Source organism: Cricetulus griseus, chromosome 5 (assembly GCF_003668045.3).
Source record: "Cricetulus griseus strain 17A/GY chromosome 5, alternate assembly CriGri-PICRH-1.0, whole genome shotgun sequence".
Lineage (NCBI taxonomy): Eukaryota > Metazoa > Chordata > Mammalia > Rodentia > Cricetidae > Cricetulus > Cricetulus griseus.
Window position 1 is genome coordinate 25,164,100 of NC_048598.1, and position 144,179 is coordinate 25,308,278.

Consider the following 144,179-nt stretch of genomic DNA (forward strand, 5'->3'; position numbering starts at 1 on the left):
TTACTGAGGCTGGCCACCTCAGGGACAAGAGACATGTTAGTAGTCGTGGTTGATGGCTACAGGTTGAAAATGCCTTTTTTATACATATGCTTTACTTATTCTTAGCAGTTAACACTGGTTTGAGTTTGTCCCTTTGTCAACTCTTCTCTTATTCATTGATATTGTTTTTCTTACACTAGAAAAGAAAGGAGGGCTGAGGGTAGCAAAGTGCTTGCTCCACAACTATGAAGATCTGAGCTTCATCCCCACTGCCCATGTAAAAGCTGGGCAGAAGCATGTGTCTGTAATCCCTTCACTGGGGAGGCAGAGAGAGGAGTATCCCTGGGGCTTGGTGGCCAGTCTGTCTACTTAATTGGTGAGCTCCAGGTTCAATGAGAAACCCTTTCTTGAAGACAAAAATAATGTAGAAAGTAATCCAGGAGACACCTATTATCAACTTCTGGTGTACACACACACACACACACACACACACACACACACACACACACACAGAAAGTTGAATATTGAAGTGAATCTATAATTTAAGCTTTCAAGAGATGGAAAAGATCAGGAGTTTAACTTCAACCTGAGCTGCACAGGATGAGTTTGAAGCCAGCCCGAGCTACATGAGACCTGGATTAAAAATAAAAAAGAGACATAGGAACAGCCTGTGGCATGGGATGTGCACATGATCTGAGGATCACCCATAAGAGTGTGGTGTGACATAGGGAAATATTTGGAAACCTCTGCTCAAGACAAGCGAACTAAGTAACCTTATGGGAATGACATGAGAGACAACATTCTGTGATTGTGGAAGGCCCGTGAAAGATGCCAGAGCATCTTGGGAAGATACCAAGGCCCTGAGATTTTCTGCTTATTGTGGCAAAGCAAAGAATCATTGAAGGTTCTTCATGGCTATTGGTTCATTGCATCAAAGTGCTACTCCTAAATCTCCCTAGAGAGCTCCAATAGTGGTCTAACTTGACTTCACTCTGGAACTTTTTGCTGACAGCAGGAATCAACTGTGGCTTCTCAGAACAAAGGTATTTAAGCCAACTCTCTTTCTGAATGACTCACTGAAATTTTTACAATAGTAACTTTTATCAGCCAGCTTTGAAGATAGCCCCCTAGAAATCCTGCCTCTGGGTGTTCATGGCTATGTCCCCCTTGCCTACATTGTACTGGGCTTGGTCTGAGGGACAAATAAAATGTGGCCTAAATGAAGATGCCTGGTTCTCTGAAACAGGTCATTAAAGGCATTGCTTTTTCTGCTTGTCCCCAGGATCAGCTGCTCTGGCAGAGGCCAGGTGCAATGTAGCTTTCCAATAAGTTCCACTGAAACAAGAATTGAAGAATTTTTCTGGATATGCAAATGAGCTACTTGGGAAGCAGATCTTCCAGCCTCAACCAAGTCTTCAAATGACTGTAGCTCCAGTTAGCATCCTGACCCCATCTCAAAAGCCCCTGAGTCAGAATCACTTGGCCAGTCTTCCTTCAAAAGCCATATAAGAATAAAGGGAAGAGAGCTCAGTCTCTAAAGTCGTTGGCCTTGTAAGCTTGAGAACTTGGGTTCCATCCCCAGAAACTATGTGAACAAAGCCAGGTGTGACGGCACATATCTGCATACTCTGTGCCAGGAGACACAGACAAGCAGTTAGTTGAGGCACAGTGTCCAACCAGGCGAGCTTGTATGGCAAGTTCTAGGTCAATAAAAGACCCTACCTCAGAAAACAAGGAAGGCAATGCTCCTAAAACCTGATACTCAAGACTGACCTCCAGCCTCTGCACGCATTTGTGCTTATAACCACACATACATATGTACCTGCACAACATGTTTACACACCCAAGAAAGAATGAATCTTGCTGCTGTTTTAAACCTTTAATTTGGGGTAATTTGTTGGGAAGTGATGGAAAACACACATAGCACATGCTAATTATCAACTGTCTTTATCTTTCATTCAAATAACCAAGGATGCGTATTTTCCAAAACTTTTAATAATAATAACTTAAATAAGAAAAACTTGCTAATTCCTTGTCAAAAAATTTCAGGCTTTATTGTATGAATCTGTTTCTCACTTAAACCAAGTGGTACATTATTTACTCTGGATGTGGGTCTGTTCTCCATCAGTGACCAACCTAGAGATAAGACATCTAGAAGCTGGCCTACTGTGTGTTTGTGTACATTTTATAATGATTCCTAAGCTTGGGTTGTTTGAGTTATGAATAAGTTACTTAAGACACTTTTAAAAGCTACCTGGTCTTATCAAAAGAATTTATCTCATCTTCCCATGAATTTAGTTAAAAGTGTTTAAGGGACCAGAGGAGAATAGACAGTCTAAGTAATCTGGTCTCCTCTCCTCTCCTCCTCTCCTCTCCTCTCCTCTCCTCTCCTCTCCTCTCCTCTCCTCTCCTCTCCTCTCCTCTCCTCTCCTCTCCTCTTCTCTCCTCTCCTCTCCTTTCTTTTTTTTTCTTTCTTACCACCTATAAAATATATCAAAAGGTTTCAGAATTACTCTTCCAGTATAAGAGAAGTTAGAAAACTGAAACCCAAGTCATTATCTCTCACCCCAGGAAAGGTGTGAACAAGAGATATTGTCAGGGGAAAATCGTTCTCCAGGAGACTTTGTTCCTAGTGCCTGGTGGATCTGTGAGTTCTGGGAGGCTGACCCGGCAACATCTGAGCAGCGACAGGAAAACGTATTCTCCAAATGTGATTGTTTACATTGTGGCCATCCTAACTAGGCATCCCTCTTTAATTAGCCCACATGAATAAAAGGTAGCAATAGCTACAAAAGTCTTACCTGTGATTTAGGTTTCTAAAGAAAGAAAAAGCTTCATCAGTCACCGATTAGAAAATGAAAGAAATAATAATATTCTAATCAAAATTATTACCTAAAGGCCAAAGAAAAGTAGGCCACCCAGAGGACACTTCCCAAACACTGCAGCACATTTCCCCATATAGCTCTTGAGTTCCCTGTTCCTAGATGAGTATTTTCCTTTCCATGTTCCAGTTCAGGGGAGCCTTCTGGCAGACACATAGATTCCCTTCTGTTCCCGGTCAATGTCATAAGCTCAATCCCTGAATATATAGCTTTAAGACCTCGGTGCCTGTCATAGAGCCTGGCACACAACAGGGAACAAAATGTATGCTGCCCTGAAGTATAAACCAGATTCATGATTTTTTATCCCAACACTTGCCCTTTTGCATACTGTGTTCTTTGGCTATTCCTTGTGGCTTATTTTCTCTGCCCACCCCACTTCACAGACCTCATTCTCAGGACCTGCATTTTCCTTAGTTTGGATCAGCAGCAAAAACTAGGACAAAATGTACATTGTTGCCTAGACTGTGGGAAATTAAGACAGCCACCCACACCCCCACACACACAATGGCCATGAACTTTACATCTACTGGCCTGGCAACAGAGCATTGCAAGCGTGGGTGAAGGTGTGGAGAGCCAGAGAAGGGAACACATGACACAGCCTCCTTGCTGGAGTACTCTGCAGATTCCTCACAAGTGAAACAGGGACATAACGTACGAACAAGTAATCCCACTCCAAGATCCACACCTGGGAGAACTGGAAACAGGTGTACAAGCCAAGGTTCCCACACACGTGGTCAGAGTCAAAAGGTAGAATCTGTCCAAACATGCATTACCCAATGATCACAAGTATATGATCTCTATGGAAGGGGAAGTTGTTTTGTTATAAAATGGCATATAATCTTGATATGTACTATAGCATGAACCAGCCTTGCAAACAATAGTTTGCTGACAGAACCAATTATAGAAGACTGCATACTACATGATTTCAGTTACAGGAAGCATCCAGCTCAGGCAAATCCATACAATGAGTAGATGGTTTAAGCCTGGGGAAGGATGGAAGAATGAGCAGAGGATATTTAGAGAATAAGGAGTGACCCTTTGTGGTAATGAAAATGGACTGTGTTGGTCTCCAACAACATGGATGGTAGTTGAATTGCACGGTATGGGAATTACATCATAATGAAGTGTGGCCATTTGCAGTCCACACTCCTATCGCCCATAGAATTGGATTTGCCAGGGAGAACATGTGGACTCTGAGAAAGAGTACTAATGGGTTTTCCTCTGCCTCTATGGGTAAGGGAGAGTCACTGGCATGCAGAGAAACCACTGTGGAAGTCTTTGAGTCAGGCTCTTCAAAAGTTCCTTAAGGCATTGAGAGTTGGAGATAACACTGCAATCCCAGTGCTGGGTAAACTCAGGAGAACAGAGTGGATTTTTGTTATTCACAAATATGTATTCTTAACACTCATAGTGTTATATGTATAGCAGCCAAAAGTAGAGATCAAATGCCCATTAGCTAATGAATGCATAAAGAAAATATTTTTATAATGGAATACTATTCACCCACACAGAGGGGTGGTAGGGCTTGGGGTATATTTCAGTGACAGAGCATATGTTTAGTATGCACAAGGTCCTGAGTTCAATCCCCAACACTGCTTACCCCCCCCACCCCCAGAAAGAACAAAATGATGGATTGGCATGTGCTGTGGTAAAGATGAACTCTGAAAACAATTATGCTACATAGAAGAAGCTATTTGCAAATGATGGCATGCTGCAAGAGTCCATGAGAGGTGGCTCAATGGGTAAAAGTGCTTGTCATGCAAGCATGAGGCCCTGAGTTCAGATCCTAGCACCCACACAGAAAGCTGGGTGTGGCTGAACTTGCCTATAATATGTGTAGTGGGAGGAAGAGAAGAGCAGCCGTCATTGTCCTCTAACCTCTGTGTGCATGCATAGAGGTAAATGTGCGTACATACACAGGAGGGGGGAGGGAGGGAAGGAGGGAGGGAGGGAGAGAGATTCTATGCATACAAAATATCTAAAATAGGCAAAAATCATAAAATACATTAATCGGTGTGGGGCAATGGGGGGTAGGAATGATCCTATATGCTAGCAAGTAGAGGGCTTCACTGGGATGATGGAGACGTTCTAGAATGAGGCACTTGTCACTCTTGTATAATGTTATGAATATACTGAAAACCACTGAACTGTACACTTTAAAACTGCAACTTTCTATATGTGAATTACAGTTCCCCAAATGGACAAATAAAACAATAGCAAACATCAGAAAAAGAAAACTGTCTTTAAAAAACAATAACATATCATGAAATAATCCACTGAGGTGTTGAAATTACCCTATAGGCTGTGTATGGTGGTGAAGTAACACTCTGTGCATGTGTTCAAGTCATATAACTATATAACTGTATGCTTAACATATATTTAAAAGCTTCCATGTGAAGTCTTAGCTGGAACTACAAGCTGACATACATGATCAGCTTCAAGTGAGCTGGATTAGCTAATTATAAATCCCTCTACAGCATCTGCTTGCAGTAGATGGGAATTAACAGAGACCCACAATTGAACAATGTGCCACGAGTGAGAGACTTTTGAGCACTCGGCCCCAAACGGAAACACCTCCCCTCAAGCATCAGGGGCCCTTGCAGAAGAGAAAAATGAAAAAATTGCAAGAGTCAGAGGTGATGGATGACTCCTAGGAAACAGTGTCTTCCAGATACAACAGGACTGATGTAGATACGAACTCACAGAGACTATGGCAGCAAATCCAAGACCTGCACAGATTCGAGCTAGACATGGTACCAGCACTGAGAGAAGGAAGTAGACCCAGGGTCCCACCCCTAACCGAGAAGTTATTTGTAACTGAAAAGGAGTTTTCTTCAACAGTGTCATTGGTTGTGTCAAGCACTCTGGGGCAAACCCCATGCCTAAGAAGAGTAGATGGCCAACTCAAATGAACTCAATGGTGTGTGTGTGTGTGTGTGTGTGTGTGTGTGTGTGTGTGTGTATGTGTGTTTTGTGGACTTTTTGCTTCGTTTTGACCTTTTCTTTGTCTTATTAGTCTTTTGTTTCTTTATTTTGATTTTGATTTTGGGGTTTATTTACTTTGATTTTCTTTTTTGTTGTTGTTTTGAAAGAGAGAGAGAGAAATAACATAAATAAATTGGGGACTAGGGAGGGTGGGGGGAATCTGGGAGGAGTTGGGAAGACAAAGGAAGATGAACAAAATATATTTCATGGAAAGTGCCTTAAGCTGGTGTGGTGGCACACACCTTTACTCCCAGCAAACTTCATGTGTGTAAGACTCAGGGAAGGCTTAGCTCTGGGTGGTTGCACAAAGACTTTTTCAGCTTTTCTGATTTTTCTTGAAAAGGCAGGCTTCTGTCAGTCACCACTCAGGAGGGAGAGGCAGACAGGTCTCTGTAAATTTGGGGCCAGCCTGATCTACAGAGTAAGTTCTAGGAGAGCCAGGACTGTTACACAGAGAAACTCTGTCAGGAAGGAAGGGAGGGAGGGAGGAGGGAGGGGAGTTGAGGGGAAGGAAGGGGAAGGGAAAGGAAGGGGAAGGGAAGGGAAGGGAAGGGGAAGGGGAAGGGAAGGGAAGGGAAGGGAAAGAAGGAAGGAAGGGAAGGAAGGGAAGGAAGGGAAGGAAGGGAAGGGAAGGGAAGGGAAGGAAGGGAAGGGAAGGCAGGCAGGCAGGCAGGCAGGCAGGCAGGCAGGCAGGCAGGAAGGAAGGAAGGAAGGAAGGAAGGAAGGAAGGCAGGCTGATTTAAAAGTAAACCACTCTATATTTGCAGCAAGACCACTTATGCTCCAAGAGCCAAACTGAGAAGGCAAGTGACTTAGCTGCCTACTGTGGCTGAAATGTGAGCAAATGGCTGAGCACCCATGTATTTGTCTCTTTGTCAGGCTTGAAGCTGAGTTACTGAGTGGTCAGACATTAATTCCAAGTCCTACCTACCCTTTCAAGACTGCCCTGAAACCCATGCCATGTGTGGCTGATAACTAACAGAAATCTACATTTTCAAGAAAACTCAGAAAAGCTGAAAAAGTCTCTCTGTGACCACGCAGTGCTAGGCCATCGAGATTCCCTAAGACTTGCCAACAGGAAGTACTATGGAGAGCTGCATATTTATAGACAAGAGGTCTGCATGGCAGGGCAGCTTTTGGTGAGAGGAGAGAAGGGTGTCAATAGACACAGTACAGAAATAGTAGCCAAGAAAATGTGGAGATGGTCCTCCAGTGTCCTGAGGCCCAAGAAGGCAGCAGAAGACTCCAGCTACTAGGGTCCAGCTACACCTGCTATCCAAAGACTGAGAGCTTCCAAAACTAGAGAAGAGCCTGGAGCAGAGAAGTAGGAACAAGAAATCTCAGCTTCAACAGATCTGGGTGGGCAGTGAGTTATCTGGGAGATATTCAAGAGCCCTAGAATTCCAAGGTTGTCGCTAACCACAAGTAAGCAAAATAATTCTTGTAAAAACTTGCTGTAATGGCAGGAATGGCAGGGAGAAGTAGGGGTTTCAGTGGGCAGTGTGAAGAGGTTACTTAGCAGGTGGTATGATGCCAGCAACTGAATGGGACTTAATGCTGGGTCAAGACCAGTGAAATAGCCCAGAGGGTACAAGCACTTACTTGTTGCAAAAGCCTGATGACCTGAGTTCAACTACCAGAACCCAAATAAAAAAGCTAGATATGGTGGCACACATCTATCACCCCAGCACTCCTACAAAGAAAGGAGAGAAGGGACAGTAAAATCCAGATTCTCACCAGTCAACAAGCCTGGTGGAAGGAGAGAGCTTACTCTCGAAAGTCGTCCTCTGACCTCTGCACACAAGTTGTGCCATATACACAAATAATAATATAAATTAAAATTGCTTACAAAAGAAAAAGAGATGCCACAAAGACAGTAAAACTTAGACTCCTATGCTAATATCAACAATAACTACGAAACTACAGCAGCCACACCTGCCCACGTGTCTTCTCTTCACTTGACTCCACCCACCTTGGGACTGTCTTTAATCTGCCACCACCATAGCCCTCAAGCCACTGGTGCTCCTCGGTCTGTCCTCTGAGAATGGCTCATCGTGGTATTTTCTGTCAAAGAGCCCTGTTTTGAAGCCATCCTTTCTCCATGACTAATGTGCAAACACAGTTGAATCTGTCTCCAAAAACTCATTCACTTTAGAGTCTAATTTCAAAGATCTGATTCCCAGAAGTCTGTTTTAATAAGAATCTCATGAAGTTTTCATGTGACTCTGCATGTCAATCAAAAATCTTCATATGTCTCTTTGCAATATCTTCTCCACAATGGGGACAAAAATGAAGATGAAAGAGGCAGGACCAGCTACTGCTAAAATGTTCTGAGATCTCTCATCTGAATTGATGTTGAATTAGCTTAATACCACATCAGCAAACAGGGTGTGTTGCATGGTCTATTTATACTACAAAAGTCCTAGTGTTAGGATTTGGCCCTTATTGGACGATGGCATCCTATTCCACTGACTTCTTTACTTGTGGCATGTATAATACCTTCCCATTGTGCCTAGATGGTAATTCTCCTATAGTTTATTGGTTCATTGTAGGCACTTCACTTAGCATCTCTGGGCTTCTGTTTTCTCAGCTCTACAAAGAGATGGTGAGAGTGGGAGAAGGTACACATGTTCATTAGCATTCCTTTCAGTTCTGGTAGCCTGTAATCCTAACAGTTGCTGAGGAAGCCTCCAGACTTAATCGTAAAATCACCTATGTCTTTCCTATACCCAGTTTTACCTTCATCTTCTGTTGTTCTATTGAAGAATACTATGATCTGCCTTGTTGTTTGCTTGCTGTGGTGTTGGAAAACAAACCCAGAGCTTTGTGAGGCAAGCGTCCTACCACTTTGCTTTGTCAACTCCATAGTAAGGATCACTTGTGTGCCACATACCACTAGGAGACACAAAGGCCCTTTAAGAACAGGGACATATGGCATCACCTACAGCGTATAATGCAAAGTTCAAAACAACCAAGACTTAAACACAAAAATTTATTCTCCCCCAGGGAGTTTTCTGAAGGGAGGAAGTCCCTGATTGACATGAAAGCAGCAAGATCAAAAGTCCCTCTAAGTTCAGGCTGACCTTCTGTAGTGCATGGCTTCCCTACTTAGAGTGCAGGGTGACTAAGGAAGCTACAGGTGATGTGTTCAAGTTCCAGGCATAAGGGAAAGGAAAGAAAAGAGGCTTTAAAATAAGCATGCTATTTAGTTAGAGAGGGAGGAATGAAGAGCGAAGGGGTCTGTACCAGGTTGGAGAAACCCACAGGAACAGTTGGCCTCAACAAGGGAGAGCACATGGACCCCAGATGCTGTCGGGGAGGCCAGTACAAGACTGATCCAGACCCCTGAACATGGATGTCAATAAGGAGGCCTCTGCACTCCAGGGAGCCTCTGGAAGTGGATTAGCATTTTTCCCTGATATAAGAAGGGACTTTGAGAGCCCATCCCACGTGAAGGGTTACACTCTGGCCCTGGACACATGGGGAAGGGCCAGGACCAGCACAGGAAGATTTGGTGGACTTTGCAGAGCCCCCGTTGAGGGCCCTACCCTGCCTGGGGAGTGGTGGGTGGATGGGGTGGGGGAGGGGTGGGGAGGAGGATGGGGTGAGGGGAGGGAGAGGGAGGAGGGACTTACATGTGAAACAAGCTTGTTCCCTAACTAGAAATAATAAAAAAAAATAAAAAATAAAATAAAATAAAATAAGCATGCTTCCTCAGTGTATCAACCCCCACTAACAAGCCTTCCTAGAGACCCACACAGATGTCATATTTGGTTTTTAATTATTAGAATATGCAAGACTACACATGGGTGCCAGACACTTAGGAAATGTGGCTTTTAAATGAGTGCATTTCTGCCTTCATTGACACCAGGGTGCACTTCTGCCTTCAATAATGTCTGGGTTCTACAGCTTGGGATTAACACAGAACAAATGCCAGGTAGACAATTGACAGTGCCAGCCATGCCACTCTTGTGTTTCCTGGGGAACCTTAAACTCCATGTGGAAGAGCTTGTTAAATACTGTTGGTTTGGTATGCCTGCCAGCAGGCAGGTGATCTGACCCGGGAACCTGTTTGTTTTCAGCTTGCATAAGCAAGCATCCAGTAGGCTGGTCCTTGGTACAGGAGATAGGTAAATAAAAATGTTCTCTCCAGTCTTTGTGAATTTCAAGTCAGTCAGAAGCATTGATATCTTCTCTTGGAAATTTAGAGAGTTATATGTGAAAATGGAAAAAAGTTATTTCAATTTTCAAAACCAACATGACTTCGCCATGTTGATTAGAGGTGACAATGCACCATGCCATAGTCTGTGCCCTGACTCTCCTGTTCACGGAGTCACACAGGCTGACAGGAAGGAGTCATGGTAGGTCATGGTGGCTACCTGGTGTGCTCTGAGTATGCCCCCAACCCATTGTCTCCCAAGGGGAGACACTACATCTACACTGGATCAGGAGAAGAGAGCCCAATGGACTGGGTCCAGTTCAGGAATTTATAAACATTCTTTATTTATAGGAAAAGAAATGAGTTGCAAACTAAGCTAGATGATTTGCCTGATTCTGGACAGAAGCCAAGCTAAAAGTTGGGTCTTAGCTGGAGGTCATATTCCCTCCAGTCAACAAGTGCAAATTCTCAATCTACCACTGTAAACCAAATGTTTGAAATACTGAAACCACTCAAGTCATTGTCTCCACTCAGCTATCCAGATAAGAATCAAATTTGTTTCATTTTCCCAACCAATGCTTTCCCTAGGCCTCTATGAAGCATGCATTTAATCCGAGCATTATCTTTTAGAGCTTTTGCAAGCCTGATAAGCTGTACAGTGGCAGAGTGCTTGCCTAGTATTCAGGAAGCCCTGGGGTTCAATCCTCAGCATTGCCATTAAAAGCTTATTCAATGGCCAATAGTGTTCTGTGAGAGGCGCAAGGACCAGCAGACATCCCCTTATAATGCTGCTGTATTGTTAATTTACAGAACCATGAATTCACAGGGCTAATCCCTAAGCAAACACAACAATGGCTTTATGTCCATTTGAGTGTCATGTCACCTTATGAAGTGCTTACAATTATGGCATATTTATTAGGCACAATTATTAGGGTTCATATTTGAGGATTACTTTTTTTGAGACAGGGTTTCTCTGTGTAACTGCCCTGTCCTGGAACTTGCTCTGTAGACCAGGCTGGCCTCGAACTCACAGAGAGGCATGTACCACCACTACCCACTTGGGGATTAATTTTAACAGGTAAAAACAAAAATAAAACCATACTGAATGTCCTTGATGGCTAGACAGTCTTTTTGCTTTAATAGTAGCATCAGAGAAGCTAAGCATGGTGACAAGTGCCTTTAGTCCACAATGTGGGAGGCAGAGAAGGGTGGATCTCTATGAGTTTGAGGCTAGTCTGATCTACATAGCTAGTTCCAGGCCAGCCAGGGCTGCATAGAGAAAAAGACCCTGTTTCAAAAAAATTAACAAACAAACCAAAACTAGTAGTAGCAGTGGGATGTGGCTCATGTCTTAACCCTAACACTTGAGAGAGGGTGGCAGGAGGATAAGGAGTTTAAAGTCATCCTTTGATACATAGTCTGAGGAAAGCCTGAGTTACATATATCATGTAGCTTTCAAAAACAGCATTGGCATTTGAGGGAGAAGTCAATCGTATGGAACCAAATTTCCTGCAAAGCAGATGTGGGCAGTCAGGTGGGTTTCTGACTATCAGCCGAACACTGCCCTCTTCCAGACATCTTTTTCCACAACAGAACAGTCTTTGCTTTTAGACCAGTGGTTTTTTATTTGAGCACTCACCAGAATCACTTATAGGACTTCCTAAAACTCACATTGCTGGCCTCTTATTTCCATCTCATTAGGTGTTCGGGGCTGGAGAGTCTTTATCTCCAACAGGCTCCCAAGCGAGGCGCTGGTGAGGAAGGCACACCGAGAGAGGCTGTCTAAGACAGTTATTCTGCCTTCTATCCCCATATACTTCTCTGCTACAGACCGTCTTTGCGCAGGGAAAGCTTTCTGCCTCTTGAGCTGCATGCACAGGACAGTGCAGTTTTAGATGCTTCAGCAGGGTGCTGCAAGTGGGGGTTAAAGTACCCTGAAGACAGCCTTACAATGTTGCGGTCTTGTTAATATGCAAGACCAGACTCATGCTTCCACTGCAGAATGTACTGATTTCTACCCAGAGTTACAAAGGATGGGTGGAGCTAAAAAATGTGACTGAAAGGGCTCATGGGAATCCAGGACTTAACTTGAGTTTTGCCTAGCACTTAGGAGAGTTACAGGAGGTTGAAGCTGGAAGGCTGTTAATTACCATCAAATCTACTTCCCTCCCACTCTCTCAGCAGTTAAGTGCACTGACTGCTCTTACGAAGGACCTGGATCTGGTTCCCAGCACCACAAGGTAACTCACAAACATCTGTAATGCCAGTCCAAGGGGATTCGATACAGTCTTCTGGCCCCAAGGGACTACATGTATGGAACACTTTCACATACATGCAGGCAAAGAAAACAGACACATAAAATATAGAATAAATCTTTCTTTTTAATTGAGGAAATCAGGGCCCACACATGTTCCAAGAAGAATCCAAAACTATACAATAAATTGTAAGAGTGTACAGGGTCATGATCTGATCTAATCAAGACCATAGCAACATGAGTTAGGTCTAATTTGATACACTTGTTCTTCAGAGACCACATGGTAAAACCACACTGCATGTTTCTTCTCCTTCCATGTCATCATTAGCAGGGGTGGATAATTCTTAAAAAGTCAGTTTGATGTCCATGAGAAATTCAACCCATAGTGATTCACCAATGTGACTTTTATTCCCACCAGACACTATGCTTCCAAAATGAAAGAGACTAAAATATTCATTCATGCATTTAGCGGAATGTGTGAGGGTCTGAGTTCTACACCAGTTCACTATCATTATTCTAGTGGTCATCCATTAAAAAAAAAAAAAAAAAAAAAAAAAAAACAGCTCTACTTGTAACTGACTGAGCAAGGATGAAGATATTTTGAAGAAACAGATATTTGTCCCCCTCTTTTGGCTACCAGACTATAGACACAATGGACTTCAGAAAACTGAAATTCCCCAAGAATCTCTTGCTGAGGAAAGAGAAGGTCTAAATCCCGACATTAGGTAGAGAAGAAATACCTCCCAGGAAGGTATTTTGCACAGTGCTGAGAGCTTGTTATGTCACCTTGCTGGAGAGACTGGAGCCCAAACAAGGCTTGATGTGGAATCACAAGTTGACTAGAGACTGCTTAATATATATATCATGGGCCACTCCTTAAACCTCAACCACACTTCAGCACCCAGGAGACGGACTTAGGGAGGATCACTATCTCTTTGTCCCTCCTCCCAATGTGAAAACACATTGAATCGATCTCCCTTTTCTGACTTTCAGTATTAACTTAGCTTTTTAAACTGGCTTAAGATAGAGCTGGTGAAAAACCTGGCTTCTTTGAGAACAAGCTGTGATCCAAGTCCTGTTTCACAGTGATTCTGCAGAGCAATTAGGGGGAAAGTACATGAGCAGCCCAGAAAAATATGGTTTTGCCACTAAAATGATCAATGCAACTAGTCAATAACTCTATCTCAAAGATTTGGTTAACCCCATGCGAATTGTCCTCAAGAGAAAATAGCTTTGAATGAAAGAATTGGATAATAGCAACTGGTAGTGTTGCCACCTTTCAAATCAGCACACTGGATGAAATAATCAATTATTTAAAATATAACTCCAAACCAATCTAAGTAGGCACCATTGCTTTATTTTTTGTTCATCTCAAAAATGTTTATGCTGGAACTTAAATCCCAACGTGATAGACAGACAGACAGACAGACAGACAGACAGACAGACAGACAAAGAGCTGGGGCCTGTAGGAAGTTATTCGATCTTGAATAACATTGTCAACCTTAGGAAAAGGGCAGAGTGATATAACTCAGCCTTTCTTTCTTTCTTTAGTCCACACACCACGTGAAGATACAGCCATTCACCTCCTCTCCGGAGGACACAGCTATAAGATGCCATCCTGGAAGCACCACACACCCCTCAGCAGACACCAACCTTGTCTTCATCTTGACCTTGAATTTCCCCAGAAATCAATATATGCTCTTTATGAACTACCTGTCTCTGGTGTTTTTTTTAATAATAGCACTAATAAACAAAGATAATATGTAATATGCTTTTTAAAATAATAGAAAATAAATTGAAAAGAAAAACTAGCTAATTTTAAAATACTGAAGAGTATTATTTCTCGACCATTTTAGACATCATAGAACATCTACTTGTCAACCTAGACCCAGTCACAACGAGTGTTAAGACAGAGCAATGAATCATGTCTGAGAGTGTTCAAGGAAATATTCTTAATTTTAAACACACTTGGGGGGGCATAGCAGGAGAAACACACTATTCATGCCCTTTTGATAACATAATTCTTTTTTTTTTCTTGGTTTTTCGAGACAGAGTTTCTCTGTGTAGCTTTGGAGCCTGTCCTGGAGCCAGATCTTGTAGACCTGGTTGGTCTTAAGCTCACAGAGATCTGCCTGTTTCTGCCTCCCAAGTGCTGGCATTAAAGGCGTGTGCCACCACTGCCTGGCAACAAAATTCTTACACATAACAAATTAAATATCTGAGTCTCAGCCCCATCTCCACTGTGTCTGTAGGTGATGGGGGGACATGTAAAATTCAGGTCAACTAGAAGGCTCTCTCTCTCCATTCTGGGTGTATGCATTTACTATGTTTACATATTGCCAGAGGAGAAATGGTCAAGAAATAACAAAGTAATTGATTTGATTGACTCCCAATAGTATCTTTAACAATGAACAAATTGAGTCTCAACCCCTTTCTAACATACATCCAATTGATGGGAACTATTTTATTTTAGAAATTATGTGCAAGAAGAGTCTGCTTGGGAGTGGAGAGTAAAAACAAAAAGGTTGATCAAAGGCTGGATTTCATGGTGGACAGCACTGCAGGAAGTAGATGTCTGCACACCCTAGAACAGCTGAGCTGATGGTGGATTCTGCTGCCAGCCTCAGCATGATGCTCCCACTACCCTGCCTCACAGTACTCTCTCCTTGTATCCATATTCCTAAAGCAACTCTTCACCCTGGGAGAACACTATGAACACCTTTACAATCCCCAGAATTCAGCCAGAAGCTCTCCTTCTCTAAACACCTCTTCAGACAACCAGGTCCATCCTGGCACCCCATGTAGTTGTGACTCTTTACAGTGGGTTCTGTGCATTCATGTGAGCACTGTACTGTCTCCTGTTTGAACTGTCACACGATGATCTTTTTTTTCCCTTGGTGGGCTTTGTCATCATCACTCCAGTCTTCCTGCTCTTCCCCTTAGCCCAAGCAGGAAAAGCCCACGGGCCATACTCAACTACCTGTGTGTGTGAGGGCTGAGCTGGTCTTGGATGCTGCTTTTTTTTTTTTTTTTTTTTTGTAGGCTGGAGGAGCTTAAAATAATTGGTCTGGGAAGGGTCTGGAGAGAAACCTTGAAGAAGGCACAAGGGTAATTAGGCGGCAGAGTTGCTATGGTTACTAGGCAGCCTGATGCTCTAGCCACCTCCTACCCACAAGGCAACCCTTCTCTATGAAGCAAAAGAAGATACACACAGGTATTCACACCCAATCCACCACATGAGCTGATAGAGCAAGGACTTAGTCACATCAACTGTTTGTCACAGAAACAGCAAACACAGGGGCCACCAGGGCAGTAAAGGGAACACAGATGAAGGGAAAGCTGCTTGGTAGATATTTAAGATTAGAAAATGGTAAGAGACTAATGTTGGAGCTGGTGTTCGCCGAGCTCTCCAAGTGTGGTTATGATGTTCTTTGTTTCTGTCTTCTCTTGACACAGGGACATCTGTCCCTGAGGCTCTCAGTGCCTTGCTTCCTGGGTGAAGACAGGCTTGGGCAGTGGGGAAAACAGGGACGGTGGGACCCCAGCAGGAGGGTCTCCTCTTTCCACCTGAGCCACAGACTATGGTTTCCTGGGCTCCAGATGGTGATCATGATTGTTAAAAAGCAACCATTATCCCTGTTAATGAGGATAATAAAACAGAACGATTCACGAGCATCCACAGCATATGGAACCCCTACAAAACACAGATTCACCCAGCATCGCCGGGAAATGAAGTTTTCCACACCAGTGAGTTTTCTGGAAAATTAGAGCTTACCTCTTTAGCTTCGATATTTTTTTTTCTGAACATATTAACCATTTGGGGTGGAAAGACATGTCAAATATGTAATACATCTTCCTATGTTGCTGGATAGTGTAACAAACACTATGCAAATCTCTTTTTCTTCTGGATGTCTTATTATAAGCATGCACTCAAGCATTGGGAGGGGGAGGCTCCACCTATTGCATATGGAAGTCCTCTTAGGAAAATGGCCAGCTTTGCCTGGACTTAGCTGCAATGCAGTGCAGTTCTCTCTCCGCACCGGACTGAGGCAGGAACCAGGGCTTTTCACCCTTGCCACTCAAAAGATGGCCTCCAGAATAAGAACTCAGTACCACCTGGGACTTAGTCAGAAGCACAGACTCTGGCCACATCCCAGTCCCACTGAATGAAGTGGAATCTGGGTTTTAACAAGATGCTTGGGTGATTCCTATGCACATTAAAGTGAGTAAGCACAACTCTCCAGCTGTGATCTCCAGCAGGTTCCTGACCAGTTACAACACCATCTCCTGAACATGCTTGTCAGAAACCCAAAAGGGTCCAGTGCAGGCCTAAGATCAGAATCTCCAGGGACTGAAACCCAGCCATCTTATTTTTACCACACCCTTTGGGTAATGCACCAAAGTTATCAGTGACCAGCTCTTGGTCTGGCTCCCAGGATTCAGCATTTGCTAAAGGGAAGAGAATTCCTGTATTCCTTTCATCTAAAGAGAGGAGACTCTCACATCTGATGTTCTCACAATGGTTAAGATTACTGGCCGGGGGCTAGAAATGTAACTGAAGGTGAAGCACTGCCCAGCATGCTTTGGGACTTATATCCAATTCCCTGCACCACAATAAAAACAATCAATTAATTAACCACTGGCATTGCTAACTAGAAAAGACTACATATAAAAGCCATGCATTGTATGACATTATTTTGCATAAAATATCCTGAATACACATAATCATAGACACAGAAAATGATATAGGAAGCATTTGGTAATGGGTACAGGGTTTTTTTTTTTAAGACAAAGACAATATAATGTGGAATTCTATAGTGGTGATGGATGCACAACTAAAATCCCTTGATGTTTTAAAAGGGAAAATAAATTGCTCATTGGCTTACACATTTTGAAAGACTGAATTTGTAGTGTTTAAATTATATATCAGTTTTAGGAAGTTCTTAGGCTTTAGAATGAACCTGTTGAAATAAGTTCAAATCTTGATCCTGACAAATGGTAGCCATGTCACCTTGCACAAGCTAATTAACCTCTCATAGTCCATTAAAAAAAGATGGTATTGGTGTATCTCCTAGGGTTGTTGTGAAATTGTTTCCAGTTTAAAAAATTGTCCAGAATTGGAATCAAAATCTAATCACCCTAAAATATGACATCAGGAGACCAGAATGTGCCAGCCCAAAATACACCTCTGTAGGTATTGACTATTCTGAGCTGGTTATTTTGAGAAACTGCAGACACAGGAGCAGCTCTGCAAGCCTGCCCCTCTGTAGGGGAAATTTTTATCTACAAAGGATATTTTCACAAATGAAGATCTATACCAGAAAGAGTTATCTGAAGTCTGTTTTACCACCTAAGAGACTTTAATCTGCTTAACAAGGCAAATTAAATCACTCTTTCCTCCCCTTACCCTCTCATAATTTATCTCTAACTTTCCAAGCTCCATCCCTTACCATAGCTCTTCATTCTTTACAGGCCTTAGTTATCTGGCCATTTACTAGAGACTTCTATGAGACTCCTATGCCTCACGTTGGTAAAATGGGTTTTCTCTCATGAATGTTTTAGGCCATTTTATGTGTAGACCAGCCAAAGGAAAACACTTTATTGCTTTGTTTCTTTCTCATCCTATGTAAGAGCTGGCAAATGTTTGTTGCTGTCAGAGTGAAAAGTGTGTAACACCTGGCCAGTCACCATCATGAGGGTCACAGTGACACCTCCTAAAACAAGAGGCATGTTAATAGTGGAAGAGTGGAACAGATTTATTAAACACAAAAGTTATACATGACATGAGAATCCTTAGGGTTATGGATACAGGTAGAGCCCTTGCTTAGCATGAGTGAGGCGTAAGGTTTATCCCCAGCAAAATACACACACACACACACACACACACACACACACACACACACACACACACGACAAACCTGTATTAAGCTTCAATGAAGAATTGGCAGTCATCTAGAAATACATTTGACTTTATAATAATATTCTCAGGGTGAGCTTAGTATGACCAGTCATTCAGATTCCTCTTGGCCTCTCTGATTTCCAGTATAGTGCAGGACACCCATTATATCAGGGATCTTTGGGAGAGGAGAGGCCAGAGTATGAGCTTTTATAGTTTTATGGCTTGCTTCTGGGAGAGGTGTTCTAGGTTCTATGACCCACCTTGGTGCAGACAAATTCAGATTTCTGTGATCTGCTTTTTCAGGAATGGGAGGACCACAAGAATGGATGACACGGAGGAGGGGAGAAAGTCTAAAAGACCTTGACCTTGTTTCTGATGTTCTCCAGTCTCCTCAAAGAACCCAGTATTCCAAGGTGCTATTCTGTGGGAAGTCATGTTCTGTGTTCTGACATTACTGCAGATCCAACAAATTTCAAACTTTGAAATGTACAGATACTATCAAATGTGTTTAAGAAAATGCGTTCTCTAACTTTTCAGATTCTTGAGTCTGGGGTATAACTTCAGAATCAGTCACTTAGTAAGTCTGCCACTCTAATTACAGACAGCCCACATATGGCACTTGGACAAATGCTTCTGGAAACTCTTCATGATGGCTGGTGTTCATTGTCAACTTGGTAAGAATGTAGAATCTCCTGTTCAGAATGCCAGGGGCAGGAAGACCTGTCCACTGTGGGCAGTGCCATCCCCTGGTTAGACTCCTAGACTGCCTAACTGGAAAAAAGGAGCTCAGCAGCAGCCGGCATTCATTACTCCCTGCTTCCTGACTGTGGATGGAATGTGATCAGCGGTGTCGAGTTTGTGCTGCCAGGACTTCCCCACCAAGATGCACTATACCCTTAAACACACTTTTCTCCCTGAAGTTGCATCTGTTAGAATATTTTTATCACAACACCAAGAAAACCAAGACACTCTTGTAAATCAGAAAAAAATAGATGCTTTTAGAATTATGTTATTTTCCATGTATAATAATGAAAATAAAGAGATCATTGTTCCTATTCTTACACAGAGAGGGGGAAGAGGGAGGGATGGGGAGGGAGGGAGAGAGAGAGAGAGAGAGAGAGAGAGAGAGAGAGAGAGAGAGAGAGACTGGATAATTTGTATTTTTCTTTTTTATGAATCCATCAGAGAACTGAGGCTGACAGGCAACCAGTAAACTCAAATTTAAGAAAACACAAACCCCTGCAGAGAGAGAGAGAGAGAGAGAGAGAGAGAGAGAGAGAGAGAGAGAGAGAGAGAGAAATAACGAGCACTTGATTACAGACGACAGATGCCACTCATCCCAGGTAAGAAAAATTAAGCTAAATTTTTTAACAAATTGTAAGGTTTGGGTTTAGGCTAGCAAGAGATTGTCAAACCCATGTTAGAACTAACTCTCTCACAGTTAGAACTGGCTCTTTCTACAGCCCTCACCGGTACACAAAGAAGAGGCGGGAGAGGAATGATCCTTCAACAATACCCATATGTAGTAGCCAAGAGGAAAGCAGCAGCCACCAAGTCAAATGCAGAGAGCAGGGCTGGACCTTCACGTCTGTATCTCCCCAACAGAGAAAAAGGAGCTAAAGAAGTGGGGAAAGGTAACAAACCTTGTCAGTCTTAGTACTAGTGAAAAACAAAACTAGAAGACCAACATTGCAGCTTGCAGGAGGAGTAAGATGAGAGGACAAATTTGTTATCTGTAGGAAGGGGTAGCAATATAGACTGAGATGGCCACTGACAAAGCCCTTAATCCCACAGACCAGTACTGTAATGCCTGCCTGTGATTAGGACTCAGTGAAAACAAGAGCATCTAATCATCCCCACCATGCTCCCACACCACAAGGTATTTGGCTTTTGTAAAAACCAAAACAACAAAAATGTATAGGCAAGGAAAGAAAAAAAAAATTTGTCACAGGCAAGGCAATCAGCAGAACAGGACACACATTTACACAGGGGTGAGGCCATCAAATGGAGACCTTAACACACTGTGATTACGACATCAGTCTTCAACTGATAGAATAGTTGGTTCCCATAGATAAATAGAAAGTACAGACAGAATCAGGTGAAAACACTAGGAACAACAACAATAAAAAAGCCAAGAAGAGGGAGGAATAATACTCCCAACAGGTACAGTAGTGGACCTGAAACAGCCAAGGAAAGAAGAGGTGGCTTTGAGGGCAGCCCAATAGAAACTATCAAATGTAAATTCTGTAGGCAATACAGAAAGTACCTAAAACAGAGTGGAGCACTCAGGAACTGTCGAGCAATATTAATATAACACGCACACAGTATAAACGGACTCTCAAGCAAGAGACAAGAGGGGAAAGATTGAAGGAATAACGTATTTAATTTTATCTTCATTTACTCTCTTTTCAGTGCCTTTCATTTCTTTTGCAGATTAAAGATGCTGTCTGACTCCAGTTTTGTCTGCCTGAACAACATCTTTTAATAACACTTTCATTGCAAGTCTGATGGCAATAAATTCAATTCTTGTTTGATGAAGTGTTTATCTGCCATCGTGTGTGTGTGTGTGTGTGTGTGTGTGTGTGTGTGTGTGTGTGTGTGTGTGTGTGTGTGTTGCATGCATGTGAGTATGCTGGAGCATGTACCCCCCCACACACAAACACACATGCGTGCATGTGCACACAGAGGCCAGAGGAAAGCAACAGGTGGACTATTGCTGATTACTGGAAGCTGGACCTTTCAGGAGACTCCTGGGATCCACCCTACCCCAGACCCCAGTGTTGGGGCTGCAGGCATGCATAGCCATACACAGATTTTATTTCAGTGTAAAGATTCAAACTGAGGTCCTTATGTTTGCACAGAAGAGCATGTACTCACTGAGTCATGTCCCCAGCCCGTCTCCCGTCTTTAAAGATGGGTTTGCTGACTATAAAATTCTGAGCTGACAGGATGTTTCATTTTGGCTTTTGGTTTTATTTCTAGTAGTGTATGAACATCACTCCTTTGTCTTCTGGTTTGGATGGTTTCTAGCAAGAAGTCTGCAGTAACTTATTTTGCTATTATTACATTAATTTATTTGTGTATGTATGTATGTATCTGTCTGTCTGTCTCTGTCTCTGTCTCTCTGTCTCTCTGTCTCTCTCTCTCTCTCTCTCTCTCTCTCTGTGTGTGTGTGTGTGTGGGGGGGCATGCACACATGTGCCACAATGCACACGTGGAAATCAAAAGACCCCTTACAAAATCCAGTTGTCTTCTTTCACCATGTAAGCCTCAGGGATCAAACCTTGATCATCAAGCTTGGCAGTAATCACTTCACTCACTGAACAAGGCCCCCTGACCTACTGTAACTTACTCTAATGCCAATGTCATGTGTCTTTTTCCTCTAGTTGCCTTGATTTTGTCTTTTTTAGTGGTTGAATGTGTGTGGGTTTTGATATGTACCATACTTGAGTGTCCTCTCTGTTTCTTGGATCTGTAGTTTAGTGTCTAAATTTCAGACCTCTTTGGTTGTCATTAAGGTGTAATGCTTAGACATAGAACTGAAGAATGACTAAGTCTGTCAGACAGAGAAGGGGTAAGAAGTTTCATAGGCGAGAGCGCAGGAGATGAAATGGCATGGCTAATGGCCTTAAAACTGCAGAGTGTTCCCCATGGTTTAGACAAATGTAAAAAGACCATTCTAAGATCCTTCTTGAAAAGCTGCATGCCTAGGATGCCAGCATTCAGGAAACAGAGACAGGAGGATGGCCTCAAGTTTGAGGCCAGCCAGAGCTACACAGTGAAACCTTTCTTGGAAAGAATGACAAGTGAAGGAACAGCAGATAAAGTTGGACAAGTGGAGACACATTGTAGGCGGCTGTGTAACCTACAGTTAGCATCCTTTCTTAGGGTACATGTTGGGTGGTTTAGACGGCTGTGTAGCCCACAGTAAGCGTCCTTGGTTAGGGTGCGTGTTGGGTGGCAGAGGGTGAGTGTGCTCAGATTTAAATTATTATATCTTAATTTCAGATCATTCAACATACAATGTGCACAGTATTTTGAAGTCAGGGCTACATATTTCCTTAGATAATTTCAAGCTCTAGGCTCTGCTCTTTCCTCTTCCTAATTCCAGACCATCTATCATGAGCTGAGTCGCCCAAGTCGTCTCAGTCAAGGGCAGCCTTGAACTGATGGCCAGCCCATCACCAGATATGCAAACAGCCCTTACCCAAGATCAGCAAAGCCACCTAGCAGACCTCTGGACATACGAGCAGTAAGCATGTATCATCATGTGTCACTGAGACTTCGAGGTTATACAACATAATCTGTACGGCAGCTAGCCAGTAGACTGTGAGGCTGTGCACACAAACTGAAAAGTACATACTGTTAACACTTGGGAAGAGATTACATGCTACATAGTTGTGATTATGTACCATCCCTTATCCTGTGATACGGTATACTCTGAAATTTTTCAGAGGGCTACAGAACCAAACTTTAATTTGGACAGCAGGACCTTGGATACAATCTAGTCTATCATTCTTCTTGGGCATGGAGCCTCTTTTTCACTCACATTTTCTTTTGTCTGTACTAACAGACTTGTTCATTCAAGCACCCCTTCCCCCTAATAGTTCTGAGCCATCATCCATAAATCCTGCCCTCTTCTCTATGAAGACAGCATAGGAGTCTGGGCCCAGTTCTGTCCTCAACCCACCACTTCTCCATGTTGGCATCTGTTAGCAATGCTCTGTGTTGTGATTTGCAATTTTTCCCAGATGCATTCAGCATGCAGCCAGTTTGACAAGCTAAAAGCTGCTAATGCGGGATCATTTATTACATTTTCCTGCACACTGCATTAATCTTAAAGACCCAGCTTAATGTACACAATGGCATCTTCTCTGAATACAGAAGGGCTGGGCTACAAAGGCTTATAAAGTAAGCATCTTCCTAAATTTCCCAAGGACTGGAAAGCCAGAGGAATAAATTGGAAGAGAAACTATGCAAGCTGTTTTCTATTTTCTAAAGGAAGGAAGGAATTATTTAGCCAGACGCGGGGCTCTTTTGGGCACCTCACACATTGTTATTGCTGAACAAATGGTTATTATTATTCTTAGCAATGAGGTGCCTCAGGATGGACCTCTGCTTCCCTAAAAGGTATGGGAGTGTTTCCAGGTCCCATCTCTGCATCCTGAACTGCACGCTCACCTTAACAGCTGAAGGATCTTCCCCTCCTCTAACCTAGAAGGCAGGAGGCAGGATGCCTGTCTAGAAAAATGACAAATCAGACATGACATACATACAGACCCATTACTTCTGTCATATTTCTCCTCTTAACTTTTCTCAGCAATTAAGGTTTCTATGAGCCTCCCACTCCTTTTCAAATCCCGCTCTTGAGGCAGTTGTAATTAAATCTCCTTGATTTCCCAATGACTCTGCGATGGAAAATAACCTTTTCTAAGAAAAGTTTCCTTCTGGATTTCTCCCAACACGTTCCTGACTCCGGCTTGGGTGGTCATCAGAATCTTCCCCTCCTTCTCCTCTAAGCAGCAATTCAGGAAAAGCCCTACCTCCTCCAGGAAGTCCTCTCTGAGTACTGAGCCCACTCTCCTCCCGATGCCCTCTCCCTCCTCCTTCTGTCTCTGGCCTGTCTTCTCCTCTCATTCACAGTAAACCACTCCTCTAGTAGTCTTCTCCCAAGATGTCCTCACCATCTGCCAAGCTTAGCCTCTGAGGAGGAGACAGGGCCATCCTCAGCTGACTCTGCCGAGGGGAGCCATCCGTACCATTACCACTGGAGGGCCACAGCAGACCTCTCCCCACCCTCACTTAGCAGCATTATGTTCCCTTTCAGAGTGCTGCCAAGGAACTGAGCCTTATTGGTCATCGCCTTTGTTCCTAGCCTGTTAGCGTCACAAACTGTGAGACACTGTGATTTACCTGGAGATGGAGGACCTAGATTCTTCTTTAAAAAACAAAACAAACAAACAAACAACAACAACAAAAACTGGAAATAATCTTTGAAAGAATCCTTAGGCTCCTGATTTCAGGCCACATTTGTACTATGAACTTCAGGGCCAGGTCATAAGGAAATACAAAACTATAAGAAAATATGTTAATTTGATGGAAACTTACAAATAGCATATGTGTATAAAATATGAATTAACTTTATAACACACTGTGTAAGTGCCAAATAAATTAGAAACACAATACTAGGTAGAGGAAGTGTTTGGGTTGGGAGAGAAAAGTAGAGGAAGGGAGAGTTAGGGCTGGAAGGGCGGTGAGGGCGGTTCTACCTGAGAAAGCAACAGAAGCAGTCTGGAGCTCAGAGAGGGAGAGCAGCAGAAACAGTTCTTTCACAGAACCTCCTAACAAAGGGCTGAGCACACTGGCACTGTGTATTTAGACTAAGAGAATAGTAAGTGGGCTTGCCTGCTTGGGATAAAACCCTGTGCTGAGGAAAATGGGAAATTAGGTTCCAATGCCAAGACAAATAATCTTCATTTTGTTTCTCAATAAAAAGAACCTGCCTTAGTTACCTATTTTTAATAGACCCCATTAAATCTGTGTCCTGAACAGGAAATGTGCACTTATGTTGAGAATGTGCAGTATTATAATAATTCAGCCACCACCGGTTATTCTTTAGAGCTCCATGTTAACTCCTAGCTAACCACAGTCTGTCCCTGCAGTCTGTGGGTTACTCATTCCCCCCATCATCTAGGGTGTGCACCCACTGTGTAATCCCTGTGTTGATTGCCCTGCTTCCCTCAAAACTGAAGTAGTGGCAATACCTAAGTTCAAAGAAAGTACTCTTACCCATCCCTCATGTATAACTGCCAATTCTGCTTCCATTTCTTAGAGGCTGTACTTCCTTCCTGGGGCTTCCACCAAGACTGGACTTCTGTAGTCCATATTAAACATGTTTGGTGTGTTTGTGTGTGGTGCACACATGTGTGGAGTACATGTGCATGCACATGTATGTGTATGGGCATGAAGAAGTCAGAGAAAGACATCAGCTCTCCCTCCCTCCCGCCCCCCTCTCTCTTTCCCTCCCTTCCCTCCCTCTCTCCCTCCTCTCTTTTTCTCTCTCCCCTCTTCTCCCCTTGACATGAGGTCTCTCACTGAACCTGGAACCTGTAGCTTTTAGGCTAACCTGGAGACCAACAAGCCCCTGCAATGCTCACGTCCCTTTTTACCCTCCAGTGTTAGGGTTACTGAAGGATGGTGGGGATCTGAATTCAGGTCCACTAAGACAGTGCTCTTAGCCATGAAACTATCACCCCATTTGCTTGTTCCAGTAGACTGAAACAAATGGGAATGCCAAGCTAATAACTAATTCACCATTGGAGGCTAAATGGCTAAGGCTTTTGCTCTTCCTTTATTATAAGGTTAGAATTGTTTAGCTATTCTCCCCTCAGTGACTTAGAGTTGGCTCTATCTTCCAGAAAATTCTTTTGCACCTCCCTCTGCCATGTCACTTCTTGTCTAATAGAAGAGTTGAAATCATAACCTCACAAGATGGAGCAGTCCAACTCACCCCTCCAAGCCTGTCTTGGACCAGCTTCTGAACAGTCTCCAAACAGCCCAGAATGCCTGGAAAGCCCTCCCACTCCCCATGCCAAGCCATGTGTCTCCTATCATTTAAATAATCCCCAAATCCCACCCTCTCTGTGATCCCTCATGACTTCAGAGAAGAACAAACCATTCCCCTCATCAGATCCTGTCTCCTCATGAAAGGCTTCTGGCCCCCTTCCCTGAAACCACCCAAACCCCAACTCAGGCTCTGCATTCCCTCCTCACCCCTAAACATGTGTGTCCTTGAACTGTACTAACTATAAATAGCCTATACTTGAACTCATTGGTGGTGTTGTAAACCCTTTCTGTCAGCCCAAACAATCTTGGGCTTGTTAGGATCAAGGAAGTAGCCTTGGTTGAGGGTTTTCTTTCTTTCTTTTTTTTTTTTTCCAGTGAATTGAGACAAGACCATGAGAAACAACCATTTATTCATAGAATACTCCCCAGCACATTTCAAAACCTGCAAATGCTCATAGTCCCTTGTGTAATCTGGCATGGCATAGCATTTGCATGAAGGCTGTGAACACCTCTGAACTACTTAATAAGACCTGAACAATAGAAATCTTATGTAAATAGTTGTACTATAGTGACTAGAGAATAATGGCAAGAAAAACCCTGTGTGTGTTTGGTGTAGATGCAAGTTGTTTCTTAGCAGAGTAAACACATTGATCTAGTTAACATGTTTTTGCTCTGCAGTCAGTTAAATCTGTGGAGTAGAACCAGAAGCCCACTATGTTTCCTTGCTTAGGCAATGCAAATGGTGACAGAGAAACACTGTAAGAACCAACATCTCTACAGCATTTATGAAACACTGTTGTATCTATGGCCTTATTTTTTTCTTTAACAGGACCTTGAGACATTGTATTTGCATTAACCTCTCTTAAAAAGGAAATGCAAGTTGAATGATATTGAATAATTTGCTTTTAGTCAAGCAATAAATGGTGTCTGAGATTAATTTGGAAATAATTCCATGAAGATTTCTCACCTGATACAATAAAACAAAATAAATCTCATGTGGATTAAAAGGTTAAACAATGTATTTTTTTTTAAAGGAGAACACATAGCTAAGGGTCAGCACAGCTTCATCTCTGGGCGTAGAAAGACTTTTTAGCCATAAAAGTACTGATAGAAAAATAAATAAATCATAAATAAATAAAATAAGTACTAACAAAATATTGCAACACATCACTAAAGAAAAAATAGTAAGCAGTTTTTTTTAAAGTAAAAGTTCTATACATCCAAGCACAGAGAAGCCATCCACAGCCTTAGAAGTTACTTTTTGAGAAATTATTGCTTTCCTCACTACAAATTTTATGAAAGTATATTTTTCAATCTTTCTACAGAGTGAGTCGACATTAAGGAAATCAAATGAATAGAGAACTTGCAGAAAAGTAAACACCTTTATATAGTTAACCTGTTTATGTAAGAGTCACAGATGTGCAAAATAAAACAAGGGGGCACTTGTTAGCTGTCAACGTAATCGTGAGGGTACTTCACAATGCCGGGGACAGCATAGTGAAGTGGACACTCGTCACAGTGACAAATGTGAGAACTGGAAGAACCTTCTAGATTAGCTGAGAAGAACCTACCAAGAGCTTAAAATACACACACCAGTGGAGTAAATCTGCTCTGGATCTGCCCCTAGGAACAATCAGACAATCTCAGAGGTGTCAGTGTTCTGGAATACTTAAGCAGTAATATTTTGCATACTTTTACATTCTAGGATACCCATACCAAATAAAAATGTTTAGAAATTGTTTTTATTTGTTTGGGGGGTCTAGGGGTGTTTCGGCATCTGTATGCAAGTGTGCGGTATGTGTGTTTGGGCAGACTTGCACACACATGAATATGCATGCATGTTGAAGCCTTGAGGTTAATCAGGTGTGTTCTTTGATTATTCTCCATTGTATATATTGAAGTAGACACTCTCTCTGAACCTGGAACTTACCATTTTGGGTTGTCTGGCTTGGCAACTTGCTCTTAGGATTCCCTATCTGTGCCTCCCACATGCTAGGATTACTGAGAGACTACCAAGTCCAGGGAGCCTTTTATGGAGGTTCTGAAAATATGAACTCTAGACCCCACACTTACTGGCGTTCCTTGGTTCACTGTGAGGTCTTTGCTTCCTTGATCTTGGCAAGGAAGTCCCTAGCATCTCTCCCATTCTGAGGTGACATAGGAAGGTAGGAGAGCTGGGCTGTGTGGAAGGGGATAACACTGTTTGCTCCTGCGGGGCAGGAGGGCCTATGCAGCAGCAGCTCATCTTGAAGTTATCAGTCAGCACTCTGCAAAACACAAAGTGGAGGTTCAAACACATTGCTGCACATCTAGTGAGAACTAGGCCAAGACCACACTCCACATCTACCCTCTGTCTTCCATCAAAATATAGCCCAATCCTGCAGCTCAGTAAATTTGGGGAAACATAATCAGAATGCTTTATACAATGTAGAGTTATGTCAAAAGTGTGCTGTGTTACAACAGTATCAATGCCAAGGTATTAGTTTTTTATTTTTTATTACTATTGTTATTGGTTACTATTATTATTACCCATAGGAGCAATGGCCAGGACTACTGGTTTCAAAGGGACTTTTCTGTCCTTACTCTCAATATCCATTTACATATGCATAAATGGTCCTCATTCTTTCTCTCTGCAAGCACTATTGTCACATGACATCCAAATACCTCAGTAATTCATGTACTCATTCTGATTCCATGGAAAATGGAGGTCTTCGAAGTATTCCCACCGGATCACCTTATTCGGAACTAATGATATGGAGAGAGGCATTTACCCACAGCACTGTTCACCAGCACAGGACAGGTAACAATCCACACACCGATGTACAGAGGCCTAATGAAATCAGTGTGGTAGTATGGAATAGCAAGCAAACACTGAGGGAATTCTGAGCCTTGTTCCACAAACTGTGGTGGGCTCTCAGGATGAACTCCTCCCTCATGGGCTATCCTATCTCTATCTCCTCTGTTGGCCCTTCTTCCATGTCCCAACCTCTAAATGTTGAAAAAAGGACCCAGGAATCTTCCTCCAGTTAGGGTCTCTTAACAACCCTGCCCACAGTAAAGCCACCATCCACAAATACCCAAATCTCTACCTCCAGTTCAGACTTAAGCCATGTGCTCCAACCTAGACATTATTGGGCTTCTGAAAGTTGGTACTGAGATAGGACACATGTGACCTGAGTTTTATACATCCAGAAAGCACTTGCCACCATACTGTCTCTTCCTTGCCCATAGCACCCTGTTTTAGTAAAAGCAAAATTTTTGCCCAGTCTCTCAGGCCCAAATTCATGGGATCATTTAAACTCTTTTCTTACAACTCCTACTTTTTGTGGTTGTACTCCCCAAACTGAAGCCTACATTACCACCTTGGACCAAGCCTGTCATCTGCTTCTTGATTCTGACAATTCCACTTTTGCTCCTTCTTAGCTTGTTCACCACACAGTAGCCAGTAGGAACTTTTAAAAACATGTATTAGCTATGATCCCTTCTTCCAAACTTTCAGTGCCTACATACTCACTAAGAATACAAATTAAACTCCTTGCCCTGCTTCTTCTAGTCCTCATGAGCTCTGTCCCTATCTGCCTATATAACCTCTGCTCTCTGTCTCACTCTGCCTCAGCCACACATCCAACCAAACCCCCAGAAGCCCATCCTAATTAACTTTAACTGTCAACTTAACATGGCCTAGAGTGGCCAGAGAAGGAAGTCTCAATTAAGGGACTGCCTAAATCAGATTAGCCTGTGGACTTGTTGTGAGATTGTCTTGATTGTTAACAGGTGAGAGCCCAACCTACAGTGGGCAGCACCATTCCCTGAGCAGGTGGCCCTTGGCTGTCTGAGAAGGCTAGCTAATCATAAACCGTGCACAAGTCAGCAAGGAGCATTACTCCATAATTTCTGCTTCAAGTTCCAGCTCTGACTTCCCACGAGCTACTACTGTAACATGGTAGTATAAGCCAAATAAACCCTTTTATCCCCTAGGTTGCTTTCAGCCAGTGTTCATCCTAGCAACAGAAAGGAAACCGAAACAGATCCCTTGTCCATGCCCCTCCACCTGGAAAGTTTATCCATCCTGTCTTCTCTTTTGGGTCATCTCCTAGGCAGTCCTCCCTTGCCACCTCATCTAAACACATCTCCCCCACCACTTCTGCCCTCGCAGCGCTGTTATTTTTCTTCAGCAGCTCTTATCACTCTGCCATTACATTATGTAATGATCATTTACTTGTTTGTTTTCTGGTGCTGTCGCTAGAATGTTCAGGAGGGTGAGTCTTATTCCTGGTGCTGGGAACACTCAGTGCTGGGCTCTCAAGAGGCACTCAAATATTTTCAGAAATGATTAATGAATATATGTGTTGTTATAGAACAATTTCTAAAATATAGTGCCACATTCAAAAAAAGCAGAGTGCAAAGGACAGCTAGATACTTCTGAAAGCATACATGGGAATTGTCAAAGGCAGTGGCTTTTGGGAATGGAGGCCAGTAGGCACGTGGGAACAATTGTCAGCAATAATTTTTATAGTGTTTGAATTATTTCCATGAGAATGAATTGCCTTTTCAATTAAAAAAAATCCTTCTGTCTGGTCCCTTGTGTTCTAATTGGTCCAGCTGGTTAGCCACATTCATCTTGGTAATAAAACTCTTTAATCTTCCCTAGTGCCTACCCAGCCTCCTTACGCTTCCCCAGTTCTCTGAATGGGGACCATCACATGTTGAAGGATTGGGGTTTTGTGTGATTTGATTTTTCTCTTTTCCTCCCATGGCCATGTTACTACACTATTCTAATGGGCTCTGGTGGCAGTGTCTCTTTTACAGAAGGGCACCTTTCTGCTCCCTTCCCAGTGAAGCTGAAAGCAGTACTGTGCCCTGGCTAGTGTTCCCTGATTTCCTAGTGACCTCCTGAAGGCCAGTTCCAGATTGTGCCAGTCTCATCCTCATGGGTCATTAGCTTGAATGAAGCCCTTCATAAAGGACAGCTGGAATGTGCCTCTCCATAGGAGGTGGAGGTGGTGAGTCCTGCCCCACTGTTTTCCTGCCTGGCTCCACAGAACCTGAGAGCTTTATCTATCTTGTTCCACATGCAGGAAGCAGAAAGCAAAGCATGTCCCTACGGTTGCTCAGTGAGGTTTTGAAATCCCTGGGACTAAAACTCTGTTCTTAGTTTCATGGTCCCATGCTCTTTCTGTCTACATCTCCCATCCACACTTTAAATCCATCCCAATTATCTTTCCCCTTGTGCTGGCTGGTTAGGTTTTTGTCAACTAGACACAAGCTAGGGTCATCTGGTAAGAGGAAACCTCAACTGAGAAAATGCTCCCACCAAACTGGTCTATAAGCAAATCTGTGGGGTATTTGTATTTTCCTGATTAATGACTAATATAAAAGGGTCCAGCCCATTGTAGGTGGTCTTGGGTTGTATACAGGGTGGGGAGCTGAGCAAGTTGTGGGGGAGCAGGCAACATCCTTCAATGGTCTCTATATCTGTTTGAGTTCCTCACCTGGCTTCTCTTGATGAATCACCAAGGACATGGCAATGTAAGCTGAAGTAAACCCATTCCTTCCCCAAGTTGCTTTTGGCATTTATCATGGCAAGAAAAAGCAAACTAACAAACCCCTTAACTTCAGGTTTCTGAGGGAAGTAGAAGAACGGAAAAAGACAGCGAGTATTAGACAAGAACACCGATGTCCTTCACTGGTCTCTACAGGTTAACATGGATGGGTACCCTCATATCCATATATACATATATACATATATACATATATATATGTTCACATAAACTACATACATACTCATACATATATGAACACAAATAATTAATCACTTTGATATGTGTACTGTTATGTGTTTATATGAGAGATGGCTCAATGGTTAAAAGCACTAACTGCTCTTCCAGAGGACTAAGGTTTGATCCCCAGCACCCAGAGTTAACAGCTGTCTGTAACTCCAGTTCCAGGGTATTCGATGTCCTTGTCTGGCACACAGATATGCATGCAGGCACAATACCCATACACAAAATAAAAGTAAATAATTCTCAAAAAAATTAAAAAAAAGCTGTATGAACCAGGCATAACACATGAATATTAAATTATAAAAGTACCTGAACCTCAAGGAGGCCATGCTCTAATGGGAGAGATTTATGACTATAAAACACTGTAGTGAGAGCTTATGAAAATAAAAGGTTTAAGAAAGCGTAAGGTAATTATGTGTGGAAGACTCCAGGAAGACCTGCACTTGAACTAGATAGAGTTTGAAGTGGTATGCAGAAAGAGAACTGTGAAGGATAATTAATGAGGTCAGCAGCAAGCAATCACCTTTGCAACTAAACAATGAGATTGGGAAGGAAGGCCCAAATTCAAAAGGGCCTGCAGTAGCACAGCCTCGGCAGGAGGCTCTGATATGGGCTCTGTCTATACTGTCATGTGTGTTGTTGGGATACATGAGAACAGTGATCCACTGAAGTCCCAGCAGAGGCAGGGAGCCATGCAGAAGCTCACCTGAGGAAATGCTTTTCCTCTCCTTGCAGCTAACAGATGAATAGGTATCTGGGTCTAGGTAGATCTGGTGGCTCTGAATATTTAATTAAATGAATTTCCTAAACACGGAAAGTATGATACATTTTAATGTGCTGCTCTCCCTTTTTCTCTGTGGCAACTAACCTTAATTATCTCAGAATGCTGAGCTCAAGCAGATAACTTACCTGATTATCTTCAGAGAGAACAAGAGTTTTCTCTGAGTATTAAATATACATCTTATAGGTAGCACTTAGTTAAATACCACTGAAATCCATATGCAAGTGAATCAAATGTAAGTACCTGCAATGATAGGAGAGCAAACAACACTTAGAAAGTTATGTTGGATCACTTTTATTAAAAGAACAGAAAAATGACAGCTAAAAACTCGCCACTCCCTGGGTTCTTGACTAATGGTTGATGTCTTCACATCTCTCTCCATTCCCAGAGAAAAGGTGATCTAGGTTGCTTTCTGCCCCTTTGATCTCTTCACCTTTCACCCAGGCATGTTCTCACCACATAACACCAACATCATGACCCAGATCTACTCCCATGGCATATATAACCCCTAAAGTATTTTTAAAAAGGCTTTCCCAACCTAGACTCAGGAGCACACACCTATAGTCCCTGCACTTAGGAGCCCAAGGCAGAAGGATCCCAGGTTTGAGATTAGTCTGGACAATTTTTTTGAAAAAGAAACATAAAACATAAAACATCTCTCCCGGGCTGGAGAGATGGCACAGAGATGGCTGCTCTTCCAGAGAACCCGAGTTCAATTCCCAGAGCCCAAATGGTGGCTCACAACCATCTACATGCCAGAACACTGTATTCATAATAAATAATAAACCTTTTAAAAAATTATCCCTAAAGCACACAACACACATACAAAAACATCGCCAAGACTGTAGGGCAACTGAAAAGGAAAACTCTCTTTAGAATCAAGCAAAGGTGAAAGGCTGCCAAATTTACAGCACCATATGCACTTGGCAGTCATCTCTTCAACATAGAACATCCAACATAAGCCTAGCCCTAGCCCAATACTTGCAAATACTAAGAGAAGTAGCAAATGGCCTTACCCTCAGTGAACTCCATCTCTTGATACCTACAATTCTGTACTGCATAAATTGCTCAGAGAAAAAAATTCCTGAGATTCAGAAAAGTTTAGTCATTTCAAGACTAAAAATCTCAGGCAGGGGAGATTTGAGGTAAGGAAAAAACCAAAGTGAGAGATATGGACTGAGCCACAAACTCAGGAGGCCAAGTTGTCACAAAAGAAGTCCCCTCACCTGATGGGTTACTGACAAAAGAAGGAGAAGACATGAAATGAGGAGGGGGACATCTTGGGAGGGGGAAGAGTAGGAAGGAGGAGTTGGAGGATCACTTGATCCAGATGTGTTGTTTACCTGTGTGAAATTACCAAATAATAAATAAAAGATATTCTTTTTAAGATACCAAGGAGGCCGTGTGTTTAGCGAGAAAGTGTGCTACACTCGAGACCCCCAGCTCTGAGATTCAGTAACTGTAGGTAAGTTACGCAACCATAACGGGGTTAATAACCTTTGCTGCAAGAAGCTAGTGGGGAATTATATAAGAGACAACATATGTAAAGTACTCCATGCAGTGCCTGGCACTCAGTGAGTCAATAAAAGTGAGCTACGACATGTCAAATGCACTAAGCCCCAAAACAAAGTCATTATCTGTTCTTAAACTCATTTCTTCTGCACCTGTACCCTCCATCTGTAGTTTCCACCCACTCACCGGTCTCAATTCCATTCCCCACACCTCCTCCCTCCTCAGACTCTACCATTGTCACCACAACTCACATACCTTGCTAAAAGATGCTAAGGTAAGATTTATTTATGTCGTTCTACTACTTCTTGTAAGGGATATGTGTGGACATGTTCAAGTGAGCATGTGCATGGATAAGCAGGTGTTTATACTATGTGTGTGCTTGTGTGGCCACGGGGCCACATCAGCTATCTTCCTCAATTGTGCTCCACCTTATTTTTATTATACTATTTATTCTTTAGGAATTTTATACATGTTTACAATGCTTTTGATTATATCCACACCTCACTCCCCTTTCAACTCTCCCCAGGTCCCAACACACCCTTCCTGACTTCATGTTCATCCCTTTTGTTTTTAATAACTCAGAATCCAATTGCATTGCCCATATGTATGTAGGTTGGGCCATGCACTGAAGCATGGACAACCAATGTCCACAATCCCAAAGAAAAATGATTCTCTCTCCTCTAGGAGCCATCCACTGTCAAATACCTCCTCAGCTAAGAATGAGAGCTCTCACACACACACATAACCATGCTGGGATTTTGACTAGCTTGATTTCTGTGCAGGTCTTGAGCAGATCTCCATAACTGCTCTGATTTGAGTGCAACAGCCACGGCATGTCCAGAAAACAGCATTTCACAACACTTCCCTATTCTCCATCTCATACATTCATTCATTCCATCCCATCTTTTGTGATACTCTCTGAGCCTGGAGTCAGGCTGATAATAGATGTCCCATTTAGTGACTCAAAAGTCACTCATTCTCAGCAAATATGAGTCTCTGGATTAACTGCTGCACAATGCAAAAAGAACTTCTTCTGATCAAGGCTGAGAATAGAACAAATCTATAGGTGTAAGCATAAATATTTAGTAAAATAATAGTAGGATCCCTCCAATTGTTTCTGGGTTCTCTGACCTCCCAAGCCATGTGTCTTTACAATAGCACACATGAATCCCTCACTATGGATCAGGCCTCAAAGCAGTTATCCTGTAACAATGCCACTGTTACACCAGTGGGCACATCTTACCTCGCAGATCAGTACTGTAGCATTCAGGGTCAGTCGAGGTACTGGTACTGTGAAAGTTCAACAACAGAGAAGAATTTTTTTTTCTGTTTCAATCTGAGACAGATTTATTCCTCTATGTCCTGCAACCTAAGCATGTGATGTCTTCAGCATCAGGGCCTTATCATATACTTATGGTGCACAACCAAGAGCTGCAGCCTGTGTTGTTCTGAGCAGTGACTTGTTTAATAACCTGTGTCTTCTGGAATCAACGCTGTCAACTCATGCTGGGGACTCCCTATCAACCTTTTGTTTGTTTTGTTTTGATTTTTGAGATAGGGTTTTGCTATGTAGCCCTGGCTAGCCTAGAACTCACTTTGTAGACCAGGCTGGCCTTGAACTCACAGAGATCCACCTGCTTCTGCCTCCCGAGTGCTGGGATTAAAGGTGTGTGGCCACCACCACTCCCTATCAACCTTCTTTAAAACATTATTTTCTTTTTGATTAGCTTACACAGCCATGGTTTTCCATAAGGCTTTCCAACAATTCTTAGTTTTAGTTAACTCTCCCCATCCCCTCCTCCCCCTGACCCCCTGCCTTTACCCCTTAAGTCCCTAGAGCTCCCCCTTCTTTCATATCATAAGCATTATACTACCCCCTCCATGCCTTACGACCATCCCCCTTGCTCCTTTCATGGGCTCTTTCTGGCTTCCTGACCTTTACAGACACTCCATGTTAAACACAAAAGTGTAAAATTCATAGCTAGGAACCACTTATGAGAGAGAACAATAGCATCTGTCTTTGTGAGTCTGGCCTACCTCACTTAGTATAGTATTTCCCAGCTCCACCCATGTCCTGTGGATTTTGTAATTTCAGTTCTCTTTACAACTGAATAAAATTCTATTGTGTATAGACATGGCATTTTCATTATCCATTCATCAATTGAAGACATCCAGACTGATTCCATTTTTTTGGCTCCTGCAAATAGAACAACAATGAGCATGGATGTACAGGGTATCTCTGTAGTAAGATATGGAACCCTTTGAGTATATGCCCAGTAGTAGTACGGTTGCTCTGTGGACCTGTTAACGGTGGCCACACCCTTTTGGGTGTGGTTTTAGGTGGATGGAAGGGGGTGGGGAGGCTTGAGGTGTGGCTTTACTTAGCATGCTGTGCTCCTTTCTGGCGGGTCAGCAGATCCGGTAGGGAGGGCAGGGAAACGCTCCAGCAGTTCTTTGTATTTTTCCATGTGATTGTTCCCCAATAAACACCCATTTATCATTTATCTTGGGTCTAGTGATATAATTACTTGCTCACCTTCACATAGCTTTTTAAGAAACTTCCACATTGATTTCCATAAAGGCTACATCAATTTACACTCCTACCAGTAATTAACTTGGGTATCTGCCTGCCTCTGCCTCAAAGTGCTATTACTAAAGGTGTGAAGCCTCTGAGGCAATCATTGATTACCATTTTATTAACTTCTTCCCTGATTTTAACTTTTCTTTGTCTACTAGTTTGGGGTTGTCTTGCTCTACTCTGGGAGTTTAAATCAAAAAATTACTTGAGATTTCTCTCTTTTTCTTTTTTTTTTGGGGGGGGTGTCAAAACAGGTTTCTCTGTGTAGCCCTGGCTGTCCTTGAATTCAGTCTTCAGACAGGGTGTCCTCAAACTCAGAGATACACCTGTCTCAAGTACCAGGACTAAAGGTGTGTCCACCTGACTCAGCTTATCTCTGATTTCTTAAAGCAAGAATTTAGGATTATAAGCTTCCCCCTAGGGCTGCTTTCATTGTATCCCATAGGACTTGGTATGTTTTGTTTCATTTTTATTTTATTCTGGGAAGTGTTTTTATTCTTTTGAGTTCTTCATGATTCCATTCATCATTCATTACTGTGTTGTTTAATGTAATGCCCATGACTGTGTATGCTCTGGCAATTTTCTTGCTGTTGCTTTGTAGTCTAATCCCATTATGGTCAGATAGAATACAAGAACTTATTTCTATTTTCCTATATTTGTTAAGTCTTGCTTCATATCCTAATATATGATCTATGTTAAAGAAAGTTCATGGGCAGCTGGGTGGTGGTGAAGCACACCTTTAATCTCAGCACCAGGGAGGCAGAGGCAGGCAGATCTCTGTGAGTTCGAGGCCAGCCTGGTCTACAAAGCTACACAGAGAAACCCTATCTCAAAAAATTAAAAAAAAAAAGAAAGGAAGGAAGGAGGGAAGGAAGGAAGGAAGGAAGCTCGCTCATGGGTTGCTCATGAAGATGTCTGATAAGCCCATTTGATCTATGATATAATTTAAATCAGACATTTCCATTTTTTTTTTTTTGTTAGGATGACCTGTCAGATGGTGGGAGTATTGAAGCCATCCACTGTTATTTTTCTGGAGTTAATCTGTGACTTTATATCTAGTAGTATTTGAGGTTGGGCATATAGCCTTAGATAATAATGTCCTCTTGATGGATTTGTTCCCTTAATCAACATGAAGTGACTATCTTTTCTCATTAGTTTCAGTTTGAAGTCTATTTTGTCTGCTACTAGAACAGTGGCACCTGCTTGTTTCTTAGGTCCATTTGCTTGTTATAACATTGTCCATTCTATCGCCCTAAGAGAGTATCTGTCTTCAGTAGTGAGACACATTTCTTGGAGGCAGCAAATAGGTAGTTCCTGACTCCTTTATAAATTGAGACTATCAATATTCAGAGTTATTATTAAAAGTTTTGTACTGACTGACATTTTGCTGTGTGTGGGTCCCTCCCCCTTTTCTCTATCATTCTGACATGGCTTATTCCTTTCTGTGGCTTCATGGATGGATTTGTTTTTCTCTTCAGTCTACATTATTCCATTGAGTAGCTTCTGTAGAACCGACTTAGTGCTCATAAATTCCTTTAGCTTATGTTTATCAGAAAGTTATTTTTCCTTCCATTATGACATATAGCTTTACTAGGGATAGTATTCTAGAATGGCAGTTGTTATCTTTCAGAACTTGAAATATATCATTCCACGTCCTTTATGTCTTTTAATATTTCAGTTGAATAATGTGATGTTATTCTAATACTCAAACTTTTATATATGTTTGTTTATGTATATGTTGATGTTTCCCTACTGTCAGTTTTTGTTTATTCTATATATTTAGTGTTTAATTCTAACATGATATAAAGTTCTTTTCTGACTTTGTCTGTGAAATGTCCTAAATATCTTGTATATGGATTGACATCTCCTTTCATAACTCTGGGAAATTTTTTGTTATGATTCCTTTAAAAGTCTTTTCTGCACCTTTAGAAAGAGATCCTTCTTCTATGTCCATAACCTGTAGATTTAGTCTTTTCGGGGTGTGTTACATGTATCTTAAATCTCTCACTGGTAAATCACTATTATTTTATCTTTGTCCTTGTGGGATGGCCAGTCCCTCCACCTCATCTTCAAGCTCAGATATTCTATCCTCTCCTTGCCTCTGTAGATGAGACTTGACACAGTTTTTTTTTTTTTTTTAATCTGATGAACTGTTGTATTGTGCTTTTTATTTCCAGCATTTCAGGGTGTTTTTTCTTCAGTATTTCTATCTCTTTGATGAAGTCTTCTTTCATAGAACTCATTGCATTCCTTATTTTGTCCAGCTGTCTGTGTCTTTGCAGATACTTAAAATCTCTGAGTTCTCTGAGACTTCATCTAACTGACTCTCACTAGATGCCATTCCTTTAAGGTCATACTTTTTGGAAGAGTTGTGCATCTTGGTTGTTTGTTTGTTTTTTTATATGTCTTATGTTACTGTGCTGGTATTTATGCATCTGGTGTTATTTTGTTGCTTGTTTTATTTTTTAATCAACTATATTCCTTCAGTTAAAAGTATTTGCAGCGTTCAGATGGGACTTGGATGAGCATATAATTGAGAAGATAATTCCTCAGTCTAGGAGCTTAGAGTACCTGGTGTGAGCTCTATGTTATTCTCTGAGTGGGATATTAACTGGGAATGTAGCCACAGCTACTTGCTCTCACCTCTCTGCAAACGTTATAGTGGTCAATGGTTAAGAGTGTGCCCCCATGCTGCTTCAATAACTGCTAGAGGATAACTAACTAAGTATGAAGTAGACCCAGATTTTAGTGAATAAGATTAGAAAGGGAGAAAGTGGTGTGGGAGAGGATAAAAAATTAGTATTAGGTAGGCTTTGAATAGAATGTAGGTAAAACAGCTGGGAGGGGAAAGTTGGGATACTCTTAGGGTCTACGGATTTTAGGAAGTGTTACACTTAGGGAAGATTATAATTAAAAGAAAAGGGGAGAGGGTAAGGCTGAAAGAAGAAAAGAATAGGAAAGAGGGTATATAAGATGTGGCTAAAGAGTAAAGAATAAGTTACAGAAAACTGGGTGGAGAAACAACAATCCCAAAACCTAACTGAGCAATACACACACACACACACACACACACACACACACACACACACACACACACACACACACACACACCTTGAGGCATGTATGCAAAAGCATGAAGATTAAATAATAGAAAACAAGAAACAGATACTTGTGGAGTGGGTAGCCAGCACAGATATGCTGAGTTGAAAAGTGAAGTTCTCAGACCCCTCTGACTCTACACGGTTTTATACAATGCTGTGTGAAGTGAAGAGAATGGAAACCCCTGGTCTTTGCAGCCTGTGTTCTTGGGGTTCTAGTATATGAGGGAATGGAGACTCAAAGTTCTTTCCTGATATGTTTCCTTGGACCCCTGAGCCTCCTGGTCTCCACTTTATTTTTTGAGGCAACATCTCTCAGTAAACATGGAGCTCGCCTTCTCACCGAAACAGATAACCAGAAAGACTTCCGGATCTGCCTGTTCTTGCCCCAGTGCACATTGTCTAGTGCTGAGGTTACAGATGCACACCACTGTACCAGCCTCCCATAGGTCCTAAGAATCTGAACTCGGATCCTCATACTTGCACATCAAACCCTTTACTGTGAGCCATCTTTACAACCCTAACCCAACACTAGAAGACAAGCTTCCCTAATTGAGAGAAGAAAAAAAAAGCTCTAATAAAGTTACTAGTATTATCTCCATTTTGTACTTGGGAAAGTGAATTTTAGGTTAAGAAACTTTCTTAAGGCCATCCAGCTATTGGATGCTGAACTTTTAGAAACGCTATGTAACTAAAACTCACATGCTTCAACTTTACACTGTACTCTTTAGGCCTGGGGAGTCTCCCTTCTAATTTTTATTGACCCTATCCCTAACCATCAGCTTCAGTAATGATTTGTTCTTCTTAAAACACTGCTGCACAGTGGGCTATAGTATGGGGTGATTTTGAGGAGCTTTGAAAGCCAGTTTGATGGGTAATTGGCCAAGGAAGAGTTTCTGAGCCTGAGAAATCCCCATCAAGGAGACTGGGCAGGAGACACTTAGGCCATGAATGGGACAGGACAGCAGGCTAAGTGTGAGGGACAGAAGGACTGAAGTAAGGAGTGGGAGTAAGAAGGGAAAAAATGCTGGATGCGACAGACATTACCTCACCAGGAACACATACTCCCAAGGCTGGAACTCAGCTTAATAATTCTGTTACTAGGGCAACAGTAAAAGAACCTATCTAGGAGAGAACCCAGCAGAGAGTGTTTTTGCATTGAAGTACAGAGTCTCTGGGTTGGGAAAATACGTGGGAGCAAGTGGTCAAATAATGCAGCAGGAGGTACTAGGACTCATAGGGCATTTCCTTGACCTCTACCCTGTAAATCATGGAGAATAGAAACATCTGAGCTGACTTGGTGGGAAGGCAGCCAGCAAGATCCACGAAGAAGAAACTGTTTAACCTAATGACAGATCAACAGTTATATCCCTAATACCTAGGCCAATCTAAGGACACCCAGAAGAGGAGGTCATCTTCCCCATTGTGGGAGCTCTCACACAGAAAGTTTCTTTTGAAGGCATGCCTTGCAAAAGAAGCAAAACACCACAAAGCTGACCAATGACTCAGTTTGCCTCCAGTATGCTATCACTGGGAACTTTAATGTCTTAAAGGTCATTCCAACCTCTCCAAGGAGGGTAGTGTGGAAAAACCCTTCCAGACAAAGAGGAGTCCTGAGCACCACTTTAGATGCAGTTGATGCTCTGCCCTGTATGAAGCCTCTGGTTGAGTAAGCCTTCTTCCTATGGTCAGGGTAACCAGGGTGCTCTCCTGCCCATCAAGGGTATCAGCACAAGACACCCTTGCCTGTTGACTTATCTCTTTCACAGCCAACCCAAATGAGCAAAGGATAGCCCTTCAAAGACATTAGGAAAACAGAGACATAAAGACTCTCACCAGACTCAAGCATAAAGAGTGTTGTCCTTTCTAGACTCCAAATCAAATGCATACCTGATGCCTGCACACGGAACCGGATAGAGGAAGCCCCACCTAACATCTGCCGGCCACGCTTATGTTCAAAGTGGTCCTCTTTTCAAAAATCTTTCTTGAAGAATGCCAATGGAAAATATGCAGGGCTGATATGATTTTTCAGTCCCCCTCTTAAGCTATGATTTCACAAACCTATGTAGGGAATAGATCTCACCTATGGTCTACACAGAGGTTTATATTGCCTTAGGATCTCAGTTTCAAGTATTATTACTTTGGAGACAGGTGATGGCACAGCCATCCCTGGTTACAGAGGGATTCCTACCAGGGCAACTATGCACCACATAGACACCAGTTTTCCCACTGAACACAGCATGTTCTAGATGATACTGGAAGGAATTCTGCCATATGGAGGGTGAGGGCACTACAGGGAAACTGAGTCACTCCAGATATCCACTGCCAAGCTTATTGTCATCGTTGAACTCTTTTTCTTTTCTTTCTCTCTTCTATACATTTTTGGAGGGCTGGAGGATTGACATAGGATCTCATGCTTCAGCCCAGGCTAGCCTTAAACTAGCAGCAATCCTCCTGCTTCAGTCTCTCTGTGCTGGGCTGCATACATTAATTACCATGTACAGCTTCCACTCCTCTGAGTAAACAAATTGGTTTTCCTTTTAGTTTCTTCCCCTACAGAAGTAAGATCATTTACTGAATAGTTTCAAAGCTTACTGTAAGACGTTACCAGGAGCTGGTTGGGGCTAAGTATGTGGCTTAGTTGATAGGGTGCTCACCTGGCATTCATAAAGCCCTGGGTTCTATCCCCAGCACCTCATTAAACTCACTTAGGAAATGGAGGCAGAAGGATCAGAAGTTCAAGGTCATACTCTGCTAGTTCAAGGCCAGCTGGAATTACAGAAACCTTGTCTCCAAAAACTGGAAAAAAAGAAAGAGAGAGACAGAGAGAGAGAGAGAGAGAGAGAGAGAGAGAGAGAGAGAGAAAGAGAGAAAGAGAGGAGGAGGAGGAAGGAAGAGAGAGAAAGAGAAAAAGAAAGAGAGAAAGAAAGAAAGAAAGAAAGAAAGAAAGAAAGAAAGAAAGAAAGAAAGAAAAAGAAAGAAAGCGGGAGAGTGCTTGCCAAGCACAAGGCTCTAGGTTCAATCCTTAGAAGCTCAATCAATCAAATGAATAACAACAAAAAAGAATGTTAAGGATAACAATGGCATAGGCCTTCTGAAAGAAACTCTCTCCCCCTCCCCATATAAATTAGTCACAATTAGTGGCCTGATCTGGTAGGAGAATTTATTCCACAGAATTAATGAAAAGCATAGTGAGTGTTCAGGGCACTTGTGGATGGTGTGGTTGGTAGTTAAGGCTTGTGCCAGGACCTCTCCAGTTCTTGTTACTTGCCTGTTCTGTAACCTTGTGTGTTGGCACCCCTTAGAGTCTGTTCCTTCATTTGTAAGGTGGGGGGATCACACTATAGAACTCATTGGGTGGCTAGAAGGGCATGTACCTGACACTGGTAGATGGTAAAAAGCCGTTACTGTCCTTTTAACAACCCTAGAAAGACAATGTCCATCACCCTCTCACCAAAGGGGAAACTTATGCCCACAGAAGGAAGCAATGGTACATACCCAAGTCATTAAATAAAATCTGTTTGTTTTTCAAGCCACACCTCCTAACTGGAACAGTTTTAGCTGTCCTGGAACTCACTCTTGTAGACCAGCCTGGCCTCAAACTCAAGAGATCCACCTGCCTCTGCCTCTGCCTCTGCCTCTTGAGTTCTGGGATTAAAGGTGTATGTCCATCACCACCCAGATCAATAAAATCTTACCCAAAGCTTACATTACACAGGCATCTCCCACATTGATATCTATAAGACACCTGGAAAAGCCAGCCATCTCTCACTGACAGCTGCAAGTCACAACCTCACTTTTAGACCTGCCTTAGGGTTTTTATTGTCTAAGAAACAGCATGATCACAGCAATTCTTATAAATGAAAACACTTAATTACAGTTTCAGAGGTTTAGTCTGTTATCATCATGGCAGGACATGGTGGCATGCAGCCAGACACGGTGCTGGAGGAGCTGAGAGTGAAGAAGGACTACATCTTGATCCTGCAGGCGACAGGAAGTGGTCTGAAACAATGGGGCGTGGCTTGAGCACATAGGAGACCTCAAAGCCTGCCTCCACGCTGACACACTTCCTCCAGCAAGGCTATCCCTACTCCAACAAAGCCACACCTCCTAATGGTGCCACTCCCTATGAGCTTATGGAGGCCAATTACATTCAAAGCTACCACAAGACCTAGTAACATTAAATGATACTAGACATGGTACAAAGGCCCATCTGTTTGAGCTAGAAGTGGGATCCAGTTCCTCCATAAATCTTGTATGCAGTTTTGAGGCTTCCCCTTGGTCATCCTAGATAATGAATGCTGAAGAAATACACAATATGGAGGAATCCTGAAAATAGGAGCATTCCTGGGGAGCACATGAAACTGGAGTGAGCGCCTCCAACAACCCAACCTCTACTCTTTTTTGTGAGAATTTTTATTAGAAAGGGGAGGGAGGGGGAAAGAAAGAGAAAAGAGGTGAAGAGACACAGAGAGAGGACAGAAGAGGAAGACAGGAAAAGTCCTGTCTTCCCCAGGGGAACAGTGGGAAGAGAGAGGGAAAGAGCTCCAACCTCTACTCTTAAGGGTCTAGTCTCCTGAGTGGGGAACTCAGGCAACTTTGAGGGAAAAGATAATGGTAGTTTATAGCAACTGAACCTAAAAACAGACCCAAGGTAGGTAGGTAGGGGGAGAGAGAGAGAGAGAGAGAGAGAGAGAGAGAGAGAGAGAGAGAGAGAGAGAGAGAGAAAGAGAAAGAGAGAGAGATTTGGCCTTGGCCCTAACCCTTCCAGCATGCTTTGGAACTCTCTTCTCTTTTTCCACACTGACTTATTTGTTGTCACCTGCTTTTCTTGGCACTGCCCCATAGCCTCACCCTCGCCGAGAGAACTCTGTTGAAGAAGGGCTGGGTAAGATCAAAGTCTGGGGTGAACTGTATATCCTAAGTGGCTCTTATACCAAAGCCATCGAGATTTTACCTTCTTTAGATATGGACCCACGTTTAACTGCTAGGAAAGGGAAAAAAAGTATTGGCCTGTGTACCACTGGCTGAAAATTTGAGCCATCCGTTGAGCCCATTCACACTTTTAATAAAATGGCATATATATTTCTCATTGCTCTTTTCTTCTTAGGCAAATAAAAGTATGCCAAGTCAACTTCCCTTACCACCTGAAGCAATTCAGTCAGGCAAAGTTCTCGGTAGCCAGCACACAGAGCTGCTTACCTGGTGTACGTGCTTGACTTGGCCTTAAGCGTCAAGCCCATGTTCTCCATTTTCACAACTGCTTCTTGTTGCAGTTCCCAGCCTGTGAGTCACACCCCTCACTCTGAGACAACTTCAGTGTCTCAGAAACACCACTTTGCCAGGTGTCACCTTGCCCTGTCATTGTGACAGGAGATGCCTTTTAGTGAGTGTTGAGCCGTTTGGAGGTTTTCTGGCACCGAGAAGGGACTACTAAGTTGGGAATGCACCATCAGATATAGTGAAAGTAGGACCCTGCCCATGGCCACTTGGCTCACCTGAGCCCTCTCTGACCTCCTGGAAGAACCCATGGCTCCTGGAAAAGCCCATGGCTCCCTAAGGGGTAGGGGCAGGCTGGTTAAGCACACACCGAGAGGGCATCCCAGCTGTAGCTGGAGTTGTTAGCCACTCTCTGGGAAGAACATTCTGTTTCTGAAACTATGTGGAGGGCTACCGGGCACACTCTGAGGGAACAGAAAGGCTTTTCTCTTGGCCCCATAACACTTCCGCAGTGTTCTTAACTCAGCACCTGAAACTTTTCCATCATGAAAGAGGCTCAGAAGTTATAAGAGATTTATATCCCACCTCAAAAATGGTATGAAAAAAATAGAGCCTAAGGAAGTCAAGCAACTCAGCCAATGGCAAACAGACTGATCTAAACTACCCAAAAGTGGGAACTAAGAAATAATTGTTACACAAAGTATTTTTTGAGGGGAAAACAAAAAACAAAAAACAAAAGTCAGAGACAAGAGAATTTAAGAAATGCTAATAATTATCTATTCTCTTTTATCTGTCCTATTTAGTCTCTAACAATTGTGTGGGTGTGTACACACACATACACACACACACACACACACACACACACACACACACACACACACACACACACGCTAGTGGTCAGTCTCTAGTGCTGTTCCTCAGGTACTCCTTACCTGTCTCAGTCACCGAGGACTTACCAAGTGAGTGTGCTAGGTTAGCCAACCAGCAGATGCACTTGTGTTTGCCCCTGAATGCTGGAATTACAAGCTTTTTAACATGGGTTCTGGGGACTAAACTCAGGTTCTTGGATTTGCATGGCAAGAACCTTACTGACTGAGCCATCTCCCCAGCCCTCTAACATTTACTCAGCTATCAAAATGAATGCATTTTTAGGAAGCAGGTCTAGCCTCTCAAAGTTGCAATACACCCATGAGTGTTGAGGCTTCAGGATTAGAAACTGCATAGCTACCTCAAAGAAAAGGAATGACTGAGGTTGTCCATTCCAGGGAGTTAGACGAAGCCTGTTAGTGCCGCTCAATAACCTTTAGCACAACTTATTTATCTAAAGCTTTTGTTAGTGAGAATGCTTGTCTTAGTATGGTCAAACAGGTAAAGCCAGGCCTGAGGCTACTGTCCTGAAGAAGTCAAGAACACTGGAAAACTAAATGAGGTAACCTGGAGTCATGGTTCTCTGAGGAAAGACTCCAAGAGTGACAGAATGGTGTAAAAGAAAGGTGGGAGGGCCGGTGAGGTAGCTTAGTGGGTAAAGTCACTTACTTGCTATCAAGACTGATGATCTGAGTTCCGTCCCCAGGACCCACAGGATAGAAGAGAATATGTTCCCACACACATATACACCACAAATACACACACACACACACACACACACACACACACACACACACACACACACATAAATTAGACAGTGTGATTAAAAAGCATTTCAAAAGGAGAAAGAGAGAAATTAGAAAGTCAGTAAGAGCATTCTGAGAGCCTTGGAGGTCAGTCTGGTGGCCATCACTCATGGGAACAAAGTGGCCAGCACACATGACCCACACCTAATAAAGTGTCCCTAGGAGACCCTGCCTGAACAACACACTCCACTGCAACTCCCAGAGGAAAAGGCCACTTTGGAGATTAATCTCGGGCTATACACTTTTATGTTCTAAATTTATCTTATGAGCAATATTCTAAGCTCTTGGGAGGGGCTTCGCCTATGTTCTTATGTTTTTTAAACAGAATTTATTTTAATTATAAAGAAAGGTTGGCTTCCCTATCAATTAAATCTTGTTTCAATTAGTACAACTATCATTTTGGTCATTCCATTAAGTGTTTGAAATTTCTGCTTAAAGAAGGTCACTTTCAATTTAGTAAACATCCCTAAGTCATCATGTTAATTCCCAGCCAGTCACCCAAGAAATGCTGAGTCAGTAAAGAAAATCAAGCATTAGCTAACTAGCCATGAATCCACTTGACTTTATTAATTTCTCTCTTGGCAGAGAAGCAAGAAAAGGAAGCAAACCATCAGAGACATTCACGCATCATTCATTCAATAAATATTTATTATATGCCTAGTGCCAGTCACTATGCTAAGCTAAATATAGGTTTCATTGAGTTATTAATATTCCCACCTACATTATATATGAAGTTTTCTAAAGAGTATGATCCTATTTTCCATAAATACACAATTTTAACTCCCAAGGTGCTTTGTCTTCATTTCTGACCTCATGCCTTCCCCCATGTAGTGAGTTACACATCCCCGAGAGAGCTTCCCCATTGCTTTATTACAAAAGAGGCAAACCCCTTTCCTAAAACAACTGGTGCCCCTCAAAATTCAGAAGCCAAAAAAATATCCACTTTGGGAGCTTATCATTAGAGAGGCTGATGGGGCTGGAGACACCTCAAGTGCCCCCATGAGTTAGGGGCTCCAATCTAGTCAAATCCTCTCTAACACTGTGAGGAGCTGGTATAAACAGTCCAAGCACGCACCAGTACACACGCACACAGTGCCCTCATGAGTGTCCCCCACACCCACAGGCCCGACTCCTGCAGAGAGCAAGCTCACCTACATACACACACAACACCCAGAAGAAAAGCTAAGAATCCTTTCCCTCGCCTGGCAGTCTCCTGAGGCTGCTGACATCACAAAAGTGTCAACTGGCAACCTCATTGTCATGTGGCTCTCCCCTGGCTCCCCTTCACTTACAAAGGCAGGGAAAGGGTGAGACCTTTCAAAGCCGCCAAGTGGGCAACCTTCCAACAGCACTCTGGACTGAGCAAGCGGCAGAGCCACCAAGCCGGTAGCAGGGCACTGGGCCTCTCGTTTCAACTTCTGTTCAGTTCTCCTGTAATGGAAAATTGCTTTGCACAAAGCTAGAGTGTTACAGTTTTTTCCAGCACCCATCCCCTGCCCTGCCCCACCCCTTGGCAGCCTTCAGATCAGGACAGCTTGTGCCCGCCCTCAGGAAGGTAGAAGGAGGGGAACTGTGGCTTCTTACTATGTCCCTTGCTTCAGGCCCTGGCCCCCAGTTGTTACTCTTTTCTCTAGGAATGGGGCTGGTATCAGGGTCCAAGTGCCCAAACAATTGTCTGTGTCAAGACCAAGAAGTATTTTGCACAAATATGCAGCTAATGGAGTACCCACTTGACATTCCTCTGAACACCCGGAGGCTATTCCTGAGCAATAACAAAATTACTAGTTTACCAGCTTTGCAGCTAGGACTCCTCAGTGACCTTGTTTACCTGGACTGTCAGAACAACCGGATTCGAGAGCTGATGGATTATACCTTCATCGGGGTCTTCAAACTCATCTACCTTGATCTCAGCTCCAACAACTTAACTTCCATCTCCCCATTCACCTTCTCAGTGCTCAGCAACCTGGTGAGACTGAACATTTCGAACAACCCTCATCTGTTGTATCTTAACAAATACATCTTTGCCAACACCAGCTCTTTGAGGCACCTGGACCTCAGAAATACCGGATTGCAGACCATCGACCATAATGCCTTGCACCACCTGATGGTACTCCAGACCCTGTATCTAAGTGGAAACCCCTGGAAGTGCAACTGTTCTTTCCTGGATTTCACCATCCACTTATTAGTGTCGGAAATAGACCAACCAGGTGAGGGACTGATTGGGAATGGGGAAAAGGATGTGATGGAATAGAAGGAATTGGTTTCTGCAAAGGTAAGTCAAGAGATGGTCAGAATGGGAGGGAAAGCCAGGTGAAAATACTTAAAAGCACTGGTATTGTTTGGCCTGCCCCCCCCCCTTGGGCTGACTGGAGAAGCAATAAGGCTTAATAGCAAAGGTTCTGGAATGAGAATTCAGAGTCCAGGCGTGTAATCTACTATTTGTCTGCCTCTAGGAAAATCTCATTTCTCTGCACCTCAGTTTCCCATCCATAAAACTGGTACATACTGCAGAATTTGCAGAATTATAACCAATAAAATGTATATGTAAATGGTAAGTATTATAGTTGTAAAGTAACAGAGTAATTCAGGAACAGTGGGCTCCACTGGTAAACTGTTAATCTGATTAATGCAGTAACTGAATTTTTTCCACGGTCTAAAATAAATTTGGTCATTGAGAGGTGAGAGAGAATCCAACCAGACTATGAGATGTGGAAGGGAAAGTTCCCAGGGAGAGAGGCATGGGAGCTCCTGGGGCAGCAGAAGACAGAGGAAAGAAGGGAAATGCTGACCTCACAAGGAAGGAGAGGATAGCATGAATCACAGGACAGATGACAATGTTCAGTGTCAAGCTGGGTGAGTCCAGTGTTAGAGCCTTCCTTACCTGGGAGAGTTCCAAGCTAGCTGCTGCCACTCTAGCCCCTGACCCAAGCCTCTCTGCCATGGCTCCTCCAGGGCCGAGTGCCTCACATCTTCTTCCCAGGGACTCTGCTGCTGTATCCTTCAATCCCAAGGAAATCAGAGAAATTAGGCCCCTTACAGAAAATCCGAGCCACTGGTATTATCCCACTTGGTAATTCCCAGCCAAGAATGACACTGCAAGAACTTGTGGAGGGAGAGCCGTGATGACCACAAGTAACAATTGGCCCTCCAGACCTCCAGTGGCCATTTGAAAAGGCCTTCCAGACAGGAAGGACACTAGAGTGAAGCAAACCAGGATTCCAGACAGAATTTAAGGAGTCACTGAGAGTAAGCACTCAAGAGTGCCTCCTTAACTTTTGTGCCCTGGTCATCTGACCTCTGCTGCCAAAGATTTCAGCTTGAACTGTTAGAATAAACAAAAAGGAATTGTAACTTTGTCAGAAAACTTCTCAATAGCACTAAGACTGAAGCCAGGAGTTATGATACCATCTGAACTATCTTTTCTAAGAGTCAGAGAATGCCTTGTATCCATCACTGGTGCTGTGTGGTTTCTAAAGAGTTCTCTACCAGAGAGTCAACTTCCCTGCATTAAATGTAGCTCCTAAATATGATTGATCCTACTGGTCCACATATGTATCTGGTGCAAAGATATCACTTCTCCTGCCCAACCCCACATTTATCTAGCCAAGGCCAGGTAAACCTCTGCAATGGGGACAGTTTTCCTTACACATCTCATTTTCTTTGCTTGGATATTACACCACACCAAATCCGCACATACTCGTTTTTTTTTCAGAGCTCAAATGTGTTAATTAGCTTTTATTAATTACATATAATATGTTCTAGCCCCTCCCCAATATGTCTCTTATCTTCCATTTCCACTAATTCTCTTCTTTCCAACTAGTCTCCCTTCTTCCATGCCGTGTGTGTGAGCACACATACACTCACATGAACACAGGCAAGATGTTATTGATGGGAATACAAGACCATAGGCAACTTAGCACTGGCTACATTAATGAAGAAAATGTCTTGCCCTTCCCTGGTAACCATTAACCACCAAAAGCCTCTCTGGTAGGGACAAGACTTTGTAAGACCTTCCCCCATTCCACCTCAGAATGTTGACAGGCTCAACCTTGCCGCAAGTCATGTATTTGTAAGATCCAACTATACATACAAATTTTCCTTGAGTAGTAGCCACCAGGTTGCCAGGGCAACCTCCTACCCTAGATGACTATACCATGGCAATTTGCCTTCTATTCCAGCTTCTAAACCTACCATGCAATTCACCAAGCTTTCACCCCTCATGCAATTTTCCTTAATCAGATTTCTGCTTTTACAGTTGTGTCTTCTCAGAATTTCCAGGCTGACTCCTTTGGACTCCTTGACTCATTCAATTCAATCCATAATTGAACAAGATTATAAAACAGGTCTGTTTCACTGCATGTTTTCAAAGACAGCAGAAGGTATACTATCTTGCCAAGCTCATAAATCCCTCAGGGATAAAAGGCAGACACAGTTTTACTCTACTAGACAGTAGGATCCACAACTGCTAGTCTACTCATCTTCTCTGCTATCCAAAGGTACAGAGGAGCCTTCTAGACCATCAGAGAAGCCTTCCAGACCACTTCTTGGAGAAATATGATCCCATTAATCCTGTTCATTGATGATCTCTCAGAAAACATGAATAGGCCCAGGACAGATAAACCTCTGCAACAGTTTTCCCTCACATGTCTCATTTTCTCTACTCAGATACTACACCAACCCTTAAATAAATTCTGTGCCACTAGCCTGTGGAAGAGACTAGAATTGATATTGTTGATCCCACCATTGGAAGAGGACATAGGCTGGCTTGACCAAAATCACACCACTAATAAATATTTAAAATTTTTATTTCAAGTTGAGGTCTGAGCCATGCAGTTTAGGATCAGTTGGCAAAAATACCTGAGAAAATCTACTTATTTTGGCTCAGAGTTTTGAAGCTTCCACAATCTGCTTTTGGGCCTGTAGCAAAGCAATGTGTCACAGTAATAGGCCATGGCAGAGACAGCTGCTGAAGGGACTAGAGTCCCAATATCCCCTTCAAGGGCATGCACACAGCTGCACAAGTTCCTCCAACTAGTCCTCCCTCTTAAAGGTTCCTCCACCTACTAATAGTTTCGTGGACTAGGGATCAAACCTTTAACACACAGACCTTCAGGAAACATTTTAGGTGCAAACTATAGCAAGGGAGGTCTTTGTGAGACTGTATTATCTTTTAAACAAACAAAACAAAACAAAAAACATACACATACATGTATGCAAACACACATAAAAACACACATGAAGATATACATAAAGACAGGTAGTATGATATATATATATACATCACTATATATGCCTATAAATTACATCTACATATGTATAAATGCACAAGTATCTATTCATGCACACGAACATACACCAAATTGAACACACAGTAATTATTCTACATTGTAGAAATACTTTTGCTATAGATAAACATTCTTGATGAACTCTCGATTGCAAACTCTCCTACTTATATCCTACATTTGCTGTGAAAATGGTGAGCTTGACATGTTCTAGCATGAAACTCACACTTCTCCCCCAGATGTCCACAGTTCAGGATACAGGAGGAATTTCAATGACATAAGCAAAGTAGCCTGGTTGTAAAAGAGAATCCAGTTTGTAAATAGGTTCTGTTGCTGCAAGGAGATACTACCCTTTAGCATTAGTATGATTCTTGTAGTGCAGTATTAAGGACAGTATGGTGTTGCAATGTCAGTGAGGGACTGGAAAGATGTCTCAATAGGTAAGATCACTTGTTCTTGCAGAGGATCTGGGTTCAGTCCCCTAGTTCCCTGAACTCTCACAGAAGCTAACCACTGCATGTATACTATAATTCCACAGGATCTGACACCTTCTTTTGATCTCTGCAGGCACTGCATGCATGTGGTGTACTTACAATACATGCAGGCAAACAGCCCACCCATACACATAAAATAAGAACAAAGAAAAAAATTAAAGCAGTGAAATAACAGATTTCCATGCTATCATTTAGTCCATTTGTTTATCTTTTCAAATGAATTTTGAGTGACTCCCATTACCAAACAATTGCCGATGGGTATAACTAGCCCAGGCTCAGAAGAGCTGTATACAGAGACTCATGATTTTAGGAGATCAGAGCCCTCATTATGTGCCCCAACATGTGGGGCACAGCAGAGCTAAATAAAACTGGAGCCAGTATATGCCTAGACACACATTTATATCTATCCATCTTGGCTACAAGTGATGGACAGCCACCATGCAGACAGCAGAGCCCAGTGCTAAGAGCTCAGGTTCTGAAGACAAATAGACTTGGCTTATGATCCTAGCCTGACACTTACTATATAAGATCGATATAAGTCATTTAACCTCTCTGACCTTCAATTTATATGCTAATCTTTAAGACATGGATAACAATAGAACCAACCTACCTAGAGCTGTCATAATGATGAAACAAGAACATCTATGAACTGCTATTAGCATTAAGCTTGGCATTTCATAAACATTCTGTAAACAACTGCTCAATAAATGTAAGAGAAAAGCACAGTGATTCCTTGAACAAGAGGTAGATTTCAGAAAAGCTCAACACACAAAATACTGTCTAGGAAACAGGACTATAGAGATATAGATGGGGTGTGCATAGAATATGGAAAGGTGTTTATTAAATCCTAGAATTGTAATACATGAGGAAACAGGCAAGGGGCCTCCTGGGAGGAATGGATTTTAGATAAATTGTGAACATAGACTTTCAAACCCTGGAGTATCAAACTGAGGTCAAAATCAAGACTTGGTTATCTATCAGGAGTTACTGACTCAGGGTAGACCAGCACCACCAAGGTGGCTGTGCCTGCCTTGCTGTATCTGGGGCTTAAAGCTCAACCTAAAGGGAATCCACTTCCAGAGGCAGGTATGGATGTACAGCTTTCCAGGGAAGAAGGCAAAAAGTCAGTCCAAGTGTAGCGTGGCATAGCCTTGTGATTTCCAAGTGCTGAGCAATGCTTTACTCCAATACCTCCCCACTGCTGCCTACCACTGAGCTGAAATTAGACATAGGATATTCACGCCCCCAATGCCATGACCTTGAAAAGGTCCCTGCAAGAATATTAACTTCCTGAGGAGAATAATACAAATATCCCTGCATGGCTATCAGCTCTCCTGTAAGAGAAGGGGGTAAACTATTGGGGTCTCTAATTAGTTAAGATGAGTTCTGCAACAGTGGAAAACCTTGAAGGAAACAGAGGTCCTAAAAAAAAAAAATCTGAAGGAGACTCAAGAAAAAGCATGAGGATATGCCCTTCTATATCACATCCTGGGCTCAGGGGACCCCTGGAAGGGGGCTGTACAGGAAACTAAAATGTTTTGCTCCCCTCAACTCATCATAATCCTGCACAAAACAGGAATATTGAAACTTTATAGTTGTATGATATTTTTCTCTCTTTTGGCTTTTTGAGGGGCCCTGCTACCCAGTTCACAAGTAAATTACACACGGAGGCTTATTACTTCTGAATGCCCGGCTTTAGTTTGTCTTGTTTCTAGCCAGCTCTTCTTACCTTAAATTAACCCTTCTACCTTCACCCTCTGGGCTTTTATCTTTCTCTTCTGTAAACCTTACTTTCACTCTTACTCCGATGCTGGCTGGGTGGCTGGGTGGCTGGGTGGCTGGGTGTGGGTGGCTGGGTGGCTGGGTGGCTGGGTGGCTGGGCCCTGATGTTCCCTCCTTGCTCCTCCTCTCTCCTTTCTCCTATTTATCCCTCTGCCTGTCATCCCTGTCTGTCCTTTTCCTGCTTCACCATTCAGTCTTTATTAGGACCACCAGGCGTTTCAGACAGGCACAGTCACACAGCTTTACAGAGTTAAACAAATGCAGCATAAACAAAAGTCACACACCTAAAACTAATATTCCCCAATAATACTTTCCCAAATTAACAAGACTTTTGGTACTATTATTTAAAGTATTGCTCAAATAATATCCTACAGTGACACTATATCCAGATACATGAAAGTATTCAGTCTTACACAGTTCACTTTCCAAATGCAGAGAATAGGAGAAATGCAAGTATGTTATGATATGCCAGATGACAGGTACCCTGCTGAGCCTTGATGAGTACAGGGTTAAAAACAGATGCATGCATTCCATTTCTTTTTTAGCCCAGGTCAGCAAGTAGGTGAACTAATTCCTGGCTGAAGCTGTAATTTTCCAGTCATTAGTGCTATCTGAAGGTGAGAGTGTCGATTGAATTCTTCCCGGGATATTTGTTTTCCCTAGTGGGACAGGGTTAAATATTCCTAGGATGATCTCTAAAAACTCACTCAGCTTTGAGCTCCCCGTCTCTATGTCTGCTTTCCCTTTACCCACAAAGTCTGGCCCAGGGCAGCACTGGAAAGTTTCTGCCACACTGGAAACACTTTCTATGTGATATCCAATGCAGTAACCATTAGCTGTATGTGGCTATGGAGCTCTTGAATTGAGGAGTGCTGCTGGCCTGCATTTCTAATTGTGATTTCATGTCTGTCCACTTAAGCAGTCCCACAGGACAGTGGCTCTCACAGTGCAACAGAAGCCATTTAACGGGAGAGCCTTACACTGAGGCTTTAGAATCTGGTAGTGTGTTAGTTTGTGTTGGAGGGGGCTGTTGTTTGTTTGGCTGGTTCGTATTTGGGGGTTTTGTTGTTGTTTTTTCTGTGATAAGATGTCTAAAAAGACAACCTAGAGGAGAAAAAGGTTGTTTGGGTTTATGTTTCAAAGATGTAAGTCCACAGTTGGCTGGCTCATGGTTTCTAGGCTCATGGCAGAGAGAGATAAAGGAAGAAGGACCCACAACAAAGGAAGATACTTCCTCATTGTAATGAGGCCCCACTTTCCTACCCTCCCAATAATGGCCTCAAATTACAAATTCATGGATGGGTTAACACACACCGATTAGGTCAGAGAACCCATGATTCAATCGTTCCCAAAGACCCAGCATATGAACCTCACATTGGTGATTAAGCTGTCAACATGAGTTCTGAGGGGACATTTCATATCCAAACTATAGCAAGTGTCCTCACAGGTAAGTGACTAATAGGTCTGGCCCAACATGTTTATATCCTGACATCCCAAGCTCTAGGTTGTTCTCCATTTTTATACTATGTTTTGTTATTGGGCACATCAACCTATTTGACTCTAGAACATTTATTATATTCTTATAAGTGCAAAATATGTGAAGATTGCTGTGTCACAGGCAAAGAAGCCCTAATTCCCGCCTACTAAGACCACCTAGGGATAGAAGAGATGTAAAATAGAGTGGGAAACCAGAAAGCCCTGCCCTGGTTGCAGCAACCCCAATGTGTGACTTTAGAAGAACTACTCCCTGACTTTGAATCTAACTTTTCTTGTCTTTAAAGTGGGGGAAAAGAACTTGAAATTCTCCAAGACCCCTTGTATCTGGCAGGTGTCAGAGCTAAATAGAAAAATAAGAAATACTTTGTAGAAGAAGAGAGCTATGCTCAACAGACAGGAACCCAGGAAAACAAGGGCATGATGGGTAAAAGTGGAGATGGAGGTATTCCTAGTAAAGATGGCTACAACTATAGTTATGAAGGGAAATTAAGAGCAGGAAGCTTCTAACTCTGGAATTCTTCTCCTGCCTGAGTTAAGCTCTGTCATTTTATCCTCCACCACAAGGGAGTCAGTGCCCCAGTGTTTCTTCCCAGGCCTGGCACACCCAAACAGAGGTCCTTAAACTCTAATGAGCACACACACAAAAACACACACACTGAGATTCTGAGTCATTGAACTGCTAATACAAGTGTCCTAAGGCCACTTCTCAGAAAGCCTATGGCAATATCCTGTGTTCTAGAGCTTCTGGGGATGTTCCGAGTAGAGAACAAATTAATTCACACTGGGATGCTAATGGGTAATAATGTTTTGAAATGTTTTCCTCATGGGGCATTTGCAGTTTGACAGGAAACAATCAGAAATTAAGAATTCAGAAAGTGACTGGCTACCAGAGATAGGAACGGAGCAGTTTTAGGACAGAGGATCCCCTTGTGTCAGCTCTTAAATTATAGTTCTTAGGCAGTTCTAATTGAGCCCAGTGGTGGGGCCCAAAAGTCAAGGAGGAATCTGGGCAAGGATGCCACAGAGGTGGGTACACAAAGCAACTGAGGGACATCTGCAGGGAGCAGATGGGCTGGGTCATGTGCTGCTTCAGGTCCAAGTCATTTTGAGAGCTTCTGAGCAGAGAACATCTTAGTGTCATTCTGAGGCTACTTCATCCTGTATCCAGGCAGCTGTAATCGGATAATGGGCCCCATTTCAACGCACCAAGTACAAAGTCACCCTCAGCTGTGCCAAAACTTAGATTTCCAGAATGAATTCACGTGTTTCACCATTTCACTATAAATGTTAACCTAGATCCAAGTTCCTCTTATCAGAGAAGCTGAAACTGGAAGAAAGATTTGAGGCAGAAGTGGGGAGAGGAGTTAAGAGAAAATGAGAATTAATTTCTATGCAGCAGATGGTTCAAACACTGTCAACTGCTCTGCCAGCCTGGCTGTCACATCCTACAAAATACTCCCTGGCCTTGATGCTAGATCATCTTTCTGAGGATAGTGAAGGGGCAGAAAGGGAGGTGACTAAACCACCCCCCAAAAGAGTGGCTAACCAGTGATTCTGATAGGCTTCCTTACTCAACCCAAAGGGGATCCCTGAGAGTAAAGTGTCTAAAGGTCTTTCAGTTGGTGAAGCACCAGAGTTCTCATTGTGGCTTCTCAAACCATGCAGCAAACTCAGGTTTGTGGAAAGCATCAGTAAAAGGCTGACTAGAACAGCCAACCAGAGTTTGCTCATCTTTCCAGATAAAGAGCACCTTATCCTGGAGGAATCCAGCATGACAGATGCAAAGTGAGATGAGGGTCTATCCAAAATGCCCACGAATGAGGACCATGCTATGTATCATGTGAAGCCCTGAAAGGCAGGCAAATCTGGAGACAGAGTTAGGAATTAAGCTCCGGTAGACTTACAGGAGGCAGAGAATAGTGGCCTATAGCAGCAGTGGGAATGGCGTACAGAAGTAAGACAGAAGAATTTGTAAGGTAGAAAAAAGGGGACTTAGGACTCAACTGGCCTTCTCCTGGTTCCTTATACTTTCTCTCTGGCAAAACTGTAAGTAATCAATTTGTATCTTAACCTCTTTTCTAATATACTATGAGAACTATGACAGTAATACCTGTACCCTTAGAAAATAGCACAAAGTCTGACAAAGAGAAAATGCCCAATAAATATTGCATCAAATTAATGAATGAAATTGGAAAAATAAAAGAAGAGAAAAGTGAAGGATAACTCCTCAGGTTTCGCTTAGACAATTGTGGGAACTACACTGAGCTACACACTTGCACAGTCAAATTCCCGTCACCATAAGAAATGCCCGACATTTCTGACTTATCATGAGAACATGAATGTTGGTTCACAATTTGGAAGGGTTAGACCCGTGATGAGATAGCACATTGTGGGAGTAATACAGTTCCTTTCAGAGCAATGGGAACTTTTGGTCCAGATAGGTGTGACCCAGGAATTAAAGGTGCCACTCAATGGTCATTAGAGGCCAACCTGGGACAGTGGCTCTCTAGTTCATTGTCTCATGCTCATGATGGCTAAATACGTGAACTCATGGAAGTAGAAGCAAAGCAAATGCAAACCGTAAGAGGTGAGAATTTAAAGAAGACCAAAGGGAATTCCCAAAGCTAAAGATTTATTGCAGGAAGAAAGTAGTCAGGGCAGCTCCCAGTGGGGGGACCTGAGTGGATGGCCACTAAGCTGCTTGCAGGGGGTAGGGGGCATAGGGATGGGGATCATAAAATGACAGAAACTGGACAAAGACTGGGGTAATTTCTGTTAAGATTGGTTAATTCTCTGAGTATATCGGAGGCCAAGTCAATTAAGGGTGACACGATGCATGTTCTTATGACCCAAACAGGGAGATAATCACATAGAGCCCACCCAGTATAGGTAGTAGACGCCTCCCTCTGTACATCTCTGACTTCATCTTTCTTAGATGCTAATCTTGACTGTGTGTGAGATTTATTGCCTGCTGGGGTTGCTACTTTCTCACCTTGTAGGTATTGCTAGTCTTAGACCTTGATGGAATCCCATGTTTGTTTACCTAACCAGACAGTTGTTTTGTCATGATGGCCTGGGCTGAATGAGATTTTTTTTCTCAGTCCAGTTGAGTAGTTTTTAAATGAAAGATGCAGCATTTCAAAACCAGGCAGTTCTATCCACACACTCAGGAGACAGGTAGGGGGCAAGAGGACTTCTGACAAGTTCGAGGCTAGCCTGGTCTATATCAAGTTCCTGGTTAACCAGGGCTACACAGTGAGACCCTGTCTCAAGAACAAAACAAATAGGTGTTTCAGGGTTCAGTTTATTACTTGGTAGTAGGATATTTGCTGAAAAGATACAGGACCCCAAGTTTGGTCCCCAATACCATGTAACAACAGCAGCAGCCAAAATCCACCTTAGTTTTGCTTGCTTAAAAGGTAACTCTTATCACAGCTATTGAGATGTAGTTGTGGTCTTTCTTGGGCATCCAGCTCTTTTTCTATGGCATAGTCTGTCATAGGTGGGAGCTATTTAGAAGCCAATTTTATTTACAATTTAATCTGTTACAATTAACTGCAGTAGGAGACTATGTGAAAGGCCAACAATGCCTGTGTATGTTTCAGGGGGCAAGAACATTTATGGGAGTCAGAGCCAGCTAGAGCCTGCTGACACTGACTTCATCTTCCCAGAGTCCATCCCCTTTTCTGGTCAGCTTAGGTATCTCAAACCCAGTTGCAAGTCCTGTTATTTCCCAGTCCTGGTGGAGGTGCTAAGGAGGCTATGGATAGACAGCCTAACTTTTGAGTCTCCTGACCAGCCAATTCCTGTGAGACGATGAGTGATAGTAAATTCAGAATAAAGAACAAGCCATTAAATACATATGGTGAGTCACTGTCTCTGGTATCATTGAACTCAAAAGAAATGATACCAGAAAAGGGAAGAACAGTTAGAATGAAGGACTCTAAGGGCCAAGCACAGAAGCTCTGGGGAGTGCCATCTTACCTAAGGGGGAATGTAACTCAACAAGCATGGTGAGCATGAGCACAGAGTGGGGGGAAGCAGAAAGGAGGACATCTGAAGAAGCCAAAGTCTTCAACAGCAGCATACTGAAAGACCCAAAACTGTCCAGCATATTTAACCACCAGGTCCCTGGTGTCAGACCAGACCCTTGTCAGAGGTGGGCTGTGGGCAGTGCAGAGAGAAGAGTACATAATATAAATCTCCCTTCTAGGAAGTTTGATTGTGGAATGAAGGACACAGGTGATAATCTGAGCAGAAAAGGTATGTTTTTAAGAGAAAAATAGATGCAATCATTAGTAATCTACTAATTCAGAAAGAAAGAGAAAAGATTCGGGAAAGAGGGGAGAATAACCAATAAGGGGAGTCACATGAGGAAGGGAGCAAATGGTCTCTAGAACCAGGCAATGATCCCTTCTCTGTCTCCTGGGGCTGTGGAGAAGGAGCGGAAGAAAAGCCTAAATGTGGCTAGTGCAACCGAGGGACTCACCTTGAGAATTTCCATTTTGTTTTCTGTGAGATACAGGTGGAAGAGTGACTTTCTAGGTATAGTTTCACACAATGTTTTCCATGACACTTCCAAGACATCAGATGATAATCTTCTGTTCTTGAAATGCTCAAGTGCTGGTTGAACTATGAAAATAAGTTGGGCTTTGGCTGCTGAGGTTGTTCTATGGTGCTGGGGATCAAACTTAGGGCCTCATTCAGACTAGGCAAATATTCTACCACCAAGCTACATAACTCAAGCCTGAACTGCCTACCTTTTACTAATCTACCTCACTGGGGCTAAGAAACATCTTCATGAATCTGAGTCTTCTTGTCTGGAAAGTAATCCATATTCTCTTATGTTATTGTAGAAGTTAACTAAAAATGAACCCACAGTTGTGAGTGCTGAGCGAACTAGCTGTCATTATCACTTCAATTTGAGTGTAGACTCCGGTTTCCTGGTGGTGATTCTGAGTATTAGTGGGATGTAGAGAAGGGTACAGTTGCAGGTGTTCACAGACAGAAGCAGGGTAAATAGGCGTCGTTCTACTAGGGTCTTCATACATAAGGAGCATGAGGTGCCAGAGCTCTCAAGGAAGAGGTGTAAACTCTTTCAAACTTACCACACTAAAAAGCACCAAATTCAGTGTTTGGCCCTTAGGCCATGGTTTCTTTTTTTCATCACATCTGGTCTTTCTCTCAACCTAAAGGAATAACTGATATATACCTGGTACAGCTAATTAAAATATGGCTAAGTTCAGAATGAGCTGGATGTGGTGGCTTATACTTGTAATCTTAGACCTTTGAAGTCTGAGACAGGAGGGCTGCAGAAAGTCTAAGGTTAGCCTAGGCTACGAAGTGCATTGCAGGCCATTCTAGGCTACACAATGGTTCAAATCTATCCCAAACCAACCAACCAACCAAGACTAGAACTGAAGTCATGTTAGAGGCAAACTCTTACCATTCTCAATTTATTTTCTTGTAATAGCCAAGATTCTCTGGCCCCAGTCTTTGGCCAAGGTAAGGTATATCATTGTTACCCCCAAGTGACAGAACTTTTCTGTAGGCCAAGGAAAGGCTCCTCTAAAAGGATCCCTGAGTTCAAAGGGAGGCCTCATGGCCTTTTACAACTAATGTGTGGTTCTGAAGCACAGACTGCCTGGTTTCCGGAGACACCTGCTTCCGGAAGATATGTTTACTGCCTGTAAGTAAGATGCTGTGTGCAGAAACAATCAAGGTGATAGTTTGTTTCCTTAGGAACCATTAATGTTTAAGTTAACTACTTTAAGTAGTTAAATGTTAATAAGATCTGTGACTGTGCCTGGGAGTTTTAACTGGGGCGTATGCTCTGGGCCCACTAGAGAAGTATTGAAAGAAGGGATATCAGGGGCCTAGAAACACATAAAATGTGAATGGAGCCCCTTGGAGTTTGTCAGAGAATAGCATGTGGTAGCCCTATGTAAAATGCAAGAATACATATACAGTTTATTCATTCCCTAGTCTGGCAATATTTAAAACTACCCTCCAAGCTGATTTGGAGTAGATTTTACAGTTAATTTTATAAATGCTTCATGTGATACCCATTACCCATCAAATACCCCACTATCAGTACACAGTATAGGATCTCTGAAGTCACCAAGTCCAACTAGAAAAATAAAATATTACTAACAAGCTAAGAAAATGGATTTAAATAATAAATAAGGCAAAAAATGAAGAAATGGGACATAAAATAAATGAAATAAATGGAAAACAAAGTAACTTACTAGATATGCAATTTCAATGGACTGGCAAACAAAATTTTACTAGCTTGGGGGAAAAAATCCCAGCTATAAGTTGCTCAGAAAAATATACCTTAAATATCAAGAAATTGAAACACCAAAAGAGTGAAAAAGATAAGCAATGCAAACACTACCCAAAGGAATTCAGTGCAGCCACCCTAGAGTGAAGGCACTCTTTACATCAAGAAGCTTTACTGACAGTGAGAGCTATCAGTCAATAACTGAAGGCGGCAACAGTTACAACGTTCTATGTATCTTTTTAACACAGGTTAAAATATGACAGAACTAAATGGAAAGCTGACTTTTATATGAGGGTTTGGAGTTAGAAAATGTCTGTAAAAGGTAAAATTCCTTCCCACAGGAACAAACAGACAACCAATAGACTAAGAGGAACTCAAGGACAATCAATGGTTATAGAGTAAAAAGTAAGCAGGGGAGACTGGGGAGATGACTGGGTGCTTATGACTCAGGCATGAGGAACTGAGGCTGGATCCCCAGCAGCCATGTTAAAAGCCAGACATGGCCATACATTTCCACAACCCAGTACTGGAGGGGTGCAGACAAGTGAATTCCTGAGGTTTGTGGACAGACCAGCCCCACCTAAACAGTGAGCTCCAGGTTCAATGAAAGACTGTCTCAAAATATGTACCGGGGTGGGGATGTGGGGGTGTGGGTCTAATAGAAGACATCAACCTCTAGCCTTCACACACATACAGAGAGAGAGAGAGAGAGAGAGAGAGAGAGAGAGAGAGAGAGGAGAGAGGAGAGAGGAGAGAGGAGAGAGAGAATTTAAATTAAACTTAAAAGTCAGCAAGGTGTAGATCTCTATAATACCACAATCAAAGGGGTATAAAACAGAACAATGTACTAAAACAAAGATAAAATATGTATTCTTAGAACAAAGAAAATTTACTAAATGGCCTGATGCTAGGCCATAATGCAAGTTATCAAGAAATTTCTAAGAATTTTCAAAATGACAGAACATGTTTCTAACCACAGTAGAATTAAACTAGAATCCAATTATCTTTAAGCATTTAACTAGAATCCAATTGTCTTTAAAAAATTACTAAAAGAAATCTCTAAATACTTACAAATAGCAGTGAATAATAGCCCTTATTAATAAAAATAATGATCATATATCCTTTACACCTTCAGGAGCTAAACTCCCTCTGGCAAAATAGAAAAAGCAGTCTGGAAATAAGCATTGCACACAGGGTGGCCTGTGGCATGTGCATTATAAGGATACCAGGCAAGGCTGTGGATGAGTTCAGGAGGGGAACAAGGAAGGTCTTGTAGGAGTAGAGAAGCTTTAAGGTTGGATCTTACAGAATGGAAAGAGCTTGATCAGGAGAAGACTGAAGAGAGAGGCTGTGGATGCCATGGGTTGCGAGATACAGCTAGCTACAGATGAGGGCCAGGCCAAGATGTGATCAAAACTATAGGCGTTTAGACTGGTGAAAAGGTGAGCTACCAGAGTGCAGCATGGAAGAAAGGATGAAGGGAACAGATGCTGAGAGCCAGGACAGGTGCTGTGGGTGTTATTCTGAAGCCCACCGTGGGGATCACAGGAACCTTTTTAAATCGTATGAGTCTAGAGAAAGCTAAGTCTGGCGTTTGTGTGTGACATGAACTATAGCTGGTAAACTTGGAAGCACAGAGCAGGGAGACTGAGAGAGACGCTCAACCTTGACAGTTGATGTGCTGGGGGAAGGGGAGGGAAGGGAGCTGTAGAAAAGCCCAAGCCTCCCTCCTAGCAGAGCCACCCACATCCCTCACTCGCACAGCAGCCTAACAATGCATTAAAATCACCGCCTAATTGCTCCTTTCAAAGTTAATGCTCTGAAATGGGGAAGTGTGTGTTTAATGTTTAGTCTCATCTCTGCCGCCCAAGCCCCAATTTGAAAGCCAAATCTTTTTAAAATTAGAATGAGATGAACCCCTAGACACAGTTCCGACCCTCAGAATCCCACGTTTTCCTTTTTCAAATCTGTCTTTCTCTGGCAGTCTGAGCAGGTGACCTGGGAATCCTGTCTGGATGGAATCCTCGAAATGTCATCAGCTTCCTCCTAGCTCCATTCCTGAACTCTCAGGCAGAGCCCAGGAAGCCTTCAGTTAGGGCAAGATATGACTGTTTCAGATTCTTCAGGCCCACAGCCTGTTTCCCTCTACATGAACACCATCAGTTGGAGCAGGGTGGCCCACAGGGATACCTGGCCACACACAGTCTAAAGGGAAATGGCTTCCTCTCCTGTCCTCAGTGATCACCACAAGCAATGAATGGGGCACAGGCTTTGTACTCCCTAGGTTTACAACCTCCTCCAACAACCATTACCCACTGACACCACAGTTGTAACTTTCCTACCAGAACACCAAGGAAAGGGGTAGGAATGGTACCCCTTCCACTGTTCTTTCCAGGCCCCCAAACCCACCAGGCATCCTTCCAGCCAATTCCTCTATAATTCTCCTACCTCTAGCTTCTGTTAGGATATCTAGCCAAGCCTTCTTCCCTAACTTCCTCGTCACCAAGGACACTGATGTCACCACATAGTTGCACACTTCCTACTCTAAAGTTAGAAGAATATTCTCTGTTATGTCTTCTGGTTATAGTCCCCATGTCATACACTTCCTGGAACAGCTCAGTCCTGGTTTTCTGTCTTTAGTCTCCTGGCTCTATCATTTGAGTTATCTAGAATTTCAAAATCTATGAAACTTCCTAAGTCTCCATTTCCTTCTTTATACAATAAAGATGAAAATATTATAAACAGCAAGATGTTTGTAAGCATTATGTAAGATAAAATGTATAGGTCAGCCTACACCAAAAGCTTAGAAAATAGTAATTACATCACAAACCCTGGTCTTGACTCTGAGCTGGTGCTTATATTCATCATAAATATGCTGGGTATGTTTACCTGGGTACCTCAACATACACCTCTTCATCAGCATGGGAGAGTATACAGAGCTGCAGAAGCAGAGCTGAGGATGATGCTCTGAGTATTGCACATACCTGGCACAGTAGTCTGCCTTCTCAGCCATGCCTGTCAATCCTGTTAACTACCCTGAGAATACACAGCATGCATGGTCTGTGCCTGCGAGATGGGAAAGCAGGACTCAGAGAGGAAATGAGTATCCTGTCAAAGTCTGCATGATCTGGAGTGGAGCCCTGTTCTGTATAGTTCAAGAGCCCTCTTTTCCTTCTGCTATATACTAAAGTGCATGGTACTAGATACGGGGAGGCACGCAGGGAAGCATCCAGGAAGCTGCATTAGCTGTTAAAAGTGACTTAAATTCAAGTTATTCATGTAGAACTGCTTCACCTACTGGCAAAGTCTTTACACTGAGCTCCCAGACTTCCATACAAAGTCTTTACACTGAGCTCCCAGACTTCCATACAAAGAACACGCCAGAAACTTTCCCAGGAATCCTGTCCCTCCCTTAAGATGAGGTAAATGGTTTCTGGTTCTCTTGGTCTCTGTTAATTGGCTTTTCATCAATGTGACAAAATTATCTGAGAGAAACAATTTTAAAGAAACTGAGATTTACTTTGATTCATGATTTCAGAGCCTTCAGCCTACAGGGTTTGATCCCCATTGCTGTGAGTTTGTGTTCAAACAGAGCATCAGGGCAGAGATCACAGAGTGGAACAAAGCTGTTCACTAATGGCAGCCAGGGATCAGACAGCAAGCAAGGGTCTAGGGGAAAGATATAACCTTCAAAGTCACACCTCAGTGACCTACCTCCTCCAACTAAGCCCTACTAAGAGTCCCTTGCTGTGAAGTCATTGATGGATTAATCAGTCCTTTTCACAAGGTTAGCCCCTTATGATTCAGTCACTCAATAGCACCAGCAGCCAAGAACCAAGGTTTCAAAATATGCATCTTTTAGGCAGACAATTAATAGTCAAACCATAAAGTAGTCCCTGAGTGGGCTCAGGCAATAGTACAGAGAAGGGGACCAGCACATGGAGAAAGGTAGGTTGAAAAAGAGAGGAAAAGGGGGGAAGCTGCTAAACCTTAGTGCTAGTGTCCCAACATTCCATGCTTAAGTTTCCAACTTTCTGTTGGGGTCTCTCCTTTCCTTAAAGAGGGTCTTAAGCAAAGGCCATTATCATGGTCTGAATGTAGCTAAGCCTGGGGTAAGACATAGCCCTGGGCACAGCACTTTTCAAACACTCTGGGACTCTTGTTGAGAAGCAGAGAACTCCGATAGCCTGAGGTGGGCCTGAGATTCTGCATTTCTAACAAGGTGTAGGTGACACCAGTACTGTTGGCCCATAGGCCTCACTTGGAGCAGTGAGCTCCAAACACCCTTTCCCTTTGGCTTAGGACACTGGGAAGCTGCTGTTTCAGCACCCTGCCTGCTGTGTTTCTCTTCATAGATGGTCAGAATGCAACATGTATGGAGCCCACAGAGCTGTCAGGGTGGCCCGTCGCACAGGTGGGGAACCCACTCCAGTACATGTGCCTCACACACCTGGACCACCAAGACTACATCTTCCTACTGCTCATCGGCTTCTGCATCTTCGCTGCAGGCACTGTGGCTGCCTGGCTCACAGGTGTGGGTGCTGTGCTATACCAGAATGCCCGCCGAAAGTCCGGTGGGGATGATACCGAAGATGAATCCGGGAATAGGGTCACCAACCAGATTTTCCGAAGCAAGGCCAACTTTAGCCAAGGTCGATTCCCTCATCTGATCTAGCGGTCAGAGAGCATTACCAACTGTGCCTTACCTGGTCTGGCTCCCTGCTTTCTCTCTCACCCTCCCATCTTACCACCACTGTCTTGGAGATTGAAGCTTCTCAGTAAAATAAAGTATTTGGTGGTCACTTCTGAGGCTGGTCCCTTCCTGCTATACCAGCCCACACACACTTCCTTGAGCTCAGGAGAATGGAGTAAAACAGATTCAAGAAAAGTTGTTAGACTCATCTAAATGCCAAGGAAGCCCACCCTAAAAGCAAATGATCTTGTATGTAATTACTATGTCTCAAAAGTAAATGCTGGAGACAGATGAAAAATCCATGACTTAAAATCTTTCTCAAAGAGCAAACAATCTTCAGAGAAGTCCAAAGTACTGTGTGGCCATGAGTTACCTTCACATGCCATCTCATAATTATCTTGACCATCAGCTGATACTCATATAGCCTACCAGTAAGATGAGGACTGACATATTTAACCACTGTCCACAAACACTTAGCAACATAACCAAAGGTTTATCATCTATATAGTTAGATATAATAACTATGTTATAATGCCTTGGCCAAACAGAGGTGTGAGGTACACAGAGGTGTCACTAATAACAGAATCCTTACCAAGTGCCTAGCATTGTAACCAGCTCTGTACACATTTCGCCTATAGGTTAATTCAACAGCAGGGCCAAGTGGTCAGTTGCGACCCTTATATTTTTGAGGTACTTGGCCATACAGTAGCAAACTCCAGTTTGCAGAAGTGTGGTAAGAAGTAGAGCAATTGTTGAATTGTTGGCTGCCTGACATCAAAACTTCTGCCCTGTGCCTCCATGCTCTGTGAACTGCTGTCCTGCTGAAGGCATTCAGCATAGCAGTGAAGTGCACACAGGCGTGGTTCCACTGTCAGTGATGCACACATAAAGGGAAAGGAACAAAAGAGAAGGGGAGCTCAATGCAGGCCCAAAGACACTCCTGGTTTTTCTTTGCTTGCTACCCAGACCAAATCAAACTCCTGGTGATGGTTCAGGTGATAATCCCCATCCATGAAGGTGGCTCCCTAAAGCCCCAACTAGACCTATTCTTATCTCTAAATCTCTAATCACCACTGTCCTTTAGTTTGTTTAGCACAATGATTTAGAGCTTAGTTCTTGAATGAGAAGCTGAGATCCTATACCCAGTTCTGTATTTATGCACTGTGTAAATCCGGGCTTCCTACCCCTAGCAGATACCGTCTTCTCTTACTATCTTCTGTTCTCTACTTACACAGTACACATGATGGTGCCTCATACAAAGCAGGGGTTCTGTGTTAGCAATTGCATTCCACTCAAAACCCAGCCCAGCAACCATTCCCACTTTGTGATCCTGAAGTTAAGAGTGACCATGGAGCAGTAATTTCACTTCTGTATGGTGCCTCAGTTTCTTTCTTTGTATATGACATAAATCATAGTCTATGTCATCTAGGAAAACTGTGAGAATAAAATATTAATCATGAAAATCTATGTTAGTAAATATTTGTGTTGTGGGCTAACTTCAGACTTACAGACAACTTGCAATGAAAGTCTCCAAGCACCTCACCCAGCTTCCACTAAGGCCACCTCGTATGACAATGGTGCATTTGTCAAAACTAACAAGCATATTGGAATATCACTCTTTTGTTTGTTTTTGCCTTGGTTTGTTTTTTGAGACAAGGTTTCTCTGTGTGACCCAGGCTATCCTGGAACTTGCTCTATAGATCAGGCTGGACTGTAACTCACAGAGATCTGCCTGCCTCTGCCACCAAAGTGCTTGGATTAAAGGCATGCGCCACCACAGCCCAGCAAGAATATCACTCTTAATTAAATTCCAGACTTATCTGGAGTTTACCAGTTTACTCCTAATGCCCTTTTTCTATTATATGATCCAATGCAGAATACCACACTTGCATTTAGAACATTTTTATAGTAATAGTAATTACACCTAGCATATATTAGGTAGTTCTAGAGGCCAAATGTTATTTTCAGTTTGTGTGTATACACATATTTATCTGTATTATTAAATCATCAGAATCTTATGAGGTCAGTTTTACTCAATTAGAGTATGAAATTGAGACTTAAGAGGGAAAATTGCTTGCTAAATGTTATACAGCTAACAAGGCCAGAAGTCAAACCAGCTCTATCTGATTATATATAGTTTTCTCCAAGATATTTTTCACTGTTTTTGTTAATCCTTTGGAATTGGATACCATATATTTCTATCACATTCACCCCCAGTACCAAACTATTACCAAATACTACCTCAGAATTTAGAGTAACAAGAAAGTCTTGACAGAAGAAACGGAACTGCTGCTTTTCACAATGGCTTCTCCATGAAGATCCCACCAGAGTAGACTGAGCAGCTGGTCTAAGGGGCCCTGAGAAGGCCACAGGGCATGGAGGTTCTGGAACTTCTTTGTGGAGACACAAGCAACAGAGTGATGAATGGGAGATAGGCACACAGTTAAGAGGAGCTCAAGGGCGCACGCACACCCAGTACATAGTAGGGAGTTTGCAGAGGCTTTCCAGAAAGAAGAGACTTCTAAACTGGGGCCTAAAGATAGAGGTAGGATTATCTAAAGTGGCAAAATGGGGAGGTAGATAACAACAAGGCTTTCTAAGCAACAAGAACTTCACACACAAAGGCTGTGACATGGGAAGAACCTAGCACTTCATTGTAGTCAGAATATACAGTCTAAGGGAAAGAGGACACACAATGCTAGAGAAAGAGGAAGAACCAGACCCCACAGGCCTTAGATCCCTTCCATTTGTCGGGATTACGATATGCTATACTGCATAACAGATAACTCCAATGTATCACTGACTTACGTGGGCAGGGCAGCTTCTCCCCTGTCCTATAGTTACAGCACCTAGAACATGAGCCCCAGAAAAAAGAAAATAAAGGTACATTTCTGGGCCTAAGCAGTTAATAACACATGTAACTTCCACTCACTTTTTTATATGGCTGCCCCAACTTTACTGTAAGGAAAAGTATATGCCAGTAAGGCAAAAATGCTATGGTAACAACAACAAAAACACAACAAAACAAACTGTCTCTACCTCATCAAGGTAAGGAATTTGAATTTACCACTGAAATACACTGGAGAATTTTATTTACAAAAGTGATATCTAACTAATTTTTGCTTTGGGGAGCTCATCCTAGGGCTAGAGCATTGGCTTGGCATACTTGAGGTCCTGGGTTTAATTCCCATCACTGCAAAAAGAAGAAGAGGAGGAGGGAGATGGAGGCTCACTCACACTTAACCCTGGCTATACGATAAAGCAGAGGTGAGTGAGGCCCGCTGTGCTGCATCTGCCTCAGGAGACACAAGGGAAGCTGGCCAAGGGCGGTAGAAATGGAGACAAAGAGAACTGCAGAAATTTTAGAAATAAGGCCAGAAATAGTTTGATGAATGACTAAACATGAAGATGGGAAAGAATTACTGGAAGGAAGATTAGGAAAAATAAGCGTGTCCAAAGTTCAGATTTGGACTGCCAGGTAGCTGGTAGCACAAGTCACTAAGAGAGTCTCACGGCATACTGGAGGCAAAACATAAAAACAAACACCTGGATAATCCATACAATGTGGGGAAAAGAAAGAGACATGTGTGGAAGACCCAGGAAAATCACATGGGTGATTTTCCTGGGTCTTCCCTGGAAACTGCTGCCTCTCAGTGGAGTTAGACAGTATCTGAAGTTGAAGTCACATAGGAACAATGTGTATCTTTTGGAGATATCAAGAATCAGTCCAATGGGATTCAAGTGTCTGTATCTTGGGGGCAGATGCATGGAGCAGGATGGAAGACTGCTGTTGTCATGACTACTGGTGTACAGCTGCTGCTTTCTAAATAAAGATGGGCATGTATACTCGATTCAAATGGATGTTTAAGAATAGAAAGGACAGATGACCTCGGCTAGAAAGTTGTTGTCTTCCAAGAGGTATCTTTACCCACTTACTCCAGGGGCAGCCATCATGACTCCAAAAGGCAGCATGCACATGCTCACACTACCCACTGTACTTCACTGGCACTTGGCCCCTGAACTTGAGCTCCAGAAAAATCAATGGAGTATTTTGTGCAGGAGGCCATGTTTAATGTAAATCTTGAAAAGATCATAAACTTTGATGCTGTTGGAACCATTTCAGTTGGATGCTGAGGTGAAAGCTTAGAAGTACAATGAAGGTAGGTGTGTAAGGAACACCTGCAGTTCTGTTTGACTATTTGGGGCTTCACTCAGGGGGTTGGGACAGAAGACTGATCGGACAGCTTTATGAAACAGCTTTTGAGTGTTTCTCCAAGTAAAGTCCTTAGCCCATCTGTACCAGGGTCCTTCAGGTCTCAGTCCTTTACCCTCAGAAGAGGTAGTCATCAGTGTATATTCTGTGATGTTCTTCAGTTTTTGAGAAACACTTGTGTAAGAGGATAATGAGACTTTGGGCCTCACAGGCTGCAAAAGCTTCTTTGGACCATAGTAGGTCCCAACCAAGTAATCAAGCCAAACAGCCCTCCTGCTGAGAAAGAATAACAGGTGTTGGGCAAGCAAGGACAACGGAACTGCAGGGGATTTCAGGTAACCAATGTAGCAAAAGTCAGTGAGCTTCAGGTTCGTGGACAGATTCTGTCTCTAGAGAAAAAGGCAGAGAGTGACAGAGGAAAACAGTGTCCTTATCTGCTCTCCACACACATGGGCATGAATGTATACCTTACCTGGGCGCGCGCGCACACACACACACACACACACACACACACACACACACACACACACAAAGAGGTATCAAGTTAGTACAGCAAAACTTTGCTATATGGATTAATGGGATGTTGGCTCCTTGAAATCTAAGCCTGTGTAATATGGCATCCTGGCATGAAGCAGCATGGAGTGTTAACTCCCCTTGGTGACTTATAGATGGAAAGACATCAGCGTCCACGCCACTCTACAGATAAGACAAGCCACAGATGAGCACGTAGCAGACCTGAAATGGCAATCATCCAGGTCTTCTGACACCGTGTTTGATATGTTCTCTACCAGCAATACACATTCACTCTCTCCCTCTCCCTTCTCCTCCCTTCCCCTCCCCTTTCTTCCTCCTCCTCCATCCCTCCATCCCTCTCTCTCTCCTCAGAAGATTTCCTTGTCAGAGAAATTAACAAACTATGTTTTCCAAATCTGATTTTGTAAGATCCTACTCTCAACTCTTTCTAGCTTCTAACTACTGTCTCCTAACACTCAAGTTAAAAAAACTGTAGATTTGGTACAAAGCACCTAAAAAAAAAAAAAAAACTGTTAGGAAAAAAATGTCACACAAATCATCACTACTAAGACTTTAAAAGGATTATGTGTTCTTTGCAAGGAGCCAGATGGTGAAGATGGCATACTGGTCATCAGCACCAGTAGTAATATGTCTGATGGCACTGAAGAACCACTGAAAACATGAGAAAATTGTAGGCAAAGCTAAGTGTTTGACAAGAGTCAAGTGATGAAAGGATGCAGACTGCTTGGCTTCTTAAGCAGACCAATTATTTGGGCCAAGAGGTTAAATTATAAGAACAATGCATGCAGGTATACAACTTGGCGACTAATTGCATGCCACTCCCTGGACTCATTTTAGTGATTCTGGGCTCATTCCCAATTAGCAGTCTGGCCTGTCTCTTTGATCCAGCCTCACTCAGGAATTGCTGGTGGTTTGTAATTCTTCTTTATTTACCTCTTCTGAAGTTGGTAAAGGCCAGGGCAATGACAGCAGCTCCCTACTAGTCTCTCTAGATTGTGACTCAAAAAGCCAGCCTGTAGCAACTGACTGAGCCCTGACAGCCTCCCACTAAGAAGCTTCTCTGGGTTTACCAGTTCCCAATGAAAATCTCCTTAGGCTAATCTAGTCTTAACCCCTCATCCCCACCCAATACAAGCAGGAAGACATTTACCACAGTGAACAGCATCGTTATTGACAGCAGCATTTCTTCTGGAGCTGTGTGAGACAGAGCACATCACTAATCTCTGTCATGCTCATTTTTCCCTCAGTGCAAACAGGAGTTGGTTTCAGTCTATGATGTTAAAATTGAGAGATTCTTTGTATGAAGGACGAATATAATCCATGGCAAAAAAAAAAAAAGTAGGTCCTCAAAAGAAAATGGTGGGCTGAAAGACACATAAGAAAATGTTCATCCTTAGCCATCAGAGAAATGCAAATCAAAACAACTCTGAGATACCATCTTACTCCTGTCAGAATGGCTAAAATAAAAACAACAATGATAGCTTATGCTGGAGAGGATGTGGAGAAAGGGGAGCACTCCTCCACTGCTGGTGGCAGTGCCAACTTGTACAGCCACTTTGGAAATCAGTACGGCGATTCCTCAGGAAAATGGGAATCAATCTATCACAAGATCTAGCAATTCCTGTCTTAGGCATATACCCAAAAGAAGCACATTCATACAACAAGGACATCTGTTCAACGATGTCCTAGCAGCACTATTTGTAGTAGCCAGAAACTGGAAGCAGCCTAGATGCCCCTCAACTGAAGAATGGATGGAGAAAATGTAGGACATTTACACAATGGAGTACTACTCGGCGGGGGAAAAAAAATAAAAATAAAAATAAAAAAAAACAATGGAATCTTGAAATTTGCAGGAAAATGGATGGAACTAGAAGAAATCATTCTGAGTGAGGAAACCCAGTCACAAAAAGACAAAAATGGTATGTACTCACTCATAGATGGATTTTAGACATAGAGCAAAGGATTACCAGTCTACAATCCACACCGCCAGAGAAGCTAGGAAGCAAGGAGGACTCTAAGAGAGACATACATGGTTCCCTGGAGAAGGGGAAAGGGACAAGATCTCCTGAGCAAATTGGGAGCATGGGGGGAGGGGAGGGAGAGCTACAAGAGAGGGGGAGAAGAGGAGTGGAGAGGAAGACATGAGAGAGTAGGAAAATTTAGTCAGGGAAAGAACTGAAGAGAGCAAGAAAACAGACACCACCACAGAGGGAGCCATTATAGGTTTAAAGAGAAATCTGGCACTAGGGAAATGTCCAGAGATGTACGAATTTGACCCCAACAATCTAAGCAGTGGTTGAGAGGCTACCTTAAATGCCCTTCTCTGATAATGAGATTGATGACTACCTTATGTGCCATCCTAGAGCCTTCATCCAGTAGCTGATGGAAGCAGAGGCAGACACCCACAGCTAAACACTGAGTTGAACTCTGGAATCCAGTTGCAGAGAGGGAGGAGTCATGAGCAAAGAGGTCAGACCAGACTGGAGAAACCCACAGGGACAGCTGACCTGAACAAGGGGGAGCTCATGGACCCCAGACTGATAGCTGGGAAATCAGCATAGGACGAGGATGTCAGTTTGGAGGTCTAGGCAATCTATGGGGCCTCTGGTAGTGGATCAGTGTTTATCCCTAGTACACAAATGGACTTTGGGAGCCCTCTCCACATAGAGGATACTCTCTCAGCCTAGACAGGGCCTAGGCCCTGCTCCAAATGATATGACAGACTTTGAAGATCCCCATAGAAGGCACCCTCCCTGGGGCGCAGAAAGTGGTTGGGATGTGGAGTGGGAGGGGAGGGGAGGGGAGGGGAGGGAGAGGGAACTGGAATTGACATGTAAAAGAAGCTTGTTTCTAATAATAATATAAAAAAACCTATTTCAAAAAAAAAAAAGAAAGAAAATGGTGGCTTCGAGGAGATAATGAGCCCTCTCAGCACCCCAGACCCAAGTTCCCTCTTTCATATGCACCATGGAAGCCTCAGGCTTGCTTAACACTCACCAACTCCAGAACATCAGGCCAGAGCATTGTATCACTTCTCATGGTAAAGATTTGGTCAAGAACTCTGATGTCACTCTGCCTCCCATCTTCACAGATGTGAATATGAAATTCAGGCCAAAAGAACTCCTCCACTTGAGAACTTCAGTTTCTCTAAGTCTTAAATGGGTTTTTATACCCTTTTATTTAAGACTGAAGAATTTCTAAAAACTTATTTGGGGGTCTGAGAAGATGGCTCAGTAGGTAAAGTACTTGCCATGTAAGCATAAGGCCCTGAGTCTAGGTCCCCAGCATCCATGTAAAAAGCCATTATACACTTGTCCATCTGTGCCCAGCACTGACAAGGTGAAGGCAGGCTGATCAGGGAGCTATTTGGCCATCTAATCTAGCAGAAATGGTGAGCCCCAGTCCAGACACAATGAGCAACCCTGCCTCTACATAAATAGGGTAGAAACCAATGAGGAAGATACAGGGGTCAATCTCTGGCTTCGTGGGCAAGTACACAAACATATACATACATACACACACATACACACACACACACACACACACACACACACACACATACACACACACACAACATTTTTATTAGGAGTTTAAAATGATGTATACTCTAATCAGGTCATTATACATTTTATATATTTATTGAACTATCATACTATACCCATAAATTTATACAATTATTACATGCTAACTTAAAACTTTTTAATGATGTTTTTTAAAATTGGAGAATGAGACAGAAACTTCCCTATGACCTTGAAGGCCAGGTAAAGAGTCACATAAGAAAATGCTAGCATAAATAATATATTAATATTAATATACTGTTAACATTTTTAGTATATATTAGTGTACAATGAGCTTTTCCGACACAAGAAAAAACAACTCTCCAAGTCTGGAGAAGGGAGAGAGAACTTCACCAGGAAGGAGACATCTGAGCTAAAGCTTCAAGGGTGGCGGTCAGAATAAGAACTTTCCAAAGAGAGGGAATCCTGTGCAAAGCCCCAAGGTATAGGGGGTGGGGAGGGGCATGACATGCTCAAAGGCTGGAGAGAAGAGAACAGCGTAGCTATAGTACAGGCAATGAGACAGTCATACAAAATGAGAGACAAAGAAATACCAGAACATATCATGGAAAAATTTGCTCCCTATCCTAAAAGCTGTCATTGAAGAGTTTTAGGCTAAGATGAGATGTTGACAAGTTTGATTTTTCATTATTGTGACTGTGTTTATGTATGCAGCACTCCCCCTCCACAAAACCCCACAATTAAATGGAAAACTGTTGTAAGAAGACAGAGAGATATTTCAAGGATCAATCAGCATCAATAGGGACAGAGAAGTGGCAGGCTGCTGAGGCCTTGAAGAGGTGAGTGGGGCACAGATGGCTGTCCTAAGGGAATACGGGAAGGAACTGGAGACTTGCTGGGCAGTTATGTCTGCTGGCTTCTCTAGAGGGCCTGGGTTCTGCTCCACATACCCACTTGGAGGCTTACAATCCACAGTGCTGTAACTCCAATTCCAGTAGAATCAACACTCTCCTCTGATCTCCACAGACACTGCACACATGTGATGTACAGATAGATAAAATACCAATACACAAAAGTAAAAATCAATAATAAAATATTAAAGAGAAAGAATAAGGGAAGAGGCTAAATGAGATCTAGGTGTCCTGTGTGTACAACTGATTGGGTGGTCTGGTCCTAAAAGGAACTCAGTGTGGTCAGAATCGGTGCTTTATTATACTTAGAGGTACAGGGATATCATAGGCGAGCCATCAGGCAGACAACAGGCTGCATGTTCCAAGACTCTAAGTCATCTGAGCTGAAAATGTGAAATAAGAATCATCTGAGAGCGGGCTGGAGAGATGGCTCAGCAGTTAAGAACACTGGGAAGAAAAAGAAGACATGGGGAAAGAATTACGAGTCTTTGTCTTATTGTCCCTTCCATTGCATCACCCCTCCTCATTTTATCATATTTTCACTAGAGTCTAGAACACAGAACCCTCACAGTTCTCATCCCACCTCACTGGTTAATTCTTCTCAGTCTAAACTTCACTCCTGGCCTCCTTTTAAGACAGATGGACCAGGGCTCAGTTCCCAGTAGCTTTCTTATTCTTGAGTACATCATCTTACTCATGGTTTTCAATATTATTTCCCTGGCAACTTCCACATTTATACATGAGGAACACTTCTAAACTTAATATTCACACTTCTATCAAGACAGTTCTATCTGGATAATAGGCATCTCAAAGATTCCAAAAACAGAATTCTAGAGGCTGGAGAGATGGCTCAATAGGTTAAGAGCACGGTCTGCTCTCCCAGAGGGCCCAGGTTCAATTTCCAGCACCCACACCTGTCTGTAACTCCAGTTCCAGGGCTTCTGACACCCTCACACAGACATGCATACAGGCAAAACACCAATGAACATAAAATAAAAATAAGTTATTTTTTTAAAAAAGAATCATTAGAGAGAATTAACTGCAGCCATAGTTCTGTGTGAGTTCACCTGTAGAGAAGAGCAGAGAAGGAGAGGTATGTGCCCAGGAAGCCCGGAACGTACCAACATTTAACAAGTGACTAAGACTAAGAGGTAAGAAGAAAAGTAGTCAACTTTTTCACACATTAACAAAGTATCTTTCATCAGCTCTGCTTTAAATAAGAAAAGCTGAAATCGGACTGTAAGATTAATGTCTCTTTATTCCAGAAGACACCAAGGTAAAACACAGGCCAGAGCTAGGTTATAGAACCCAGCCAGCGCGGCCAGAACAAAAGAGGCCCCGGGTCCCCACGTGCAGCCCCTTAAGAAGCTCCCTTACGTCACCCCGGCTTTCCTTCACCACGCCCTTCTGGGCGAGTCCCCGGGTCCACCTGGTACCTGCCCCAGGACTATTGGGCGGGGCTAGGGTGACTCCCTACAATTCCCCTTTTAGTCTAAGAGAGGATTAAAACTTAATAGTGTAAAATATCCAAAACTAACAATCATAAGGGTGAAATACAAGAAGATACAATAATCTGCTATGTTACATCCTATGTCTATTCTAGCTAAGTCTTAAAGTCATGTGGAAAAGGTGTCTAACTTGAACACCTTCTTCCAATCCCAACTCTAAACAATAAGAAGGTCATTCTTAACTAGGCTTACATTACCCTAATACACAATAATGGGGAACGGGGGCGTAGCATCTTCTAGGTTACTTCCTGCTGAAATGGGACGATGATAGTCATGTGGGGGCCCTGTGGGGAAAAAAAAATGCTAGTACAGGGAAGGTCTCTAATGAGTTATGTCTAGTCCATGTTAGATGAGATTTGTTTGATTGAAGATCTACATTGAAATCCTCAACTTGATTGAAGTCGTTACTCGAGGTTCTGGTTGGAGTGTCAGTCGAAACGGAGTGAGTTGAATCCAGTGTAGTCGGGGAGGTGTAGTCCAATTCCTTTTCCAGAGCATGCAGGGATTGCTGTCAGGCTGGGTCTTGTTGGCTGTATGGGACTCAAACATAAGTGTCATCAGAGAAATGTTTGCTTGTTCATGTATGTGTACCGGGAAAGGTACCTTGACGAACCATGATTATGAGAGGGTGTGAAAGAAAAAGCCAAGAAAAGACAAAGATAGTCCTCTTATTCTTCATTTATTCGGTATTATAGCAATTGGCTTCTTGATATAACACAGAAACTTTTAAATGTTGTTAAATAACATGCTTGGATTTTAGAGTAGGAAAGCCAAATCCAACTCTAAATCCAGTCTCAATTTAGTTGAATAGGGACTAGGAAATGAATAGACATAGAGTTATTCAAGAGACAGCTGTAAATTTTACCGTATGGCACGTTCCTTTTGTTCGATGGTTATAGCTACGTTCTTTCCTTAAATATCCATACATGTAGTGTCCTTTGACTTATAGAGGGGGGTTCCTCAGAAAATACCTGTCGGTCATCCTTGTCGAGGGGGTTGTCTCCCTCAACTCGAATCTTGATCAATTTTGATGGTATCCAAAGATTTTCTTCTCCTGTGGAGACAAATGCAAAACTCCTACCCCAATGTAACACATGTCCAGGTTTTAATCGAGGTTAGCACATCTTTGTAATACACTGGTTGGTTCAGTTTAGCAGTTGTTTACGTAGTCCAGTGTCTTTCCGCAGCTGTCTGCCCAGTGTCATTGGCATTAAGAAAGTTTAACGTTAATAAAGCATTATGTAATCTATGTTTGGGGGGTTTCGACTTACCAGCTTGCCTATGGAGCATCTCCTTAAGTGTCCTGTTAGACCTTTCGACGACTGCTTGTCCTGTAGGGTTGTGTGGTATACCTGTGACATGCTTAATGTTATAATATTTGAAAAACTGTTCCATTTTTGTGGAGACATATGCTGGAGCATTGTCAGTTTTTATCTGCGCCGGTATGCCCATAACTGCCATCACCTCCAGTAGGTGTGTAATAACGGAATCAGCTTTTTCAGAGTTGAGAGCAGTAGCCCATTGGAAACCTGAGAATGTGTCAATGGTATGATGCACATATTTCAAATTTCCAAATTCTGTAAAGTGAAAAACATCCATTTGCCAGATCTCATTCCTCCGAAGGCCTTTAGGATGCCCGTTGGCTCTTCAGGGTCGTGAGATTGGGCGCCAGGTGTAAGATTAATGTCTCTTTATTCCAGAAGACACCAAGGTAAAACACAGGCCAGAGCTAGGTTATAGAACCCAGCCAGCGCGGCCAGAACAAAAGGGGCCCCGGGTCCCCACGTGCAGCCCCTTAAGAAGCTCCCTTACGTCACCCCGGCTTTCCTTCACCACGCCCTTCTGGGCGAGTCCCCGGGTCCACCTGGTACCTGCCCCAGGACTATTGGGCGGGGCTAGGGTGACTCCCTACATTGGACCAGCTGCAGTAGCCAAAGAAAAATAGAAAAGAATAAAATATTTTGTGCATATGATTAATCCTTGGTTACCAAGTAATAAATGCCATTATTAAAATTCTTACTTGATAAGATAGATTGCCTTACCCATTTACAAAGTTCCTACCAAACTACACTCCCTTTTAGGCAAAGGACACTTCTCTGACAATGTGAAGTTAGAGGTTGGCCATGTAACCATGGTTATGGTATACACTGTGGCCAAGCAGGAAGTTCACATACACTCATATGCAAGGGTTCCAGCTCTCTAAAATGTCTGCCTTCACCGTAAGAACAGCAGACACCTTCCTTTGAGGTCATGGAAGGAAAAGACACAAGCAGCAAAACCCACCCCAGCAAATCCACCCAAGTCACTGCCATGCAGCTCCTACGAGACCAGAGCAAGGAATAAATCTGTGTGGCCTGTACCTCTGGAATTGGGTTGTTGCTGCAACAGCAAAAGCTTGTTCTAGTCTAGTTTCCTTTCTATTGCTGTGATCAAACTCTGTGGCCAAAAGCAACTTAGTAAAGAAAAGGTCTGTTTCATCCTACCCTTCAAGGTCACAGCCCACCCGTGAGGGAACCAAGGCAGGAAATCTAGGCGGAACTGCTTACTGCTGCAGAAAGCATTACTTGTAAGCAGGGAACTCACACACAACCAAGGAGGTACAGCAGGAACCACAGCAATGCTAACAGCAGCTGGTTCATGCGTAGGCTTGTGCTTAGTCTCCTTATTCAACCAGGAATGCCCTCTTAGAGGCTGTGCTTCCCACAGTGGGCTGAGTGCCTGTGGTCTAAGCACTTGAAACAACTCTAGGTTGTGTCAATTAAGGCTGACTAACTAGGATCCTCCCCCACAGTGAGATTTCCTTAAAGTTAAATCTAGAGAGAGAAAAGATATTTAACCAGATCTACAGTACATCTAGCACTAATATGCATTTTCTAGAAACTATCTCATTTTAATCAATGATAATCATTTCTACATTGTACATGACAAATTAAGGTTCAAATACATTTAATACATGTCCTGGGATCACAAAGCTAGCAAATAATGAAGATAAAACAGAATTTCACCTAATTCCAATACACTTCAACCTCCAAATCGCCACGTTGAAGGATTTTCTAGAAATCAAACCTAGGTCTCCCGCACATGGAGAAAGAAACAAATGGAAAACCTGGGGAACTATTGATACCATGCATCAAGTTCCAAGCAACTAGCAGAAAGACATACACAGCTATACCAAAACTTCGCCACCAAAAACCAGAAAGAAAGATTGCACTCTGACTCCTCTATAGCCATGTGCCCAAGCAACTTCCTGTTATCTGCTCAGTGGCCATACTTCTCCATGATCCTCCCTTGGATTTCCTACCTAAGCCCTGGAGATACCAAGGAAAGGCATAAGCTTTGAAATTAGACAAGTCTGGGTTTAAATTCTGCTCTACCATTCCCAGTTCTGTGTCCCTGGGACCTTGACTTTCTCTAAATGCCAGCTTTCATGGTAAGAAATGTGGATAATAGCTCCATACGTGAGTTGTCTGGAGAGAAACAGGGAGAATACTCACTTTTCCATGGGGGGGGGGTGGTAAGCTACTTGCCTTGAGCTACAGAGGGGATTCCAGAGCCAGGGCGAAGACCTTGAAATCAGCCTCTCCCCTCACTGTCACCTCTCCTTTCAATGTCTCACCTAATGAGGGGCAGTCATCATAGACACCAAACATACCATTACTGAACTGTGAATATTCAATTTCTGTCCTTCCCGTGCATTACTTCTAACTACATAAATTACAGTACACTCATCTTAGAGACAGGAAGGTTAGAGCTGATCTTTAGACCCCAGGCCACTGACTTTCCCATTTGTCATGCTGCCCTCAAGCTCCTGGCTGCTATGTATCATACCTGTGTCAACTGCCTTCAGTGAGACTCTTAGAGAAACATGAAAAACAAAAACAACCAAACAAACAAGCAAAGCCTCTCTCCCGGTAGAACTGCACAAACTCTAAAAGGCATTAATTGCAAGGCTTATACACCAGAAGCTAAAGTCATTACTGAGGGAAATTAAGGAAGACCTAAATTAATAAAGAGATCCCGCTCATCTTGATTCTGTGAAAGCTCAATATTGTTGCCATGGTAATTGTTTCTCCAAATTGATCTGTAAGTTGAAACAACACATGCATCTCAAATAAAGTAATTTATTTTGCAGAAGTTAGAAAGCTGATATTAGTGTTTACACAGAAATGTAAAAGACTAAGAATAGCCCAACCATGCCCTCCCCCATGGGTGTTCATGTGAGAGCCAAAGCACAACCCTGAGAACCCTATTCAGGCGATATCCATCTTGGATTTTTCATTTGTTTGTTTTTAAAACGGGATCTCTGACTGGCTTGGAGCTTACCAAGTAAGTTTGGTTGGCTGTCCAGTGGCCCACAAACCTAACTGCCTCCCCAACACCAGGATGACGTGTGCAACCACAAATGGCTTTTTTAAAACATGCATTCTTGAAATTGAACTCAGCTCCCCATATCTTCAAAGCAAGCACTCTACCAACTAAGTTACCTCCCCAATGAAACTCACACTTGGTAATTGCAAAATTTCCCACAAAGCTACATAGTGAAGACTATGTCCTCTACACTGGACCACAAAGACAAACACATAGACTGATGGAACAAGCATGAAATTCCAAAAACAAGCCCTTTTATTTAGGGTCAACTTATTCTCAACAAAAGCATCAAACAATTCAAAGGAGGAAAAAGTAAGTACTTCAAAAAAAGTATTGGAAGAATCAGGTGTACATGTACATAAAAATTAATGGAGAACCTATTTATATCAAATAGAAAAAATTAACTTGAAATTAATGACACAGCAAAATACAAAAGCTAAAACTAAAAAAATTTTCAAAGAAAATCTAGAAGCAAAATCTTCATGATCCTAAGGAAGCAAGTGTCTTGCAGGTAAGATCTAAAGCACGATTCATAAAGGAGAAAAGAATGGAAGAGTACACTTCAGTAAAAATATCCACTCATGCTTCAAAAGGCATCAATAATAAAGCAAAAAGACAAGATTCAGAGAAAGTATAATCTGCAAAACACATGTCTAATAAAGGACATAAAACCTAGGATACATAAAGAACTGTGGGGAGCTGAGGAAGCCCTGAGTGACTGAGATCCTGAGTGAATGCATGCGGTTGACATGGGCACAGCCTTGTCAAGAGCCCTAGCCTCAGGCCCATGGGAAAATGGCAAAGCTTTCTCCAGGCTAGACTCAGGGAAATACCAAAGCTTCCCCTCTTGTCTGAGTGTGAATATTGATAGTGTGTGCAGAAAATGTCCATCATAGCCATCTTCCCTGGGATAGGTACATCCTGAAGACTGCTCCCTATAGAAACGGCTTCTGCTGAGCCAAATAGGCCTCCATGACCCAACTGCACAGCATATACCCTGTCTCCTTGTTTGTCTAAACGCAATACCCCACCTCTCTATTCCACTGTACATAAGAAACATGCTGAGCTTTGGGGGATGCTTCAGTTCTTCCATCCAAGAGCCCAGGCTGTCTGACCCCAGCTATGTCTGTGTGTCTGTCTATGCTTGTCTTTTCTTCATTTCCTCACTACTACTAGGCAAGTCAAGTCCCCAGAGGCTGAGCAAAAGACAACTAACCAGACAAACTCACTTGTAAAATTATTTTGAAAGAATTAGAGAGGGGCTAGAGAGCTGGCTCAGTGGTTAAGAGCACTTATGCTCTTGCAGAGGACTTGAGTTCAGTTCCCAACACCCACGAGGTGGCCCACAATTACCTACAAATCCAGTTCTAGGGATCCAACAACCTCTTCTGACCTCTGCTGCACCTGAACCAATGTGGCACACATACATTCATTCAGGACCACTCACACACAAACTCGTAAAATAAAATAATAAATCATTAAAAAGATTTAAAGTGACATTTAGCCAAAGAATACATATGAACGGCAAATGGGTACATGAAAAGATGCTCAGCACGAGTAATCATTAAGAAATACAAGTATGAAAGGTCCAAGAGCTTAGAAGGCAGGGAGGAGGTGGTGGGTGCTCCAGGAGCCCTAGAGGAAATGATTCCTCAAAGGCCCATGCAGGTTTCTTTAAAACCTCTCTAATGCCCAGACTCAAGTCTCAGATCTATGTAGCCCACCAGAAACTTTCCACTATTTGGAGGCACCTTCTCCACCATTCTCCCCCCTGGGGCCATTGATGTGAGCTACCTCTGACCGTCCCGGACAACCAAGAAGTTTTCTGCCATCCCATGATGTAGGAAGCCGGTTCCTACATTATAATGGTGCCTGAAGACACCAAGATGTGAATTATTTCACAGGCGCTGGGTAATCTCTATTCCTTTGATCTCTGTCTATCCCGTGGCTCATTTTTGCCTGAGGAGCTGAAGCCATTCTTAGGGTAACATGTCCCAGGCGGCTGGTCAGCCTTTATATAGGGATGGTTTTCTTGGTTTAGTGTGACCTACCAGAGTCTGATCGTGGAACTTCTGGAGCTGCAGGCCCACGTGCCCGGCAAAGCAGCTGCGTGGTAGCAAAGGATGTCACACTACATCAGGCTTTGCTTCATCTGCCCCAGGACCAGACTGATATCTTGCTCACCTTCAATCAGCCCCGGTAAGGACGAAGAAAAGGATGGGAAGCTCGCGATTGCCGCCCCCCTCTTTGCCCCCTGACAATTAGGCTGGGTAGGTCAAGCAGGAAGATTGGCTGGTGGACTCCTTCAAGGAAGCAGAAATGGGCCGCGGTCCTCTAGGGAATAGGAAGTGTAATCGTGCAAACCTAATGCCGGTCCATTGTCTTTCTCCCTCTGTTCCCTCACCCTAAACTCTAACAGCAGGTCTCTTGGCCCTGAAAATCTATCATGTCCACCCTGGAGCCTGGGTTACTTTGAACAACTCGTGACTAGTCTGAGTCCTCATGACCCCAACATGTTTGGCCCCCAGTAAAGATGGTGGAACACAACATACTGCGACTGAGGACTCAGGGACCCAGTTCTGAGAGGGAAGTGTCTACTTCTTCCCTGGACATAAACATAAGACACATCCTTTGCAGAAATAAACTTGCTTTATAAACCCCCCCAAAAAAAGAAATACAAATATAACCATGGTGAAATGCCATATCATTTGCCAGCATCTGGCAAGAGCCAGTGTTGGTGAGACTGGAGAAAAACAAAACAAAACAAAAAAGGGATAGGGAATGCTCTGGAAAGCAGCTCAGTGGCTTCTTTAAAAGTTAAACATGAATCTACCAGACATGAAAGGAAGGAGGACTGGTTGGGAAGAGGAAGCAGATCAGTAGGAATGGGGAGATGATTTGGGGAATAAGATCACAATACAGTATATACCTATAAAAAATATGCCATGAGACCCATTCCATGCATAATTGATAGATAGCAGTAAAAACTTTTTAAAGCTATATACAACGTTCATACCAGCATTATTCAAAATGTGTATAAAGTGAAAACAAGCTAAATATCCACTGACTAATGGGTGGCTAAGTTAGAAGAGGCACAATGGATGCTGCTCGGAAAAAAGAAAGAACAATGAGGGGAAGCAGAGAAGAGGAAGGAAGGGAAGAAATAAGCAAATTACTGCTACATGTTTTGATGACAGAAACACTGTAAGTGAAAGAAGCCAGACACAATGGAGTATATAATGTATGATTCCATTTATATGAAGTATCTTTAAAAAGACAAAAAACAAATAGAAACCATGCTGATTCCAGTTTCCCTGGATGTGTGGTTCAAGCAAGCACTGACTGAGCTTCAGGGGGTTACAGAATGTTCTAAACATGACTGTGGTGATGTTTTAGCATTGCACAGCTCTATAGATTTGCTAACGTTCACTAAGTTATAACAGAGGATGTTTATGGTTTGTGGATTATATCTCTATAATGTTTGTAAGTGGCATTAATGAGTGTGACAAAGATCACAAACTAAGAAAGATGTCTTCCTAGTAAGTCTCATCCCCAAGGCTGTTGTTTTTTGATTCTTTGGGAAGGACATGATTCTCTTTCTCTCAGCCTGAAAGTATTTCCCCAGCAGCCTGCAGCGGCTACCTCAGGCTGCCTCTTACAGCAGCCAGCACTGGCATCTAGCAGCAAAGCTCACCTTGCAGAAACACTGTAAGTGTTATAAATACTTCAAGGCTCTGGGGAGCTCTGTGATGGCACCAGTGACCTAGAGCATGTGACTGCCAGGGAGAAGACTGGCTTGAGTGGGTGGTAGGCATTCTGGCAAATAACTATCGCTTTTGTAGCATGGTTTGAACCTTAAACACCCCTGTGCTCTTCAAAACGTAATTCCTATCAAACATTACAGCCAGCCCTCCCAGAAAAGCAGTCTGAGCAAGTAATTCAAACTAAAGCCCCTTTCCCAAGTGGACAGGGCTGACTTCCCTGTAGTGGGAGGCTCTCAACCTTGATGTACAATAACAGTACCTGGTGAGGGTTTTTAAAGTCCTGTTCTTGGCACCACCCATAAAGGCCTGGATTTAACTTCCCCAAAATGTGGCTTAGGTAGAAGTGTTTGTTTTTAACCTCTCTAGGTGATTCCACTAAATTACCAGGATTGAGAATCACCAGGAAAACAGAATCAAAGCAAGGTCACTCCTCACTCCAGTGGTTTCCTCAAAGCCTCGAGTTGTGTCATTTGTCATTTACAGTGTAGGTGCTGCCCTTTTATTTCTGTACATCAATAAACAAGACAACTGTAAAAAAGCTAAATTCTACACAATCCATATTCTAGGACCTTTCTGTAGACTGGGGGCCCCACATATAAAACCAATTGGCACCTAGAACAGTGACACGGCAATGTTAAACATTAAAGAGAATAAGCAAATCTGGGACATGGGGGGATTATGATAGTTTAAGGCAGAGGTCCCTTCTGGCTACAACAGACTTGCCAAGCCTCTCAGGGTGGCCAGAAACTGACCCCTGAAAACAGAGGGATGACAACAACTGTCAGAGGGATGACAACAACTGTCAGAGGGATGACAACAACTGTCCAGAGGTAATCACTGCAACAGCTCTTCTCTCAAGCATTCTTTTATTTATAGTTCAGAAATATCTTATGTTCTCCATTTTACAGATGAGAAAATGAAGGCTTAAAAAAGTTTAAAAAATGTCCAGTTTCAGTCAATATGTAGGAACTGAACCCAGAATTCTGACTCTAAAATCCAGGTATCCGGGCCAAGGCCGAAAGCCGGGAGGGAATCATTATTAGCATGTCCTTAAAAAATGTATTGCATTTATTTGTGTGTTTGTGTGCAGTGTGTGCACACATGTGTAGGCATGTATGTATATGCCAGAGTATACATGTAAGAGTCAAAGGACAATACAGAATCAGTTCTGGAGATGGAACTCGGGTAGTCTGCCTTTGGAGATGGGGTGGCTTGGGGGGGGGACAACATTCTGAGAGGGTTAGTCCCTCCCACTGGCAGCAAGAAGAAACTGCTCAACTGGAATATCGTGAACAGAAATCAGTCACCTCAGTTATTAACATGACAGAAACAAGGACAACCAACCAAAGCAAGCTAAAGGGGATTTCTTTTTTTAGAAAAGAAAGATGGAAAGAAAATCCATTAAGTGAGCATGAGGAGGGAAGCATAGATCTGGGGATACTCAGGGGGACATTTCACCAGAGGCCTCAAGAAAGGCTGGGAGCCAGCTAAAAGATGATTCCCCAGTGTGTGTCTTTGCTCTGCCCATCAGAACCCCTCCACGATGCTGGGAAGGGCAGATGAGCTAGAAAAGCAGAGGCTCCAAATGAAGTTCACAGAGTTCACCAAGACAACATGAAAAGGAAAGCAAGGGCGCGAGCGGAGTGAGGGGGGTGTAGAGTGGGGGGATGGCTCAATAGGTGAAATGCTTGCTGTACAAGCATGAGAGCCTGAACACCAGCACCCACATAAGTTTAAAATAAAAGCTAGAAAATGTCTCACCTGGGTTGACAATGCTCTCTTGGAGAGTCAAAGAGCACCTAAAAACAAACAAACAAAACAAAACACCAGGCATCAGAAGCCTTCTTTTGAGTTGTTGCTAATTGTCGAAGAGACTCCCAAAAACATGTCAGCTATTGATATTCCCCTTTGCCCCCCAGAGGTGGAAGGAAAGTCCCCAAATCCACATAAGGATTTCAAGCAGGGTAATGTAATTCAAATATAAACAGGTCACATTTACCTCAGAGGTACCCGGTATGCTCCCTAACAAGGCAGACTCTCAGTCATAGAACCTGGGCTCAGGACTGTCATGAAACCCTAAAAAGAACCATGAGTCCCGGCACTGCCTGTAGCCTCACTGTGTTCTCAGAGCTCTGTACCTGCAGCTACAGGATCACCTCACACCCAGAATGGTTGTCATGAGGTAAACTGAAGTCTTGAGTCACCAGAGAAAGAGGAAATGATAAGTACGGTGTAACGTGGGTTTGAGGGTGAGGCAGATGCTAATCAAAATCTCAATTTAGCTTCTTCCCTATAGAGTTTGGAAAATTAATTAAACCTCTGAGCAGTCAAGCTCCTCATCAGTAAAGTCCTCAAGGAGGCTTGGGAAGGGTAACCATGCAGGGGCCATATCTTTTCTCCCTGATGACTTTTAAAACTAGGCATCTTAGGCAAGATCCTAAAATGTTAACTCCAGTGAGCATAAGAAATTGAACACCTCTTGGAGCAGTCCCAGTGAACACTTAGGTGGTGCCCTCAAGTGTCTCACCTTTTCATTCACCAGGAATTATTGTGCTGACATCCACGGCCCCCAGGACTTTTCAGATGTGTTTTTTTCTGAAACACACACACCTATACTTTTCATATTCTTGCAAATTCATACTCTTCCTTCAACTTCTGGGCAAATGTTATGACTACTTTAAAACTTCCCCAGACTCCACAGCTACAGCCCACCTCACCCACACCCTGTCCACGATGGCCCATCAAACCTGAGCAAACTTCACCTTCAGATTTCACTGCATTGAAATGACCAAGCTCAGGTTCCCACAGAGCAGCGACTATTCATCTTTGTAAGCCCTGCACTTAGCAGCATGCCTGGGGCCTGGCAAGTATTATGTAATTGGTTGAGTTAATACACTCCATATGTAAAATGTGAAAAGTACAAAGTTGATTTTAAAGTCTTATTACTGTTCTTCTCAAAAGCCAGTTTAAATCAGAGGAAAAACAATCGTACCAGTTTAGTTTTCCTTTTTAATATGAATCAGAATTACTCATCTTAATCCCCCACCTTGCCCATTAACTTAGCTCTAAATTGTAGAATTCACCTCATAGAAGAAATATTTGCTGAGGGCACCAATAAGACTGTCTCTGACTTTAGAGTCAGAATGAGTCAGTGCGACATACATTAATAAAAATAATGCATTTCTACAAGAATACTTTTAGAACACAGCATCTCTGAGGCAGCCAGATCTCTCCCCCATATATAATAGTTCCTGCTTGGTTTGATAGCCTACAGACCATGTCTTGGTTCTTATATTTATAATCATGGTTCTGATACAGGGTTAAGAGGCACATTCTATATAAGCATGCTGCCCACGTTTTCCCTTTTTGAGTCCCTGCCCACTCCCTTTTCTTGCCATTTCCCATGCCCCAATTTACCTTTTCGTTCAACCCTGAGATTGCAGATTCCTCAAATTTCTTCCTTTCTTTCTTTCTTTCTTTCTTTCTTTGTTTCTTTCTTTCTTTCTTTCTTTTTTTTTTGTTTTTTTTGTTTTTCGAGATAGGGTTTCTCTGTGTAGCTTTGGAGCCTATCCTGGCACTCACTCTGTAGACCAGGCTGGCCTTGAACTCACAGAGATCCGCCTGCCTCTGCCTCTGCCTCCCAAGTGCTGGGATTAAAGGCATGTGCCCTTAATGCCCGGCCGATTCCTCAAATTTCTAGTAAACTAGTGTCTATTGTTTGTTGAGTGGTTCTACAAGGCAGACGAGCTATTAGAGGTTTTATGTACACCAGAAAATCTTCACTCTCAGACACTTGATGATCAAGTATTATAAACATCCTATATACAGGTAACTTAAAAAGTGATAGAACCAGGTCTGATTCCACCACACAGTTTTTAACCTACGAAGAACATGCCTTTAAAGAACATGCTCATTAAATAATCATATAGTAACTCCAATATGGATTGAGGACATGACTCAGTCTGTGTAAGCCTGGGGATCTGAGTCTGGATTCCTACAACCAATATAAAAAGCTAAGCACAGCAACACTTGCCTATAATCTTGACACTAGGAAGTTGGAGATAGGAGGATTACTGTGGCTTCCTGACCAATCAAGCTAGCCTAATTGGTGAGCTCCAGATTCAGTGACAGACCCTGTCTTAAAACTAAGGTAGAGACTGACTGAGGAAGACATCCAGTATCAACCTCTGGCCTTCATGCACACATGCACAAATGTGTTCAGATATATGCAAACAAATATGTACATATGCACGCATGTACATACACAAATAACTGGATTCCATATGGACTCAGAAGATATTTCTAATTGATTTCACAACTCACAGCTTTGTAGCTCTGTGCTAACATTTAGAGTACCCACATTGACAGAACTGTGGCCAACCTTGAAGGAAGGCAAAGATGGGAGGTAGAGAAAGATGGACCTTCAAGACAGCCAAGCCTTGCTAAAAGACTACCAATAGTCTTTTCAGTCACATAAACCACTGAATTAAATTTTATTATGACAACATGAATGTTTATGTCACCTAAAACCTACACTGAAATTCTGCCCTGCCCCCCAAGGTGGTGGTATTAGAAAGTGGAGCATGTAGGGATGTACAAGCTCACGGAGGTGGAGCCTTTATGAACAGGTGCACACACAACAGAGACGTGACCTCATACAAAGTGCAAAGTGAGGACCAACTCACAGTTGTCCTGTGACCTCCATACACATGCTGTGGCACCTATGTGCCCTCACTCACACCCAGACATGCACATACAGAAACACATACACAAAAAGTATTCTTAAGAAAAAGAAAAGCATTTGCTTCTGCTCTTATTTAAACTACAGTGTCTTGCTCTGTCCATTAGCTCAGAGAAGTCCTTCCTGGACATCAGTATGTCAGTAATCAACTTCCTACCCATGAACTAACAGATTGCTCAGTCCTCCTCAAAATCAGTCCTAGAGTCCTCAGATGTTCAGCCAAGTTAAAGGGCAGCCTATTCCTGTGGCCTGAGTCTCCTCTAACCAGCCCTGACTCTGTAGAGACTGAAGTTTCTTTCCTGGGACAAGGTCAGTGGTTCAGCTAAGACAACACATTTCTATCCCCAGTTCATGAGCCATAGCTGGCCTAGCTTCTCAGACTGTTACACCAGTGGAATCAGGTCACAAGACCTGGCTTAACAGCAAGCTTGGTGAAAAAAATGCAAATCTCCCTTTGGAGCTGTGCCATTTCTCTGACTGAGTCAAAGGTTATCTGTGGTCTTTGGACAGTTATGGAAGGGTGAGTGGGTTAGCACCAAGAACACCAGACTTTAGTACTTCCTAGTGCAGACCATCTGAATGCCAATCTGAGATGGGCCTGCATCAACACAGCCAAGTAGATGAGGGAGAAGCTGTCCATTTTGCCTGTTCCAGAGTCCTCTTCGGCATTGCTGAGCTGGGACTCTGGAGAAGGTTGACCTGACACCCTGTCCTGACATAACTGCACATGAGAGAGTGAGATGGGTATGAAAAGCTCATGGGATAAATTCTGGTAACACACATCAGGCCAGCTGCAGAGGAACCAATCCAAAGAACAAGTCCACCATCGGTGAAATCAGGAAAGCAACAGAAAGCTTTACAGTGACAGTGGTTTCCTTAGAGGTACTGGGGGAACACTCACTCATAATAAAAATAAAACCTCTCAAGAGCCTCTCCCCATCCTCTCCCTACTGTCACAGAGCACAGACACACTATCAAGTTCATGCCTGATACCCCAAAACACCCCCAAAGCTCTCTCTCAAGTCTCAGCCTGCCTTGCTGTGATCGTCCCTGCTGCTTTTCCTGAGATACTTCCCTTCCCCTCTGGTGCTCTCTGTCCTCACCAACAACCAAGTCATCCAGTTATCCCTAAAAGCTGCCATGCATCCAAGAACCACATTCCTTCCACAAAGCCGAAGAGAACGGGGTTTTTGGATGTGCATGTGTCCATTTCTTTCCTTTGTCACACTGACTTGCTGAAATACAGACTCAGATATATAGGAGTCTAAGATCTAAAGTCAGCTGAGCTCGATGTCTGTCACTGTATGTGACTTTGATGCAATCAACCTAAATTTTCTCCCCTTGGTTCCTTTACCATAAAACACATTAACAGTGATATCTTCTTCACGAGAGAGTGTTCTGATTATTAAATAGAAAAACATGTGTTATCATAAAAATTAGCAAACTACAATGCATTCCAGGAACATGAGTCCCCAATCCTGACAACCTTAATTCTCAACATTGGCTAGGATATTATGAATACATGATCTAATATCACTGTAAAGGTTTAAACATCTACATCTAAGAGATACAATTTGTTTTCCAAAGAAGTCACTCTCCTCTATCTTGGCTAGATTCTTCAAAGTTGGTTTTTCTTCCTTGCATATGAAATCATCTGATCTATCAGCCTGTTGTGGGGTACTGCATGAACTGGAATTCAAAATTTGTACACCATCAATTCTAAATCTGAACTCTAATTCTCGGACCCATGATCTACATAAAATCTCAGTTGACCATAGTGTAAAGGTATTTCTGATCTACGTGTCTCTCCCTTTGATGTATTTCTGGGGCCTCACAATGTGAAGTAAGTATTGTGCTGATGAGCTACACCGCTGGCCCATAAGCTATCTTGGAAAAAAACTTTTCTGTTCAAGAAAGCAGAATCCTGACAGTATGAGTTTGATCCCCTGGGCACATATGGTAGAAGGAGAGAACTGACTCCTGCAAATTACCCTTTGACCTACACACACGCATGCCTGAAACACACACACTCACGTATGCACAAATGCATGCATGCACTCTTGCACACATGTTCACAATAAATTCATAAATTTTAAATGAGGACAAGAAATAAAGAGGGCTATATTAGAAAGGGAAAGTACATAGAACACAAGAGTAGAGGAACAAGGGGGCTGGAGAGGTGTCTCAGAGGTTAAGAGCACTGATTGCTCTTCCAGAGGTCCTGAGTTCAATTCCCAGCAACCATGTGGTGGATCACAACCATCTATTATGAGATCTAGTGCCCTCTCCTGTCATATAGGCAAACATGCAGACAGAACACTGCTTATGTAATAAAGATAAATAAATAATTTTTAAAAAAAAAGAATAGAGGAACAAGGAATCAAAGTAAGTCACTAGAGTATTCACACAAAAATACCGAAATCTTTGCTTCTAAAATAGCTGGAGAGGGACTGAAGAGGTGGCTGGGTGGTTGAGTACTTGCTGCTCTTACAGAAGATACAGGTTTAGTTCCCAGCATCCACGTGGCAGTTCACAACTATCTAGAACTACAGTTCTCGAGGATCCAACAGCTTCTTCTGGCCTCCCAGAAACTAGGCACACATATGTTACTTGTACACACAGGCAAGCAAATACTCATACATATAAAATAGAAATAAATAAAACTTTTAATTAGCAGGGTGAAGGGCGAGGTATATGGCTCAGTGAATAAGAGTGCTTGCTGCACAAGCATGAGGACCTGAGCTGACATGCCTTGAACCCACATTGAAAACAAAACAAAACAAAAAGCTGGCTATGGTCAAAAGCATTTGTAAGGTATGGTAAGGTATGGAGATAGGAGGATTTCTGGAACTTGCTAGTCACCAGTCCAGTTTCAGGTTCAATGAAAGACCCTGTTTCAATGGAATGAGATGGAAAGTGACAGAAGAGGACAACTGATATCCTACCCTGACCACAACATATACACATGGGCACATATGCCACACACATACATAAAATTAAGTTTTAATTACAAAATAAGAAATCAGGTGAGAATTTTGTGAGCACACAGGGATCTACTGATTTGCAGCAAAATCATTCCAAATTAACCCCCTTCGTTTCTATATAGTAAGGTATTGATATGACTATATCAGAGACTGCATTAAGGGGATATAAAAAGAGAGTTATGAAAACAAAATGGGGACTGGGGAAATGGCCTGTGGGTAAAACACTTCCTATGCAAGTGTGGGGACCTGAGCTTGGATCCCCAGAACACAAATAAAGTCAGATGTGGTCATGTGCATCTGTAATCCTAGAGTTCCCATGGTGAATTGGGAGACAGAGGTAGGAGTTTGCCCAGAAGCTCATGGGCCAGCTAGCCTGGTGGTGAACAATAGAAGATCTGATCTTTAGGTAGAAAGCAAGAACCAACATCCAAGATTATACTCTGACCTCCACATATGTCTTGGTACATATGTACATATACAATGATTTAAAAAAATAAAGAATGCCCTAGTCACCTGATGGATAAGCTACTGTCATACTAAGCCAGCGACTGTGATTCAAGTCCCACCTGGGGTACCAAAAGATAAATAGATAAATAATAAAAAAATAACACAACTGAAGGGACCTGCACACAGCAGGCTGCTCCCTCCTGGCCCCTGGATTAGGCACAAACCACACCCAAACATCTATTTTCACAGAGAGGCCCTTTATTAAATGGGGAAGAAAAGTAAAGTGGCTAATTTCTAACTCAGGCAGAAAACTTCAGCAAATGACCTTGGGGGTATGATTTTTAAGAGGAAAAAGGGGGATGTCTATATTAGAACAAGCAAGGGTGTGGTGGTTTGTTTTGATTAAACATGGTAATCAGGCTAGCCAAAAGGGGGCTTTTATTTGCTGCACTTCAATACTTTTATGGCTGGACCATAGTGACCAGTCTTAGGAATGAGTCTGGTATAAGAAAGTGTCCAAATAAGGGATGGCCCTCCCATAAGCTGTCCAATTCCAAAGAGTCAGCCCTAAATGAATATATGAGCAACACTAAACAGTCTCAGCAGATTGTGCATATATGTATATATATGAACATATACATATATAATGGAAATAAATAAGAAGAGGTCACAAAGTTGAGAGGGAGTGGGGTACATGAGGAAGGGTGGGGGAAGATTATGGCATGGAAATGATATAAATACAGTACTAATGTGTGAAATTCTCAAACAAACCATAATAAAATTAGTATTCAAAAAATCAGTTCATACATCCTGGGCCCAAAGATACAGTTCAATGATTAAATATATTCCTAGAATAAGTAAATCCTTGAATTTAATCCCCAGCAATACCAAAAAAGCAAGGGAGAGGAAATGACCCTAACATATCTATTTATCTAATCTCTCTCAGCAAAGTCTCATATATTTCAGGCTTGCCTTAAACTCACTGTGTGTCCAAGGATAGCCTTGAACTTCTGATGCTTCTGCCTCCACTTCCTGAATGTTGAGATTATAAGCATACACCACCATATCTGGTTTTATGTGGTGCTGAGGATCAAACCAGGGCTTCATGCATGCTAGGCAAGCATTTTACCAATTGAGCTATATGCCTCTAGTCCTTGCCTTCTAAAGCTATGATAATATGTATGTATTTTATAACAATAAGATAGAAAGCATTAATTTCTTGATGAGTGGTACAAATAAAATACCATACTCAGGAAAGCTTGGAGACGATTAGAATTATTTGTGGTGGAAGGGATCAAGAAAAACTTCACAGAAAAAAAATAGCATTTAAAATGACCTTTGAGAGATGGGTAGAGTTTGGAACTGAAAGACAACTTAAGTGTGCTGAAGGGGAAGGACCGGTCTGACAGGACACACAGGGAGCAAGGCATTGGCTTCTGTCTAGCTGAAGATTAGCTTCAGCTTCCAATAAGAACTGGGATTTAAAAAAAGAGAAGAAGAACTTGGATTTATATGCTAAACAGTGTGGACTACTGGAGGTTTGTGAGCTGGTGGGTGGTGTGGTGGGCAAGGCAGGATAGAACAGAATGCAACCAAAGGCAAGAACACAAACCAGAGCAGAAACACAATTGGATAGACAAGAGAGACAGGGAGAGAGGGAGAAAAGGAGGGAGGGAGGGAGGGAGGGAGGGAGGGAGGGAGGGAGGGAGAACTCTAGGGTATCTATCAGAGAAGAGAATGGGGTAGATGAGAGGGATGCTGTCAAGACCACAGGACTTGGTCACTGGTGATCCAGTCCAACACTGATGTAAAAGATTATCTTGAAGTAGGTCTTCTGGTTGTTACCATGGAAACTGAGATTCTCTTTTGGGGTTCTTAGACCTACTAATAAAATAATTTAGAAACAGACTCAAAACAATTTTATTAGCTCAGGGCAGTGGTGCACACCTTTAATCCCAGCACCCAGAAGACAGAGACAGGCGGATCTCTGTGAGTTCAAGGCCAGCCTGGTCTACAGAGCAAGTGCCAGGATAGGCTCTAGAGCTACACAGAGAACCCTGTCTCGAAAAACAAAACAAAACAAAAAAATATTAGCATTTAAGAAAAAATATATAGTACCGGCTATGTGACCATCCTGGCAGCCACCAAGAAGGAAGATGGAGAAAGGGCGATGCTTTCTAAGTTAGACATGGAATAGAAACAGACAGGTTATTTAGAAATGAAAAAGCATTCTCAAGAATAGAAGTGGGCTAGTAAGCTGAGAAAGAACCCAGAAAGCATCTGGCCACACAGAGCAGTCCAACATCCCACCCCTTATATTTCTTTGGCTTTCTGTGGAGCTTGCTGGGTTGTTAGATGGCACAGTAAGGAATGCTTCCAATCTGCCTCTGCAATTGTCTTCTTTTGCATGGTAATCTTTTTGTCTCTACTCTCCTATTACAACACTATCAGCAGAAAAAGGACCTTAAAGGAAAAGATGTGTGATATTTACCATTGCCTAGGAGTGTGAAGCTGGATGCAGGGAAAACAGAGTGAACAAATCCAGACAGTGTCCCATCTCTGTCTTACCTCTCTGATGAGCCCTCCGTCATGGCATTCTCCGCTTGGATTTCTGGAGCTTCCGTCCCTGTTCTGTGGCATGCAGTCCTTTTCTCCTGTTTCTGCAAATGGCCATGCTCCCAGAGCTTCAGCCTCGGTCCTCAATTGCCCATCTTGCCCATGCAAGTCTCACCTCTACATCTGCTGCATCAGCTGTCACTTGCATGAAGACCACTCCTGTAGAATATATACATATATTTTTTCCTTGTGAGCAATTTTACACATTTTCCAAATGGTCTCTGTGGATCACTTGATCATACTAAAACAGTCAGTTTGGCCTACCCAATGAGAAGCAGCAAATGTAAAGGAAAGCCTCCTTGCATCCTGATCTTTGAGGGTCTCCTGCTGTAGCCTTCCAAGGGCCCTACGATTTCTTAATTGGTTCATTGACTCTGGGCCTGGCATTCTTTCCCTGTAGGGTGGCAGCTCTGTTTTCAGGATTTTCCAAAGGATGCTGGCAGCTGAGCTTGCAGTGTGGAGTTTAAAGAGTAGTTGATGAAAAAATCTCTTCCTGTTACAGGCTAGGCTAGCACAGCGCCTCAGATATTCGTAGCCTAGACAATGCTGCCACCCATAGGTCAAAACTGAAATTGCCTCTGGTCATCGCCCTTAATTAAGAGTGACTTAATGGAACATTTCCCAAGGACTTGGAGTGGTTACCAAAATTGTAACTGAATTGTTACTGCCCTTATTACTTGTGCTTCAACAATAAGCTTTTGATATTTGCAACACAATTATAAAACAGGCCTATGAGTTTGGGCTGCTGCATAAATGAGGTTCTGGGAATGCAGAACAAGAAATCAGTTCCAGCCCCCTAAAAGGATTACAGGGAGAGAAAAAATAGGCAAACTGCCCTGGGGGCAGTGGGAGATAAGTGAAAAAAGAAGACAGCACCAGTAGTCTGGGAGCCTCTCGTACACTACATACATATTCAGCAGGTATCATGTGAAAAAACAGTGCTTACTCCCGGAGACACAGTCGGGCTTCTTTGAACTCCGGCCTATCTGCCCTGTTCCCTGTCTAGTCTCAATCTACTAGTCCCAAACCTCCTGTGCTGTTCTCACTTCTTAGGATTCTAAGTACCTGAACTTGTTCTTACCAGTTTCCTGTTGGAGTCTTAAGAAATGCTTTAAAATGATGTGTTAGTTTTACATTTTAAGTGGTGGAGGACAGCTATCCCAGAATATTAGGTGTCCCAGATTCTCTTAATTCTTTCGGGTTCTTTGACCCATTTCCCTTCCTGTCTAAAACCCTCTCACTGGCAGTAGATTCAGGAGCAGTTAAAAGCTGTTCCATCCCATCTGATGGCCACTGCTTCCCAGTAGTTATTGGCAATTGAAATGTGGCCAGTCCAAATTGATATACGCCTTCTAAGACTTTATGCAGAAACCAAAATATAAATTGTCTCTCAATGATTTTTATATTGGCAGTATATTAACATCACATTAATTTAGGATATATTAGGTTAAGAATATTGTCAAAATTAACTTCACTGACACCTTTTTACTTTGTAATGAGAAAGTTTTCTACTGCATGGATGGGTATCACTATATTTCTATTAGGCATCTGTGGTTCAGAGATAAGCACACGTACTTCTGTAAGTAAAAGCACTTCTTATATAATTAGTACAAGATCCCAGGCATGAGACAGAAATCTATTTCCTACTCAGCTGATGGACAAAAAGCTGCCACCTGAGGCTCAATTAAGAAAACTATAATTATTAGCCAGGATTCTCATGTCATGCTGGAAACTAATGAAGCCTGACTTTCTCTAGTTGTGTCTCTTGTGGGTGGCTGACTGGTTTGCTAATTATCCTACAGTTCCCATCCTACATATTCCATTAACAACAGTGTAATTTATATCCTAGAACAGGAGCAATAAAGAGCATTGTGTTTCTTACACTAAGGAAAATGGAGGGGCTGAAGAGGTGTCTCAGTAGTAAAAGAGTTTGTGGTGTAAGAGTGAGGACCAGCGTTCAGATCCTAGAACCCACACAAATGCCAACAGGACCTGGTGGGCCACCTGTATAAGACCAGCAAGGGTAGCCATATCTGCAAACTCTGGGTTTGATTGAAAGACCCTACCTTAATGAATAAGGTAAAAGATTAATGGAGGATGATTTCCAACATCAACCCCAGGCCTCTGCACACACACTGGATAAGACACATTGCACCACACACATGGGGAAATGGAGATTTTCTTAATGGAGCTATTACCATTCCATTCAAAAGTGTGTTCCAAAGAATGGCTACAGAATACTCTTACCCTTGCCTGGTCAGATGCCTTCAAATGAGACAGAACGCCATTGTGAATTAAAAACTGAGCACATCCTAGGTTAAACCATTTCAGCCTAAAGGCTCATTTCCAGACTGAGTTTCTTGGCTCATCATAAACAACTTGGAAAACTGTTGGATTCCTAAATAGAATGCAGATTCAAAATTCCTAACTAGGGGTTAAAAGGGCAGGTACAGCTGACGAGTCCCAGGGATGATAACTTATTAACCCATTAGTTCACAGTATATGGAATCATTTCTTTGAGGAGCCCTTGGAACAATGGTGACCTGACACTCCAGTGCCAGGAGGACTGGACCCTGTCTGCCTGAAAATTCTGATGGTGTTCCTTTCTCCCCTTACAGTCTACTAACATTATAGCATATGTTCCACACTTACATGTTTTATATTTCAAAGTGCCCAAATAAAATGAAACTATTAAGCTGCATCCCCAAATCCCTATCCATTATGAAACTGACTTTTGGAATAGGAAGACTGATTTCTCAAGTTCACCTTCAAAACCAATCTCTGATTCCTCACTCTATGCAAAAAAGGAGCACTCCCAACTCGTTAAACCAAAGTGAAAGAGTGACCATAGTCTGAGGTCCCCTAGGAACTCATTTGGACACTGCACAGTGCAAACTCAACAGATATCTTCTGCCAGCTCTTTTCAATTTTCTTTGCTATGTGTGATACTTTCCACGGATGAGACAGAGATGTTTGGTTGCAAATGACTGTCAGATGTTTAAACAACTCACTGCTGAAACATGAAAACTTCCAGAAGCTCTTTTTCTGTACACAGTGTCTTCTGGTAAGACCCACCACAAAGAAAATGAGCTGGACAAGAAGAATGGCAGAAGATCTGGGAATTAACCAGAAAAACTAGGTTATAACATGCCTCAAACAAAACAGAAAAAAATTCATTAATAGGAAACAGGCCAGTTTCCAAGGGTCATGGAAAGAATACATGCTGGATTCCCAGCAACTGGCCACGTTTCAGAGTCAGTAACCTCCAAGTTGTCAGGGAGGATTGTGGTTAATGCTGGGAAAGACGTGTGCTGAAAGATTGCTAGTTGCCCTTAAATTCCTGAATTTCGAGTCAGGACACCATACCACACATGTGCAAAACAGAAAGTCTGGTAAAGTTTAAATGGGCCCAATATATAAAATCTCAGCTCATAAAATCAATACATTCAAAGGCAATCATTAATATTAAAAAGGAATTGACTTTAAAAATATTTTAATGCAAATTTCCCTACTCACATATTAGGTTAAGTTATGTGAAAATACCAATATTTGGTTGTTGTAACAAAAACAAAATAAAACTCACACATTCTGGTAATTCTATATGATTAAACCTATATATTTTATTATATAAGTACCAAAGATTTTTCATGTATCTGCATATTTTGTCCACACATATGTATATGTACCACATGTCTGGTGCCCATGGAGACCAGGAGAGTGTGGCTGACGTCTGGAACTAGAGTTACGGGTACTCATGAACCAGGATGTGGGTCCTGGGGCTTGAACTCTGATCTTCTGGAAGAGCAGCCAATGCTCTTAACTGTGAGGCCATCTCTCCAGTCTCCAGAAATAAAGATTTAAAAGAACAAAACAAATGGTTGGGCAGAGGTGGTGATTCCCTTTAACCCCAGCACACGGAAGGCAGAGGCAGGAGCATGGGCATCTCTGTCAGTTTCAGACCAGCCTGGTCTACAGAGTGAGTTTCAGGACAGCCAGAACTACACAGAGAAACTGTCTCAAAAACATGAAACAAACAAACAAATCTTCCATGGGGCTAGAGAAATAATTCTATCAATGAGATACTTGTGTACAAGCATGAGGACCTGAGCTATAGACTGGAGCCATAAGAAAGACATGGCCAGAAGCAGTAGTGCATACTTGAGGCCAGATGGGCTACAAAGAAAGATCTGTCTCAGAGAGCACCCTCTAACCAACTCACACTTCCAAATAAAGGCTGCTTTTCAAAATGTCACTTTGGGAAGCCACATATCTAATTCTGAGTGCCACTGCCTCAGTAATCAGAATACCTGTGGAATGTATCCTTGGAACCATCTTCAAAGATACACAAGAAAAACAACAGAACATTTCTTCATAGTCATTTCTACTTTATTTCTAAGTTCCAAAATGGCTTTGGCCAGCTTTTTGATGTACTTATTCCCCCAAAGTGCACTCCAGATGCTTTTCCATTATTGGTTGAAATACATACATGTAAATTAGAAACTTCAGAAAGGGAACTTTGGCTATACTGGGGTATCCATCCATGCATGCCTGGTACGGCCTTCCCTTGTGCTTTCTGTCTGCTCCTCTGCCATCTCCTCCTCAGTGCCCTCACCTGGTCTGGTATCTTTACACCAGGGTGATAAGGAATGAGACAGTGAACTGCCCATCAGGATAGACAACTCCAATCCCACTGGGAAGGAACAACTTCCTTTTATGTCTCTGCACTCTGCACAGGTCTTAACCTACCCCAAAAGACAAAGTAGGTGATCTGCACCTACTTTCTGGAATGTGGCAGGCATTTAGGATAGAATCTCTACCTAAGGGGAGAAAATGACTGTGGCACATAAATAACAAACTGTAAATGTCTAACAGGTATTTTAGAAAGCAAGGAAGATGTTTCTTCGGAAAAGACCAAGGGTAGAGAATAAGGAAAAGATTTTCGGGTTACTTATTTTATATAAATATTGACTTATTTTAAAGAAATATTGCTCTTGCCCATGTCCAAAGCAAGTGTAATTTTACTTTAAAGATGGAGAATAAAGATACTAAGAGAGGGATAGGGAATAAAAGTGAGGTTTCCTTGCTGACAGTGATTAAACCATTGGGGCCATCCCAATCTCTCTGTAGATCTGAAAGAGATGGGGCGTGTGTCTCTGTTTGGGCTCAGCAACCTGCCAGCCAGCCAACCACCAGAGCTTCCAGCAGGAGTGCTCTTGTAGCACTGGAATTGATTTTCCAACTGAAGACCAGACCAAGGGACTGAAGTGCAGGGCATCCACCCCAGAGGCCAAGCCGGTCTCCACAACCGCTCTCACCACCATGTGGTAGCGGTCTCCCACCACTACCACATGAAACCTGAACCTCGGTGGCCAGGTACACTCCCCTTGTGTGTGCAGCGACATTAGTGACTGACTAGGTAGATACCCCTGAGAAGCCACAGCTGTGAACCAAGGCTTCCCATGGACACTTTCCAAGGAACCCAGAGAGGTGAGACTCAGTTGGCTGCTGTGTGGGATGTAGGAAGAGTCCACTGAGCGGCTGCTAGGATGTGGCTAAGCGGAGCTCCTGAGTCAAACCTGCCAAGCTGTTCTATCTGGGACACAGCAACTACAGGGTTTGCTCATCAGCATAGACTAAAAACCAGGTCATATGAGAGATGGTGACTATGCTCAAAGAAGCTCACTTCCGAGAGGAATGAAAAAGTGAGATGTCAGCCGGGCGTTGGTGGTGCACGCCTTTAATCCCAGCACTCGGGAGGCAGAAGCACGCGGATTTCTGTGAGTTCAAGACCAGCCTGGTCTACAAGAGCTAGTTCCAGGACAGCCTCCAAAGCCACAGAGAAACCCTGTCTCAAAAATCCAAAAAAAGAAAAGAAAAGAAAAAGAGATGTCTGGGGAAGGGAATGCTGCTGGGGAAGAAGAAAACCCTAGAGGAATGATTAGTAGTTCTCTGGCCTCATTCTGGTAGACAGTGACATGGAAACTAGAGTTTGGCAAGAAAGAGAAAGGGTAAAAAACAACAAATGGATGGAGAGAGATGTATCTGCAACTCTTGAAAGAAGAAACCTGAGGTTGGGGCAGGGGATTGAAGAGAATGCACGTTGTCTGTGAGTGGAACATAGTGGGTGGACTGATGGTGTTTTCTGGACCACTGTCAGGATGGTGAGAAAAGAGGTGAGTGCCCTTGTGGGGAAAGTCATGACAGACTTAACTGAGGCTGCTTCTGAAAAGACAAGGTTAATGTACTGTCAGTCTAACAATCTCCTTAACTCACAGACCCAAAAGCTTGCCCCCAGACCCAAAGTAACTTCCCACAGCTCACATCTGTCTTAATGAAGGTCATCAGTGCTGGGATGAAACGCCAGGACCAAAGCAACTCAGGGAGGAAAGGATTCACTTTCCTTATGCTTCCACATCACTGCTTATGGGAACTTGAATAGGGCAAGAACCTGGAGGCAGGAGCTGATGCAGAGACCATGGAGGAGCTCTGGTTATTGGCTTGTTCCTTATGGCGTGTTCAGCCTGCTTTCTTATAGCACCCAGGACTAACAGCCCAGGGCTGGCATCATCCACATCAATCACTAATTAAGAAAATGCCCTATAGGTTTGCCTATAGCCTGATCTTCTGGAGGTTTTCTCCACTGCGGTTCTCTCCTCTCTGATGGCTGTAGCTGGTGTCAAGTCAGTATAAAACTGGTCAGCACATCATTTCATGTACTTCATCCCCAAGCTTGTGTCTTAATACCTCAAAGGGTGCTAGAATTCTGGCATCCTATACATAAGAGTACTTCTCCAAGAGCTTATTACACTAGACCTTAGCCAAAAAGCCAACAAGTGATTCCTAGAGAACTTCAAAACAAACAAAAAAAAAGGTCCTACTTTCTCATTATGGCATTATATTGATGCTACTTACCTTATGCTTGCTTGGCAGTTTTCTGGATGCTCTCATGAAAACAGTTTTATTCTGGTTAATTCTCTGCACAGCTCTGTCCAGTCAGTTCTCCATTTGTCCCTCTTGGGTTCAGGTCCTGGAATCTGTCTTTATTACAAGTCTGACTTTCTAACAAATCGATGCAGCTATTGTTAAGCTTCTGCTGCTCCCTCACTCCTCCGGTCCTCTTCTCACACAGCTGGTCCACTTTGCTGATGTTGAAGATGCTCTATCTGCTGGTATGTGGATGACACTATTTCAGGTTCTAAAGCCTTAGAAGGGGGCAAGCAAATTATTAATGGCTACCTCAGATCCACTCGGTCATAAGATGTCAGGATCGCTCCAGACAACATGGCCAGTTTGATCTGTGTTGATTTTGATGTCATCTTTTTAAACCCATCTAAATGATTCTCTGCATGATGAGGCTTGGGAAGCAAATAAACCAAGAGGACTCACTCTACTCAACTCGTACATGTTCATCATTTCTTTACAATACTACCATATTCTGACCACTCTCCTTAAGATTCTTGAATCTTTATACTCTGGGTGGCAATCAGGCAGTGGGAGGAAAGGAAAGACGAGTGAGAGAATCTATATATGAAGGCTGTTTCTCAAAAGCACTGACAAGAAGGAGTTGGCAGAGCAGACGGTTCTAGAAATAGTATGATACAGAGGAAGAAGCGAGGCTCCTGGGCAAATCTGAACTAGACAGTAAATAGAATAGCTGTGAGAGGAAGACAGAAGGTCTTAAGCACAAACTCTCGGCCCAGATCCAAACTCTGGCACCTACAATCTAGGCAAATCCAGGAAAGCTACTCAGCTTGGTTTTCCTGTCCATAAAGGGGAGAAAAATAATGGTGCCAAATTCATACTTACTGTGAAAATTAAGTGAGTTAATAATATACAGTGCTTAGTTTAGGGCCCGGCTTTTGGGAAGTGCTAAATAGCCACTACTGATAGTCCCATCTTGTCAGGGGCACACTTCTGTGTGTAGGGGGAGCAGGGCATCCCTTTACATTCTTATATACTTCTCTCTTGCTATCGGCTTAACTTATGTTCAGGATAGCAATTGTCCAAGCGGATTTCTACATAAAAACCAATAAAAGCATCAGAATCTAGGTTTATTTCTTTTGAAAAGTAGGGATGGGTGTGAATCATCTGCTGATGGTGGAAGGCTCAGCATCTATAGGTGACAGTACCCACAATAAAATACATTGATGCCACCAAAGATGCCAGTGACAGCCCTGAGATCCACCACAAAATTAAGCATGGCTTGTGGGCACAACTCAAGTGACACTGATTTTCAAAGATGCATGGGCAATAAAAACACAAATACACATGGAGTATGAGAAGATCTGGCATTTGATGGAGGGTGACTAGACAGTCACAGAGTCGCACAGGATGGCAGAGTGCTTCTTCTCTCTCCAGTAACTCCATTTTGTACTAGGGTTCATTTCTTCTGCCCTCAGTCTTCCATCTTGAAGGTATCTGTAGTCCTTTTGGTTGTTTGCACCTCTTCGCCCATAGCCCATAGTCTATGGTTTGTTCTTTTCTGTGGTCCCCTCCCTCTTTTCCCTTTCAGCAGGTATCCCTTTGCATTTGTACAACTATGGGTCCTCTTGTCTTCCTTCTAATCCTCATTGCTCATCCAGAGCTCATCACCCTTCTGAAAAATGTATCTCTAAGCCACATACTCTCTGTGGGACCTGAGTGAGGCTCATGGCAAGGTTCCAGTGATTTGGGCATTTCACCAAGTTGAAGTCCAACAGCACTGAACAATTCTATTACTTATGAGCTATGTCAAGAAATGTTTCCTAGACTGCATGATCTTATACAGAGAAATAGGCTGAGGTATTAAAATTGAGAGAGTCTTGCCTTAATGGACTTTGCACAGAATTATAACCCAAATACAAGTAGCTTTGGGACTAGAGAAATGGCTCCATGGTTAAGAGCACTAGCTGTGGGGGGTGGAGAGATGGCTCATCAGTTAAGAGTACTGACTGCTCTTCCAGAAGACCTGGGGTTCAATTCCCAACACCCACATAACAGCTCACAGTTGTCTGTGACTCCAGTTCCAGAAGACCTGACATCCATGCACATAAGATAAAAATAAATAATTTTTTAAAGCACTGCTGCTTTTCCAGAAGACTGGGATTAAATTTGAAGCACCTACATGATGGCTCACAGCTGTCTGTAACTCCAGTCCTGGAGGATCCATTGCCTTTTTCTGACTTTGGTGGGAACCAGGCATGCATACAGTACACATACATACACTCAAGCAAAACACTCATACACATATTATATATAAATGTTTTAAGTGGCTTGTAGTTATGAGACCTGGGTTCTAGTCCCAGCTCTGGCTTGTGTCTTCAGATACTTCTGCATGGCTTCTCATTAGCTATAAAGTAAATAATATTATCTACCTTGTAGGATTAATAACATGTAAAGTATTTAACTCAATAAATATCAGTTCTTCCTTTTCCCCTCATTTGCAAAATGAAAAAGAGACTAGATCTCCAAAAGAGACTTCCAATTTTAATTATTCTATGACTCTGTCTTATTACCATGATTATTCTGTTCTACAGCTCATTAACTACTATACATAAATGGTGAATAATGAGGTACTTCCTAATTTGAATACATAACAGGAGCCATCACAATGTGAAATTGGGTTGATTTATAGTTCTAGAAGCATTTTCCACCTTTCCTTTCTCTCCTAACCTCTTGAAGAAGCAGAAAAGGTTTGTGTCCTCTACCAAAGGCTGCACATAAGCATGTTGGGGAGTATTATGGGCTGACTTGTGTCTCCCCACAATTCATGAATTGATACCTAACCTCCACTATCTCAGAGTGTGGCTACACTTGAAAACAGGATGTCAAATGGGCAGGCCCTAATCCTATATGACTGATGTCTTGTAAGAACTGATTAGGCATGAGCAGACACTGGAAGAAAATGGCCACCTACGGCAAGGAGAAGGGTCTTAGAAGAAACCAGCCCTACCAACACATTGATCTCTGTCTTCTAGTCTCTGGTAATAGGACAACTTCATTTCTGCTGTTTATGCCACTTATTCTAGGTGGTTCCAGAAAATTAAAACAGGGGAAATTAGCAAAAACAAAAACCCCATAACTCTACCCTCCATAATGTCTCCAACCAGAGACATCTGCTTGCCTGTATAAATTTGCTGGGCTGGACTCTTCATTAAAGAAGTTGTGGTGAGGCAAGATAATCAGAATCATAACAAAATGGGTGGCACATGCCTGTCATTCCTGAGGCATGAAGGAGACAGAAGGATGCAAAGTTCAAAGCTATCTTGGGCTAAATAGAAAGACTGTCTCAAACAGCAGCAGCAAAACCAGACAAAATGACCTGAGTGTTGGTGCCTGGGCTCTCTGCTTGCTGTTGTCCAATCCAAACGTTCACTGGGTAAGTGTTCTGTTCTTAGACACCACCCATGCCTAACAGTTTGTTTTCTAAAGCATGCAGGGTGCAAAGTGTAAAACAGTCTTTGAAAATAGACATCAGTGAAAGAATATGGAGAATCAAGAAATAAACCAAATGCACACAGGCATTATAATTTATGGAAAACATGATATTTTCAACAAGGAAGGAAAACACAGACCCACAGACAGGATGTTGGGGGAAAGTCATGCACAAATGATCCAGGGATAGAAAGGGCATTTCCAGGGGATACCAAGCCAATAAGTTGTTTGGCAGAAGTGTGATCAAATTAATATATATATATATATATATATATATATATATATATATATATATATATTTCTCTTTGAGTAAAAATAAGTAAATAAAGCCTAAAACTCTTTGACAAACCAAGGAAAGATATTTGAGGTACAGAAAAGCAAACAGCTAATATCCTCAATTTACAGTTTTATATAGGAAGGAAAAAACAAAATATAAAAAGCAAAGAATATACAAGCAATCAAAAATAAAATATGTATATTTGGGTTTTTTTGGGGGGGTGTTTTCAAGACAGGGTTTCTCTGTGGCTTTGGAGGCTGTCCTGGAACTAGCTCTTGTAGACCAGGCTGGTCTTGAACTCACAAAGATCCACCTGCCTCTGCCTCCCGCTGGGATTAAAGGCATGTGCCACCACCACCTATATAAAATATGTAAATTAACAGTAACACTCTACTAGGGGTGGTGATGCATACCTTTAATCCCAGAACTCAGGAGGCAAAGGCAGGTGGATCTTTGTGAGTTCAAGATCAGCCTACTCTACAAAATGAGTTCCAAGACAGCTAGGGCTGTTACACAGAGAAACTCTGTCTCAAAAAAAACATAGAAAACAAAAAATACTCCCTGTGGCTCTAAGAAACGAGCACCAAAATGATGGAAGAAGTGTTTCTTCTATCAGAGTGGCAGGCAGGGCAGAAGCTAGGAACTACCAAGCCTGCAAAAGTTCAGTTTCTCTGGAACTATACAGCTCAGCAGCCCCAAATCTGTGAGACCCATCCAGGAACAGTCATTTTTGTAAACCATCAGATAATGTTGGAGAAGTGCTCATTATGGACTCTCTTTTTGGAGAGAAAAAAAAAACTGGCAATTGCTTTCAATACAATAACCCTGCTGCTAGGAATTTGCCCTGAGTATAAACTAGCAAAATGTCAGGGAGAAATCTGATGCTGGGGAAATTTCTAAGAATCCACGAAGATGACCCCAGTAAGACTCCTACCAATAGTGGAGAGGATGCCTGAGCTGGCCTTCCCCTGTAATCAGATTGGTGAACACCCCAACTGCCATCATAGACCCGCACCCAGGAATTGATGGGACCAGATGCAGAGATCCACAACCAAGCACCAGGCCAACCTCCTGGAATCCAATCAAAGAGAGGGAAGAGGGAATACATGAGCAAGGGAGGTCAAGATCATGATGGGGAAATCTACAGAGACTGCTGAACCAAGCTTGTGGAAACTCATCAGCTCTGTACGGACAACTGTGGAGACTCCATAGGACTGAACTAGGCCAACGTGGCAAACAGCTGTGAAGCTTGGGATATCTGAGGGGCCCCTGGCAGTAGGACCAGGATCTATCCAGATGCATGAGCTAGCTTGCTGGAGCCCATTCCCTATGAGAGGATGCCATGCTCCAACTTCATGTGCCAGACTTCTTTACCTGCTGGGAAGAGTGGATGGGAGTGGGCTGGGAAGGAGGAGGCGAAGGGGGCAGAAGGAAGGGTTGGAGGGAGAACTTTGGTTGGAATGTAAAATGAAATTAAAAATAAATAAAAAAGAACAAAATGTACCAGGATATGTCTGAGTTTCAAGGATGCTCACCCTACCTTTTTCATAATAAGAGGGGGAAATAGAGCCAACTAAGTTGTTCACCACAAACTGTTTAAACAAAACTTAAATACATCTACACACCCTTACAGAGAATGGTAAGGGCCTGAATGCTGACATGAAAAGATGTCTCAGATGTCTATGTATAAAGAGTAAAATAAAGATCTGTAATACAACAATTTTTTGCTTCTTTTTTGAGATTTCTTGACCACAGAGACAAGAAGAGGGGATCAGATATCCTAGAAGTAGTTACCTATGATTGTGAGCTGCCATGTGAGTACTGGAAATTGAACCCAGGACCTCTAGATGATCAGCCAGCACTCTTAACCATTGAGCCATCTGTTCAGTCCCAAAGAAGTTTTTTGTATATAGAAAAGTTTACTTGGGCTTGACTACAGACATGTATCTATAATTATTTATTCATTCATTTGTCTACCTGTTCGTTCAATCTGTATGTGTGTCTGTGTTTGTCTCTGTAGTGTGCACCTGGAGTTGCAGATGGTTGTAAGCCATGCTATGGGTCCTGGGAACAGATCTTCTGAAACAGTAACAAGTGCTCTTAATCATTGACCCATCTCTCCATCTCCCCAAGTAAAAATCTGTAGATTTTTTCCCCAACTTAGAGACATTATTTCAAAGATGGTTTTAATGACAAACAGAGAAGGAAGGCATACCTTATTCTTATTTTTGCCTTGGAGCTGGGTTTTTTTTTTTTGAGCAAAGAAAGTTTTATCTCTTTCAGTTTGAAACATAATCCTGTACATTACCACATTAACCTTGAATTTTTTGACTGCTGATAAGCAAAGGGCAGCTGCTAAGAGACCTGGAATTGAAAGAGGGACTATTGAAATAAACCAGCCTATATACTTTAGGAATGCCTTAACTTTAAAATGGAAGTCAAAAATGTAATTGCAAATGGAATTTTAAAGATACACTGCTTTGGAGAAGAGGTTTTGCTTTTGTTCACACAGGAGACAAGGGGTTGGGAATTCCTTCAGGATTGGTATGGATCAGGTTTGATCAGGGAAGAGCTTCTGAATCTTCACAAGTAATATCTATCAACAAAGATTATAGTTGGTCTTCCCAGGACTTGGTCATTACCCCAAATTTTCTCAGGGACCCCTAAAGATGTTTTCACCCACAGGCAACAGGAAGCAGTCTAGAGAACACAATGCCCACATTCCCAAGAGATTGGGGGGTGGTGGGTGGATTTGGTTGATTATGGAGGTTTGTTATCATTTAGGGGAAATATAGGAATATAGGATAAAAAAGTAACTATTAACCTCAAATATTTTGCTTTGGCATGGGTTTTGGTATATTGATACAAATTTTAAATTATTTTTGTTAGCTGTACATGTTTTTACTCTTGTTTGGGGTATTGTGCTTATGCAACTCATTTAAAATACAATGATAATTAAGAAATGAGGTTAGTAGTTAATCTATAATAATCAAACTTGTAGTCACATTAGGTATGTTTTCAAGGTTAAACAGGTTTACTTTAGACAGATAGATGGTTTTCAAACACTTCAAAGACCTATAGAATATGACATATAAGATGTTTAATAACCTAAGGTTTTTCATGACAATGAGACATGTCTGCTCCTGGCAGCACCAATTTACTTAATAAAAGGAGGATGGGCAGCAAAGAAATTCCATCAATGTGGCAAGGCTAGTCATTTGGACAAAGAATTGCTTTGCCCTGACTGCTGACAGTATGCCATATAAACTGGACATGCACGACTAATGTCCAGGAGAGAATAAATACAGGGAAAACTGATTGTTGTACTTTGCCAAAACAAGGCAGGACAATCCTTCAAGATTCCTGCTTCACTGAAAAGTCTGTCAGATACTGTAAGCCTGTAGGTTGAAGATAGATGCCACAACATTGCAGAGAAACTTTGGGTGACTATCCACATAGCCAGATGTCTTTGTTGTTAGGTAATATTAATTCTGGGCTCTTTGATAGAGTTAAAGACTAAATAATTAGAGTTATAGTTTTCCCTAGTTATGGTAGAAAGTAAATTAGGTATAAAACTTTGGACTAACTAAGATAAGATAAATAAGAGTATTTTCTTTGAATTTATTAAATACAAATGGACAAAATACTGTAAATGTAATTCTTAATTGATAACTGGTTTTGTTGTATATAGTAAAGTTGAAACCTTTCATTTTTACTTAGACAAAGGGGGAAATGTTGTGGTATAGTAGTTGAAGATGTGTTACATTTGTTTATGCTGTGGAATATTTGTTTAATGACGCAAAGATGTGCTGCATTCTTTTATGTTCCATTTGTTTGATCCTCTAAGGCTGAGTTACTTTGCCTGTCTAAAACACCTGATTGGTCTAATGAAGAGCTGAATGGCCAGTAGCTAGGCAGGAGAAAGGAGAGGCGGGACTGGCACACAGAGAGAATAAATAGGAAGGGAAACCTGGGAAGAGAAGATTGAGGAGTGAGAAAAAGAAAGAGAAGAGGGTATCAGGAGTCAGCCACCAGCTACACAGCAAGCCATGGAATAAGAAGAAAGAAATATATACAGAAATAGAAAAAGGTAAAAGCCCAGAGGCAAAATGGGATAATTTAAATGAAGTAAAGCTGGCTAGAAACAAGCCAAGCTAAGCTAAGGCCAAGCACTCATAAGAAACAATTTGTTTGGAACAAGCAAGTATTTATTTGGAAGGCTGGGTGGCACCCCCCAAAAGATCAGGGAGTTAAAAACAACAACAACAACAAATATGCAGTCTGTAAAAGCAACTTCATCAATCCAAAGAGATCAAAGTGGCTCTGGAAACATTGGTGTCGGTGTGTGGAGATGGTTTTTCTGACAATGACAATTTTAGTCATGGAAGAAATGTTAGTTTCAGGCTCTGGTGGCATTTGTGTCAGCTGTGCATATGGAAGTGGGAGTTGCTATCATGAATTTGATAATGATAGAAGCCATTTTTGAGGGGGTGGAAACTACAATGATTTTGGCAATTAAAACTACCAATCCAAAAAACTAGAGAAACTGGTGTGAGCCTTTACTAGCTGAGGGGCTGAGGTTTGCCACACCAGGATAAAAACCAAAAACTACCAATCTTCATGTTTTGGATGGACCCATAAAGGGAGAAGCTCTGGCCCTACAGTGGTAGTGGCTAATACTTGCCAAACCACAAAACCAAGGTGGCTACAATAGCTCCAGCAACAGCGACTGTGGCAGTAGAAGAAGTTTTTAATTACTGCCAGGAAACAAAGTGTAACAGGAAGACAGAACCAGAGAAGTAACAGGGAGGCTCCAGGTGACAAAAGACTTGTGAACTCAGCCACGCACAGTAGGGAAGAGGGACTGGCAGCAACAAAGGAGACATGTTCTAGACAATACTCATGTTTGGGGGGACAAAAATAATCCAAGAATTGTATTTCTGACTAATTTGTAGTGGGTTATTTTAGTTTCTGTTCTATGAAAAGTATAAAGTATTTAACAAAAAGTTTTGATGTAGTTTTTTCGACCCATACTATTGATTGTTAGATGTAATGGTGTGGTCACGGTGCTGAATAAGCGTGTCTTTAAATATATGTCTATATATGTGGTAGCACCAGGCATGATGGCACCAAACCTAATGCTTAGGAGGCAGAAGAAGGAAGATGAGGAATTCAAAGTTAGCCTGAGCTACATAGTAAGTTTAAGGCCATAGTAAGAGAAGGGAATAAAGAATGGTCACAAAAGACTAAAGACATCTGGTTCCTCCATGACTGCCACCACAGTGAATGAACCCTCCAAATGTTTTCACATTGCTGTTTGTGCTGGTTGTGTTTTCTGTTGCTGTGAAACGCCATGACCAGAGTTTTCACTTTTATATCATAGTCCATCATTGAAGAAATCGGGGCAGGGAGTGAAGCAGAAACCAAAAAGGAACTCACTGGTGCATGTTCATCTACCTTTCATATACAGACTAGGCCCTCCTGCCTAGCGATGGTGTTGACCACACTGGGCTGGGCCCTCCCACATCAATCATCAGACAAGATTGTCTCTCACAGACATGGCTCAGGCCAATTTAATCAGGGCAATTCTTCAGCAGAGGGTACCTCTTCCCAGGTAACTCTAGGTTGTGTCAAGCTAATAATAAAAACTAATGAGGTCATTCATTTTCTCAGGGGTCAGAGTCCTGGGAGAAAGTACTTGGCTGTCAGAGCCAAAGGCACATGCTCACACTCCACCAACCTCAGGGAAAGGGAGAACTGGCCCTGTCACTTCACTAATGCTAAGCTCTACCTCCATTGGATATAACCAAAGGAAATGTGGACTCTCTTCAACCAAAACAGTCAACGGAGCAGATGAGTCATCAAGGGAGAGTCAGTGAAAGGGACTGGGGAAAGAGAGAAATGCAAAGAAGAGAGAGAGGGAACAGTGCCCCAGAGAATCTGAAACACATGCTAAGTATCAAGAGAGATGAAAAGCTGCCAGCAAAGACTCAGGAAAAAGCTATGCTTGAGATGCTATGGAGTTTACAAGGCCAATGGTGACCTTTCAGAGAGCTGTCTGAAAGGAGGTTTGGAAGTAGAAGCCAGATTGTAAGTGGAGAAGGAATTAATCGTGAGTGAAGCAGGGACACATTAACTTCTGAGCCAGGGGCTGCACATCAAATCCCTGTTGTTTTACTGGGGCCTACAAATACATTAACCTGGGGGAAAGCACACAGGGCTCTTGTGCGGCACTCCCTTTGCTCTCCACAGCAGCCTCAGGATAAAAGTCTTATTTCAACTTAGAAATAGAGGCAAATATACCCAATGTCCAGTACTGGAGAAAATGCTCACTCTTTCCCAAGTATGCCTGGTGTTTATAGATACCAGGAGATGTAAAGAAACACTTATTCTCGGGCTGGAGAAATGGTTCAGAGGTTAAGAGCACCGACTGTTCTTCCAGAGGTCCTGCGTTCAATTCCCAGAAACCACATGGTGGTTCACAACCATCTATCATGAGATCTGGTGCCCTCGTCTGGTGTGCAGATATGCATGGAAGCGGAATGTTATATACATAATAAATAAATTTTTTAAAAAAGAAATATGTATTCTCTGACCCAGAAATTCCTCTTTTTTGTACTGTTTCTTATTGTTGTTGTCTTGCTTTGTTTTATCTAAACAGGTTTTTTCTATGCGCCTCTGGCTGTCTTGGAACTCCCTCTGTAGACCAGGCTGGCCTTGAATTTACAGAGATCCACTTGCCTCTGCCTCCCAAGTGCTGCAATTAAAGGTGTGTGACACCATTGCCCAGCCTAGAAATACCTCTTTAAAGGAATTTAGTCAAATAATCATAAGCAGACACAGATTTACCAACTGTGGTGATTTGAAAGAAAATGGCCACCAAAGAGAGTGGCACCATTAGGAGGTGTGGCCTTGGCAAAGGAAGTGTGGTCTTGTTGGAGGAAGTGTATTACTGTGGGGATGGGCTGTGAGGTTTCTTTTCTCAAGCTTCACTCAGCCGACTTCCTGCTGCTTTCTGGTCAAGATGTAGCCAGCACAGCACCTGCCTGCACTCTGCCATGCTCCCTGTCATGATGATAAAGGACTGAACCTCTGAAACTGTAAGCCACCACCTCAATTAAATGTTTTCTTTGTAAGAATTGCTATGGTCCAGCATTATTTGTAACAGCCAGAACCTGGAAGCAACCTAGATGCCCCTCAACTGAAGAATGGATGGAGAAAATGTGGTACATTTACACAATGGAGTACTACTCAGTGGGAAAAAACAAACAAACAATGGAATCTTGAAATTCTCAGGCAAATGGATGGAACTAGAAGAAACCATCCTGAGTGAGGTAACCCAGTCGCAAAAAGACAAACATGGTATGTACTAACACATATATAAATTTTAGACCTAGAGCAAAGGAGTAGCAGCCTACAATCTGCACTGCCAGAGAAGCTAGGAAACAAGAAGGACCCCAAGAGAGACACACATGGTCCCCAGGAGAATAGGAAAGGGACAAGATCTGCTAAACTAATGGGGATCATGGGGGGAGGGGAGAGGGAGTTTGAAGAAAGAGAAGGGGAGAAGGGGAGGGGAGAGGAGGACAGGAGGGAGCAGGAAGATCTATTCAGGGGAGGGATGGAGGAGAGCAAGAAAAGAGATACCACAATAGAGGGAGCCATTATAGGTTTAAAGAGAATTCTGGCACTAGGGAAATGTCCAGAGATCTACAAGGATGACCCCAACTAACAATCTAAGCAATAGTGGAGAGGCTACCTTTAAAGGTCTTCTCCAATAATGAGATTAATGACTACCTTATATGCCATCCTAGAGCCTTCATTCAGTAGCTGATGGAAGCAGATGCAGACAGCAACAGCTAAACACTGAGATGAACCCTGGAACCCAGTTGCAGAGATGGAGGAGTGATGAGCAAAAGGATCAAGACCAGGCTGGAGAAACCCACAGGGACAGCTGGCCTGAACAAGGGGACCCCAGACTGATAGCTGGGAAACCAGCATAGGACTGTTCCAGACCCCCTGAGCGAGGATGTCAGTTTGGAGGTCTGGTTAATCTATGGGACCTCTGGTAGTGGATCAGTATTTATCCTTAGTACACGAATGGACTTTGGGAGCCTACTCCACATAGAGGGATACTCTCTCAGCCTAGACACACGGGGAAGGGTCTAGGCCCTGCTCCAAATGGTATGACAGACTTTGAAGATCCCCAGGGAAGACCTCACCCTCCCTAGGGAGCAGAAAGGGGATAGGATAGGGGGCCGGTGGGGGGCAGGGGAGGAGGGGAGGGTGAGGGAACTGGGATTGACATGTATATGAAGCTTGTTTCTAATTTAAATTTTAAAAGGAAAAAATATAAAAGAGTTGCTATGGTCATGGTGTCTCTTCACAGCAATAAAAACCCTAAGTCTCTGACAAAGTTGTACACTGTGATAGGAAAACTCAAAACCAGGTAACTCCAACAAAAGATTGTGTCATAAAGTGGCATACCATCACCACCAAATAATGCTGAAGGATGAAATGCAGTCAACAAAGGTAAAATGGATTATGATTTATTAAATGAACAAAATAAACAAAAGATAAATAATGCTTTTATAAGGTTTTAGTTGATTTGGTTGGTGGTTTTATTGTTGTTTGATTGGTTTTGGGGTGTGTGTGTGTCTGTGTGTGTGTGTGTGAGAGAGAGAGAGAGACAGTTGTTCACTATGTAGCCCCAGCTGTACTAAAACTCCCTGTGTAGACCAGGCTGGCCTTAAATTCACAGAGATCCCCCTGACTCTGTCTCCCAAGTACTAGGATAAAATGCATACACCACCACTCCTGGCCTTGTAAGGTTTTAAAAAATAAGTTCCTATATAATCAATTCTTGTTTAGGATCACACAGGAGTATCCGGGAAATAGCAGCCAGACTTATCCTGACTTTCTGCTCATCCCTCTACCACCTAGACTGCCTTTTCTTATATATATAAAGCAAGAGAACATTCCCCTCAATAATGCAGAAATGTTTTTGTTTTATTTTTCCTGTTTGCTTTCTCAATGTTCAGGTAAAGCAAATACTTTAAACCCAACATACCAGGAGCCCTTACTTAGGTAGAAAGCATGAGAACAATTGAAAAGTGCTGAAACAGCAATAGTAAACATTTTATTAGCCTTCAAAGTACTTCTAGATGCGTGGGCTTGGCAAGCCAGTAAAAAACGAACAAGAATCCAGCCTACACCCCTTTTAGATTCTAGTCTTTCCCAGATTGGAATTGTTACACTCCCAAACACTCTTTCTTAGAAGTGTAAAATCCCCCAAAGAAGAGACGCTAGAGGAGGGTGGGCACACTGGCACACACCTGTAATGTCAACACTTGGGAGATGGAGTCAGGATGGTTAGGAGTTCAAAACCAGGCTGGGCTGCATGGCAATAGAGTTGAGTTTGAGAGACCAGCCTGGCTGTCAGAAAGGAAGACAGGAGGAAAGGAAGGAAATGTGAACTGCAGTTGAGGGCCAGCTCCTACCGGTGTTAAGGATCCCATGATGCTGACTGATTAGCTTTCAGTGATTGTGGAGGGGTGGAAACTTCAGGTTCTGAACAAATCACTGTGAGATATCTTTAACACCCTTAATAGTCTAAGCTCAAATACACTAATGTATTTGAACAGCTATCCTTGTACCTATGACTCAGATCCTTTCAGACAGTACAAACTGGCCACTGGCTTCTACGAACTCAAGGCTAAGAATGTCGTCAGACAGTATCAGAAGCCTATCCCAGGCTTTGCTATACTCTGCATGCTTGGTGTTCCCCCAACGTATTTGAAAGGGGACTTGATTCATAACTTTCTTTCTGTTACTGTAAGTTTATGAGATACCAGTTGGAACGTGGTATTTGGGTAACCAGGATCTATGGTCCGCAGGCCGTGGTTTCTCATATTTAGCTACAGAATAAACTTACTTCCGTGTGTGTTTATGAGTCAGTACGCAATGTCTGACCCAGGTACTCGGGTAGTAGCGAGGTCGAGCGGGGCATCTAAGAGACGCACAAGGAAAAAAAAAAAAAAAAAAAAAAAAAAAAAAAGCTAACTTCGGTGCCTTCTGTGATGGTTTAAAGCAGAACTTACAGAAATTAGCAGCCAAGGTCTACTTCCGCCCAGAAGGTCCTATCCAAGGCTCTCCTGGAGGCCGCCGCGAGGTGGCACAAGAGGGAGCGCCTGTGCTCTTTGTTAAGTCTGCGGGGTTCAGAAACACCTGGGCGAGCAAACCTCGGGAGCCAGCCTGCGAGGGCGCGGGAGAGAATGGGTGCGGCCCACCATGTGGGCAGTGCTGAGGTACGAGCCAACAATGTTGGGTAAGGGATCGCCCAGACTCCAAACGCCTCTCACCAGGACTTCAAAGACGAGACACATGCAACCCTCTACTTCCGCGCATGTGCCGCAAGATGAACTACGGTGGCTCTGCTGGGAACGAATTACTAACGCGCTACTGTCCCTCCAGTTCCAACCAAGTACAGTGAACTTGGGACTGTGGTCTGGAAAAGATACTTGGGGAGGAGAGCAAATTTGCAGGCTACGGAGCCAGAAAGGTAAACATGCTGACCATCAGGAACAGGGAGAAAATGCAATCCCTCTTCAGACACAGCCAGAACTGCCAAAGCCAGAGGAGGTCCTTGTAACTCGAGCTCCGCCCAGGGGCGTGGCCACGCGCTGCCCTGGGCGCAGTGGGGCGGGTCCTGCGGGACTGCTGGAGCCGCACCCAGGCAGTGCTGCGCAGCTCCAGTTTGCAACAGGAGCGTGAAGGTGAGCCAGGTAAGTGCTGTCACCCGCGATCTGCAGGAGCTTTAGCTGTGCTGGGGCACCTAACGCCTACAATCGCGCCGCCTGTATCTCAGCCACTTGGGATGGAATAGGGTCCCTCTCCAACCTCCTTTATCAGTCGATTTGGGCTCTGCATCCTACACCCTCTGTCCGCTCATCATCCTCTCCCTGATGGAGTGGCTTTGGAGCTTCTAGGTGAGACCCCCCACACACACACCTCTCCATCTATTACTCTGGGAGAGTCTCAAGGTCAGCTCATCCTCAGTTCCTTATTTTCATCTCTTCCTTTACTCCAGCTGTGTAAAAATCCGGGGCTCCCTCTTTCGGCCTTGCGTAGCCCTCTTGACCTTAGCCACTGCAGCTGTAGTACCGAGACACGCGATCCGAGCTCCGCAGTGGGAACTGGCCATGCGGATCTAGCACAGGTTTCATAAGTGTCGTGCAAGTGCTGAACCCGCTGTGGTTGTGTTGTTGCTAGGATCCTCCCGGAGGGTCTCAGAGGGAATTGTGCTTGTTTTCCTCTCGCCTCGCAGAAATATTTGCATTTGAAGCCTGAATGTGGGTCATTTTCCTACCTCTGTCCTAACAGCAAGAAACTTCTCGGGAGGGGTTGGAGGGGGAAAAAAAAAAACCTTCATTCTTCTCTTCCTTGCGTGTCTACAACTTTCCTTTCTTATCTTGTGTCCCCCACGGGGAGCCCCAGAACCACAGGGGTGGGGCAACTGCAGGGTGGTGGCCATGAGTAGAAACTCTGTGAGTCATTCTAGATCTTGCCTTCTGCTAATTCTTTGCTTGGGAGGCACCAATATACAAGTAGCCTAAGGTACACTTGAGTGTGGAAAAGGAAGTGGAGGAAAAGCAGAGACAGACGGTTGGATAGAGAGGAAGGGAACGAACGCTGCAGGTTGGGACTTGAGTCGGGAAAGGAGGTACCCCAAAGAGACCGTGCTGCAGGCACAGGTGTGGTCCTGCGGAGTCTGCTGCAAATTTTACAGTAGGAACTGGAGACAGGGCTTCTCCCGGGGAAATCTCTAGGGCATCTGAAGTCTGCAGGTTCGGGGAAGCACCCAAGGTTATTTATTGGTCGGGGTTTATTTGGTTTTATTGGTCGTGTTTTATTTTTATTTCCGTGTGTCAGGAGCAAGAGTATATTGTCTGAGTCAGGGGATCCAGAATGTTTATTCTCACAGGAGCTAAATTTATCTAAGGAGTTAAATAAAACTTACATCTGAAATCCAAACAAGTGCTTTCACCCTGGGAAGTACATTCTGCTAAGCTTCTTCCTGACACAATGTTACAGAAATAGAAAACTTTGTCAAGTGATTTTCTTTAACCGGTGTTACTATATATAAAATGACAGTGGTACTGTGGCCAGCCATAGAAACTGCACTCCTGGGGTTTCCTTAGACTAAGGAACACAATCTTGCTGGATGCAGAGGCCGGCAACTGGAATCCTAGTACGAGGGAGACTGAGGCTGGTAATTCAAGGCCAGCCTGGGCCATTGAGATCTTGTTAAAGGACAAGGGCAGCCTTCCCCTTACTTAGATTCCCTCCTCCTGGCGTGGAACTCTAAAGGAAACAATGTGAAAGTGAAGTCCCTCATAGGACAGCACAGAGGAAACACACACACACACACACACACACACACACACACACACACACACACACACACACACACACACAAGAAAGATGTGTTTATCCATAGAGATGCTGAAAAGGCCTTGAACTGAGTGGATAGCAGATGAACAAGTCAAAAGTAGTTTAACACCTACTTATTTAGCTGATTTTAAACCTATCATTCCCCGTGTTTATACTTAAATATTCTGCATTTATATTCAGAGAACTATTACTGGCCACAGTTTACTAAGTACCACCAATATCTCTCTAGAATATGCAGTTGTTATTTCTGCAATTGTGTGTGTGTGTGTGTGTGTGTGTGTGTGTGTGTGTGTGTGTGTATGTGTGTGTGTGTGTGTTTTCAAACTTGCTTACACACATGCCTACAAGTACATGTGCATGTACATACATATGAAGACCTGAAGTCAACCTTGGGTGTCTTCCTTAATCACTCTCCACCTAGTTTTTGATACAGGGTCTGTCACTGAATCTCGCTTATTTAGCTAGCCTGGCTGGCCAGAAAGCACCAGGGATCCTCCTGTCTCTGCTCCCTGAGTAATGGAATTGCCCCGGCAGGCTTTTTACACAGGTACAGAGATCTGAATTCAGTTGCTTACATGGCAAGCACTTGAGCTTTCTGAGCCATGGCCTCAGCCGGTGCTACTGAATTTATTGATCTTGCTTGTGAGTATCCTGTCCTCTGGAATAAGACGAACTTAGCTGTCATTGTCAGATATCACTATGTAAGATTAGTTCCCTCTCAGAGTCCACTTGCCTGTCCATGCAGAGAAATGTAGCAACTAGAACAGGAAAATCACATTGTTTTCCAAGTGCATTGAGAATTTCCTAGGTCCTCTTGCTGCCTTTTGAGTTCTTTCTAGACGTGGTCTGCTCATCAACTGGAATATGAATTCTAATACTCTGGTGCCATTGCCTACCCTTTTTTGAAACAGAGTGTTTGTTCTTCATAGGCCCAGGCTTGCTTCAGATTCTCAATCCACCTTTCTCGGTGTCCCACGTGCTAAGATTATAAGTGTGTCCCATGACACCTGGGCTTTTCTCTTTTTAAGTAAATGATACTTTATACTTCTTCAGCTTAAGAAATGCAAATGGAGGCTGGGGCTATGGCTCAGCAGTTAAGAGCACATGCTGCTCTTTCAGGGGACCTGAGTTCTGTCCCAGTGTCCGTGCCAGAGGCTTACAACCGCCTGTAACTCTAGCTCCAGGAGATCTGACACCCTTCTAGCTTTTGCAGATACACAAGCATGTGGCATGCACTCATACACTTCTAGTCTTTTCAGACACAAACACACACATTAAGTAATAAGAATAAAATAAAGAAAGACAGGTATTTTTTAAGATAGGAAAAAAATTGCAAGTGATTATGCCAAAGCCTGCTTTAAGTTCCAAGAGACATGGGAGTGTCAAACCAGATGAATTCCAGAAACCTAGGTAGTCCCTTCACTTAAAGGCTGGTATCTTCCCAGGGATTTAGCATCTGCTAAGAATTATAATAACTCTAAGATGTCTTTATTTCTTGTACTAGAAAAATCCAAGTAGTGTCAGTGTGACTCATTCAAGACTTTTTCCTCTTCTGGAAGTTTCAGCTTTGTTGCCCTGTGACTTTACACTCCTGTGTCATGTCAGTTAATGGATAGGTTTGTGGGACTCATGATACAGTGACAAAGAGCCAGCCATCTTCTGCACTGCCCTGCCAAGCTGAATGCCAGGATACTGAGCAAGTGTCCTTCACTCGACTCCTTTCCTCATACTATGTACACTGAAATGAAAATGCTCTCTTCTGGATCTTTCCCAAGATTTTTCCCCTCCTTTTCCAATTAGAAACACCACAGTCTATAATCAAGCATAGACTTGGAGCTAATTATTAGCTCTACCTTCTTGTTAATACATTTTATTAACAGGAGAGGGTCAAATGTTGTCAAACTTGCTCTTCAGCTTGGTTCAGAGACAGCCGTATTTGAGGCCGAAAGTGTAGAATCTGGAGACACACTGCCTGGGCACGTAGGAATCCAGGCTTTGCTCTGGGGTAGCTGTGTGATTTGAAGGACATTATTTAATCTCTTCAATGCTTAATTCCCTCACCTGCAGAGTAGCGGCAGTAAGTAATACAGGATAGACAAGCTGTGAGGAGTTAAAAGAGTTAATATTGAACTGCTTAGAACAGGGTTTAATTCATACTAAATAAATGTTACAAATAATAGACTTCTCCTCCAGATCTTCCTCCAGTCTCCATAACAACCCTTCAGTCACACTGGCCTCCTTTCTCTGCCATGCAAACATTGACGGGTCTATAAGCCTCTATACTTGCTGTTCCCGTACCTGTGTTCTCTCACACACATCATTACGATAACCTTCATGGCTTCCATCCCAGTCTTTCCCCTCCTCCATGTTTGTGCTCTGGTCTCACACCCTGACTGCTTTCTAGTCTAGTAGTCTTCGGAACTTCCTTCTCAGTCTTGATGTCCGATGCAGGCCTGCGCCTGGAGTGCTGTATGGCATTTATTTATAACAGAATGGGGAAAAGAAGGAATCGCTCTGAGAGAGTGGTAGGCATGGAATCAGAGGCAAGCATCCCTCTGGGTAAAATGCTTTGTCCTAAACTGAATTTACCAAATCGGCTTCACCTGATAAATTTTTTGGCATCTCTCTTTTTTGTTTCTATCCCATATTATCTCTCCTTTCTCATCTAAGGTTGTTGCCTTCAAACCATTAGAGGCATGATGTGGGATGTGTCTGCAGTCCTGGGCCTGGGAGGCTCAGCTCCAGGCTATTTAGCAAGGATTCCAAGTCAGGTGTCTCGGTACCTTGGTCCAAAGAACTGTAAACAAGGAGAGTCTCTGCCATCATACATACAGGGAAACCTGGAATTTCTTCTAACAAACCTAATGTTCTTGAATTCTTGGGGAACAGAATTGTCATTTCTTCCCAGAGAAGATTCATTGTCATCTAAGCATTTATGTTTAGTTTCTTGTCATTTTCTGATTTGGCCTTAACTGGCACAACAGTGCAAGCTTGTCCCACATCACTAAGAGCCATTTATTAGGCTTCCAGCCTCTCTGACCCTTCCTTCCCCCACCTCCTACCAGTCTGGTAACATATTTAACAATTGTTTTAAGTACAGACAATTCACCACAGTGTCAGAATTAAAACATCGTCTGAAGCTTGAACATGGCTGAGCTGTGGCTGTTTAGCTGCAGAGCTGAATGTTTTTGGATTAAAGGGGCAGGTCTTCAATCTTCCCAACATGACTAACTTTCCAGATAGGCTGCCAGTATATTGATAAGGAATTGAAGGCAACGAGGTCCTGGAAAAGACCTGCTATGTCCTGCCTGCTGCAGCTGGCCTCACTTGAATTAGCAAGCAATTGCTCGATACATCAAGCTACATTTGCTCAGCTAGCTTTCTGTTTATAGCCCTTGGAGGAATAACTACTGAACCTGCATCACCATTGGGGTCAGTATGTAGGTTCAGTGCCCGGGTTCTTATTCCTTTTCCTTTTTAAGATTTATTTATTATGTATACAGTGTTCTGCCTGCATGTATGCCTGCACACCAGAAGAGGGCACCAGATCTCATTATAGATGGTTGTGAGCCACCATGTGGTTGCTGGGAATTGAACTCCTGGAAGAACAGCCAGTGCTCTTAACATCTGAGCCATCTCTCCAGCCCCTTTATTCCTTTTTTTTTTTTAAATGCCTGTAAGTTAGGAGTACTGCGTATGGTACCCTATACCTGTAGTCCCAGCACTCAGGAGGCAGAGGCAGGAGGATTTGAGCAATGCTTATTTGAAGATTTGACAGACAAGTTTGCTGTGTTTGTTGTGGAAGTGGACTAGAACTGCCATGATGAAAATGTAGGATGGACACGGGAACTCTCACGACTCTCATCTGTCTCTTCATCCTGGAGGTGGTGTTCCCTCAGGGTTGTTTCCCTCTCACTTCCTGCATCTCTCCCCGAAGCTTGTCATGGGCTTAGGAGAATCAGCTGGAGATGCTGGCCTGTAGAATTCTGCTGACAGACTCTCTTGGGAACATCACTACCCTAGTACCCCAGTTTTAATCAATCCTGTGTCTAGTTCCTGCTTCTGTCACTGCTGGCCTCATCTCCCTAGGGCAAACTCCCATCAGGGAATTGTTTGAAGACCTGTTTCTTTGTGGAAAGATCCAGAGGCTAGGGGAAGCTTTAGTGAATAAAGTGAGCCCTCAGTCCCACCTGAGAGTTTGCTGAACCATCTGGTATGTGTAACTTTAAGAGACATCCATTTTGTATGACCAAGCCAATCATTTAAATAATCATCTCTATGTCACTCCCATTAAATTGTTGGGGTTTGCCATATAAAATAATTGTAGTGGTAGCACAACCAAGTAAGGGTTGCTGTGAGACTTCGGGGGAATGATGGCTTCAAGTTGAGCTAAGAATACATTGTCATGGTCAACTTCCTGGTTGTGTTAATGTAAGACGGCAGCTAAAATTTTGCAAGAGAACAGTATCTCAAACTGAAGTGAAAGTTGCCATTGTCCAATCTAGGTTTTTACTTAAGGTCAAAGAGAAGGCAGATGCTTATATCTCCAATGAATCTGTCAGTTAGAAAAGCCAGGTACTGTGTAATATAATTTAGTGATAAATTATTTGGGGCAGTGCCTACATCCATAAATCCTGTCTTTTGCTCTACTTATGCAATGCTGATTGTGCCCTGGAGTATTTCACGGGCAGCCAAGAGGACTTGGGTACACAGGTGAAAGAGAATGTTGCACCAGAAGTGTTTAACTTAGTGTAGGCTTGCCCAGATCCCTTCCTGTAACTGAAGGAACTATGCCCCAGTGAGATAAGGCCAGCAATGGCAGAAGCAGGAATTATAGAGACAGGGTTGGACAAAACTGGAGTACTAGAATAATGTTCCCAGGAGAATCTATCAGCAGAATTCCTGCAAGAGAACACCCGAGCCAAAGAGCCCATGGACCCCCATGTGGCTGCCTCACACCCTGAAATGGAGTGCATGGTGTCTGTGGCATACCTGCCGTCCCCTGGTGTCTGCTAACTAGCTACTCGGCACAGCTGTCGCTTTGAGTGCTGTTCTGCCCCACCCCTCTAAGATGTCAATGACTGGTTGCCGGAGCACCCTCACTCTCCTGGAAACCCACCATGGCCTGGGGCTCTTTTTTTTTTTTTTTTTGAAATGGGATGCTTTATTGAAATTTTAAAGTTATAGATAGAAATGTCGCTATATTTTGAACATAGCAAAACAAATAGATTTATAGCACATTCTCAATAGAGGCATCAATGGAAACCACCTGTAACACCATATGTCATGGTGAAGAACTGAATGCTTCCTCCCTATACGGGGAACAGGACAACCGTGTCCACTTTTGCCTCTTTTATTCAACATTGTATTGGTTCTAGCTAGGGCTGTTAATCTCAAGAAGAAAATAACAGTAACTATAAAAAGCCATCCTCATTGGAAAGGTATCAGTGACTCTCTCTTTCTTAATAGCAGATCTGACCCTGGTATAAAATATTCTAAAGACTCAGGAGGCTGGGACTTTGTATATGCTCAGTACCAGGCATGTGCAGGGTTAGATCCCCAGTGCTGTGAAAATGTAGGTAATACCAGAAGAGTCTCTGCTCAGCTCCAGCCTCCCCCAGGCTGCTGTGCCTTTCCCTTTGCTCCTGGAACAGAATCAGGGTGTATTGTACCACCCAGGACATAAGCTCTACCAATGATTGCTCCTTACTGTTGCTTCTAATTTTTAAAGCGCAAGCTATGCAGGGTGACTTAGCAAATAACTTTAGACACTGGTGTCAGTCTTCCAGACCCCAGACTTTCATTCACCAGTGATGGAGGGTTAGGCAAACTATGAAATCCCTCTTTGCCTCTGTTTCCTCCTGTGTACAATGAAAATGGCAGTGATTGCCACTGCCACATGGGATTACTGTGAGGGTTAGCTTATATAAAGTCTCTACCTGGCATGCATTCAGTCCTGTAGTTAGACAGATATTCATTGTGTATTGGTGAAATAATTTCCCATTTTGCTAGTTCTGCCAGAAAGAATGAAAAGTTCCATGAGAAGTTTATTGGAGATCCTCCTAAGCCCTTAAATATGTCTTTCAGTCAGCTTATGGTATTTGGAATTTGAGGTACAGCAGTTCCTGGAGTAAGCAGTAGCAGTCTCCCAAAGGTCCTGTTGTAGCCCAGTGACCATCACTCTTGCAGTGTGTAAAGCCTTAAACTGCAGCTCCTTTGACACCTGGTGATTGTGACTGTGTAGAGAGATCCAGGAAGGCAGAACCTGTCACAGGTCAGGCTCACTAGGTAAAGTCCTAGGAAAAAAGAAAAAAAGAACCCTCTTGTGCATTTGTTTAGGTAGTGTTGAGCCAAATGTTAAACATGAAAAGATGCTCTGGTCCTGTGATATTTGCAAGCTCATGTTCTAGAGATGCTGCAGGGAAAGGGGGTTGCAGAAGGGTCCAGTAGAAAGCTTTGTATAGATCACCAAGACCCGAGTGTGCTTCAGAGTGTAGCTCAGATACAACCATCATGCCCTACAAATTCCTTTTACCCCTGAAACAGTATTTTAAAATTTCATTTGTTTATTTTCCTGTGTATGGGTATTTTGCCTACATCATTGCCTGTACATGATGTAGGTGCTTGGAGCCTGTGGAAGCCAGAAGAAGGCATTGAATCCCCTGGAACTGGAATTACAGACAGTTGTAAACTGCCATATGGGTGCTGGGAATTAAACCCAGGTACTTTAGAAAAGCAGCCAGTGGTCTTAATCATGGAGCTGTCTCTTTATCCCCCTAAACAACAGTTTTTTAAATGTGATCTCTGGACAGTGATCAACACACTTGGGAACTTTTGGAAGTTGTGTTCACAGGCCCCACTGAAGCCCTATGAGTCAGAAACTCTGGGAGGGGCCTTTCTTAACACACCCTCCAGGTCAAGAGTGAGAAACGCAGCAGCGCTCAAATGAGTGTCTATACTTGTGCAATTGACTATCAAAAACACAAATAGGAGGCTTGGGGCTTGTGTCTTGTATTCTCTGTGTTCAGGTACGTGTTAACGGTAGCCAGTTAGCCTGTGGGAAACACAGGTACAAGCATTCATTGCAGAACCTCTGTGTCCAGACCATGAAGACCAGGTCCAGGACAAAGTTCTCAAATGCAAAAACCATATCTTGGTGGGTCCATAAAAGAACTGCAAGTATGTGATCAACTAGATGTGTGGGGTCCACGTGAGTGCTCACACCAGAAGGGGCTTGTATATCAGTTATCGGTTCCTCTGGCCAGACCCTGTAAGCCTTCTGCTGGCTCTGGATTCCTAACAACCCAGGGTGTGGCTACGGCTGCCTGGGTGTGGACTCTGAACCGCCTTCCCCTTCTTGATGCACCCTGACCCAGAGGCTACCCTCTAAGGACTGAGACCATCCATTCATCCCTTTTCCCTAGAGTCTCAGAAAATATGAATTTAGCTGATGATAAAGCGGTTTTGAACCTTGACTGGATTAAGCTGATCCCTTCCTGAAGTTTTTAGGAACTATGGTGCTGAGCTCTGTGTTCTAGAGGCTTCCTTCTATGTAATTCATAATCCAGTTTCTTCCATGGTTTCAGTAGATGCTTTGGAAGGAAAAGAAGAAGAAGCAAATAGTTTAGGTGAATACTTTATTACCAGGTACTGTCTCATTGTATTGGGGAGGGGGGAGGCTTTCCTGAGAGCCCCTGAAGTCACTTCTCTTGCCATCTGCTCTGCAAGCACCTGCACACACCATGAGCAGTCCTTGCCGTGAGGAGTGCCAAACCACATGGTCCCTCACACACTCTTCTTGACTACAGATCGGGCATGCCGAGTAGGACTCCACACTTGGCGGGAGTGTGTGGAAGTGTTGGAAAGGCTCTTCCACCATGCGGGAAGGCAGCATGCAATCTTTGTTCCTGCATCTGTCCACCAGTGTCCAAAGCCCCTGCAGAAGATCCCCTGAGAGGGTGCAGCACCGTAGATCACATGGTCTCTGCAAACCTCCCACTCTGATATCAGACATCCCCTCTCCAGCCTTCAGGTGAATTCTCTGCTTTTCCGCTGAGCCATTTCACCAGCATCTCTCTCTTTTCTTTTTAGTATGTTTTTAATTGAAACAGAGTTATATCATTTCTTGCCCTTTCCTCCCTCTAGCCCCTCCTAGCTACTCTCCCTCAAGTTGGTAGCCTCTTTGGCTTCATTATTGTAATATGCATGTGTGTGAATGTACACACACACACACACACACACACACACATATATATATATACATATATACATATATATATGTATATATATATATATATATTCTGCTGAGTTCATTTGTATTGTGTATATGGTTTCAGAGATGACCACTTTGCACAACCAGGAAGGGCTCATCCCAAGGAGAGGCTAATTCTCCATCTCCCAGCACTCATTAGTGGCCTGAAATTCTTTGTCTAGAGGTGGGACCCTGTGAAAGTTTCTCCCTTCCATGAAATCATATCCATTGATATTGGTATTGCAGCCATTTATAGGAGAGACTTTTCCATAGCAGACTTCCTGGCTCTTACAATCTTTCGACCCCTTTTTTCCATGTTCCTAGAGCCATAGATGCAGGAGATGCTATATAAATATCAGTTGGGGTTCCCACAGTCTCTGTATCATGTCCAGTTGTGGTTTTCTGTGGTGATCTCCATTTTCTGTAAAGAGAGGCTCCTTTGATGAGGGGTGGTGGCCACACTTCTCTGTAGGCATGAGAGTGTAAGACTTAGAATGTAGGAAGAATTGTGTTGGTCTAGCAAAGTGGCAGTAGTGGATTTTTTTCCAAGATGATCTCATTAGCCCTGGGTAGTTGGCTAGGTTTCCAGTACCAGGCATAATTTCCTCCTGTTGAATGGACCTGAAGTCCAATTTGATAGCTGTTGATTGCCACCAAGCTACGAGTGACACTGACTGCACCTTTATGTATATCTCACCGTGCTGATTATTGTGGTTCATAGGTAGGGTTGGACTGTTTAATTACTTCCTGGCCTTGGAAGCTTAAAAAGAATTTTCTGGAACCATGAAAGCTAGAGTGCAGGAAAGAGGCTTTGAGGTCAGATCCAACCTTGAATCATCCAAGTCCTGTGTCCTAGGTGTCACCAGCACCTTTTGACCCCTGGCTCTTGCTTGGTTCATACTTAGTTCATACCCAGGTTCATGAAGTGAAGAGAGTGACTCTCACCAGGTGTGACTGCCAGCAGACTGCATTTCTGCTGTGAAAGAGGAGCCTGGCAGTCATGTCAATTTCTAGTTGTAGATTACAGAACACTTGTGTTGGGAATGGTCCTTACTTGTGGTAGACATCTACCCAAAAGGCACTTGTCTGTCTTGTCAACTGGCTGCTCTTAGACATCAGGCAAACAGGGGTCAGGGACTAAGCCCATTCTGATATTTTGACATCTGAAATCTAAAGCCTGACCTGGTCCTAGATCTGCCCTAGTACGCTTGAGCCGCTGGACTTGCAAACCGAGCTAGAGTGGCTATGCTTCATTTCACCGTCCCTACAAAGGCAGCTCTGACAGCCTTAGAGGCAGCTTCATTTTCAGTGCCTGTTTGGCCCGAGTGGTTTAACTCCAAGGATGGCAAGTACACTCAATTGCTTTGATTTTTCAAGAGTTGTTCAGAATTCACACTGTATTTGCTGTACAGTTACTACTGCAGCTTCTGACTTGTGTTAACTTTATAAACGTGAGAAGGAAGGAGAAGCTTGGAGAGTATCGAGGCCCCCTCATTCTCTGAAGCTGGGTAGGTGGGGCTGCTGACCCAGAGGCACCTTATACTGAGTCATGGAGACAGTCTGGCCCCTGTGAAGGGCAAATGGGCAGAACAGGGTAAAGATCATAGGGGAAGCATTGCTGTGTGCTGTGAAAGGGGAGGAGACTGGCCTTGGGGGCTTGAAACTCAAATATTATCTTTCTAAACTAGGAGAACCTTAAATTTATTTTTATGGGCATGGGTGTTTTGCCTGCATGTATGTCTGTGAGGTGCACAAATGCAGTGCCCTTGGATGCTAGACAGAAGTAGCCTTTGGATCCCCTGGGACTGGAGTTATATACGGTATGAGCCACCCTTGTGGGTGTTGGAAACCACACCTGGAATAACATCTAATGCTCTCAACTGCTGAGCCATCTCTCTAGTCCTGAGAAACTTCCTTTTTAAAGATCCAAACAACTTGCTCACCCCCAAGTGTCATATTGAAAAAGACATTGTGGCTCTACTGTTTGTTCAGCTCTCAATTTGCAAGCAGGACTGAAGGAGGCCATTGGAGCCAGATGAATCTGATTTGAATTCCACCCATAATCCTTCCTGCTTTACACCCTGGGTGCAGCACATAAGCTCTGGGTGTTCCTCTGATGGTAAGGGTACAGGAATCATGTACTTTTTAAGGATAAGTAGAAACATTCTGCAACAGGGCAACACCCTGAGCTGGCAGCTAAACTTGCATCTCAGACAGGCTTTATTTATTTTGGTGGGTGTGTAGATGTGCAGGGAGGGTGTGTTTGCATACACATGCATGTGGGAGCCATAAGACAACTTGGGTGGTGGTTGTTCCTCAGGAGGAAGCCATTTTGATTTTTGAGACAGGATCTCTCACTGACACCCAGGGCACACCAATCAGGCTACACTGGCTGTCTAACAAGCTCCAGGAATCTCCAGGTCTCCACAGCAGTAGGATCCCAAGACTGTGCTATCTTGCCTTTTTACATGGGTGCTAGGAATTGGACTCAGGTCCCCATGGTTGCTCAGCAAGCATCTTACCAACTAAAACTTCTCCCCAGCCCTGAAAGGTATCACACAGATATCTTGCCCTGAAAGGTATTGCACAGATTGGCCTTGCACTTATGATCCTCCTGCCTCATCCTTTTAAGCATTTGCCTACCACCGTGTGCTTTCACAACCAGCAAGAGATGGATACTTTTTTTTTTTTCTCAAAGCAGGATTTCTTTGTGTAACAGCCCTGGCTGCCCTAGAACTTGCTTTGTAGACCAGGCTAACCTTGAACTCATAGGGATCCACCTGCCTTTGTCTCCTGAGTGTTGGCATTACAAGCATGCACCACCACATCCTAGTGAGATGGACATTTTTAAGCTGAAGAGATCACACTGGAGCTCCTGGCTTGGGCAGCCTTGCATGTGATGAGTTACTTTAGCATATTCTAACACGTTGTGTTTGCCCTTACTGCCTGCATGCTCTGACCCCTTCCATCTAATGTTCAAAGCTAACAGAGGTTAACGGGCAGCCTGGTGGGCCATGAGATACTTATGGCATCTTCCACCTGCTAAACTTTGTTCTCTCTGATGCCCAGGCTAAGTCTGTCCTTTGAGACAAGAGTTTTAATGTTGAACACTGCAAGAAGAGCCAGGATTAGCTTGTTCTCAAAGCAGTAACAGCTCCCTCATGGTCAGAAAAATTCAAAGACTTGTATCTTGAAACCACATAGCTACTACCCCATCTATAGATAACATTTGTTCAGCTTGTATTGCCAACTTCTAATGCATTTCAAAATAAGTTTCAGACATCACGACTCTTGAGGGGCTTGTTTTGAAGTTGTGATTTGATGGGCAGCCTGGGTTCTCAAGAGCCTGCCATACTGTGTCCTGTCTACACCATTGACTCAGGAGCCATACTTTGATGCCAGAACCCCAAGTAGGGTTTCTCTTTGATGTCAAAACATCAAGCAGGGTTTCTCCATTCTGGCTTCTAAAATTATGCCAGCCTGTGGCCAGGATCATGGTGGAAGAGCAGTCACAAGGTCCTGACCTCACAGTAGCCCTCTCCAGAAGCCATTGTTGTAGATAGCACTTTGTTAAAGGGTGTCATGTTAAATACTCTCCAATGCAAATTTTAGTGGCATACTACAATGACTACAGTGCTACAGGTAAAATTTGTAAATGGTTGTTGAATCCAAGAGAATATATAGCTAGTTATAGTAGCACACACCTGTAATCTCAATACTTGGGAGGCTGAAGCAGGAGGCTTGCTGTGAGCTTGAGGCCACTGTGGGTTATATCTTGAGTACCAGGCCAACTTGAACTATAAAGTCTCAAAACTGAAATTAAGGAACCCATGAGCTGGCTCAGAAGGTAAAGGTGCCAGCTGCCAAAGTGGATGACTGGAGTTGGACCCCCAGGGCCCCCTGGGTGGTAGTAGAGAACAGACTCCTGCAAGGAGTTCTCTAGCCTCCATGTGCACACTGTGTGTATCCACAGAAAAATAAATAAGTAAAAGTGGAATAGAATCTGTTGTTAAAACTGAAAAGAGGCGATAGAGAAAGGGGAAAAGGTGAGAGAAGGGAGAAAGGAAGGACCTGTTTGATTTTTTATACTTTTCTGAGGCTATACTGTATACTGGAGTAATTTTTAATTCTGTCATCTAATACACAGTGGTATTTCTGTTGGGGAATATCCTTCTGTATACATTTATCTTATTGGTTGTTGAATAAAGTACTGTTTGGCCAATGAGGCAGCAAGTTAGGCAGGACTAGGGGTTGAGGAGGATTCTGGGAAATGTAGTAAAAAGAAGTCTTGTGGTACAGGCAGGAAGTGACATAGCAGGCAGACTTATATTTAAGCAAGGACAAGCAGGAAGTCATCCCTTTTCACTTGTTCTTCCTCCTGGTCTCTGCTCTGGAGTCGCCATGTGATCTGCCAGCAAGAGAGGGCACCAGTGGAAGGCGTCCTCAATAAGATAAGTCGTATAAAATATATAGATTTATGATAATTAAGACTGAGCTAACATATAAGAAATCCTAGTCAACTAGCCTATGGCATTTGTACCTAATATAAGTCTCTGGGTGTTTACTTGGGACCTTAACGTGGCGGCGAGCAGAACTCGGGCGGCCTGGTGGAAAGCACCCACATGGCGGCAGGGCTTGGTTGACTTGGAGTGAAGACTTATTGTTACATATTTCTGATGACCTCTTACAAACATCTTTTTCTTAATTAGGCAGAGCATGTGTGTGTGTGTGTGTATCATAGGTATGTATGGTGTATGCATTTGTGACGTATGTGTGGTATATACATGTGTGTACACTTGTGTGTGTGCAGGTGCTCTCACCTGCACATGCTCATGTAGTGACCAGTGACTGACTTTGGGTACTCATCCTCTCTCACTCTCTACCTTATTTTTAAGGCATGTTGTAGGGGAAGCTGTAGCCACGCCTTCTTAGGGGCTGGCTACAAGAGTACCTGAGGGCTTATGAGGGCATGGTCAGAATGAGTAGGGGGACTGCATTTTCGGTTTCGGTTTCTCTTTGCTTCTTGCTGTACAGACTACCACCGGCTGGCTGGTTCGCTCTGTAAGTAAGGCTTTTCCCTATTAAATACCCTTACACTGGGGCGGATATAACTATTATTACTCAAAAGTCTTGGCCTCAAAAATGGCCTCTTAGAGAGGCAAATGTACAATTTTTAGAAATTGGAACTCTATCTAGAGTTCGACAGAATGTTAACTCAATGGTCTGCATTGGACCGAAAGGACAGAAAGGGATACTAAAACCATACATGACAGATATAGCTATAAATCTCTGGGGTCATGATCTCTTACAGCAATAAAATACTCAGATTAATATTCCTCCAGTGTCAGATACAAATTATAAAAAAGATCTGGTAAGACGCTATAAAAAACGGTTACCAACCATCCATGCTATACAAAAACTAGGTACAAATGATGGACCTTCAGAGGAGCCAAAGGCCCTGCCATTAAAATGGCTTACAAATAAACCAGTTTGGGTAGGACAATGGCCTATGACCTCTAAAAAGCTAGAGGCTTTAGAAAAGTTAGTACAGGAACAGCTAGATGCTGGACACATAGAGGAATCTACCAATCCTTGGAATTCTCCTGTCTTTGTCATAAAAAAGAAGTCAGGTAAGTGGAGAATGCTGACAGACCTGAGAGCTATAAATAAGGTAATTCAACCAATGGGCTCTCTGCAACCTGGAATGCCATTACCTTCCTTAATATCTAAAGGATGGCCTATCATAGTCATTGATCTAAAAGACTATTTTTTCACAATACCATTACAGGAAAATGATAGAGAAAAATTTACATTTACTGTACCAACTCTTAATAATTCACGGCCAGTTAGGAGATATCAATGGAGGGTTTTGCCACAAGGAATGCTAAATAGCCCTACTTTGTGTCAACACTTTGTACAGCAACCTTTGGGAATAATTCGTAAGAAATTTCCACAATCTCTTGTTTATCATTACATGGATGATATTCTTTTATCAGATTCTAATAAGAAACTTTGGAACGTATGTTTGAAATGGTGAAGGAAGTTCTGCCTCGTTGGGGATTACAGATTACACCAAAAAAGATACAAAGAGGAAATTCTATTAACTATTTAGGTTACAAGATAGACTTACAGAGAATCAGACCTCAAAAGGTACAAATTAAGAGAGATCGGTATCAAACTCTTAATTCTCTTCAAAAATTATTAGGGGAAATTTCTCAATTACAGACAATTATTGGTGTAGAAGGACATGACTTAAAACATTTAAAAATGGCCCTTAAAGATGATAAGGACCTAAACAGTCCTAAAATATTATCTGATAAGGCAAAAAAAGAATTACAATGGGTAGAAAACAGATCACTTACCCTGCGGCTCACCTTTTTTTATTAAACTGGCTAGCCAGTGAGCTCCAAGGATCCACTTGTCTTCATCCCCCACACCCCAGCACAGGGTTAGAGGATGCAAGGATCCAAATTCAGGTCCTCACATTTGTGTAGCAAGCAGTTTACCTACTGCACCATCTTCCCAGCCCTGAAATCTCTTTTTGATCTGTGTACATCTGCTGGTAGTGAGACACTGTGGTCTCTAAGGCCTTGTACTACACAGCGCCCATGGTGTGGGATTAGTTTCCCACTGTGGTGTCCTTTCTTCCACAGAGCCAAGATGGCTGTCCTCTCTAAGGAATATGGATTCGTGCTCCTCACTGGCGCTGCCAGCTTTGTCATGGTGCTCCACCTAGCAATCAACGTGAGCAAAGCCCGCAAGAAGTACAAGGTGGAGGTAAGTGGGGGTCACAGGCCCTGGTGCTTGTGTGGGCTTCCTGAGGCTACAGGCTTGTCCAAAGACCAGTTTTCAGTCATGGGGTGAGAGCTGCATTGTTAGAGACAGGGTAGCAGCAGTTTCTGGACAGTGCCCATTAGAATTCTGTTCATGAGAAACAGGAAACACTAGGACTGCTGGAATATAGTTTACATCTTGTTGGACTTTGGCCCCTCTGTAGAGAGACCAGGCCTAGTGTGATTAAAAGTCCATTTTTACCTGGAGTTAATTGCTAGGGACAGTGTTATTTTTCTTAAAAGGATGAAGTTGGCAGTATTGTTTCCTAGTTTGCCACTTCACAAGTGATGTCCTAAGTTGATTTTCCTGTTTCCCAAGTAGAGAAGAGATGCAGGGCTTAACCTGGGTTTAGCTGGTAACTGTAGAAAGGAAGCCTGTTAAATACTTCCTTTAGTTCTGGCCGAGCTAGAAGGGGAAGTTCTAAAGCTATCCCTGGTGAGCAATTAGATGTCTGTTTGCATTTAGCATCTTGTAATTAGACTCCCTTGTGGTTCTTTCCAAGTGTTCAGATCTGGCTGCCTCTCTTTTTATTCTAATGGACACTTGCAATAGCAGTCTCACACATTCAAATGTCTGTTCCCTATTGAGGGAGATCTTAAAGGGATGTGGTGTGTGAAGACTCTTGGGAACCAGCCATTCCTCTTTGGTGTCTCAGTATTGCATCTGCAGTCTACCATTGCTTCATGACATCAATGAGAAACACTGGCTAGGCAGAAGCCACTCCCGTCTCTTTGGCAACCACAATATAGTCACAGGTTCTTACTAGCTCTACTGGCTAAAAACACCAAACCTGCTTCTGAGATCTGAAAACCTTGTCACTACAAAGAGACTGAAGCAGATAGCAAGTGCTGATCCATCACAGGTACAGTGGAAGATGCTCTGGAATGTCTCAGTTTCAGTGTGGGTTAATTCTTAGCACTCACACTCTGCCTGGCCTTTGCTTTAACAGTACCCGGTCATGTACAGCACAGACCCTGAGAATGGGCATATCTTCAACTGCATCCAGCGAGCCCACCAGAACACGTGAGTGTCATAACTGCCAGGCAGCAAAGATGTCCATTGATTCAGCCCGAGACTCTGAATTTGCTGAGGAATAGCATGGCAATCATGGGTACCTCGTTAAAAGTATGATTCAAACATTATTGAGGGGTGCAGAAGCTCAGAAAATTAAGGCACTTCTTTGCCAAACCTGATCATCACCAGGATGTCCCCACATGGTAGGAGAGAACCAAATCTAACTTACGTATGTGAGCCATGGCATTGGCACACATACACACTCACACACACAAATAAAACGCTTTTTTAAATAACTGTGTGAACAGATTGAATACTGAGAAAAACTAATGAAGTTTAGAATGGAAAAACTTGTGACCCTTTAACACCAGCACTTGGGAGGCAGAGGCAGGCAGATCTCTGAGTTTGAGGCCAGCCTGGTCTACAGAGTGAGTTTCAGGTCAGCCAGGGCTACATAGAGAAACCCTGTCTTGGGAAAAATAAAAATAAGCAGAGAGTGATGAAGGCCCTGCTGTTGCTCAGCTCCTTTCTCTGCTTACACAGTTCTGGTCCCAGCCAGGGAATGGTGCTGCCCACAGTGGGCAATTCTTCCCACCTCAGTTAACACAGTAATTTTCCATGGGACATCTCCCAGGTGATCCTAGATTCTGTTGACAATTAACAGCAGACATCACAATGTCTTTAATGTGACCCTCTGCAGTGTTTGCAGGTCCCATCTAACCTATTATAGTCATTACTTTTCATTGTGAGCACACACACACACACACACACACACACAAAAAAAAAAAAAAAAAAAAAAAAAAAACAGAAACATCTTGGTTCATAATTTAAAAAAGAAAAACAGTCCACAATGGAAGATTTGATGGCAAGACCGCCATTGGTGATGGAGAAGATTTGCAGCTGGTCACAAAGGCAGACAGGACACAGAGTCCTCCCCTGCTATAACCCTCAAAGCCCACACCTGTCAGTCAGGCCTCTGTCCAAAAATGTCTCACAGCCTCCAAAAGTGGTGCCACCACTTAGGACGAGGTGTTGAAACACATGAGCTTGTAGGACGTTTCAGAGTGTGCTTCCATTAAGAGACCTATGCCAATTCAAGGCCTTCCTCGTGAGTTTGTAGGATGTGAAGTTCTTTGACTCACTCCTATATAGAGCAAAAGTGGGTGGGTACTGTTGGTCAGTTCTCCTCCAATCAGTGTGTTTGTACTCTCGAGCTTCCAATCTGCCAGCATGAATACAAAGTCCCTTAGCTCTGTATAGACATCCATCGTGAGGGCTCTTTTTTTTAAAAGTTACTTTCTGTCCATTCCAGGTTGGAAGTGTACCCTCCCTTCCTATTTTTCCTAACCGTGGGAGGTGTTTACCACCCGGTAAGTTTCTCCTGGGGTTGTTTGTCCATTTAGAAGCAGTTCACTGAGCTAAGGCAGGGACAAGGAAATGAGTATTGATGAAGAGCCTCTGTGTCAAGGCACCATGTATTTAATGATTTGTTACAAAATGTGTGAAAGTAGGCAGCATTCCCTCTAATATTTGCAGAGTGGGGGAAAGCCTCGCAGATACTGTTTAACTTTCATGGGATCAGTTAAGCCACAGAAGAAGGGAACTTTGACCCTAGATCTAATTCTAAAAGGTCCATGTCCAGAGAGAGTGGTTTTGACTTTCCTCATTCATTCATCTGTGCAGAAACAAACATCTACCCACACCCAAGGTTACAGCAGTGAACAAGACAGGCAGACACCTGGATTCATAGACCCTCCCTTTTATTAGGGTCACGGAGAACATCATCAGTCAATTATTTGGTATGTTAGAAGGTGCTGAGGGCTCAGTAGCAAACAAAGGGAGGTGAGAAAGGGTTTTGAATAGTGTGGTCAGGGCTCTTACTGAGAAAGTGATAGTTAAGCAAAGCTCACAAGAGGTGAGGAAGGAGAGCTATGGTTGTCTGCAGCAGCCGGCACTGAGAAGGTCATGGAGTCAAGACAGCTACAAGAGACATTTGCTCATACCTGGGGTCACGCAGTGAACAGGACTGTCTAGCATCTGTACAATGGAAGACAGCACCAAACCATTGTTCCAAAATTGCCAGTAATAGCTCAGCACTGTAGTGAAGAACGGCCCGTCGAAGACCAAGCTTACACAGAGAGCAACTGGGGCTTTATGTACAGTTCTTCATCCAACTGCCAATACTTCTTATCCAGAATCAACTCAAACAAACCAAATCCCGCCATAGCAGTGAACACCACTGACAGCAAGGCACTTGGGAAGGTCACCTGCTCACCCTACCCCAACCTTTTCCCTCTTTCTCTTTCTGACCAGATGGGTTTCTCATCATGAAACAAAGGAAAGATTTTTCATCTTGCATAGGTTTTACTCTCTCCTGTCAAGGGTGTTGGGACTTTTTCCTGGAAGAGTACACATCCTCGAGGTTCACTATACATTCCCACCTTTTCTTGTTGAGCCCCACCCCTGTTGGGTCCAGCCACTTCCAGCAGGTGTTGTCACCGGAGACAGTGCAGCCCAGCTGCTGTCGAGTCAGTGTGGGACCCAGCATCCCATTTCAAACATCAGGGTTTCCTCTTCTGACTCACCCTGGAACCCTGAGGTCTACCTGCCCTTGACCTGAGCTCCAGAACAAGTCTCCCCTCCGCCCCACCCCCAGCTGTCCAGAGCAAGAAACAGTTGGCCCATCGGGAGAGCTAGTTCACACTTCCTAGTCAAGCATGCAATTATAGACAACCACCAGTCTTGACTTTTCCTGACTGAAACAAGTAACTCCATTCTTTTCTTAGTGAGAAATACATTACCAAATGCATGAAATTACTGTTGGCCAACGCAAACGTAGTCAGCTCTAGGCATTAATCAAGGTCTGTTTCCTCAGTGCAAACACTAAACTGTCCTTTTTATCTTAGCGCATAGCTTCTGGCTTGGGCCTGGCCTGGATTGTTGGGCGAGTTCTCTACGCATATGGCTACTACACGGGAGGTAAGCACATGTTGACATCTACCAAGGAAGCACATTTTACATTTATCTTTTAAAACAAGTATTATGTATCATTGTGCATGCACCCACTGAGGGCAGAGAGCACATTAGATCCCCTGGAGCTGGAGTTACAGGTGGTTGTGAGCCACCTGACATGGCTGCTAATGACTAAGCCCTGGTCCTTGGTAAGAGCAGCAAGTGCTCCTTACCCAAACAAATTTTAAATTTTAAGTTACTGTTAATCTTAGCAGAGCATTAAAAGGGATGGGGATAAGGCTGGAGAGGTGACTCAGCTGTAAAGAGGACCGACTAACTGCTCGTCTGCAAGACCCAGGTTTGATTCCCAACACCTATATGGTGGCTGACAACAGTCTGCAACATCAGTTCCAGGGGATCCATGCAAGTGGTACACAGACACACATGCAGACAAAGTACTCATGTATATAAGATAAAATAAAATGTTAAATGAGGAAGTGGTTTAATAATTAAGATGAAAGTTCTATTCTCTTTGTTCTTACCACCCTTAGAATAGTAACAGACCTTTGAGCATTTTCTGTGTGCAGGTTGCTGGTCTGTGAGCTTTATGTATTCAATGCAGCCTTGCAGCAGTTCTGTGTACAGCCAACAGCCTGTCTCATAGATAAGGAAACAGGCATAGAGATACTGAGCTGCTAACCAGAACCCCCAGGGGGTATAATGGCAAAACCTGACCACCACTGGAATAAGTGGGTAGTCTGGGAAAGGCTGTGCTTTGTTCTGGAAGGAAACATTCCTCATGGTCCTAAGACAAAACTTCTTTACTTACAGAATTTTCCAAGGTCTACGGCAATGCTATTGTAGAATTACTTTGCATATAGCTTCTAGCATACTGATGGCCCTAGGCTAGAGTTGGTCAACCTCCCAAGAACAAGTGGTTGAACTTAACGACCTCAGGTGCTAGAACAGAATGCCTTGTGGCTATTCTGGTAACTTCTGCTCTCTTGTTTTTCAGATCCTAGCAAGCGGAATCGAGGATCCGTGGGGTCTATTGCCCTCCTTGCCTTGATGGGCACAACTGTGTGCTCTGCTTTCCAGCATCTCGGCTGGGTTAGACCCGGCTTGGGCAGGGGGCCCAAATCCTGCCACTGAGGAATGGTAGGCCTTTAACTCTCGTTCACTTTGAACGACTTTATTTCAAGTTCCACTGTTTTTTTTTTTTAATATAATAAAAACTTACCTGGCATCAGCCTCATACCTAAACATCCTGACTCTACAGTTCTTTTTGAGTCTCTGTCCTAAATAGTTAGGCCATTTCTACTAAATGAGAGTAAAGCTGTGAGTACCTCTCCCTCCTCACATCACCTGTGAGGCTGAGAAGAAGTCTGATATGGTGATGTGTTCATGATGCCACAGTGCTGAAAAAGTTAGTCTTCACTCTAGTTCAGATGTGTAGCATGAGTTCTAATTAGTCTTGATAATAAAACCCAGAGTCAGATATTAGAGGGTGAAAGCTGAAAAGATCAGAGAAGCAGAGCAGCCAGCCACTAGAGCTTGTACCTCTATGAAATCCTCAGACTGAAAAGAGACAGAGCTCCTGTCTCCTCCCACCTTATATTCCTCTCTCCACCCAGCCATATTACTTCCTGTCTGTCTGTACAGACCTCCAGACCTCTATGGCTAACTAGTAGCTAGCTCCGCCCTCTGATCTTCAGGCAAGCTTTATTTGTTAGAGTACAACCAAGATATCACCACACAAATGTAATATTGCTTGATGCTAATAATTAACAGTATGGACTTTAAAAAAATCTATTGAAGATTGCTTATTTTTGCTTAAAAGGTTAAGTAACAGGGGTCCAGTCAGATGGCTTAGCAGGTAAAGGTACTTGCCATGAAGCCTGGTGGCCTGAGTTCAATCTCTGAGACCCACATGTTAGAACTGACTGCTACAAGCTGTCCCTCAAACCTCTCCATGTGCACTGTTGCACATGTATGTACACATACACACAAATAAACCTAATTGTCTAAAGCCTTTTGTTAAGTTAAGGAATAGATACAGATGATGTAACTAGGGATGGATGTAAGCTACGACTACTGACAGCCTATTTCATACAGGGGAAAGCAGGCTTAGAAATGTCTGTGTCTGGGCTAGAGAGATAGCTCAGCCATTAAGAGCACTGACTACTCTTCCAGAGGACCTGGGTTCAATTCCCTGCACCCACCTGGCAGCACCCAACTGTCTGTTAACTCCAGTTCCAGGGGACCTGACACCCATGACAAAACACCAATGCACATAAAATAAAATTTTTTTTAAAAAAATTGAAAAGAAAAAGTCTGTGCCAATGTCTGATTAAGTACAAATAGAAAAGGCCTTACAAATTTGGAGAATGGTGTAAATGCCAAAATAAGATCATTGCTTCAAAAACTGAAGTTGACTATGAAGTACGGACAAGAATAGTGTCTAGACCTTTGCTGTCCAACATGGCAGCCACTAGGCGTTCATGGCTTTTGGGTGGATAAAACACAACAAATCCACAAGGTCTTCATTTGTGCCAGCCACACTGCACATGCTCTGCAGCCTCTGATGATTAGCGATAGGATTTGGACAGAGGTATACCTCTAAAATCCATGCCTCTTCCGCCATAACGAACTGTGCAACCTTCAGAGATGAAGCACTGAAGAGTGGCTTAGCTTTGCCTAGATGGCTGTGACACCCTTGGGGATTACCTCAGAAGACACTCCCAGCTCAGGTCATGAGAATTTGTCACCAGTGTACTGAAAGGAAAAAAAAGAAAGAAAGAAATCGCCCCCCCCCATAGAGCTTTAAATTTGCCTTCATTTTAGCATGAAGTGTTTATGAAATGATAGTGACGAGCTGGGAAGTTTGGGGTTTGGATTAGAAAAGATGACATCAGTAAGACTCTGTAATAATGGGGTTTTATTCATGTTATGTAAGAAATGCACCCCATGTAGACTTTCTTGGATCATCAGCCCCCAAATCATGACACGAAGACTTATTTTCAATTAAGAACGCTCTGCCTTACTTTAGGCTTGTCCCACTAGCTCTTATAACTCTAACACGTTTCTCTTCATCTACATTTTGCCTCGGAGCCTTTTAGCTTTCATTCTGTAATTCATACTTTCTTGCTTCCTCCATGGCTGGCTGGCTGGCTGGCCCCAAGCATCTCCCTCTCTTTTTCCCTTGTTCTCTTCTCAAGAGCCCAGATTCCTCCTCCTCCTCCTTAACTCTGCCAGCTTTGCCTATCCCTCTATTGCCTAGCTATTGGCCATTCAGCTTTTTATTAGACCAATCAGGTGCCTTAGGCAGGCAAGGTGAAACCAATGTAACATGCCTTTACATAAACAGATGCACATAAACAAATGCAGCCACACCTTTACACAGTTAAAGTGAAATTCTGCAGCATAAACAAACGTAACACATCCTTTACACAGTTAAAGTAATATTCACAACCCCCTGCTCCCCCCTCCCCGTGGTGCTAGAGATCTTGCTGATGTCCTCTCTCTACAGAATGCAGGCTCAGCAAGGCAGGATGACCCATGCTGGGTTTTGGAATACTGGCTTCCCTCTGTGGAGCACTGGTAGTAATCAGGTAGGAACAGCAGCTCGGGGTACCTTCTACTGTCATAGTCCTTTTGCAGGCGGCTGGCACTGTAGTTCTAGGCATGCCTCTAGGTCAGTGATTCACAACCTTCCCAATGCTGAGACCCTTGAATACAGCTAACTCTTCATGTTGTGGTGACCCCCACCCATAAAATTTTTGTTTTGCTACTTGATATCTATAATTTTGCTACTGCTACAAATAGTAATATAAATGTTTTCTGATGATCTTAGGTGACCCCTGTGAAAGGGTTGGTTATTTGACACCCCACCAAAAAAAGGGGGAACGTGACCCACAGGTTGAGAAACACTTTTCCAGATGTTGGGATTCCTCTGCCCTTGAGAATAGCCAGTTCTTGGCTCAGGGTTAACACCCTTGGTCTTAAAGAGGGCAGCTCCCTCAAACTTTTAGCAGCCAGAGACTTCTGTTTCTCATCTCTGGATCCTAATAGACATTGTCCTTCTGTCTCAGTTCTGGCCTCTGCCTTTTGGCTGTCTCTGCTGCTACCACCTTCCTGTCCTGGCCTTCCTCAGACTGCAGCAGCTGCTACTTCAGTGTCAAGCAGCCTAACCCCTTTAGTAGCCCGACCTCTGCCACTCAGTGCTGCTTTCTCCATGCTGAAGTAGGCCAGAGGTGGGGAGACAGTTTTTATTGGGTATAATGACGTGACCCAGGAGAGGCAACAGAGTGTCTGTCTCCCCACCTAACCTCTGTGCTAGGTAGTTATGCCCCAAAGATTCCACAGCCTCCTAAAACATCATCACCAGCCAGAAACCAAGTTTCACTGACACAAGCCTGGGACACTTTACATCCAAACCCTAACAGTATGGATATTAGAAACCTCTGTACACAATTACTGAGGATCCAATGATGATGCATGCCCAGTAGGCGACAAGACCAGAGGCTGGGCTCAGGCTCGCACAAGGTATGGTAGGAAGCTTGGACGTTACCCGCTGCTGTAACCTAGCAAGAGTCAGCGACCAAGTTATCATCTATGTTCTGCCAGAGTGTGCCCAACTTTACATTCCTAAAATGCTCCCCCACCCTTAATCAAAATGACTGGTCTTAGGGGAGAGAGACGGCTCAGTGGGTAGAAGCATTTACCACCAACCTTGACTACCTTGAGTTCAATTCCCTTAATCCACATGGTGGAAGGAGAAAAGCCCTGGGTGGTAGGTCTCCTGGCCTCCACCCACATTCACTTATACAAACGCATAAGAAGTCTGCTTCATCCCTCTTCAGCAACACTTTCCAGTAGTTTTCTGATGTGACAAACATACTCTCGACTCTCCAATTAACTAGCACCTGTGTTTGGCTGAGGACTTGAAATGTGGCTAGGGCAACTCACGCGCTTTTTATTTCATTTTAATTAAGCTTAAGTGGTTACATGGCTAGCAGCTACTGTGCTTAGCTTTGAACTCAGAGCAGTTCTCAACTCCAGCTGCCTACTGAATCCACCTGGGAACCTTTTCAGATTTCAGATGCCCAGATCAATTACATTAGCACCTCAGGGTTTTAAATGCTTGATAGGCAGCACTAATGAAGAGCCAAACTTGAGAACCAGTCTCCCAAAGCACTTCCTGGCAACCTACAAGGCACATGACACAGCTGAGAATCTTACTAAAATACAGGTCTGATTGACAAGTCTGAGGTGGATGCAGAGTTTGCAACTCTTAACAAGCAGATGCTGCAGCTCCCTGGGCCACACTAAGCAGCACCTGCTCAAGTCAACACTTCGAGCCCAATGATAGGACAGTTCTTGCTCTCAGTTTGCATTCTAGTTAAGAAAGGATAGTTAGCAGCCCGGTGGTGAGGGCACATGCCTTTAATCCCAGCACTTGGGAGGCAGAGACAGGCGGATCTCTTGTGAGTTTGAGGCCAGCCTGGTCTACAAGAGCTAGTTCCAGGTCAGTCTCCAAAACCACAGAGACACTCTGTCTCAAAAAAAAAGCATAGTTAGCAGGTAAAAAGCTTCAAGTAACGATGGAGTAAAGCAAGGATATAAAGAGAAGATGTGTGTTAGTTATATTACCTTGTAACACATTTTTAATTTGTGGGTTTTTGGTTTGGTTTTTGAGATAGTCCTGGTCATCCTGGAACTTACTCAGTAGACCAGGCTGGCCTTGAACTCAAGAACCATCTGTGCTGGGATTAAAGGTGCGAGTCACCACCATTTGGCTAGTTTGTGGTATAAGGAGCCTGTAAGGTGAATTTCTGAAAAGCATGATCTAAAGTTAAGAGGGAACAGCCTGGCAGAGAAATAAGAGAAAGGGGAAAGTAGGGAAGATGACATCCGGACAGTGTGGATGGTGGTGTTAGACCCCCGGAAAACTCAGGTATCCGGGGTCCCAGGCCACAACC

General features: G+C 43.1%; 2 protein-coding genes and 1 pseudogene across 2 annotated transcripts; all 3 read left to right on the forward strand.

Moving 5' to 3' along the window:
- The first annotated feature begins 47,954 nt into the window (after positions 1-47,954).
- Lrrc52 (leucine rich repeat containing 52) lies at positions 47,955-66,382 on the forward strand. The gene is made up of 2 exons (XM_027417100.2): positions 47,955-48,576; positions 66,063-66,382. Exons 1-2 carry the CDS (start codon positions 47,955-47,957, stop codon positions 66,380-66,382), a joined length of 942 nt encoding a protein of 313 aa, XP_027272901.1.
- A 16,783-nt stretch (positions 66,383-83,165) lies between these two features.
- LOC113835881 lies at positions 83,166-83,983 on the forward strand (annotated as a pseudogene).
- Positions 83,984-117,340: 33,357 nt separating this feature from the next.
- Mgst3 (microsomal glutathione S-transferase 3) lies at positions 117,341-139,461 on the forward strand. The gene is made up of 6 exons (XM_027417101.2): positions 117,341-117,478; positions 134,052-134,175; positions 135,182-135,255; positions 136,559-136,616; positions 138,153-138,225; positions 139,214-139,461. The coding sequence occupies exons 2-6, from the start codon at positions 134,059-134,061 to the stop codon at positions 139,348-139,350; spliced, it is 459 nt and encodes a 152-aa protein (XP_027272902.1). The 5' UTR covers positions 117,341-117,478; positions 134,052-134,058; the 3' UTR covers positions 139,351-139,461.
- Positions 139,462-144,179: the final 4,718 nt, after the last annotated feature.

What these genes read in the sequence shown, in the direction of transcription:
- Lrrc52 (XM_027417100.2), top strand. Translation starts at nt 47,955, where the DNA reads ATGTCCCTTGCTTCAGGCCCTGGCCCCCAGTTGTTACTCTTTTCTCTA. An exon ending in GTCGGAAATAGACCAACCAG is followed by an intron (nt 48,577 to 66,062) that starts GTGAGGGACTGA and finishes TTCTCTTCATAG; the next exon opens with ATGGTCAGAATGCAACATGT.
- Mgst3 (XM_027417101.2), top strand. Translation starts at nt 134,059, where the DNA reads ATGGCTGTCCTCTCTAAGGAATATGGATTCGTGCTCCTCACTGGCGCT. An exon ending in CAGCGAGCCCACCAGAACAC is followed by an intron (nt 135,256 to 136,558) that starts GTGAGTGTCATA and finishes TGTCCATTCCAG; the next exon opens with GTTGGAAGTGTACCCTCCCT. An exon ending in TGGGAGGTGTTTACCACCCG is followed by an intron (nt 136,617 to 138,152) that starts GTAAGTTTCTCC and finishes TTTTTATCTTAG; the next exon opens with CGCATAGCTTCTGGCTTGGG.